Raw genomic sequence first — 115,299 nt, 5'->3', positions numbered from 1 at the left:
TGCAACACATGAGCCCTTGGCATGTGTATGCATTGCCAATGTCTGGTAGATTTAAAAATAGGGTGAGTGAAAGCCTTTCCAACTGTAAAACCTAACTTGTAAGTGCCTGGGTGTAGAAACTACTTCAGTTCAGGTGCTTGTAGTTTTGACCTGAAGTATTGGGTGATCTTTGGCTGACCTATTTAAAGCCAACTATATATCAAAAGTAACAAGGCAAACCACTTTTTGGGGCTGGCAGCAGAATTATCCAAATAAAATGAATGTAATCCCACAATTCCACTCTACCTCCTCATGCATGAAGGTGAGGGGATGTGCATTAAAATCCTTGTAGTTGTGTGAAGGTCCGAACCATTTCTATAAGATACTCCTCCTTGAGCTGTCATTTGGTTTATTTTTGACTCCACAACTATGAGGTGTATCGCCTCCCACCATATGGGCTGTTTATAATGAGGCTGGCCAGCGCATGACAACAATGTTGAACCTGAGCTGCTGTGACACAACAGCTCGCCACCCCCCCCATGCGCTCACAAATTACTCGGCCCAAGTGAGACCCAATAGACTGGCGTGCAGGCTGGAGGGGAATGTCAGACGGGTGAAGCGTCGGAGAGGTTGCAAGTCAGTTGATCAGTCAGTCACAGGCCTGTTCTTTCTCTGGCTACTGCACTTGAATTGTCCACGCCGTGTAAAAATAAACGTGGCTGTGGGCACATAAAGAGGACCAGGTTGGCACTGTTTTTGAAAGTAAACAGAGCAAAGTACTCAAGAGCGGAGCGTGAACGTATTTTGTTTTGAATTCCTTGATTCAAAGCCCGTACATGGAAAACAAAAAGCCAGTTTATAATCAAAACGGGTCTCGGACTGGCATGGTATAATGTGAAACCTTCACACGCATTCCAAAATCCAGTCTGTGTTGTGAATAGAGGCTCAACTTCCAGATCACCGTCCACACTGATCTCCCGTAGTTCAGGGGAATTTTCCCTGGAGTCTAAATATTTACCACCCCACTTTTTCCAAGAGGAGCCGTTCCCTGAGTTACCAAGCAAAGAGTAACACAATACGTTGGGTGCGTTACCACTGTGGCAAGGCACATTTTTTCTTTGCTTTAAAACATTTCCACGAATTTTAATGTTTCCAGGCTTGGGTAATAAGTTGTCAATTGCGTAATGGATGAGTGCCTGACATAAAGGTCTCCTGTTTTGGGCTCTCAATCTAAGACATCAGAGAATAATGAGGTTTAGGGAAAGTAAGACATTTTGTTCCTTTTTTTTGTCATCATTAAAACTTTCCCCTCTTCTAATGTGATGCATTTGTCTCTCATGACTGCTTTAGTTGCATTCACATGTACCTGCCATCTGGTTCTTGCAAGACTGCTGCAAATTTCAAAACACTGTAGAGGGACCTACTGGGAAAAAAGATGCCGTGCTTGTTAAGCCAGCAGATAGGATTTCCACACCTGCTTTTAGGTGTGCATGTCCGACTCAGACTACCAATGTGCGGGTGCTGTAACAGATATACAGGTTGATCTGGGCGTTGATCTAAAGACTGGCTCTCAGCACAGTGGCATCTGAGTAGGTGAAACTTGAGGTCTGGGTTACTTGGCAGCTGGAATATCCCTTGGTCTTCCTTGTGAGAAATAGGAATCTTTCAGCCCGGTGGATTTTCTTTTAACTTCTTAGCAGCTAATGTGCACGACATATTTATAATGTTTCTTCTCCTCTGATAAATGTGCAAGTCTCCTCCTAAACCTTCAGGAGAAGACGACTAATATTCCAAAGAACCTTGTCTGACTGTACATAATATTCATTTCATAATATTGTTTCCCGTTTATACAAAACCAGTATATAGTGCCGGTGAAACAAATACATGTATTTCATAATTGACTGCTATGCAAAGTGCTGAAGGGACACAGCTCATCTGCCCCCTCAGATAAGCAAAGGACTTTATATGAAGAGAGATGTTAAATTTGAGTGATTTGGTTCCCGAACCGGGAGAGTTTAATTATGTAATGCAGAGTACAGGAAGATCCCTCGCCCAGCTGGTCCAGCAGCACAACTTCCTTCCTGCATCTTGCAAGCATACACCTCTTTCTCAGTAAGTTGCTGCCCAGGAAGTTTGACTCTTTTATCTCCTAATTGTCCCAGGCACATTCTGAAACCCAAACACACCGGGAACCTGTCCTAATGTCTAGCGTGGAGTAAGAACATAAGAAAGTTTACAAATGAGAGGAGGGCATTCGACCCAATGTGCTCGTTTGGCATCCATTCATAAATAAGTGATCCAAGGATCCTATCCAGTCTATTTTTGAATGCTTTGAAGGCCAATTTCCGTTTGTGTCCACGGGTCCGTGTGTCCCTGCTGATCTGGAAAAGCTCCTCTGGTTTGATGTGGTCGATTTTGAAGACTTGGATCAAGTCCCCACGTAGTCTCCTCTGTTCCAGGGTGAAAAGGTTCAGTTCCTCAGTCTCTCAGTAGGACTTTCCCTTCAGACCTGGAATAAGTCTGGTTGCTCTCCTCTGAACTGCCTCTAGAGCAGCGATATCTTTCTTGAAGTGTGGAGCCCAGAACTGTCCACAGTATCCAGATGAGCTCTAACTAGTGCATTGTACAGTCTTAACATTACTGCCCTTGTTCTCAATTCTACACTTTTGACAATATACCCTAGCATTGTGTTTGCCTTTTTTATTGCTTCCCCACATTGCTTGGATGGAGAAAGTGAGGAGTCCACGTAGACTCCTAGGTCTTTCTCATGCGTTACTTCATCTAGTTCTGTACCTCCCATAGTGTAATTATAGTGGACATTTTTGTTACCTGCATGTAATACCTTGCACTTGTCCACATTGAATTTCATCTGCTAGGTGTCGGCCCACAACTGAATATTATCCAAGTCCCTTTGAATAACCTGTGCTGCTGAGATGATATCTGCTGAGCCACCTATTTTAGTATCATCTGCAAATTTGACAAGTTTGCTAAATATCCCAGAGTTCAGATCATGAATATAGATTAGAAAAAGCAAAGGCCCTAGTACTGATCCCTGTGGAACTCCACTAACAACCTCACTCCAGTTAGAAGCAACTCCTCTAATCGACACCCTCTGTTTCCTGTACATCTACCAGTTCATAATGCATCTGCACTACCCTGAATGCCTACAGCTTCCAGTGCGGAACCTTGTCAAAAGGTAGAGAGGATAGTGTAACAACAAATGCAAAGCTCTCCTTTAACACAGACACACACTCACACACCCAGCTGCAGTCCGCACATTTCAAAATGTATGCCTTTTTAATAAAACTGCCCCGAGCGTAGCCCTTCTGTAACCTCTGTCTGTGACACATTGGTGAAAGTCTGTGGATGTCAGGAGATGTATGCTACAGGCTGGCCACCCGGGGACTGTGGGTAAATTTAGCCTGAATGCTTGCAGTGTCAGTAGAGTAAATATAGGCCTTTATAAAGATGGATATATCCTCTCCATGATTGGCTGTCCGCCCAGCCTCTCCTCTCCCTGCTTCACCTCCAGTCACGCTGCGGAGCATGTCTTAAACAGGGGAAAGGTGAGAGCCTGGCCACTTACCTAAAATGTCTTCTTTAACGTCACTGGCTGAGTGGCAATGCAAAAAAGGTATACCTTCTCCCGCTCTATATTGGAAGGGGGCCCATTATGCACAGATCAGGTGTCTTACATTTCCATCTTTTTCTCCAGCGATGGAAAGTCTAGAAAGGGAGGCCAAGATAATTGGAGAATCATGCTTGCATTACCAGGCCTAGCGATGGGCGGTACAGCTCGCCCGGCTCTTACCACGGTTTTTAAAGCGCACATAGGGAACGAACATATCTTTTTCAAATGTGGTCGGAATGTGTGATCCTTTTCATATTTCATATGCTACAACTGACCCCTTTTCTCTATGTGGAATGGTTCAATTGTGTATACATATATATATTTTATAAACTGGGAAACAGACTAAAATATCGTTGAAACACATCCCATTAAAATTAAGAAAAAAAATGGTCCGATTTGTTTTTTGACAAATATAAGGATCACATATTTTCATAGCTGTACAGCACTGATGAGCCAGTTTTTTGTATTCCATGATTGTGAACAGGGCCTCCTGGGACTGGTACCTCAATCTCAGCATGAGTATCTTGGTATGAGTAATAATTAAAAATTACATTCTGTGTAAGTATCTTATTATACACATATTTATCATTTATATGCTTATGATATTGGCATTTTAAAAATCGTTTTGGAAATGTTTGCAAATGTACTTTCTGCTGATGTGCTTCACTTTACTCTACATGGGGGGAGTGGCTGCACTCTGTTACAGCAGATGCCAAGGGCTTTTTGCCAGAGGTACAGCAGGAGAGCTGGGCACTTGATGTTGAATTTGAGATGTGTGTGTGCCTTTACAACAGCTTAATTAATGGCCGTCTGGGCGATCCCAACTAGGACAAGCATCTCCCTGGCACTGCAGGGCTCCACTCACTGGGAAATCAAATCCTAGAAGCATTTTGGAGCTGTTGGGAAACTAGAATGTTTTACCTTTGTGACAAAATCATCGTCATCCTCTTCCTCCTCCTTGTCCATTGTGTCACTGCAGAAAGGAGGGGGATAGGATGGACACAAATTGCTGACATAACAGGGGCCTCTGCCCGTTTCAAACACAGCCTACTCTATAAAGTATTACTTTTACAGACTCCAGACAACGTGCCATACCTGGGAGGCTTGTGGTGAGGTTGTTTACCATCACATGACCCCTGGGAAAGATCATTTAGGGTAATGCACATGTTTTCCATTATAGATACATTTTTCATAGCTTTTCAGTGACATATAGATCATGTTAGATTGGTTTAAAATAAACTGTGCACTAGAATTATGAGTAGGGATCTTAGTCTTGTTACAGGAGTGCGGACAAACTGTCCTAGACTCAATCGACTAAGGGAAGGATGATCTGGGAATGAGGACCCCCAAATCCCCAACTGCCAGTGCAGCATTTCTCTGGTTTTATTGAATGGTTGTCTGATGAGATGCAAACACACGGAAAGCCCTGGAGCCCAGAAGTGCTTCATGTGATGTTGGTGGTGGTGCCGATGATTGTGAAGCATCACTAGGTTTGGGTTGTACTTCCAATTGTCTAACAAAGTTCTCAGAGAATGCCCCAAGACAGTGGCAAAGATTAGCTTTGTGTGACCAACGGTACTGTTAGCAATTATAGAGGAACGTACTCTGTACTTCTATAGTCATGAGAATAAATACATGTAAAAGAGCATTTTGTAATTATATTCACATTCAATAATCCAATCGCATTGTAACATGCTGCTTGACTGCTCCAGCAACATGAGGACTGGGGTGTTTGCTCCTGAGAAGGCGAAAAAACTGTATATTATTTTTTATTTCTTGGCATACGCCCTTATCCAGGGCGACTTACAAAATATAAGTGCAATACAAAGTATAGTAACCACAGACACGGCCCTGGCTCAAAACAGAGAGTGGCATTTAGAAATAAAATCACAGAAATTAAGATTGAATTGTTAAAATATGATTCATATAAGATTATTCCTACTCATTCTACATCACACTGCATTATAACCACCAGCGAAGGTGAGGACGGGGTTAAGAGGGAGCCTTCTCTGAACAAGCTGTATCTGAGGAATGCAAGCATGAGTTGTTTGACAGGGCCAGGAACCTGATCATGATGTATTTTATATCATAGACTTCAAAACCTAAAAACAAACCTCTCAGCGTTTGACACTGGTTATGTAACTCTCTCTCTCTCTCTCTCAGCTGGATATAGCTTGGGAGAGCATTGCGGACCATCTGCACTGAGACACTAAGGGAATTATAATAATAATTATTATAATAATTCTTCTCATTATGAATTTGCACTGTGCATTGGCGCTCCTGCTGGCCACTCATTGTCATTACATGCCACTCTTGGTAACAATTTGGTCCAGCTATCCTTTTCCTCCCCACAGGAAAACCAGGAATGTAGCAGGTACGCAACTAACATTACTGAGGGCGCATAGCAAATGCTGTCCAGGTCTTTTAAATACATCTGAAACTCTTATATTTGCTTATATGCTTTATATTTTGTTATATTTAAAATTGCTCTTCAGGAACATGTTTCAATCGCTTCACAATAATGACAGGTCCATGTCACCTGCTCAAATGACTAACAGCATCATAAAAACACACACACACACACAGGATGACAAACATGGCTCTCTTATTAAGAAATGAATGAACAGAGACTCATAGTGTCAAAGAGGATTATATCAGACACATGTCAGCGGTGTCTGGTTCCAGCTTGGCTTAGCATCGGTTTTTGCAGTTTATAATGCGTTGTTATTAAACTTACCTGTATCAGCGCTGTTGTTCGTCACTTTTTTGAATGCCAGCAGCTATTTGGGAGTGAGGCTGACACTTTCGTAGCATTGTGATAGATCAGATCAAATCAGGGTCTGTATGTTTGAATCAGAAGTGTGTGTGTTAGTGTGTGTGAGTGAGTTTGTGTATTTGAGTGTGTGTGTGTGTGTGTGTGTGTGTGTGTAATGACTTCTTCATTCCCCGCCGTTAGGGTTATATATACACACACACACAAGACTTCTTGCCCATGGTGTCGGATCCGGTAACAGGGAGTAAGCACACATTTAACATGTGGAAGGGTAATGCATACTTTTTAAAGGGCAAATGACGGCTATTTCATTTGAATCAGGACTTGCTTCAACAAATCGACCCATTGCCTAGAAGCCTTTACCAACCATTTATATATCCACTTTGCTCTGAAAAATCAAGTTTGTTCCGTTCCCCCCTCCATGCAGGTGCATCCAAGCACACGTCCACACCTGTAGTTCACCTGAAACATTCAACTACATTCCCAGACTTTTTCTCTTTGTGTATGGTTTTAATGTCCATCTCGGAGAAGATATCACTCATTAACGAGCTTCTGTCGGCTGTCGTCTTATTACTGCTCCCCAAAATGCACAGAGGTAAAATTAAGGTGACTTTCAGAAGACCATGGACAACACCTCATACTGTTTCCCAGTCTTCTGGGCTGTAGTGTAGTGGTGTGGAGTTGCTGTTGTCTACGATGCACGCATTTTTATACGTGTGGGGTTTTCTTGTGAAACCAGTAAAGACCATCTCCCCTCGTTAATTCACACAAGAAGCAAAGCGGCCTTGGATACCTAGATTAGTGAAATGAAATATATTTTAAAGCAGCACAGAATAGAAGATGTCTGATGACCACAACACATAGAAAACATTTTATTAAACACCAGGGTTTTTTTTAATATGTACATTTTCTGTATTTCTGTATTTATTTCCATTAATGGATATCCCTTTTGACACTGTGTTTCGGTTCTTCATTTACAAGTTTGTTTTTTTTGTCAACCATAACAGAAAACGTGTTTAAGTCAGCATGTATACTTACTGTTTGGGCTATACTTTGTATTTAGCATTCAGCTCGGAGTGGAAAGTCTTGTGCCACTCGTGAGTCGGGGCTCTCCTCTACTTATAGCTTCTCAGGGGGGTGGCTGGGACAGGGGAGGGGATTTACAGACACGAGTTGCCCCAGTTAATAATAGATTACTTTGGCCCTATTTGGCTTTCTATTAGGTTTGGCAAGCCATCAAACATCATGGGGCAGCCGTGGTATCTGTTTCAGCCACACTGCAATTTCGGCCAGCCAAGGTCAGCCCTCCATTTCTTTCTTTCTTTCTTTCTTTCTTTCTTTTGTCTCCTCGCAGTTAAGACACACTGGGAATGTTTACTATGTATCCATATAGTCACACTTAAGTCATCAAAAGTAGCGATTGAGCACTATACTTTTTTGCTGGATAATAGTACATTTCCAAATGCAATGCATGTATCTCTCTCTCTCCCTCTACACATATATATATATATATATATATATATATAAATAAGAGTGTGTATGTGTTGAGCTCCTGTAATCTATTCACATATGTGTCACAACCAGAAAGGAGAATCAAAACACTTTTGCTTTTGAAGATGGTCTAATACTTGATGCATTAGATGAGTGGCAGGAAGTGATTGCCTTGTTATTTAAAACCAGGACAGCCGGGGCATGTTGGACCGGACAGTCAAAGCACACAATCTTTTTTCTTCACTCCTTCCAACAGAAATTGTATGTGAACTGATAAGAGGATTCCTGAACTGATCATATAATCTGATCATATAAGAACAAAAGAACAAGAACAAATTAGTGCCGAGTTAAAATGTTTCCCATTGGTTGGGTCATATAACAGACCAATGGCTGACCTTTAGGAAATCAGGCTCAATATTCCGGTTTAAGCAGACTAGCCATGGGACATAAATAACTGACCATTGCAATCACGTCAGCTGAGCCCTGTCGCTTGTGCTCATCTTTCTTGTGATGAGTATCTATAGTTCATGGCATGTGGGGGGATCAGGCTGCAGACGGTGACTGTCTTACTGCGTAGAGGCGAGCAGGCCTCGGCTTGTGCACCGCGCAGAGGGGGCTCCGCCGGCCCAACAGGTGGGCTGAGTCAGAGAGACTGTGTGAATGCCATCTCTATATGAGTCATTATGCATCAACCTCATTTACCACAACAGCGTTGAGAACACGTGAACATTGTGAATACAACTGCAAACGCTGCAATTGGTTTCGTCAACCGTTGTTATAGCGGGACAGACAAGTGGAATGGATGGAGATGAGTGCTACTGTCACTGCGGTGGAGGAGCAATAGCAACATGGCGCCCCCTGGTGGTTCTGTCTTTAGACGTCCTGATCTGTGCAGCTCAAACAGATGGGTGACAAATTAAAAGGAAAAACCTGAATAAATGAGTGGAGGAACATAACACATGCAGACAGGTGTACTGCATGATACAATCAGATACAATAGAATCTGTGCCAAGAGCACTGAAGCTGTTCTGGTGGCTCGTGGTGCCCAATGCCTAACTGAGACGCTTTATGTTGGTTTTTCCTTTAATTTGTCACCCATCTGTATATTCAAACCTCTGATTATTTGGTGAACTTAATAACACTGTTTTAAAACTATTGCCATTCTGTATTTATAGGACTAGAAGGTACAGCACAGTAGACATTACTGGGTATATACCATGGTACACCACAATGCACTTTCCAATATTTTTCCCATGTTACACAACACTTTTCCATGTTTTTACTGTTAAACCACACTACACTTTATCAGATTCTTCCCATGTTACACTGCACTTTGCTGTGTTTCAGCATGGTAAAAAACACTGCACTACACTGTACAGATACAATAATAAATTAGTCTACTATATTGGCCAAAGATGTGGCTGTGACACATTTGTCCCCTAACACACACTTTTGTCCTCAGTTCATTGACTGACTGATACACTGACATTTACTGACTCGCTGCCCGTCTCTTGCTTCATTGATAACAATAAAATGTTTGCAAGTCTTCATCAATTGATCATGTAAGACAAATGTGCTGGATCTGCTTTCATCTGCTGGATATGGGTTCTCCGGGACTAGGGCAACTGAAATAGGGATAGTGAGGTACTTAAGAGTTTAATCCAACAATCTTCCCTTTTATTCTCTGATCTAAAACATATGCTTATAAAACATGTCAGAAAGCACACGGGCCCCACTGTCCTGAGACTCAATCATTTCAGCAGCTCATCTCCCTCGTTGGCTCCCTGCTTCAAAGTTATCTAAAGAAAAACGTTTTCTGTCACCGCACTCTCTCTGGAAAGAAGTTGGACGAGACGATTTATTAGATTTGAAACAAAGTTCAGTTTTATTGACAAACAAACAAAAGGCGTTTTGACACCCCTGTGTCTTCATCAGGAGGGCAGACTGCTCCTCCACTGTGGGTTCAGTCTCCTCCAGGGCAGAGTCTCTATGAGGGTCATTAGAGAGCAGAGAGCACGTCCCCCTTCCGAGTCTCCTGCCAGGAGAGGAGACTGCGGACACCCTCCCTGCGGAGCCCCAGGACCTCGCTGGCCCCACCAGGCAACACAGGGTCACTGAGAACCTCCTCTAGAGGGCCGACGCGGCTGGAGCCCAGATTCCTGTATGAGGCGCATTAGGGACCTCATATATTTACCCCATTCAAGACACTGACCCTCACCTACCACTGTATTGTCCTGTAAAATTGTACTTATATAATGTTTTGTCATACTTCTTGCTTTTGCATTACTAGCACTTATAAGCTTTAACAATCTAGGATGTAAGACCTTATATATTGTATACTGTATATCTCGTATACACTTGTGTAAATTGTAAATAGCATTATGCATTATTTATTGCACTTTGTATTGCTCTTATATTATGTAAGTTGCCTGAGACACACACACACCATATACTGAGACACACTGTATACCAAGAAACATATATATATACCGAGGTGCATAAATATACTGAGACACACAATATATACTAAGACGCACACAGTACAGATGAGATGCTGAGACACACAATATATACTGTAATGCTGAGATGCACACACTATATACTGACACACACACACTATGTACTGAGATGCTGAGACTGATATACTATATACTGAGACACAAGCAATATATACCGAGACGCACACAATATATACTGAGATGCTGAGACTGATATACCATATACTGAGACACAAGCAATATATACTGAGACGCATACAATATATACTGAGATGTTGAGACGCACACACTACATACTGACACACACACACTATGTACCGAGACACACTATATACTGAGACGCTCAATATATACTGAGACGCAATATGTACCGAAACGCACAATATATACTAAGACGCATACAATATATACTGAGATGCTGAGACGCACACACTATATACTGAGATGCTGAGACTTATACAATATATACTGAGATACTGAGAGTTTATACAATATATACTGAGATGCTGAGAGTTGATACAATATATACTGAGATGCTGAGACGCACACACTACATACTGACACACACACACTATGTACTGAGACACACTATATAACGAGACGCACAATATATACCGAGATGCACACGCAATATACCGAGACGCACAGAATATATAGAGACACACTATGTACCAACAAGCACAATATATACCGAGACGTACATACTATATACCGAGACGAACAATATATATACCGAAATGCACACAATATATAACGAGACGCACAAAATATACTGAGATGCACACACCATATACCGAGACGCACACACTATATACTGAGATGCTGAGTCACACATAATATACAGTGAGGGAAAAAAGTATTTGATCCCCTGCTGATTTTATACGTTTGCCCACTGACAAAGAAATGATCAGTCTATAATTTTAATGGTAGGTGTATTTTAACAGTGAGAGACAGAATAACAACAAAAAAATCCAGAAAAATGCATTTCAAAAAAGTTATAAATTGATTTGCATGTTAATGAGGGAAATAAGTATTTGATCCCCTATCAATCTGCAAGATTTCTGGCTCCCAGGTGTCTTTTATACAGGTAACGAGCTGAGATTAGAAGCACTCTCTTAAAGGGACTCTCCTAATCTCAGCTCGTGACCTGTATAAAAGACACCTGTCCACAGAAGCAATCAATCAATCAGATTCCAAACTCTCCACCATGGCCAAGACCAAAGAGCTGTCCAAGGATGTCAGGGACAAGATTGTAGACCCACACAAGGCTGGAATGGGCTACAAGACCATCGCCAAGCAGCTTGGTGAGAAGGTGACAACAGTTGTTGCGATTATTCGCAAATGGAAGAAACACAAAGTAACTGTCAGTCTCCCTCGGTCTGGGGCTCCATGCAAGATCTCACCTCGTGGAGTTTCAATGATCATGAGAACGGTGAGGAATCAGCCCAGAACTACACGGGAGGATCTTGTTAATGATCTCAAGGCAGCTGGGACCATAGTCACCAAGAAAACAATTGGTAACACACTACGCCGTGAAGGACTGAAATCCTGCAGCGCCCACAAGGTCCCCCTGCTCAAGAAAGCACATGTACAGGCCCGTCTGAAGTTTGCCAATGAACATCTGAATGATTCAGAGGAGACCTGGGTGAAAGTGTTGTAGTCAGATAAGACCAAAATCGAGCTCTTTGGCATCAACTCAAGTCGCCGTGTTTGGAGGAGGAGGAATGACCCCAAGAACACCATCCCCACCGTCAAACATGGAGGTGGAAACATTATGCTTTGGGGGTGTTTTTCTGCTAAGGGGACAGGACAACTGCACCACATCAAAGGGACGATGGACGGGGCCATGTACCGTCTAATCTTGGGTGAGAACCTCCTTCCCTCGGCCAGGGCATTGAAAATGGGTCGTGGATGGGTATTCCAGCATGACAATGACCCAAAACACACAGCCAAGGCAACAAAGGAGTGGCTCAAGAAGAAGCACATTAAGGTCCTGGAGTGGCCTAGCCAGTCTCCAGACCTTAATCCCATAGAAAATCTGTGGAGGGAGCTGAAGGTTCGAGTTGCCAAACGTCAGCTTTGAAACCTTAATGACTTGGAGAGGATCTGCAAAGAGGAGTGGGACAAAATCCCTCCTGAGATGTGTGCAAACCTGGTGGCCAACTACAAGAAACATCTGACCTCTGTGATTGTCAACAAGGGTTTTGCCACCAAGTACTAAGTCGAAGGGGTCAAATACTTATTTCCCTCATTAACATGCAAATCAATTTATAACTTTTTTTAAATGCGTTTTTCTGGATTTTTTTGTTGTTATTCTGTCTCTCACTGTTAAAATACACCTACCATTAAAATTATAGACTGATCATTTCTTTGTCAGTGGGCAAACGTACAAAATCAGCAGGGGATCAAATACTTTTTTCCCTCACTGCATACTGACACACACACACTATGTACTGACATACATTACATAATGAGACGCACACAAAATACTGAGATGCTGAGACCTATACAATATATACTGAGATCCTGAGAGTTTATACAATATATACTGAGATGCTGAGACGCACACACTACATACTGACACACACACACTATGTACTGAGATACACTATATACTGAGACGCACACAATATATTGAGATGCTGAGACTTATACAATATATACTGAGATACTGAGAGTTTATACGATATATACTGAGATTCGGAGACGCACACACTATATACTGAGATACACTATATACTGAGACGCACACAATATATTGAGATGCTGAGACTTATACAATATATACTGAGATACTGAGAGTTTAAACAATATACACTGAGATTCAGAGACGCACACACTATATACTGAGACACACTATATACCGAGACGCACAATATATACCGAGACGCACACACTATATACTGAGATTTACACAGTATATACTGAGACCCACACACTATATACTGATATGCTGAGACTTATACAATATATACTGAGATGCTGAGAGTATATACAATATATACTGAGATTCGGAGACGCACACACTATATACTGAGACACACTATATACCGAGACGCACAATATATACCGAGACGCACACACTATATACTGAGATTTACACAGTATATACTGAGACGCACACACTATATACTGAGACACACTATGTACCGAGACACACAATTTATACCCAGACATACACACTATATACTGAGATGCACACACTATATACTGAGATGCTGAGACACATACAATATATACTGAGATGCTGAGAGTATATACAATATATACTGAGATTCGGAGACGCACACACTATATACTGAGACACACTATATACAGAGACGCACAATATATACCGAGACGCACACACTATATACTGAGACACACTATATACAGAGACGCACAATATATACCGAGATGCACACACTATATACTGGAGATGCTGAGACGCATAAAATATATACTGAGATGCTGATAGTTGATACAATATATACTGAGATGCTGAGACGCACACAATATATACTGACACACACACACTATGTACTGAGACACACTATATACCGAGACGCACACTATATACCGAGACGCACTATGTACCGACAAGCACAATATATACTGAGACGTACATACTATATACCGAGACGAACAATATATATACCGAAATGCACACAATATATACCGAGACGCACTATGTACCGACAAGCACAATACATACCGAGATGCACACACTATATACTGAGATGCTGAGACACATATAATATAGACTGAGACGCACACACTATATACTGAGATGCTGAGAGTTGATACAATATATACTGAGATGCTGAGACGCACACACTACATACTGACACACACACACTATGTACTGAGACACACTATATAACGAGACGCACAATATATACCGAGATGCACACACTATATACTGAGATGCAGAGGCACATACAATATATACTGAGATGCTGAGAGTATATACAATATATACTGAGATACTGAGAGTTTATACAATATATACTGAGATTCGGAGACGCACACACTATATACTGAGACACACTATATACAGAGACGCACAATATATACCGAGACGCACACACTATATACTGAGATGCTGAGAGTTGATACAATATATACTGAGATGCTGAGATGCACACACTACATACTGACACACACACACTATGTACTGAGACACACTATATAATGAGACGCACAATATATACCGAGATGCACACACAATATACCGAGACGCACACACTATATACTGAGATGCAGAGACAGATACGATATACACTGAGACACATACGTGTGGTTCAGAACACAATGTGTGTGTGTCAGTATATAGTGTGTGCTCCTCAGCATCTCAGTATATATTGCACAACTCTCAGCATCGCAGTATACTGAGACGCACAATATATATACCGAAATGCACACAATATATACCGAAACGCACTATGTACCGACAAGCACAATACATACCGAGATGTACACACTATATACTGAGATGCTGAGAGTTGATACAATATATACTGAGATGCTGAGACGCACACACTATATACTGAGATGCTGAGACACATATAATATAGACTGAGACGCATACACTATATACTGAGATGCTGAGAGTTGATACAATATATACTGAGATGCTGAGACGCACACACTACATACTGACACACACACACTATGTACTGAGACACACTATATATACCGAGATGCACACACAATATACCGAGACGCACACACTATATACTGAGATGCAGAGACAGATACGATATACACTGAGACACATACGTGTGGTTCAGAACACAATGTGTGTGTGTCAGTATATAGTGTGTGCTCCTCAGCATCTCAGTATATATTGCACAACTCTCAGCATCGCAGTATACTGAGACGCACAATATATACCGAGATGATGAGACTGATATTATTATTATTATTATTATTATTATTTTTTTTTTTTTTTTTTTTTTTATTTCTTGGCAGACGCCCTTATCCAGAGCGACTTACAACATAAGGTATCCTATATACTGTCCTATGATATCCTATATACTGAGATGCACACACTATATACTGAGATGCTGAGACACATACAATATATACTGAGATGCTGAGAGTATATACAATATATACTGAGATGCTGAGTCACACACAATATATACTGACACACACACACTATGTACTGAGATACACTATATACTGAGACGCACACAATATATTGAGATGCTGAGACTTATACAATATATACTGAGATACTGAGAGTTTATACGATATATACTGAGATTCGGAGACGCACACACTATATACTGAGATACACTATATACTGAGACGCACACAATATATTGAGATGCTGAGACTTATACAATATATACTGAGATACTGAGAGTTTAAACAATATACACTGAGATTCGGAGACGCACACACTATATACTGAGACACACTATATACCGAGACGCACAATATATACCGAGACGCACACACTATATACTGAGATTTACACAGTATATACTGAGACCCACACACTATATACTGATATGCTGAGACGCACACAGTATATACTGAGACACACTATGTACCGAGACACACAATTTATACCCAGACATACACACTATATACTGAGATGCTGAGTCACACACAATATATACTGACACACACACACTACAGTGGGGGAAAAAAGTATTTGATCCTCTGCTGATTTTGTACGTTTGCCCACTGACAAAGAAATGATCAGTCTATAATTTTAATGGTAGGTGTATTTTAACAGTGAGAGACAGAATAACAACAAAAAAATCCAGAAAAATGCATTTCAAAAAAGTTATAAATTGATTTGCATGTTAATGAGGGAAATAAGTATTTGATCCCTTCGACTTAGTATTGGTGGCAAAACCCTTTTCGGCAATCACAGAGGTCAGACGTTTCTTGTAGTTGGCCACCAGGTTTGCACACATCTCAGGAGGGATTTTGTCCCACTCCTCTTTGCAGATCCTCTCCAAGTCATTAAGGTTTCGAGGCTGACGTTTGGCAACTCGAACCTTCAGCTCCCTCCACAGATTTTCTATGGGATTAAGGTCTGGAGACTGGCTAGGCCACTCCAGCACCTTAATGTGCTTCTTCTTGAGCCACTCCTTTGTTGCCTTGGCTGTGTGTTTTGGGTCATTGTCATGCTGGAATACCCATCCACGACCCATTGTCAATGCCCTGGCTGAGGGAAGGAGGTTCTCGCCCAAGATTTGACAGTACATGGCCCCGTCCATCGTCCCTTTGATGTGGTGCAGTTGTCCTGTCCCCTTAGCAGAAAAACACCCCCAAAGCATAATGTTTCCACCTCCATGTTTGACGGTGGGGATGGTGTTCTTGGGGTCATTCCTCCTCCTCCAAACACGGCGACTTGAGTTGATGCCAAAGAGCTCGATTTTGGTCTCATCTGACCACAACACTTTCACCCAGGTCTCCTCTGAATCATTCAGATGTTCATTGGCAAACTTCAGACGGGCCTGTACATGTGCTTTCTTGAGCAGGGGGACCTTGCGGGCGCTGCAGGATTTCAGTCCTTCACGGCGTAGTGTGTTACCAATTGTTTTCTTGATGACTATGGTCCCAGCTGCCTTGAGATCATTAACAAGATCCTCCCGTGTAGTTCTGGGCTGATTCCTCACCGTTCTCATGATCATTGAAACTCCACGAGGTGAGATCTTGCATGGAGCCCCAGACCGAGGGAGACTGACAGTTATTTTGTGTTTCTTCCATTTGCGAATAATCGCAACAACTGTTGTCACCTTCTCACTAAGCTGCTTGGCGATGGTCTTGTAGCCCATTCCAGCCTTGTGTAGGTCTACAATCTTGTCCCTGACATCCTTGGACAGCTCTTTGGTCTTGGCCATGGTGGAGAGTTTGGAATCTGATTGATTGATTGCTTCTGTGGACAGGTGTCTTTTATACAGGTCACGAGCTGAGATTAGGAGAGTCCCTTTAAGAGAGTGCTCCTAATCTCAGCTCGTTACCTGTATAAAAGACACCTGGGAGCCAGAAATCTTGCTGATTGATAGGGGATCAAATACTTATTTCCCTCATTAACATGCAAATCAATTTATAACTTTTTTGAAATGCGTTTTTCTGGATTTTTTGTTGTTATTCTGTCTCTCACTGTTAAAATACACCTACCATTAAAATTATAGACTGATCATTTCTTTGTCAGTGGGCAAACGTACAAAATCAGCAGGGGATCAAATACTTTTTCCCCCCACTGTATGTACTGAGACACACTATATACCGAGACGCACAATATATACCGAGACGCACACAACATATACCGATACACACTATGTACCGACAAGCACAATATATACCGAGACGCACACACTATATACTGAGATGCTGAGACACATATAATATATACTGAGACGCACACACTATATACTGACACACACACACTATGTGTGTGTCTCATTATATACTGTGTCTCAGTACATAGTGTGTGTGTGTGTGTGTCAGTATATATTATGTGTGACTCAACATCTCAGTATAGATGTGTATGCGTCTCAGTACATATTGTATGTGTCTCAGCATCTCAGTATATAGTGTGTGCATCTCAGTATATAGGATATCAGTCTCAGCATCTCGGTATATATTGTGCGTCTCAGTATACTGCGATGCTGAGAGTTGTGCAATATATACTGAGATACTGAGGAGCACACACTATATACTGACACACACACATTGTGTTCTGAACCACACGTATGTGTCTCAGTGTATATCGTATCTGTCTCTGCATCTCAGTATATAGTGTGTGCGTCTCGGTATATTGCGTGTGCATCTCGGTATATATTGTGCGTCTCGTTATATAGTGTGTCTCAGTACATAGTGTGTGTGTGTCAGTATGTAGTGTGTGCGTCTCAGCATCTCAGTATATATTGTATCAACTCTCAGCATCTCAGTATATAGTGTGTGCGTCTCAGTCTATATTATATGTGTCTCAGCATCTCAGTATATAGTGTGTGCATCTCGGTATGTATTGTGCTTGTCGGTACATAGTGCGTCTCGGTATATATTGTGTGCATTTCGGTATATATATTGTTCGTCTCGGTATATAGTATGTACGTCTCAGTATATATTGTGCTTGTCGGTACATAGTGCGTCTCGGTATATAGTGTGCGTCTCGGTATATAGTGTGTCTCAGTGCATAGTGTGTGTGTGTCAGTATATATTGTGTGCGTCTCAGCATCTCAGTATATATTTTATGCGTCTCAGCATCTCCAGTATATAGTGTGTGCGTCTCGGTATATAGTGTGCGTCTCGGTATATAGTGTGTCTCAGTGCATAGTGTGTGTGTGTCAGTATGTAGTGTGTGCGTCTCAACATCTCAGTATATATTGTATCAACTCTCAGCATCTCAGTATATAGTGTGTGCGTCTCTGTATATATTGTGCTTGTCGGTACATAGTGTGTCTCGGTATATTGCGTGTGCATCTCGGTATATATTGTGCGTCTCGTTATATAGTGTGTGTCAGTATATAGTGTATGTGTCTCAGCATCTCAGTATATATTGTATGTGTATCAGAAACGCAGTATATAGTGTGTGTCTTCCACGTCACCTGGAGGATCACTCGGCGCCATTTTGATCCAGCGCTGGAGCAGTCGGGATCCGTCCATCTGCAGGGTCTTGTGGCCGTGGCCGGCGGGCGCCACAGCCCCTGAAACACAAAGCGACGCCCACCTGAGTACCGCGTTCACCTCCCTGCGACATAATCCCACTTAAAGTCATCTTCAAAACATGGCCTTTCCTTCTCGCCTGCTGTGAGGATCAGGCCGGACTGTGTGGCTGACGGGACAAGACAGCCGGGCACGGTGTACCAACCTGAGTGTCTGCTCTGAAGCGTGAAACTCAGACTCGCAGGGCTCGTTTGAGCAGCTGCTTCTTGTCTGCCGCGAGTGTCTTTGGGGACTTAATTTCAAAGCGGATGACGAGGTCGCCCTTAAGCCGGGGATTGCGCATCAAAGGCATTCCTTCTCCGGGAACCACTTTCGTGTACTTGTGGTCGATTAGCTCATGAATGCCGATGTTGAGGAGCCTGCCATCTAGCGTCTCCACTTCCACCGCACAGCCCAGCAGCGCCTTCTCCAGACAGACGTGAGCCGTGTGGGTCAGCTCGTCCTGCTGTCTGGTGAAGCGCGGGTGCGGTTTCTCTTTTACCACAAACACGACGTCTGCTGGGACTGTGCCGCGGGCCTGGTCACCTTCTTTAGGGAAAGTGATTGTGGTCCCTTCCTTCCAGCCCGGCTGGACGTCAATGCTCAGCAGCTTGTCTTGGATGTGCGAGGATTGGCCGTCTTCACTCATCACCCGCTTCGATATCGGGATCTTCTTCGTGCAGCCGTGAAACAAGTCCTCCAGAGAGAGGTGCAGGTCTCTTTCGATCGGCGGACCTTGCTTCAGTACACGTCGCCCCCCAATGCCTGCCTTTGCCTCTTCTCCTTGAGGAAAGGCATCTGAAGATGGGGTGTCTCCTCCAGAAAAGTCCCTGAAGACTTTATCGGCATTGCCGTGATACGTGTAGCCGCTGCTCCAGTCGCCGCTGCCCCCAGACTCTGGAGGGGTGCCTTGTTTTAGACCCTCTTCTCCAAACTTGTCATACGTCGCCTTCTTCCGGGGGTCATTCAGCACGTCATACGCCTCGGAGATCTGATTGAACTTATCAGAGGAACCAGGGTCGCTGTTCGTGCTGGGGTGGTACTTCAGACACTGGTTCCGATATGCCTGTTGGATGTCCGCATGGGCTGCACTCCTGGCTATCCCTAAATCCGCGTAGTAATCCCGTTCACATAGCACAGACTGACGGATGTCTCTACGTGCGGACCGAAGCCGTGCGCCTGGAACGTTGCTTTGTGATGAGCGCATTGTGACGTGGCCATGGCGCAAGCAACGCGTGGGGGGCGTGGCTAACAATACTGCCGAGGACAGCTGCCTTTCTTCTTGATTGATGGGTTTTTTGTTGTTTACTAATTTGATTTGTTCGTGTGTAAAATGGGGGCGTTGTTTTCGCGCAAGCTAACGTAATTAATACGTTCATGAATCAGAGCCTTTTTCATTATTTTAAATAGTAGGGGGTTTAAGTTAAGTATAGAAATGCTTAGAGAACTGAATTAAAATACACATTTTTATTACACCATTTAAAAAGTGAACTGTAAGCAGATTGTTACTTAACTTAAGGTTCAATTAAGTAGTTTAGAGCTGGGTTGGAACAAAAAACAGCAGGGTATGGGGTCCTCCAGGAGCAGGGTTGGGAACCCCTGGTTTAGTGACCCTTGGTTTTAAGAGTACTTTAGTAACTGCCTTCCTTTCTTCTATGGACTTGGTGCCTTGTTTTTGCTACAAATAAACGTTTCCCTGGTTGCTCTCTGAAAGACTGTATGTTTGTTGGGACCTACGTGGGGGACTTGAAGCTCCCCTCACCGTAATAATACGAGGATGGCCTAGTCTTTAGGATTTTCTATAAAGGTTTCTTTTTTTGTGAGGGGTTAATGTAATATGTGATAGTGTGTGTGCAGTGTGTTTTGATTATAAGGGGTGATTCAGGGCAGTGAATTACGGTGTGTTGTTTCTTCTCCATACCAGCTATAGTGTTATTTGTTGCAAGCTATTCTGGGCTTTCTTTTATAGCAAAAATAAGTGTTTTTTTTATGAGAATACTGTTAAGCCAACGCTCACAAAACTTGTCAGAACAATCTGGGTGTAAACTTTCAAAGTCTTGGTCAATCTTCAACAGAAACAAAACATGTAGAACTGAAGATGAGCAGGACACATCTAGTAAAGTTCAATTCACCTCCCAAATACTGAAAACAGTCACATAATTGGAATTGGGAAATATGTAAATCTTTAGAAACATAAAACTAATAAAAGGATATCAGAACAATCAGCTTGTCTTTGTATATTTATAGAAATAAATCAAACAATCATTTTGGGGAGAAAACATTCATTATAACACTCATATACATAATTGTTTTACAGCAATTTTGTTGCCTCATCTGTTGGTTTGCTGGGGCGTGGTTTGTTGTGTGTGCAATACATGTGCATATGAAATTCTATATATACACCAGAAATTCAATATAGTTGTGGATTCAAATCATATTAATTTTCCTGAACAGTGACCCATACTAGTAACATGTTGTATTCAGCTTTAATACATTTTCTCGTGTTGCATATTACTGCTGGAGTATCAAGGAGTCTTTAATTGTCTTGTAAAACATGTTACAGATTTGCTGCTGTTTTGTCTCAGCCATGTAGCACGAGAGATAGCAGGGTCTTTCATATTAGTGTTTACGATGGATGCTTTGAAGAGGTAAAACAACATTTCTATTTATACTAGCTTTTAGTTACCTGGCTGGCTAGTTAAGCGTGACCCTGTTGTAAATGAGGCCCCGGTCTCAATGGGTACTTTTCCTGGTGAAATAAATACACTGTTCAGAGTTGCGTTGTAGTCCTGTGTTCTGGTTTCTGTCAGCGTCAGGTCTGCTGTGGTGAGCAGTGATGACCATTTCAGGTATAGGTTTAATCAGGAGCAGACATTGAGCTCAGAAGTACAGTGAGGAAAAAAAGTATTTGATCCCCTGCTGATTTTGTACGTTTGCCCACTGACAAAGAAATGATCCGTCTATAATTTTAATGGTAGGTGTATTTTAACAGTGAGAGACAGAATAACAACAAAAAAATCCAGAAAAACGCATTTCAAAAAAGTTATAAATTGATTTGCATGTTAATGAGGGAAATAAGTATTTGATCCCCTATCAATCAGAAAGATTTCTGGCTCCCAGGTGTCTTTTATACAGGTAACAAGCTGAGATTAGGAGCACTCTCTTAAAGGGACTCTCCTAATCTCAGCTCGTTACCTGTATAAAAGACACCTGTCCACAGAAGCAATCAATCAATCAGATTCCAAACTCTCCACCATGGCCAAGACCAAAGAGCTGTCCAAGGATGTCAGGGACAAGATTGTAGACCTACACAAGGCTGGAATGGGCTACAAGACCATCGCCAAGCAGCTTAGTGAGAAGGTGACAACAGTTGGTGCGATTATTCGCAAATGGAAGAAACACAAAGTAACTGTCAGTCTCCCTCGGTCTGGGGCTCCATGCATGATCTCAACTCGTGGAGTTTCAATGATCATGAGAATGGTGAGGAATCAGCCCAGAACTACACAGGAGGATCTTGTTAATGATCTCAAGGCAGCTAGGACCATAGTCACCAAGAAAACAATTGGTAACACACTACGCCGTGAAGGACTGAAATCCTGCAGCGCCCACAAGGTCCCCCTGCTCAAGAAAGCACATGTACAGGCCCGTCTGAAGTTTGCCAATGAACATCTGAATGATTCAGAGGAGAACTGGGTGAAAGTGTTGTGGTCAGGTGAGACCAAAATCGAGCTCTTTGGCATCAACTCAACTCACCGTGTTTGGAGGAGGAGGAATGACCCCAAGAACACCATCCCCACCGTCAAACATGGAGGTGGAAACATTATGCTTTGGGGGTGTTTTTCTGCTAAGGGGACAGGACAACTGCACCGCATCAAAGGGACGATAGACGGGGCCATGTACCGTCAAATCTTGGGTGAGAACCTCCTTCCCTCAGTCAGGGCATTGACAATGGGTCGTGGATGGGTATTCCAGCATGACAATGACCCAAAACACACAGCCAAGGCAACAAAGGAGTGGCTCAAGAAGAAGCACATTAAGGTGCTGGAGTGGCCTAGCCAGTCTCCAGACCTTAATCCCATAGAAAATCTGTGGAGGGAGCTGAAGGTTCGAGTTGCCAAACGTCAGCCACGAAACCTTAATGACTTGGAGAGGATCTGCAAAGAGGAGTGGGACAAAATCCCTCCTGAGATGTGTGCACACCTGGTGGCCAACTACAAGAAACGTCTGACCTCTGTGATTGCCAACAAGGGTTTTGCCACCAATACTAAGTCGAAGGGGTCAAATACTTATTTCCCTCATTAACATGCAAATCAATTTATAACTTTTTTGAAATGCGTTTTTCTGGATTTTTTTGTTGTTATTCTGTCTCTCACTGTTAAAATACACCTACCATTAAAATTATAGACTGATCATTTATTTGTCAGTGGGCAAACGTACAAAATCAGCAGAGGATCAAATGCTTTTTTTCCCTCACTGTACATCCTTAAAAACATTAATTACAGAAAACATTGAGTTTAGATTCTCTATATATGATGAATATAATTTAGTCTGTTGGCTATAATTTATTAAATGCATTCATGAGTGACACATATGGCTGAAACTGAAACCCTTCCTGCATCGCTTTTCCCTGAATTATTTTATTCAGATGGAGTTTCACAGAAACTTTTTCATAGAAATCTTCCTTTTTGTGAATGAAGTCTGCCAGCAGAAAGAGGATTGAATGACTAGAGAAACCATTGCCAAAGATGTGGCATGAAAGTGGCTTGCTGTGGATTTATGAAGACTAATAAGGTCACTCACAACTTGCTGAAAACTGAAAAGCATGGACAATTTATTCCATATCTAGACTGACTGGATTATTAACTTGGATGCAGGACTTGATTGTGGCTCCTTCTTACACTCAGTACAAAGTCACCATTCAATGTCTGTGTCATTCATGTGTGTTTAAGAGATGAAAGAGAGAAAGTAACATTACTCTTTCTGTACCCATGTACCCCACTACATTTGCAATGATGATTTACAATTGTACAAGTTGGAAATACAAAGCCGAGCACATTTACAACATTTTTAAACTTTCACTCCGCTCTTCATTGTATAAAGAAATGTTGTCTGCAAGTCTTAAAGTAATATCATTGACAGTTGAAATCCATTGATTCGCTTTTTAGATTTATTTGAACCTTTTCTATAAGTAAAAACTCCCATCTCCAACATGTTTTCAAACTTTTTAATAGTTAACAGTTCATATTAATCTGCATATAGTTGGCTAAGTAACAAATTCGCCCATGCTCATATTTGCTAAAATACCCAAATACCTTTTTAAAACAATTTGTAAGGGTGTGTAATTAAAACCTTTTTCTGATATTTGATGTGATTTTTTTAGTATTTTCCCAAGCATTACACGCAGACCAAACAATTGATGTATAATGAAACCGAGCCCACGTCGCTGCATTTGGCCAGCATTTTATTATGGTAAAACCTGGGCATCAAAACTAATATTAGGAAGAAGAAGACACATCAGAAATATAAAAGAAAAGGCCTATGTGTCAGTTACATCTGTAGGCCCAACCAAATGTACCTTTGTGTTGAAACAGGCTTCGAGGGACAGCAAGACAATGTATTGTTTAGCAGTAAGGCCTTAAAACTCAAAAAACAACCCTTACCATCCAACAGTATGTGTGGGATTGTGTCCTCTCCTTGGCAAAATGGTTCAGACGGCAGAAAATACATTCTTAGTCTTAGTTAGGGATGTCTCTCTCAGTTACCAGTTAACATATAGGGATGCATCCCAGCGCTGAAAATGAACAGGGGCCTGGCAACAATTTACCTTTCAACAGCTGTCACAAGATTAGTTTCACCCAGGCACAAAACTGTACTAGAATTGAGCTACACTGATCTGCTACTGTTTAAAAGTTGACATTAAAAAATGTCTTTCTGAAAACAATACTGGCAGCAGTAAAGACACCTGGGATAACTACGTTAATAGAAAGCTGGTCACTTTGTTGAATTTGCTGTGGTATCATGCATGAATGCACACTTTTCTGGATTACTAAAGATGGCCAGATGTAGGTGGCAGAACTGAAGTGATCACAAGATCAAAGGGTGATGTCCCAGAGAGGCTCCAACTCAGAATGTCCTATTGGCTGGGGTTCACATCTGAAGAAGACACAGCTAGCTCTTCGGGTTGAAGTTCCAGGTGTGTTCTGCACTCTAGTGGTGAACAACTGAAAACACAAGTGGAGATGAGCTTGTGAGACAATGTGGTACTGAAGCCTGTCTCAGGTCCTGGTCCTGGAGGACCCCCTACCTGCTGGTTTTTGTTCCAACCAGGCTCTCAATTACTTAATCAAACCCTTAATTGAAGTAACAATCTGCTTAGATTTGACTTTTTACATTGTATAAGAAAAGAGTTGGTTCTTTAATATGTTCTTTATACAATTCTATACTTCACTTAAAACCTTGAAAGACTCTGATTTAGGCAATTATTAGTTCAATTAAGTAATTGAGAGCTCGAGAGCTTGAGTAACTAACAGGCATACATGTTACCCTGACTCTTTACATTCTTTAACAACGTTTGGGGTCTGGAACAAGCTGCCCAGCCACGTTGTTGGATCAGATTCCCTGGGATCCTTACAGCAAGAAAGAGGCGGACAAGATCAAAATAATAATCTGGGCCGAGTGCCCTCCTCTCAATTGTAAGTTTTAGGATTGTATCACTGGCACATCTTTACTGGATACATCTGCTGCAGAATTCACAGTGCCCACACTGGAAGCAAATACAAAACTATTATTGTGCTTTACTTTAATTTTGTCATCTTTTTAATGTCAGTTTAAATCCGGACACTGCCAGGTCTGACTAGGCCTACCACAGAACTAGGTTAGCATCCGAGTACCGAGTGTTTACTCCTATTGTATTGCATCCCATGGGATAGGAGAATCTCAGGCCTGTGAACAAGTGTTCCTGTGGTAACCCTAAGCGATGATATCCTACTCATGCAATATCTTTGCTCAGAAGCTTGCAACATTCATTTTAATCATTTACACCCCAGCACACAGTTAAAAAAATAAATATATACCGCTCTTGTACATGTGATCTTTGACTGCAACTAATATGAATAAAAATGTATATGCTACATATTTGTTTCAATGTTTGTTTGTTTTTCTCAAATCTGTAACCTCGTGTGTCTAAATGAAAATGAATGTGTGTGTTTATGGAGTACAAATTTCAGCATCAGAGTTTGTGGGACGAATCAAAGTGTCCGTCACTGCTGGGAAATGTAGTTCTCTGCCGATTTTCCGTAAGCGGAAGTGACGTTAAGGCCGGAAAGGAGGCGAAACAAAACTACACATACGCTAAAACATGGAGACTGGTGAAACAGGTAAATACAAATAACCCGCACTGTACATCAAAAAAACAGGTTTAAATGGTTATTTTTCAGAGAGGCGTAACTTATAACACGCATTTATGTGCAGTGGTTTGCGATTACAGTACAACTTCTTAGTTGATTTCGAGATTACTGGCATCCATCACTTAGGGCCTTGTGTAAGACTGACCACCATTATACCAGCCAGCCGCCGTCTGTTTATATAATACATGTTGTGTTCAAATCGTGTAAGATAATTACCCGAAAACACCCACTTTAAATGTGCACAGGTTGCAATTCAGCAGTCGCATATTTGTAGTGTTGTGTTTATGAAAACGACGTCATTTACAACATTTACACACGGGCTATTGCTGCAGTAAACCACATTGTGTCAAAGAGCCATTGGTGCTACACGCCCACATAGTAACCGCTGTTGCTACACCGCAGACGTTAGTGTAAACTAGTTTAATTTGTTTTTATTCTGTTTGGGCAATTCACCACATAACTGTCAACTTGGTTAAATGTCTCCTATCGGGGACAACTGATGGGTTCTGGGTATCTGTGCACCTGGGTGCCGATTATATTGGAAGTACAGTATAGGCTGTTTCGACAAATACTAAATATAAATGTTTTTGAAGTTCTCCTGTTCACCATTGTTACTTTGTTCATCTTGGATTGGCTTGCTTTAAAAAAAAACACATTTTATTCCTATTGAGTGTTTTAAAACCATGCATACACCCTTGTAGAAAGGAACAGCCTTCTAAAATTGATTTTAATTTGGCTGTGAATGCATCATCACCTCCTACAAGCTCTTTGCATTGCTTTGGACACAATGTGGTTGTCAGACGCCAAAATCCCTTCCACGTTCGATTGTTTTTTATTTATTTCGTTTTCGTTTCCTTTATTTCATCCGTAGGACGGGCGGGCTGGAAGTTCAGGCCGGCGCCGAAGAACAAGATGAGCGTCAATATTCTGCGACAAGAGGAGCTCATCGCCCAGAAGAAGCGAGAAATCGAGGCCAAAATGGCACAGCAAGCCAAAACCAGCTCTCAGACCGTCCCCAAGCCCCCTCCCCCCAGGTCTGTCCCACCAGCACTTAACCAGCAATTTATATAGTTTGTACACATTCTGTATATCACTTCCTCAGAGAAGATGAGAAGATCTCGCTTGACATAAAGATTAACGCTTCTATTTTCTCTTCAACGATTCTATATATTGTTTTTATATGATGATATGAATCTGTTTCCTATGTGTTTATATACATATATTATTTCCACAGTTTACCAAATCTACAGGGACCTTCTTCTAACAAGTTTGCAAACGACGGCAGCTTTCTACAGCAGTTCCTGAAGATGCAGAAGGACAAGTCGCCTTCAAACTCAGGTATAATGGGCTGCACACAGGGCAAGAGATGCAATTCAGCTCAGGACAACAGCTGATTGAAACTAAAAGTCTCCAGTTGAGAGCTCAGAGCAGTGTTTGATCTAGTCAGATGGGCTGCAAAACCCAAACCGAAGACACAGGCCCAGGGCAGAGAAGCACAGATCTGCTCAGTCACTCCCCATGTCTTAATCCTCCCTCCTTCCCGTCTCACTCAGGGGCCAACAGTGACCAAGCGAACAGCACCCCCAGCCCAGCAGCCGGGCCTTCGGCAAGCATTACCCCTCCCCCGAAGAAGAGCATCCTGATCGGGAAGCGGCCTGGGCTGGGCATCAGCAGCATGCTCAACCAGTTCAAGAACTACTCCCAGGCCAAGCAGACCCCCCGCGGCCCCCGGCCCAGCGTCTTTGTCTCCCCCGACGATGACGAGGAGGAAGAGGCGGATGACTCGCACTTCCTGGAGGTGAAAGGTAACAACCCTGATTCTGCACTAATTGTAATAATGATAAGATGATGTATTTAATAAACACAAGGCTGGAAATGCTTTTATTTTATAGTAATTCTTCCCCCCCGCCTACCCTCCCAGTGCTCCCCAGGCAACCGATTGGCTGCTCGTGAGCGCGTGTGTGTGTGAGTTGAGCCTCAGTACTGATAGCCTGCTTAAAGTTTCCCCCCCAGAGGACCGCGAGATGCGCACGATCCTGGAGAAAATGGCGGCCTTTGTGGCGGAAGGGGGTCCGGAGCTGGAGAAGAAGGCCAAAGAGGACTACAAAGACAACCCAGTTTTCTTGTGAGTCCCTCCATTCACTTGCCACCCCATCTCTTCGTCGATGGGGAGCTTGAGTGGCTGCAGATTTATTGTGTTTTTGTATCATTCCTGCTGTGTTTTGGGGTTATCAGTAGCCGCACAGATGCGCAGTCCAGCCCCTCATCTCTACATCCAGTCTCGTCCCTCCCTGTGTCCCCTGTCGCCCCCCTCTTCCTCTTCTGTAGGTCGATTAGTCCAGCCTGTGCTCAGGCGGCTATCGCAGCTCTTTCTCCTCTCTTGCCCTGCAGAGCTGGGATAAGTTGCCCGTGAGCGTTAGCGTTGTCTTTCCATGCATCTGTTCACAGTGCAGATAAACAGCAAAGCCTACTTTTTTCCGTGTGCAGGTTTTTATATGACAAGAACAGCCGAGACTATCTGTACTACAGGCGGAAAGTTGCAGAGCTAAGGAAATCCAAACCCAGAGAAGAGACCCCCTTGCGCGCCGATGGTAAGGTTATCAATACATTCCCCTCTTTGAAAACACCCCCCCGCCATTCCACCTCCCCCCTTCCTGAAATCGTCAATATACAAGTTGATTTAAGTCTCATCGTGTCACTGGGTGGTGTCTGAGGTCTCTAAGTGTGATGTACAGGGATATGAGCTGCCAAATGCTTGCCTGTCCTATAGAAAAAGGCTTTAGCTCTAGTTTAATTCTTATAATTACAAATACTGGTTGCAGCTCATAAATAGTTTCTCCACAAAGCTGCAACCGGACATTTGTTTCCAATTATATTGAAAATTATTTATATTGCAAATGGTAAGGTGCAAACAAACTGTTGGCTTATTTTCCTAACTGCCTTTGGTAACACTGGGTTGGGAACTGTAAATATAATAAAAAGATCTATAAATATGCGTAGGTCAGTACATTTTTGGGGGAGACCTCTTTTACAAACAAGCAACGAACAACAAAACAACAACCAAACTGCTTCCTGTCCCCCCCCACCCTTCCTCTCCCCCTGGTTTGCTGTAGACTCTAAGTGGCTGTTGAGTTATTGTGTGAGTTGAACCCCAGTACTGATAGCCTGCTTAAAGTCTCACCCCCAGTGGACGAGGAGACGCGCAGGGTGGCCGAGAAACTGGCGCGCTTCGTGGCGGACGGCGGGCCGGAGGTGGAAGCTATCGCCTCTCAGCACAACCGAGACAACCCCGCTTTCAGGTGAGGCCCCGCCCCCACCCCAATGCCCCGCCCACACCTGGAGATGGTCGCCATATTCATCAAACAGTTGTGTGAAATATACAATGTTTCTATAAATAAATGTCGCACGTATTTACCAGCTGTTGTAACAGACACGCTGCGCCCAGCAAAGCAGACCCAGTCAGCTGACCAGTCTGACCGCGCAGGCTCCCGTCTCCTAGACAACGCCGCAGCTCTGTCACCAAGACAACCCCACTTGATGCTGTGATGTCTCTTGACAACGCCGGTGCTGATTAACTGGCCAATACCCAGTGCTGCTAATATTTGAGCATTTCAGTTTCTTCTTTCTATCCTCAAGAGAAAGCAACTGAAATGAGCCAAAACATTAAAATAGGACCTATTTATTGGAAAGAAGACCATTCTCTTTACTCAAGGGCAAGGAACCTGCGCTGTCTTCCTTTAAAGGACTAAGGGCCTGGTTTTCCTGTCTGGTAAGGCGTTTCCTGAGTAAAGGTCGTTCATATGACTATTAGTTACTGAAACTCACTGACCTACTCGTACAAAACTGTAACGGTCCCATAAATGAATTTCAGAAACTACAAAAGGAAAGCTTGTTTTCAAATTGTTGTTTTTGTTTTTTAATCCGCCTTGCCAAACTCTGTCCTTGTGGTCTCCCCAAGGTTTCTGTACGAGCTGCACAGTGCCGGCCATCGCTTCTACCGCCAGAAGGTGGAGGAGTTCCGGCGGGCGGGCAAGGCACAGGACCCCCCCCGCAGCCCACCGCCGGACAAGCAGGCGCCACAGAAGCGCCCGGCCCCTCCCCTGCAGGTGCCGCCGCCCCCGCCTCCCCCACAGGCCGCCGCAGCCGCCGTGCCCTTCGTCTCGCCCGCCCCCGAGCCCTCGCCTGCGCCCTCTGCCAGCAAGCGGAAAAGGAAAAGCCGCTGGGGGTCCGAGGACGACAAAGTGGAAATCGCCATGCCCCCCATCATCATCCCCCCTGAGCCGGAGCCTGAGCCACAGACCCCCACGCTCTCTGGTACGTGAAGCCGAAGGCCGTGGTATCTTTACAAACTTCCTGTCCACATGTCTGCCTTTGTTAGTCTCTGTTTGTCCCTCTCTGTTTACCAGTTTAACTGTCCTGTCTTGTCTCAGTCTGTCCTGTTCTGCTCTAATCTCTTCCACTCTGTTTTTACAGAAGAGTAAGTGAGGAATATAACAATAAACATGGTCACAGCTGATTGGACACATAAGATAAACATGTATCTGAACCCCCTTAATTTTGTCTTAATTGAAATACTAATATATTAACTTTAAATCTCCCAAAATGTTGAGTTTCGTGTCAGGAGCTATGATTGGCCAGAGGCCTGACTCAGGACTGTAGTGACTGTTCTATTTGTGTGTGTGTTTGTTGCCATTGCAGCCCAGGAGCTGAGAGGACTAGGGTACAAGAAGGGCAAACCCGTGGGGCTGGTGGGTGTGACGGAGCTCTCTGACGACCAGAAGAAACAAATCAAAGAACAGCAGGAGGTGAGTCCTCCTAGCCCAGTCCCCTTGTCTTGGTCTCTCCGGGTCTATCAAGTTTGGCGAAAGCAACGGCTGCTGTTCTTTTAACAAATAAGCGTCTCCGCCCCCACAGATGCAGGAGATGTTCGACATGATCATGAAGCACAAGCGGGCGATGCAGGACATGCAACTGATGTGGGAGAAGGCGCTGCGGGACCACCAACACGAGTACGACAGCGACGAGGAGATCGACTCGAGCGAGGGCACCTGGGAGCACCGACTACGGCAGATGGAGATGGAGAAAACCCGGGGTGAGGGGTGGGACGGGGACCTCAGGGCCTCAGGGCCTCCTAGTCGGTTATTGGTCTCAAGGCTGTAATGTAGTAAAGTTAGGGGCTGGTGAAAACCCAAGGGTGGGCTTGGACAGGTGGTGTTTTTGGGGACGGTTATCGGGGTCAATTCCTCAGCACTCTTGGTGGTCTAACAGGACTTTGTGTGGTTGTGTGTATATATTGGCATTGACTTTATTATTGATTTAAAACTCTCATTCATTCTCCCCGCAGAGTGGGCGGAGCAGCTGACTGAGATGGGCAAAGGGAAGCACTTCATTGGGGACTTCCTGCCCCCTGACGAGCTGGAGAGGTTCATGGAGACCTTCAAGGCTCTGAAGGTGAGACCCCCTTCCCCTACTTCCTCTGGTTTTCCGATCATCCCGCGTCCTGTATAATCCTGAACGCTGATTATGGTGAACGTCTGGGAGAGAGCATCTTTATCAATGCTTTGTTTCCCCGCACACCGCAGGAAGGTCGCGACCCGGATTACTCAGAGTACAAGGAGTTCAAGCTGACAGTGGAGAACATCGGGTTCCAGATGCTGATGAAGATGGGCTGGCAGGAAGGGGACGGCCTGGGCTCCGACGGGCAGGGCATCAAAAACCCCGTGCACAGGTGGGCGTCCGCAGAAGGCCGTGAGAGCCTTGCAAACCAAATCTAAATGCTCTTCGGTTAACGCTTGTCTGAATGAACTTGACTCGCCAGTTATGGAGTTATGGTGCCGGGCCTGTCTGTCTTGGTGGGATCCGGTTGGGTAACGCTGGTGTTTCTGTGTGGTGACAGGGGCTTGACTGCAGTGGACGGCGCGGGTTTCGGAGTGGACCGGCCAGCAGAGCTCAGCAAGCAGGACGACGAATACGACGCCTTCCGCAAGAGGATGATGCTGGCGTACCGCTTCAGACCCAACCCACTGGTAAACAGAGAGAGGGAGCGCGAGAGAGAGTTGGGGGAGAGGGAGAGAGAGATGCAGAGAAAATGAAGGCGAGAACATTGAGATGAGTGAGGGAGATAATGAAGAACTATAATACACTTGACTTGTAAGCATCTAGTAGAACAAAATCAATGTTTTTCATATTTTACATATGCACAGGTATATATATAGGGAAAAGTTATTTTCTCAGTGAAGAACTATGTTTCTTTCCCTTGCTGTCTGTGTAAACCAGTTGCCAGGCAGAAAGCGAGCTTCCACTCAGGACAGGACAGACATGTGGGCCCTGTTATCTTTCTCTCCTGTCTGTACTTTGTAACTTCTCTAAGACTGTTCTTGAGATCGCCTCTCAAACACCTCTTCCTTGCTGCCGCTCTTGATTCCTCTTGATTGAATTACATCTTTTGTTGAATGGTTTATGAAATGTATTGTTCTGTGTTTTGTTTTTTTTCTCCCTGTGTACAGAACAATCCAAGGAGACCGTACTACTGAGGAAGAGCGAGCAGAAAATACAATATGGATTTTTTTTTTTTTTCCTTTCTTTTTTTTTTTTTAATTCTCTGACATCCTTACCAAGTACGGTAAAGTCTAGTCCACTTAACTGTCCGAATCGGCAGCGTGCCGCGTCAGGAATTCAGCTCCCAGAATAGAACCATCTGCTAGTCTTTGTTGTGGAAACAAGTACTATCTCTCAGTCTCTCTCGCGCTCCGATCATCATGAGTGATACGGGGTACGCTGTCCCTGCTCTTCAGATCAGACTAAAGGCCAGTAATGTTTGAGCTACTTCAAGTATTGCAGTACCTGCCCCTGTTTGGGCTTTTTATTTTAATGACACACATGATCATATAAAACTCCCACCTGTTTTATTTGGTTAGTTTCTTAGTTTTTCTTCCTTAAACTGAGAGGCAGTGCCTATTTCCGAATACAGCGTTTGGATTGTACCACAATCGCTTGCGTTGTGACATCCTGAATGTTCAAGACATGTGACACCACTGTTTGCCAATCCATGTAATCTCAATTATTTTTAAAGGTTTTTAATCCCCTGCAGTGGATTTGGCTGTGCTGTATCGCGTATGTGTCATTTAGCAGTATTCTTGAACAGAAATGCGTTGAAATATCCTTTCTAACAGAAGCCAAAATAAAACTCGCACAGGATCATGTAGCAGGCAGCCATTTTCCACAAGGAATGAGTCTTGTTAACCTTGCCTCCCCGCCACCCCATCTCGGACACTGAAGGCTTGTTGCACGGTTCACCTGCCAAGCTCCTGCATTATAGATCATGAATGTAGCGTGTTCTGTTAAACAATAAAACCATTTCAAATGTCTCTTAATATTATTTCCGGCGTACACTGATAAAATGCTGTTGATCTTGCAGTACTGTGGGTTAAGCAGGAATTATCCAGGGAAACGGTTTGACGAATGAACTTGCTTGTCATAACCCACTGAAGTCAATAACCAGGTTAAGGGGAACGCTGGGGTGAGTCATTCTTAAGTGACACAATCCTTAATGGGTTTTATGCAACTGTCTACTGTTTTTATATTTGTTTGCTGTTATTTTATTTAAGGAACTATCCACAATAGCCCAGAAGTGTGTTGGGTTTAGTTTAGGGCACTCACATCCTGGAACAAGTTTTACATTTCAACACATCTTTCATTTGTTAAATCTCACAGTTGTCTCAGAAAATGAAACCAAATGTGATGTCTTTCTCTTGAAATTGAGCTCTGATACAGTGTCTTGCTGAAAAGTAATTGATGCAGATTGACACCCTGACAAAGTAAAAAATGTCCACCGTAAGCTATGACTGCCAGGGTGGAGGTTATTCACGTTTAAAAGCTGTGTGAGGCAGCAGACGCCTAGCTGCTGTGTGGGCAAGGATATCCTCATATCAGCTGATACTGTGTTTAGGGTAATTAGGTGATCCTGTCAGAAAATTGTTGTTTAGCTTTCCGGATCAAAACCACATCCCACTTGATTAGCGTTTTAGCCAAAACTTGATTGTTGGTTTTGTTTTGTTTTTAAACTGCCGTGTTTTCTGGTTTCTCGTGTGGGTTTAGACAACGGGTGAGTGCCGGGGGTGGGGGGGGGTAGTAGTATAGCACAAGGGGGCAGCAGAGCGCATGCTCAGATGGGGCAGTGCATCGTGGGTTCAGCCTTGCCTTTTTTTGGGATGCAGTGCACTAGAGTAACACGGACTACTCTCTATTACTAGCCTATCGCAGAAAATGCAAGTTTCGAGTTTGGAGACGCTAAAAACTCCTGGAGGCCGGGATTCCATTCCTCCATGCCCAGAATTCTGCAGCGGGTGACCCGACAGGGCAGTCAGTTATAACCCACCAATTTCAGGAGGCCCATACAATTCTGTGGGTGTTGGGGAGGCAATTGCTTTAGTTTGCACCCCTGAAATGGCATCGTTTTAGTTCTAAACACGTCAGCTCCCTCTTGTGTGTGTACGTATGTGTGTGAGAGTTCATGTGTTGGCAGCTGGGCTTGCGCATTATCCACTTACGCTCCTTGAGACCTAACTAAATCAGCATCTGGAAGCCACATCAGAACGGCCGCTGTAAAGAATGTATCCTGATATCCCAATTCATCCCTCCTGGGTCTGTGCAGCCCGACAACCATCTTAACAAGTGCCTGTAATCAGATCCTCGTCTCGCCATGCCTGGGGGTTTGCGCACGTTAAATATAACCCAGATCCTCTGGCTGAACAAAACGAAACCCTGGGAGCAAAAACTCGAATGGAAGGTCCATAATGCTGGCAGGGGCCTTGTTAAGAGACCCGTTTATCGCTCGCTACACTGGAATGAGCTCAGCGCGCCAAGGGTTAACTGTTAAATGTCAGCAGATGTTAGTGAGCGCACAAACGCCAAGAGAAGGATCTATCAACACTTCTCTTTCGAAGGACCTGACCCAGTCCAGCTGGCTGAAATCTCTGGTTGCTTATTTGTTTACTTTCTGCGTCTTCATCGAACCGACTCTTATGTGTTTTCAGAAGCTCGACGACATCAATGATGTGGGGGCCTCAAGTCCGCAGTTATACCTCACTACCAAAAACATGGACCTGAAATTAAACAAGATATATTCACATTGGCCAAAGTTCATCCCATTCTTCCAGCTCTTTTATGATTCTTTCTTTTTTAACTGAATATTTTAAGCATTTGACAACGTTTTTGTAAATATATACGCCATTTTAAGTGCAGATATGAGAAATGACAAATCTAAGTGGGAGAAGAAAACATTTAATTCTCTAAGTCAGATCTCCTGCAGCAGAAAAAAAAAAACCAAAAACAAAAGGCTGTATTTACACAAATGAAACCATCAGGATTTTGATATCCCGGCTGCGTTAATTCCTCGGTGTGGAATTAGTGTGGGAGGCATCGACACCTGCCTTGTCTTTTGCTGTGTTAAGTGTCCAGCCTTTTTTCTGCGGCTTGTAAAGATGCCGTCCCTACAGATCACTCGGTCTGCGGCAGCCTAATTCCCTCTGATGATTAATGTAATTAAGCTGCCTTTCTGTAATTAAGCCATAATTATATTGCAGGGGAACAGCACATTAAAGTGATACTTTTCTCTTGCATTCTTCTCACTATTATAATCAGCGTGGAGGATTTTGTTTTTGTTGGTTGTTGGATTGCATGAATGTTAGGAATAGGTCTCTGTTCACTGCATGATCAACAGTATAGATTGAATTCACCATCCTTTTTTTACCCTGACAATAACAAGGACACGCAACCCTGGCCAACAACAGATTTGAACAACACTAACAACCCAGAGTGTGATGATTATCTTTTTGTTTAAAAAATAAATCCAAAATGGCTGTTAAGTGAGACTATACAAAACTAACTAGCCAACAAATAAATCATGTTCTGAACCTCTATTCTGAAGTGTTGTGCTTCAATTAAACCTTAACCTGGCCCAGCTGGTCACCTGCCTCTCTTTCCTCTGTGAAAGGGTGTATATGATTTGACAGAACAGAAGGTGTGAAGAGATCAGATCTGGAGAAATTAAAAAGGCTCCGAAGCCCCTGTGTTCTCATGGCTGCAATAAACAGGCGCTTTGCTCTCATAGGGCTGCGCTGGGCTGCAGGGCAATGTCCTGTGCAGAGATAAGACGGGAATAAGAACGCAAATAAAAAATTACAGCAGCATCTGTCCATGTGACCCTGCTGTAAACACCCTAAAGCAGGCCACAAATTCCATCTCTCTCTCTCTCTGTGTCTGTCGGTCTTTATTTTTCCTTCTTAACCGCACAGAACTGTCTCATCTTATTTCCATACTCTTGTGTAACAGCAGCCCGGAGACTAAAGCTATGCCTTTAACTTTTTTCTTTCTGTCTTTCCCTGTGTGGTAATATCACTCTGTATTGCTCTGTCACAACCTGTTAAAGACATGCTTGCTTACTTGCTTCTCTGCTTGTTTTGAGTTTAGTTTTCCCCACAAATGCCCCCGTCTTACCTTGTAATACTGACAGGTGACGTTAGTGATGAAAATCAGAGATGCCTATTAGAATGAATGACCAATCTGTGAATTATTATGTAATACAAACAATAGTAGCACTTGAATATAGCGACCTATATCAGCCCTCCAAATAAAACCCTACATGTTTCACATAGCAATGGATGTTGTGTTGAAGCCTGCTCCCTTTTCAGCCTGGTGTTGTGTAGTTTTTTCAGTGTAAAGACTCTTCCTTTGGCGGCGGGACTCTGTATTGTCTGCGCTGCTGCTCTGGTGATCTTGCAAGGAAGAGGTTTAGAATCTGCTCGCCTACATGCAGATTTGCACCCACATGCCGAAAACCTGTGGAATCTACTGTTATCATCACTGACTACCCACAAAAATGTAAACAAACTAAGAGCGAGAGATTGCACAATCTGATTTGACCAGCAGAAACAAACAAGATGAATGCTTGGCAGGAACTCGCAGAATGTTTTTAACTGTGGGGTCAGAGAGGGGCTCTCTCTTTCACTTAGGCTAAAATTAGTCCAAGTAATTTGTGTCTGGAGGCGATGCATAATGAGCCAGGGCTCTCCGAGAGCTTTCCTGCTGATTGGGATAGCTTAGTTTATTAATTGGCTGTTCACTCCAATTACCAATCTGTGACACATAACAAAAGGCAATCCTTGTTGTTGTATTTGAATTGATCTTATTTCTTTGCTTGCTTGTGTATGTATGTTTTTAAAATGTTATCCCTACACTTATTGGCTGGTTTTATGTACGTGTGTTCCCAGAATGTATAGCTGCAATCCTGGGTGTCTGTTCTAGTTCAGCCTCTCTGTTTCTATGTACATTTTATGTGTTTACCGTGGCTGAAGGAGGGTATAGGGAACTGTGTATAAACATCATTATATATCTGTAGTCTTCCCTGGCGTATGAGTGCACAGATGTGAATGATCAACACTACAACTCTGTCATCGCATGGTAGCAGGAGGAGTTACAGACTAATTAAACTGGCTTGAGTACAATTCGACAGATGCCTGGTTTTGTATGTAAGATAACAGTGCACTGGAAAATGGCAAAATTCAAGGAATGCAACCGTTGGCAGCAAGAACATTAAAATAAGTGTTAGAGGTTGCGTTTCAGAAACTCTCACGTTCACTCATTCTCACATGCATTTCAGACACAGAGCTGAAAGGCGCTATAGTTTACATTTTTCACCTACTTCTGTACCCGCTGAGGATACCACTGTCTGTCTGTGACTCTCACTCCCCGAACTCGGGACACTGTGATTGAGCAAGTTCGAGCTCACTAAATACACTTTGATTTGTCATTTTATTTCTGTGAAAATAAGTACATGAAGATCAGTAAGAATACAAAAATCTTGGCTTAAGCAACAAAAGATCTTGGGAAAGAGATGGAAACACACACACAGAGGGAGCCAAGAAGCAGTAAAATGATTAATAATGCATTTGGACATACTATTCTTGAGGTACTGAATTATCCCTACCAGGACAAAGCACTCTAATAAACAATTCCAGTGGCAAACATGTACTAATTCACTTATCATAATGTTGTTAATATTCAAAGTATATTTTAAAAGTATCATGGTAAATACATGGTCATATTCATATACAATTACACACAATTGAAATGCAACTGCACAGTGTGTAGCATGGGGCTGCTTCACACCAATCTGTGCTCTGTGCGACAAAGGTACAAGCATTTATTTATTTGACAAGCTGCAAATGACACAGTAAGAGTGAAAGCAAATCCAATATATTTTGCTCTATGACCAGGCTGGTATGGCAGTCGTATTGTATGCGTCAGGAATCAGTCAATAGCAATGTCATTGGTTTTACCTTGGGAATCCCTGTGCAATAACGTGTACAGCAATGCAGCATGTGAATCTAATGTAAAAATCATATCTCACACAATGCATCAGTTGTGATTTGTAATGCCAATAGCACGGCTATGCCATTTTTGTATTTGTCATACAGGCTACTTACTCAAGTTACAGTTATGTGGCTTAGTACTACTGATGTGACATAAAAATAACGTACTGCGTATTACTGCGAAGCCAGAGTGTGACAGTAGTAGCTTTCAATTTGATCTTCCTCTATGCTGCCAATATTCCCTGGCAAAAGTTATTGCTCTTACTGAGTGGTGGAGCACTGCTGTGGGAAACGACATTCAGATGTATGTATCTGATGCAATATGATAAAAACCGGTCACAGTAATTGCTGTATGGGAATCCCGTCTACGCCATTGCACTTTGGAGGTGCATGCCTTGCCAATGAATGACACCGACTTGCAGCCAATAGGCGGGCGCTTTCGTGTGAGACGGAACTGGGTCCCGCAGAAGAGCATCCCGTAAAATAATACAAAGATGATGAAAAGGCAGAACTGGTTGTAACTGACATGCGAGCCTGACTGGCTCCGGCCAAACGAAACACAATCCAGCAGCACCACTTCCACCATCAAGGTAAAGGAAAATAGCTTTGATTGACGCCTGCGGGAGCCAACCAGTGGAGAGCGACAACGCGAGGAGCCAATGGGAGAGCACGCTGCCGGGGGCGACGTTGACGTGCCGACGTGAGGGTTGGCGTTTGAGGCTGGAGTAAGGGGGGGAGGTAAACAAGATGGCGGCAGCCTGACAGCAGCTGCAGTAAAGGGATAAAACCTCTCGTCTTCACGCCGACAACCGACACACGCCAGGGGGAAGAAAAAGGAGAAGAAACCCGAGCAGACCCACAGGCTACCTCTCTGCAGTGCGAGCCGGGGATATTAGCGAGAGGAAGTGAGCCATATCGACCTGTCTTTATTAGAGGCTGGATAGCGTACCCGTACTTCTAATTCGCTTCAACTGTACTTGACACCGTGTGTGATGATACCGGACTAGTGCTGCAGTTTGCAGGTCCTGGCGAGAAGAGAGACACTTTGGGGGAAGAAATTGAGCCAGTAACGGCGTTTGGAAATACAGCAGTTAAATAGTAAATAAAGCCAAGGCGGAGCGGGTCCGTTGTCTCTATCGTGTGCAGGTAAGAAGGTGGGCTTTCATTAATAGAAACAGGTACATTGTGATCATCGAGTAATATAATAACCGAGAGATGTGGGACGCACCGTGTTTGCAAAGGGCAGGCGTTCAAATATCATGTGCACAGCTTTGACACCGAGAAAGCAATGTGTGTGTTTCCATCCTGCTAGTTAAATGAACTGATCGCTGATAACATGCGACAGATTGTTTATGTGTGTGTTTCTGTGGAGTAAGAGCCGTGCAAATACGGAAATCGTGCATTTTCTTTCAAGTATAGTCGGGTAAGGGCGATGGAGAGGAAAACCAGACGCATTTTCAGTGTTTGCAGGCTCTCACGATGTCGATGCACGTTTTCTAGCTTCAGATGATGCTATAGATTATTTTTTCCCCCTACACAACCCATACGCAATGTGCAATTGCGACTACACTAGCATGTACACACATATATTAGTCTAGATCAACTCCAAGAACTCGAGTTCATCTGTGTTGTTGTTGGTTGCAATCAATACATCTGTATCGATGGATATATATTGTTTTCCATTACAGATATCCAAGTGTGGAGCCAAGACCGTGATTTATAGGAGCCGGCATTAACTCTTTGTTGGTGTGCTGAAAATCTTAAGGACATGAAATCGGGGGGAGACATTGGCGTGCCCTCGTTTTTAAAATAGTTTTTAAGCAATACCAAAGAAGAAAATCCCGTGTTGAGTAAAAACCAAAATAGTATTTGCCACTTGGGTGGAAAAATAAAATAAGGTTGAGGCACTGATGCACACTCCACGGATTAAATGGACGTCTGGTACCGTGAGGTAGAATTTGAACCAAAAACATCAACCAGCACCATCCTCTGCGCTGCTTTCTTGTGGGCTGAGGATACGATCACACCTTGAGATGCCCAGGACTGAAACTGATGGATTGTAATCTGAGGAGTGGACCACAAATCACTTGAACTGAAAAGCTCCCTTTAATAAACTGAAATTAAACCCCATTGCCTCCCAAGGATTTTTCCTGCTCTGGTTCCTTCTCTACGACTCGCATTGTCCGAGCCTTGGGAAGGAGAATAATACACACTATGCTTGAAGTGTAGGCATATCCTTACAGTTGGGTTTCCCTAGAGGAGACTGCCAGACCAGGTGACGGTGGTCCTTCTTTTGTTTGCGATTGTTTTGTTTCTATTTTCCACCGGGTACAGTCTTCTTACGTTCCCCCAACCCAAGAAGAAGAAGAAACCATAAATAAAACCCCTCCGACTCCCCTCCCCCACCCCCCACCCCCCATCCCCTTCATCCCTCGACCCCTCTCTCTCCCCCCCAACCCCCAGCTCTCAAGGTTGCAAAGATGAGTGTGGATGAACATCTAGACTACCTGCCGGACCATGAGCTGATGAGCATGGACACCTTCATCCACCGCATTGATTCCACCGAGGTGATCTACCAGCCGCGCCGCAAGCGGGCCAAGCTCATCGGCAAGTACCTGATGGGAGACCTGCTGGGCGAGGGCTCCTATGGCAAGGTCAAGGAGATGCTGGATTCTGAGACGCTCTGCAGGAGGGCGGTGAAGATCCTCAAAAAGAAGAAGCTGAGGAGAATACCCAACGGGGAGGCCAACGTCAAGAAGTAAGTGATGTGAAACTGTCCCCCTTTTTATGCATGTATGTTTTGCAACCTATATCAACATCACAGGTGTTATTTTGTCATTTTCTGTTAGCCAATCAACACCTTGCATGTTATTGTTGCTTTGTTTTCTTTGCCAAATGAATCCAGTTTTATGGAAAACCGATCGGAAAATAAAAGCAGGGCAGGAGGCAAAACGACATGCCTAGATTACTTGTGGCCACGTTGCCTTGACGACCATGCCACGGCATGTCATCCTAAATGCCTGTTTACAGAGGAGCGGTATCCTGGGTGGTCTTTGCCTTGTCATTGCGTCAATTGGCAATGAAGAATGTGATTAACGGGCGGTGTGGAGTTTAATTCATAACTCTCATTGCATCAGCAGGCAGTTCTGAACGGCGAACAGTCTGCAAAAGCCCGTGCAGTCGCAGATGGAGACGGTAGAAGGGAAGTTGTAATGAATGAGAGACTGTACGGAAGGCACAATACTGTTTGTGTCACAGGCAGAACCAGCTTATAAGGAGCTGGCAGAATCTGAGCTTTTCAGGGGCAGATATTGAAAACTAATGGGCAAATAAATGTTTCTCTTTTGGGCCAGGTTGACTGAGTCCAGAAGAGAAGTCGTATGCACCTGTAAATCCCACGCACTGGCTGCACCTAGGTTAGATAACTGCTTTAAAACCACTGCCAAATCCACCTCCAGAAAATTCATTGCCACAGACTTGATATTTATTCATAAAGTCCCATAGGCATCTATAAATACATGCATTCTATATTTGTAGTACAGCTTCCCAGCCTGCTCTAGTCCATGATGGAAGTTTTTCGAAAGGGTTTTCATTTAGCTTATTTTTCTATTGGAATTGATTGCATGGGAATCTAGTCACAACTTCAGTCGGTCAGTTTAGAAGACTTGAGTTCATAGCAGAGGGGGAGGGGGAATGACCGCTGTGTTGCTAAAGTGTTTTGTGGTTAATTGGAGCTGATGCTGCTTACGTAATGGCTACATTTACTGTAAGAATCTTTTGTTCCAACTTTCACTGCCAAGTAGCCTAAAAGTATGTATATCCATCTGTGTTTGTGTTTATACATCGGCTTCATAATGGTGCATCTGAATTGTAATGGAATGCTCCAAAACGTAGCTTTAGATTTGATCCACTCCTCCCCTTCCCTTGTTTCTTTAGTCCAGTTGATAGCCTCAACCCCGTAGATAAAATCATTAGGTAATTTCAGCTTCCTGGGTAACCGAAACATGCCTACATTCAAAGAGTTAAGTTGATAAAACTGATAGAAATTGATAGAAAAGAGCAATATTGCAAGTGAGAGGCTGCAGCACATGTGGCTGGTGAGCTGGTACAACTAGAAATTAAAACAACGTGCTTAAACAAATGGAACCACTGACGCCTGAATAATATGTCCAGCATTTCACAACTCATTTCCTTGATCTTTTGAAACAGTTCACTGGTCGTCCCCCTTCCTGCTTTTGCGTCGGGAAATCTGTGGCTTTGTTCAGTGTAGTCTGTTCAGTCCCAGCCAATGCAAGTCAATTGAGTCCAGTTATGGCCGCACCTGAATCTGCAACTGCAAGGCTGCTGTAAAACTTTAGAGTACTTGCATAATGTAATGCATCTGTGTTTAAAAAAATATACATTAAACCAAGCAAAACAAACAAAGGGGCAGGGGAAACAACGACAAAGGTTCGTCTTCCCATACTTCTGCAACTGATTGTTGAACTGAAGTTTATTTATTTTTCTTTTTAATCCTAAAAGGCCACCTGCTAACCATGGCCACCCAGAAGAGCCTGTTTAAATTCCCCACACAGCGATGTATTAACTGGGAAATTTTGCTGCCTGTTGACCTTGTTACAGTGGTGACTATATTCTTTAGTATCGGCATACGGAAGACACCCAGGGTCTGTGGACGTTCTTATAACCATGTGACATCTGTCCTCCCATTGTGGTTGTACTACCTATTCTACTGTACTCCCTGGCCCCCAAAGTCTATTGTAAGGTGACGCATTGTAAAGACCTAGGAGATGAATCGAAATAGACTGATTGTTGAGGCACTATACTATAACAAAAGTGCTAGTATGTGAGCAAGCTAGACGCTAATGGAGAGACTGATTGCTTTACTGCAGAATAAACCTTTGTTGTTCTTAAGCCATCTGCTCTCGTGTTTGGAAGGAACACACTGGTGGTGTGGAGGAGAGGGTGACAGCGGACTGGAATTTGTGTCTGCATGAAGCAACTGTGATTATTCAGATGGTGTTAACAGACTGAGGAGTTTAAAGATTAACGTCTTCAAGGCACAGTGTTCAGGATAACCTTTTACCTTGCCGGAGAGCACGGGTTGTGTTGCCCAAACTCAGGTGTTATTTCCTGGTGATGGTCAGCTGCAAAATTGTTACAATTAAAATTGCTCCACTCTTGATTGCATTTGGAGAAATAAATGCATAAACTCTCTCCAGCCATTCATTTGAATTCCTCCTAGTTAATCTTGTGTGAATGATCGGCTTTCGGCACCTCCACTGAAAACGTTTTCAGTTATAATGAACCTGTATGTATTTGTGTGTATGTATGTACAAAATTAAGTGGTTTACAAAATGGCATCCCTAGAGAGAGGACAGTGTCTGAATTTTATTTTGAAATCCTTGGAAAAAAGACCTATGGGGAGAAAAAAAAATTCTGCAAGATTGGCATATTTGCTTTTTATTCTGTGGAGGGAAGTTAAGGGAAAGGGGGTTGGGTACAGTTGTTGGAATACTTTTCCGATTTAAAATCTGAGTTGTTCAGCTCCAGCGAGCATTCTTAAAATGTTCTACGTAAGCATTGCCAAGTGTGTTTTTAATTTAGATTTAGGCAATGCAGAAAACAAACTAAAGATTTCTCGGTGCCTTAGTCATGAGATTGTTTGACTAGACGGATGTTCACGCACTATATAAGCACGTCCCTTTCAGCGAGTGCAGTGACTTTTTGTTTGTTTGTTTTGCACGGTTTGCCCTTCAGAGGTTTATTTTTTTTCCTTCGCTCCAGTGCGTGCCTACCTGTTTTGCAGGAGTGAGCTGTGGGTCTGTTTGTTTGTATTTGCCTTCGAGTTATAAGTCTGTGGTTGCCCATCCGTTCCCATTTAATCAGGCAGCTGCTCTGGTCTTCCAGAATATATGCTCCCAGATTCAAGATTAAGTGGGTAGGAGAATCCCATTTCTGATGCAAAGAATTCAGCGGTTAGGCCAGGTCTGTGTTATGCAGTCTCAGTCTGTGGGAATTTATGGTCTTTCGATTTTCCCTTGGCCTCCAATTACCTAATGGAACTGTTTTGCTTATTCAGGCCTTTTTCCACAAATGTATTTTTTATACATTTTACTTACTGAAATGCTATAACGGATGTTATTTCTTATGAATGTATTTTAGCAGTGTGATATAGATACGAGTCCATCCCTTAAACAAAATGTCACAGGTTTTGTATAGAGGATTTCATTAAATATTTAGTGTAATTCAGCTACAAACAGGATAATCATAGCAGGTACACACTTTCAAATGGCAAATGAAATGTCATGTAGGGCTTTTTATTTTAGAAGTCAGTCTGGTTGATGTTCTGCATGGGTCTGGGAAGAGAATATAAGTGATCTAAGGTTATAGCATAGTTTGAGCAACCCAATAATAGTTTGAGTACAGTAATCACTTAAAGTTCACCACTGAAGGCCAGCTGAGAAAATAGGTTAATGTGGCTGGTGTGATTTCCAATGCGTGTCAAGTATCCAAGCTTTGTTTGTTGTGGAGCAATGTTGAATATTAATGTTGTGGACTTGTGACCTACAGTGTTAGAACTAAAGATTGTTGAACATTATTAAGGCTGTGATTACTTTCAAGGGCTATGGAATTCATCCCTCTTAGAGATTTTTCTTTCTCTTTCTAAAAATTCAATTTCAGTCATTTGTGCTTTATCAGGGGGGGCTACCTTAAAAGAGCAGATGCATTTGTAATCACACAGCATAGTTTAATTAATATCTGGTGCAGTTGGGCCTGAAGCAGAAGCTAAAAATAGTACAGTGAACTTTTGTTAATATCAGACTTTATGCAGAGAATGTCATCTGCTTTTTTGCTGTGGATTGTATGTAGTGCATAGTTTGTGCTGCAGACCTGCCATCTATTTCTGCTTGTTACTGTGCCCTATGATGCCCTTTCTCCCTCCTGTCATTATAATGAATATCACTCCTTGCAGCTTAGAAAGTATTGTCACTTGGCGGTGTTGCAGGCTTCCATCGCAAAGACATGTAGCCCTGTTTAGGTTATGTTTCTGTCAAGGTATATTTTTGTTTTACTGGCACTGCATTGTCGAATGAAACGTTTAGAAACGGGTTACCAATCAAACCATGTAAAAGTGTGGCCTATGAACACTGCAACTTTGAGAAATGGTAAAGACGCTTATTTACACTGTTGTGATGGTCACATCGGACAGTCCTGGAACCGAGTTGCTGAAAAGTAATTTTTGCAGGGTTGGACTGGTCTTCATGACAGTTCTCTAACCTCTGTCTGGTTAGATGTTGAGATGATATTTGTTGTGCAGTACCTATTCAGTGTCTGCTCTTTTGGTTTGCCCTGCCCTGGCTACAAGCAGTCTTGGGATGCCTTGCACCATCCGGAGTGGAGCAGATTATTCATGAACTAAATTGCCAATTGTGAGATCTATAAAATAATCGTAAAAATCAACATGGCATGAAATCATCCTTGTGTTGTTACATTATTCATTTAATTAAATTCTATACCACAGTTTGCAAATGAATATTGCTTAAGATATCCTTAAAGTACAAATGGGAAATGGGTTTTCAAATATTCATTCAGTTGACATTGATTTGCTTGGATGACTAGTTAGGATTTGTGGCAGCTTTCAAAACATTCAGGGAGGTTGCCCTGAAGGTTTTATTTTAAATAAGTATATACAATAAATAGTACATCTTGTGGTGGTAGACATCCCTTCTATCAGACCCTTTAACAACATGCTAGACTTCTGCATTTGTGTGTCTGCAGCGTGTTGCCAGTCTCTCCTAATAAGGGCTCGGTTTAGGTTCACCCACACCGCAATTCATTCAGAATCTTTAACTGCATTCCTCACCGGAGCAGTGCAGCCAAAACTGGCTGGATTAAGGAGTGGCTGAGCTTTGGAAATAGTGGTGTTACGTAACTACACACCAGAGCCGGGCTTATACATATCTCTGGAATGTCGATCTTGTGTTTCGGAAAGCCAGACGTGACCCCCCGTGGCCTCGAAGCTTGGGAAACAGGGTCAGTAGAATGGACAGGAGGAATTCTGCTTCGGACTCTTGGGTGGCGTGATGCTGGGATCTTATCAGACGCCTTGGTTATCGAAGAAAGCAGTGCACATTGTATTCTGAATGTCAATGCAAGTCTGTTCTGTTGCTGTTTTATTTTTTAATAATTCTGTGGGGAGTTTTAAATGTAGCTCAGGAGGCATGCACAGTTCTGCAGTCTTGTGTGGGACCTGTATGGCTACGTTGTAGACTGTGATTAAACTGAAGTTTCGAATGCGTTTGAAGTCTAAAACAAACAGCTGTCGGGAACCACAAAAGACTGGATGTTTTTGCTTTTTGGTACTCTCAATTCCTGTTCTGATGCTTATCAGCGTTGTGAACAAAGGCATTCCAGGCAAAGGTCTTAATGTCCAGTGACTTTGAAAATTGCGGCGATTTGAAGGCTGGCGGAGCTTCTGATCTGCACTGTTAGAGGAGAAACACCTTATTTCACCCTACCCCTCCCTTTCCACCTCCACTGCTTTCTCTTGTTTATCAGTTTATCGCTGAGCCAGAAAGCTGCAGCCCTGCTGTGACTTGTTTTAATAAGACTGTGAAAGTCAAGCATTCGGGCTCTGGTAAATGACGATGTTTTAAACTGCTGTGTTTTATCCAGTGACTGTTTAAGTCTCCTTCCGGTGGACATATATCACATAAATGTCACCTTTCACTTGATGTTCAACTAAACATTTATTTTCATGCGGATTCCCAACCTACCCAGTACTGCCAACAAAATAACACCATTTCGGTCCAGTAACACCCCATTGGTTGGTTTCGCAGAGCTTGGTGAGCACTACTTTAGGACTACTCTACCTAAAATGACTGGGCTTAATTAAGAACTGACTTAATTAGAGCCACAGACAGAAGAGCCTACAGTTCCGCAACCCTTCCATGTATTCGAGTGAGAATAACTAAAAGCAAGCAAGTGCAGATTTAGATAAGGTTACAGATGACATTTATGGCAGTCTGTGGCGATGCCATAGCTGTCGTACGGGAATGCCCAGAAGTCATTAACTTTTTGGGGTATTTCAATAGTCATTCTCAACTTCGTAGTAAGTGTAGAGATGGGGAAATGCTACCAAAGAGTCCAGACAACCTTATTTATGTATGTATGCATTTGTTTGCCTACAGCAGGGCTTCCCAACCTTTTCCATTCCAAGGCCCACTTGATCAACATCATAAATCTCTGAGGCCCACTACCCACAAAATTCGAAAACTCATTTTTAAATACATTTAAAAACATTTGCATAATGTGTCAATGACGTCACATTAGCTAGTAAGTGTATAGAATTGAATGCAATTAATTTACAATTAATCCATGTAAACAAAATGAAACATCCCCTTGTAGTTTAAAATGTTTTATGTCGAACAGTAATTTTTATTTTTACAAGCACACCATTTATATATAGGTAGGCTATTGATTTAACTTGCATGAAACATGTTAACCTTCCAGTAAAAGCACTTTACTCTTAATAAACTGTATTTGTGGTGACGTATGCATGTTATCTTTAATTTGTATTTTATTCAATAGAGAAAATAGTGTTGGAAATAACTAATCGGTATTAAAATGGTGTAAAACCCCTGATGAATAAACCCTGGTGTTCAGTGACATTAAAAAAAAAACTATACTGAAAGTAAATATGAAAGACACTGGAACACAGTAACCTTAATAGCTGGGTTAACTAAAGAAAAAGACTCCCTTCTATAGTTTGTCAACATTAAATATTTTTCAGGATATAATAGTAGTAGTAATAATAATAACAATAATAATAATAATGGGTACATTGCAATGAACTTTGCACAATGGCAGATAAAGAAACAATAATGCAGAATAACACAGTGGTCCACATGCATGCTGATAGATGGGGGATAGTACTATTTCAGAAGAAAACAATAGTGAAATTATCAGTGTAATCGTACATTTTCAAAATACATTGTTTAAATTTAATCTGGTCCAATACCTGCTGACACAACGGTTTTTAACGTTGTTATTTTCCACAAATTTTATTTAAGTAATGGGCATTATACAAATCAAATGTCAATCGTAGTCTATCTACATTAACATCTGAAGTCAATGGCTGTATTTGAAACCGCATACTACCCATACTATACGTACTACATACCAACATTTTAGTAATGTTGAAATACAGCCAATTTCTATCAACAAGAAAAAAAAAATGTGATTGTCACGTGACAAACCTTCAAAACCTCCGAAGGTTCGTTCAGTCTCCAGACCTTCGAACCTTCCAAGACAGGCCTAATTATTATACAATTTTTTAAACAAAAAATGTATTCCTTTTTTAAAAGCATTTAAAAATGTTTGCAGCCCACCTGCAGTACCTCTACGGCCCACAGGTTGGGAATCACTGGCCTACAGGAATCGACAAACCATGTTTAATGCAGTTTGGCATTTCGTTATCTCCCTCTCGGATCCTAATTAAGTAAATACAGAATGGAAATGTGCCGAAGGTCCCCGTTATATAAGGCCACAGTGCAGCCTGACTCGCTCGCTGTACGTCAGCTTTTTCCAGCCTCGCACTGGTGTTCACATTCCTGACATACGCTGGGACTTCTCCGTCAGAGTACCGTCACATCTAAAGCCTCCAGCCTGCAGGATATGATGTCTAATAGACTTGTGTGTACATTTACATCTAATCTCCAGATTTATAACATTGCAGCATTGTGGTGGTCAAACGTGGCCGTTGCTAGGTGTCAGAATGAAGCTCCTTACACTGCCTGTGCCTTTAAATACTTGAGTCAAAGCAGAGGCAGAAGCAGTGTCTATTAGTTTCCATGTGTAGTGTGATCGTATTGTGAGTCTCGCTTGCTCTTTAAAGTCCTCAAGACAGGGGGGGGGGTGTTCCATACAGTTTGATGGCATTCCATGACTTCACGAGATCTGGTTGCACAAGTCTGATGTTGGAATAAGGGAATTTGCTCGATCCCTTTGTTACTGGGGTATGATTACACAAGGAGCTTCAGCCAATGTATAACTTGTATACAGCAAAGATATACACACAGGGTGTTGAGATACTATCTATACAGCATATAGTTTGACTGGGGTCAGGACCACAGGTTGATTGTGTGGCCAATGACAAAATAAAAGCAGTTTCTGCCTGAGGTTAATCCCACTGATCCTCCTGACCGGACCTACTGGGTTCTGTTTTTTGTTTTGGTTTGTTTGTTTTGCCTTTTGAAACTTTGAAGGTTAAAATTATAAATCCCAGAGCAAAGACCACTTGGGTATTACTGCCGGGAACAGGTTTGTTGGAGAATAGCTGGCTGACATGGGGTGAGGAGAAACCACTCAACGATACGCCCTCAGTGCCAGCATGAACTCTCAAACAAGGCCTAGCAGGTGTCGTGTATGAGTGGGCAGTCTTTATTAGTGCACTAACAAGCCCCTCTGGACACTGTGTGGCCCCTGGTGCAGGCATGATGTGCATGCTTTGTCTGCAGCAGAAGATGTGTTTCTGCACTTCTCTCTCTGCTGATGGTGTTTGTACAGTGCAGTAATGCTGCAGTCAGTGCTCCTACCTGCCCTGGGGGTAGAGGTCACTGGCTTTGTATGCAAGAACGTGTGCATGGCCTCATGGGTCTGACAAGGAGAGAGCAGTGGAGAGACATGTCTCGATGTTCAAGCCAATGAGTTTCATGCACATAGATGGGCTAAAAACAGAAATAAATACCTGGTACTTGTGTTGGTGGCTCCCTCTGCTGGCCAGATAGTGGAAAATTCTTCTGCTTTCATGTTAATCCTGTACTAAGCATTTCACTTGAATAGCTATCTTTTTTTGTATAAATATATTGTTTAACTTTTTTCTTTTTCTTTTTAGAGAGATTCAGCTGCTACGAAGACTACGGCACAAAAATGTGATCCAGTTGGTAGATGTGTTATACAATGAAGAGAAACAGAAAATATATCCTTTATAAGAAGGGGATGGTCCACTTCTGGTGACGTTTGTTGGTGTAAAGGAAGGCATAGGGGAAATGGTTCCATGTCATTTGTGTGTAGAGCATGAGCCCAGCCTAGGCGTAGGGCTGGTAAGGGGGCAGGGCAGCTTTGGGAAGCATTGAAGATGTTCCAGGTAAGCCAACTGGGAAGAAGTTGGCGGGGAAAAATGTGTTCAGAGGTCATCCGTGATTTCTTCGCCGTCCTATGTATGACAGCTGTGCGCTGCGATGTCTAGAGTGCCTTCCACCGAAAACCCAATGGGAAAGCTCTGCATTCATGGTAGTAGGTCCATGTTTGTGGTCAGAGGACGCCCTCCCATCCTCCCACACCCTTTAGCCCTATTGATCAGATGTGTCCTCTCAAGTGAGGAGAGGCAGAGTGGGGTGACACCGTGCTGAATGGTTTCCAGTCCGTTGAACACTGTGCAATACACAAGGGTAGTGACCGCAGTCAACACACACAACTTTTTAAAACGTTTTATTTTAGTTGACTATGAGATGGAGTAACCTTTTGTTGTAAAGTCTGCAGCATATTTGTTTGCTCTGACAATGCAGTATGTGTTATATACACACACAAATAAGTGTTAGTTTGATGCAGTGCAGCTCTGCCGCCACTAAGGGTCTCTCTTGGCCAACTTGCAAAGTAGTGGTGTAGCTCAGTGTGGTGCTGATGCTATACTAAATGTCCCCGTTATCCATTCCCTCATCCCTTCCAGTGATTTCCCCCACCTATAACTTCATGGGTACTGCGGGGCCATACAAGAACAAGTACCCATTAAGTCTGATGACAACCTATTACATTCATTTAAAAAATGCACTTTAGGGTAAATTGAAGGCTTTTGTCATTCATGTAGATTCTATTCTAAAAAAGTCTTGTAATATGGCTGGTATAAGTTGTCCCTTAAACTGCATTTTGATAAGGAATTTGTTTCTGTATTTTCTGGATGTTGTAGGAAACTGGAATTGGGAGGATTATTAGTAGTAGTCATGTTATTAGAAGGCTAAATCACATCAATTATAACCGGTTAATTTGGAGAAATATTCTTATTGATATAGCTTAAATTATTCTGCAGAAGGGCTGGTGTGTTGAGTCAGAGCTCGTACTCATGACATCCTTACGTCATCGCTGTATTGAAGCAGGAGGAAATCCCTAGAATGTCTACAAGTTACGGGCTTGTTAACTGCAAAATATTAATCGGGAAATGACTGCTGCCCCTCGGTGGCCCTGCTTTGTCACGGCTACAAAGACATTTTTCTGATGTGAAAGAAATTCATCTCTTGCTGTTCCACAATTCCCAATCCAAACACAAGAGAGCAAGGTTGAATTTCGAATTCTACAACATCCTCTAGCGGTTGTTCAAAGTGCCGTGGCGCTACTCGCAGAAGAGATGGTAATGAGAGAATTTTATTCCACCATACAAATTTTGACTTTCATTTCAAGGACTTTGTTTACGTGACGAGATGAATCGGATTCTGCAGCCCCTTGCGAATACGATGCTTTTTGTGTTTGAGTATTATATATGTATGCATTCTTAAGCATATCAATTTAAGCACGTAAACACACATGCACAAATACCAAAAAGATTGCTACTTGTAATGTACCGTGTGTGAGCTGCCTGTGAGATGCGTGCTAGAGCTATATATATATATATATATATATATATATATATTTCCTCCCCTCTCCTTTTCCCTCGTCTTGAGGAAATCATAACAGATTGCTATGTCTGCACCAGTTAAGTCGACCCCTTCAGTTATTATTGCCTCCCCAGGCTTTTCCTAATGCATCACACTGCATCACCCGTTCAGTCAATTTGCCGTGGCGCTGAATCAATCGCGGTTACTGATTGAGCTGGCACTGGGGTGGGGGGGAAAGAAAAACTAGGTGACGAACAGGAGCTTTCATTCTGACTTTTTTTTTTTTTTTTCTTCCCCCTATTCTTTTCTTTTCCTTGTGTGAAAGACTCCCTCTGCGTTGTCTTCTGGAGGAAATACAATTGTTCAATGTACAATTGCTGCTCTTACGGTGGGAGCCCCCCTGCAGGGAAAAACGAAGATTGACGCAGTTTTGACAAAGATGCTACCACAGAGCGTTGGGTGGGGGGTGGGGATTTATTCATTTATTTTCATACAGTCTGTGCTTAACCCTTTCACAGGCACAGCTGCAGCTTGCTACTTGTATGCTAGACTAGGCAAACTCGCAAAATGTCTGAATATGCGGGCCTGGGTACGTACGAGACGCGTACTTTGTGTCAGATTGATCACTTGTATAATTCACGGGTCCTGTTGAGATTTGTTTTGAAGATATATAAGATTTCCCTTGTAACTGGGTATGTAGGATCCCTGTTCGCATTGGTGTAGGTTGGCCGTGTATCAGAAATGGTGCCGTACTGTAGAATTCCAACCCCCTCCAATGTTGACATGTAACCGTATTGGTTTAGTGAGTAACATTCTAATTTCAACATGGCTTTTCCCTTAACCCCTCTGCACGTATATGGTGATGGAGTATTGTGTATGTGGGATGCAGGAGATGCTGGAGAGTGTTCCTGAAAAAAGGTTTCCAGTGTTTCAAGCTCACGGGTGGGTATAGAATTATCATCGTGATGATTATTGTAAACTGTTGTGTATTTGGCCTCGAGTCACTTTTGTGTTTTCCTCTCTCAGGTACTTTTGCCAGCTCATAGATGGTTTAGAATATTTGCACAGCCAGGGAATAGTTCATAAAGACATTAAACCAGGGAATCTGCTGCTGACGACAGACGGTGCACTAAAAATCTCCGACCTGGGGGTCGCTGAGGTAGGAATGAGCTTCGCGGTCTTAATACTGTTTTCCACTTCAATTAAATGAAAGGCTGCAGAGACCAGTGACTCCTGGTGACATTTTCATTGCCGTTCTTTCCCCATAAACGTGCATTTGTTTTTATTTTTAATTTTTAAAGCACATTAATTGGGTGCTGTATATATGAGGGTTAATCTAAATGAAACGCTTTCCAACATTGCTTTAAAAAAAAAGGCTGAATAAGTCCCAAGTGTGCAGAAGCCATTGTGAGTCATGAAATGCATTGCTATGAATTGAATGAACTGCAAGTGAGGAAATGCGCAGGTCTGGATCCCCACAGATTATAGATGGCAGTTGTTAATCCCAGACGCCCCAGGACAGTTTCCATGGCGATTCCCCCTGAGCTGAAGATGTATTTTCACTCGTCTCGTTTCCTCAGGCTCTGCACCCCTTCGCGGAGGACGACACCTGTAGGACGAGTCAGGGGTCACCAGCGTTTCAGCCGCCAGAGATAGCCAATGGCTTGGACACTTTTTCAGGGTTCAAAGTGGACATCTGGTCTGCAGGCGTCACGCTGTAAGTCCCCTGGCGCCCATGCGATCGGTCAGAATGAAAGCTGGGTGGTCCTGCAGGTTGATCCATAGAGACCTGTACTGGAATGTGAAGGGTGGGAATTCTGGGCACTTCCTTGCATTCCACAGAGATTTGTGGATTAGAGGAGCATAGTGGAGAAGTACCTGGTAACATTAAAAAGCTCAACTTTCACTTCTGGTTTGCAAAACTTCTAAGGGATGCTTTTGTTATTGTGTTTTTATAAATTGTGATTATCCTGCTTCCTAAAGTCAGTGTTCAAATGTTTTAATTCATGATTTTCTCGCCCTTTATCACAGAGGATGGAAACGATTGGATTTTGATTTACCAAAATTATCAAAAATTTCTCTCTCTCTCTCTCTCTCTCTCCCCCCCACCTCAGATATAATATAACAACCAGCCTGTATCCGTTTGAAGGGGATAACATCTATAAGCTATTTGAAAACATTGGCAAGGGAGACTACAGTATTCCTGAAGACTGTGGCCCCCTCCTGACAGACCTCCTGAGAGGTAAGATTTGGGGGGTCCAAATAAATAATGCAGGGATCACTTTGAGTTTAAATGCTGCCGTCTTGTGCGTGTCGAAGCTTTTTGCCCTTTAACTCTGCCAGCTGACAGATGTGTGCCAGTGAAATGTTGCTTCAGGTTACGTATCATGCTCTAATTTGCCATTAATTAAAAAAATAGAAATTAAAAATCTGACCGTTAATGGATTCAAATTTTCTTCCTGTTTCCTGTGATCGAACGCCTCCCCTGACTGATGGTGTCTCTTTCAATCTTCAGTTCCTTTTGATAAGCAGGTTATATATATATGTATATACACTCACCTAAAGGATTATTAGGAACACCTGTTCAATTTCTCATTAATGCAATTATCTAACCAACCAATCACATGGCAGTTGCGTCAATGCATTTAGGGGTGTGGTCCTGGTCAAGACAATCTCCTGAACTCTAAACTGAATGTCTGAATGGGAAAGAAAGGTGATTTAAGCAATTTTGAGCGTGGCATGGTTGTTGGTGCCAGACGGGCTGGTCTGAGTATTTCACAACTGCTCAGTTACTGGGATTTTCACGCACAACCATATCTAGGGTTTACAAAGAATGGTGTGAAAAGGGAAAAACATCCAGTATGCGGCAGTCCTGTGGGCGAAAATGCCTTGTTGATGCTAGAGGTCAGAGGAGAATGGGCCGACTGATTCAAGCTGATAGAAGAGCAACTTTGACTGAAATAAGCACTCGTTACAACCGAGGTATGCAGCAAAGCATTTGTGAAGCCACAACACGTACAACCTTGAGGCGGATGGGCTACAACAGCAGAAGACCCCACCGGGTACCACTCATCTCCACTACAAATAGGAAAAAGAGGCTACAATTTGCACAAGCTCACCAAAATTGGACAGTTGAAGACTGGAAAAATGTTGCCTGGTCTGATGAGTCTCGATTTCTGTTGAGACATTCAGATGGTAGAGTCAGAATTTGGCGTAAACAGAATGAGAACATGGATCCCTCATGCCTTGTTACCACTGTGCAGGCTGGTGGTGGTGGTGTAATGGTGTGGGGGATGTTTTCTTGGCACACTTTAGGCCCCTTAGTGCCAATTGGGCATCGTTTAAATGCCACGGCCTACCTGAGCATTGTTTCTGACCATGTCCATCCCTTTATGACCACCATGTACCCATCCTCTGATGGCTACTTCCAGCAGGATAATGCACCATGTCACAAAGGTCGAATCATTTCAAATTGGTTTCTTGAACATGACAATGAGTTCACTGTACTAAACTGGCCCCCACAGTCACCAGATCTCAACCCAATAGAGCATCTTTGGGATGTGGTGGAACGGGAGCTTCGTGCCCTGGATGTGCATCCCACAAATCTCCATCAACTGCAAGATGCTCTCCTATCAATATGGGCCAACATTTCTAAAGAATGCTTTCAGCACCTTGTTGAATCAATGCCACGTAGAATTAAGGCAGTTCTGAAGGCGAAAGGGGGTCAAACACAGTATTAGTATGGTGTTCCTAATAATCCTTTAGGTGAGTGTATATATATAATATAATTTAATGAAATGGAATTACTTGGAAATTCCTGACAGTCACATGGTTACAAAGTCTGATATTTTGAAATCTTTTTTATCAGACAAATGGAATGCCTTTCATTTCCAAGGCAGCAGATGGTGCTGTACCGTTTGTGGGATGTAGTCAAAAGCAGTGTCAACTTAATTGTTTGGTTTTAACATAACCATTCACTTATTTTGTACAAGCTTATCCTAGGATATAGCCTAGTATATATGTCTTTACATTTTACCAGGAAAATATCCAGACATCAATAAAATTGCACCTGCAGGGTAAAGCGCAGTTTATTATTCTTGTAGACTTGCATGCTTACAAATACTTTACTACAACGTGTAGCTGATCTGATTGTTATACTGGTTGCATCGTCCAGTCCTGCTGCAGAAGCCCTTGCCCAAAAGGGAGATTTTTCACACCTCATCAAGGTTGAGCAGCTCTCTCAGGACATCACGGAATGAGTCCGTGTCTGCTAACGAGTCCTGTATCATTAGCCCCACCAAGTCCTATGCTGTATTCTTTGTTGCTTTCAGCAGAACCACCACAAAAACAAGCGATGACTTACAGATTTCAGTCTCCCATGGAGGCCTGTGTGTGTCTGACTCCGGCTGGATGGTCTGTGTCCTTGTTATGGAAACTGGTATTGCTGCCCCGATTACTCTGAGCCTCTTCCGATTTATTTTAGACTACTGATAATGAGTTCCTGTTCATCACCAGTCAAACACTTAATAATGCAGTGTTCTATTAAAACGACTCGTTACAGGAACAAAAGACAGAAAAGCAGTTTTGTTTTTGGGTACAAAGGAGGAAGGAGGAATATGAACTGGCTGAGCCTCCCAGAGTAACAGTCAGGTGTTAACATAATGAGCTTTAATAAAAGAGGCACTGTTTGGCATTTCACCAGCCGCCATAGAAGTCTTCCCCATTTTCCTTACGCTCTACCATGTTTTTGGTGCCAGATTTTGATCTGGTTGGCGCTTGGAGAAACCCTGGGAGATTTGCCCCAGTGCAAAAAAAATACATGTAAACTCCGCCACCCAAAGGGCATTGTTAATGCAGTGGCTCTGAGCCACAGTTTTTACGAGACACCTTTGTCTATAATAAAACTCGGTCTCCCTCTCCTGCTGTTTGTGCTCTGGAACATTATAAGGAAATGACACCTTTTCTTGGGGAGGGGGCAGGTGACGTTGGGCAAACAAATGAAAATTTGAACGGGTGCAATGACCTTCTTCCCTTCAGTGTGAAGTGCTGGGCTTTTTGTACCTACTGCAGCTGCAACAAGCTGCGTCTTATCCTTATTCTCCAGAGAGCATAACAGGGAGAACAATCCCACATCATGCTTGGACGCTTTCCATGTGGCAAATGTGTAGCATCAAAGCACTGGGCAGGAATACAATACCACACCATCCCCCTAGACAGGCCCTTATTCAGATTGATTTACTTTTTTACTTGTAATTGTTGAATCCATGCATTACATGTGTCCCTGCTCCTGCAGTCTATATAATGAGGTATTGTAGGTTCAGTCCTTCTCTTTAATGGCCATGGGCTAATCCTAGTTGACTGGATAGACTCTTCATGTCCACCTGGATTTGGCTTATATGTATTTATATCGGAATCAAATAAATGGATCAACAAAACTTGGTCAGGGAAAAGCACTTGTGAAATGTGTACTTCATGTACCAACCCGTGCCATGTAAGCCTATACGCACACATCACACACAACCTATAAGCTACAGCTAGGTCAGGGGGGAAACGGAGTTTGTATAAATGACACCCCATTTACATTTATGTTCGCTGTGCTACGTCCGAATTATTTGGGTGGTGTTTTTTGTCGTTTTTTTTCTTCTCGAGTTGCAAACTAAACACTTAATTCTTTCCATGTTCAAAGTGTGAAAATGTAAATATTTACATCTTTCTTGTGCACACTGTAATTGTTTCGCTTTCGTTCTCGTTTGTTCTAGGGATGCTCGAGTATGACCCTGCAAAGAGGTTTTCAATACAACACATCCGCCAGCACAAGTAAGTCCGCAGTTTCAGTCCACTGTTGCATTGAAGAAATAGATGATGCAGTGTGTTTTAGTTTTCTGCTCAGGGTTATTCCTTAGAATGGAAAAACGTGTCAGCAGTTTTGAATGATGTATAAAGCAATGTCTTATTAAGGTTTTGATGCTTGGTGAGTTTGCCCTTGGCTCTCGCTAGGAAGCACAGCCCTGAACTGCTAGTTATATTTTCAGTCCCCTTAAAGCAGGGATAATAGGGATACATTTTGCTAATGGAGGAGCGAAAAAGTTAAACTGACCTTTTGCACCTTCCTAATGGCTCGATGCTGTTGCTTTTGAGGAAAGTAATAGGCTTTTCATGTGTGTGATTGCGTCTGTTTTTCCTCATCTTCAGCCGCCCGCGCTTTCCTGCGACCTGTAATAAGTGTGCTGCATGTCAGAGGAAAGTCAGGCCTGTAGGGATGGTTAATTTGCTTCACAACTATTGTCCATCTAAGAGCTGGAGAGTGCAAATCTGCAGTCTGATCTGTCCTGTCCCGATGAATCCTTTTTCCTGAAATGCACTGCTCTTAATCGGAGATATGGAACTAGTCCTGAGTCCTGGGTTCACTTTGTTACTGAATGGGCAAATTAATCTGGTCCACGTATATTACACTTTTAAAGTTGCATTGGATAACTCGTAAGCTCATTGGATGTTTATCTTCTTAAATCCTTTAACGGATTAGTAGAGAGGAATGCTAGAGACTTGAGTGGATTTTCTAAACCATGGATTTTTAACAATTGTCCATTTGGAAGAAGAAAGGAAAGCGGTGGTTTTCTTTGCAGCATGTAGTACAATTCCACAGAGCCCTGTTTATTTTCACATGAATTTAAAAAGTTTGAATCCATTTAAAATTGAGCAATGACTCGTATGATGTAGCAGAATTACGTCTACACTCCCCGCCCCCGCCCCAAGTAATTGTGTGTGTGACTGTGTGTGGCTTGACTGCATGAGAGCTGATGATGGTTCTGTGCAAAATGCAGGCTGCGGTTGCCGAGGCAACGAATGACCGAAGCGTAGAGTTGGTGTGATCAGGCCGCACTCCATCACTGCAGGAGAGGGAGGGGGATGGAGAAAGAGGGATGGAGAGTGGGAGGGGGATGGAGTGGGAGGGAGAGTGGGAGGGGGATGGAGTGGGAGGGAGAGTGGGAGGGGGATGGAGAAGGAGGGAGAATGGGAGGGGGAGGGAGGGGGAGGGATGGAGAGGGAGAGAGAGGGAGAGAGAGGGGGAGGTGGAGAGGGAGAGAGAGGGGGAGGTGGAGAGGGAGAGAGAGGGGGAGGTAGGGAGAGAGAGGGGGAGGGAGAGGTAGTGGGAGAAAGGGAGTGACAGGGAGATGGGGGGGGGGGAGAGAGAGAGAGGCTCACAGGTTCTGTTACTCTGGGAGGCTCAGCCAGTTCATATTCCTCCTTCCTCCTTTGTACCCAAAAACAAAACTGCTTTTCTGTCTTTTGTTCCTGTAACGAGTCGTTTTAATAGAATACTGCATTATTAAGTGTTTGACTGGTGATGAACAGGAACTCATTATCAGTAGTCTAAAATAAATCGGAAGAGGCTCAGAGTAATCGGGGCAGCAATACCAGTTTCCATATTTAGTGTTTTTTTTTTGTCTTGCTGTAAATGCTCCATGTTGGCAAAACCTATATTGGCTAGTATGTCATAAGCAGGGGATTTGATGGCCAGTCCTCTATATAAGGTTAATCCACTCGTTTTTAGAGTTTTTCACTTCGGTGGAGTCCGAAACCGGTTCTGGTCCCAGGAGAGAGATTTTGGAGGGTGTCAGTCCAGCCATAGTGCTGTGTGAAGATGCTGTCTGTCCATTACAAAATTCAGTCTTTTGCTTCTTGTGGTTCCTGCATTCTGAAGCATGGAGTCTGTTTTTACTGTCTTTTGCATTTAGGTTAGCATTAAAAATCTAAACGCTAAACCAAAGGTTAGTTTAAACTGTGCCCATTATTTTTTGTAACACATCTTTGAGAATAAATTCAAAAGAGATGCCCTCTCCTTTTGTGCTCTTGTCCTTTGTGCCGTCACGCATGTGGATTCCCTGACGTGTGGATTTTTCCAGCTCTGATTACCCCAGCGTTGGTAGTCTTTCATCACTCGTGCAAAAAAATAAATCGGCGTCAAAATAAAATAAAAACTTCATAAATATTTTAACCAACCAAAAGGGCACCCTAGCTTTTTAAATTAATTACACAGCTCTGTACAAACATTAACATTAAGGGCATTTTGAAAGAGTGGCGACGTCATGCTGCAAAACATACAATTTTAATTACCTGTCTCCTAAGGTGGCTTTTCTTCAGGGCCTCCAGCTGCTCAGGGATTTCTGCCCTTTAGATTTAAAGTATAATCGATCCCTGGTGGTCCCGTTTGACACCAAAAACCCCTCTGTATATGAAAACAAAGTTTAAACTTAGCACTTTAATAAACCACACTTACCTAATATGAATAAGAAATAAACATCATTGAGAAATAAATGCTGTTTATATTATGCCTTTAATCACAGTCAATTTTATTTAGCTTACTGTAGACTCTGCTGTTAATCAACCGCCTGCGAGTCCTTTACGAACGTCCCTGCACTTGCAAATGTCATTAATCAAACAACATCACCCCCCGCTGCAGTGAATAGGACTGGCTATTACCATTTGTTTCCTTCAGGTTTCATCGGCAAATGTGATGGATTCTAATATATAATTCCTGCCTCAAGTTTATCCAGCAATAGTCCAATGTGCATGCTAGATTCAAACTGGTTTTGTTTCGTCTTTATTTCCTTCGAAGGGGTTTGACCGGGCAGGAAAAAATCTGGGACCAGTTAGCTTCTAGAAATAACAATATGGGTTTATCTGGGGATTTGCCCACTTTATGTTCAGTCTCACTTTTTATGCACCAGCCTATATATACCTCTGTATTTATCCTCTCACACCACGAGATATCGTTTGGATGTGCTAGGCAGTGGTGCTCTGTGTGCTTCTGTATCTGCTCTCCAGGCCGTCGGGTCGGTCCTGGAGGTGTGAAGCAGGCCCCGAGTGATTGAGTGAGTCAGGCGGTCAGATCTCGCCCACTCTGATTGCCGACTGCCCTGGCTGGATTCCCACGGCTCCCCAGTCATCCTGACAGAAGCAGCACCGCGGTCCGCCAGCTTGGAGCTGTGTGACCGGAGCCGCCATCCTCTGCAGATGCTGGAGCACATCTGTGGGTGGCTGTGGACAGCGCTGGCCCGGATTAGACGGATGATGGTCATTAAGAGACCCTATTCTCCCGGCTGGTCTGACAAATGCCATTAATTTGCCTCGTCTCGTGGTTACTAGAACTTGGGGGAGAGAGTGATGATTTTAATATGATGGTTTGGTTCTTTTAAAGACCAGTCTTCCCAGTGTGCATTTAGGCTGGAATATAAACTCTCCAGCAAAGCCACCACGCTTGTGTAAGGTTGGTTACAGAAAAGCCTGTTTGGTTTCTGATAGAAGGTAAACGAAAAGTTTTGTAGTCCGCCTTTTATTTTTAAAAACTTTCTGCTGCTTTTTTGGGGCCATTAGAAGAACAGACGGACAGATCTAGGGGCAGCACACAGTCACTTGGGGAGACAGTAGGCTACTTAAAGCAAGGGCTAAAGATACTGAGAATGAACCGAGATGGCATATTTGGGTTCAGGGTTTACACTTAAAAAAAAAAAAAAAAAAAAAGTGTGTATGTAATGGCCTTTTGTTATGCAACACATTTAAACAATGCAGGTTAACGATACTTTTCAGTCATTAGACAGCGGGCAATCGTGTCTGAGGGTGGAGACATTGCCTATGGAATTCCACTTGCGATGACTCAGTAATGCTCTTCTCTTTAGGGACATCACTGAATACATGAACCTAGTTTTCATCTTTCTTAGGATGAAGGCAGAGGGTCTGTTCATTGTCAGGGGGTGGGGATAAGCCGTAGGCTTTGTGACATCCAGGAGCTGGGGGTGGTGATTTGTTAATTATTTCAGAGTAATGATGAAGAAATCCTAAACCGTGTGTGTATGTGTGTGGTTTCCCTAGAGTTTGCCCACACATCCTCTAAATCCCCGCTTCTTAAACTGATTTAGCTTTTGAAAGACACAGCATTGATAGCTCCGCAGAACAAAACGTATTTCTCTCTCCAGAGGCGGTGTTGGGATTTTCCTCTCCTCCTTGTTGTTCCTCAAAGCAGGTGTAGGGGTAGCTGTTCCCTCTGGGCCGACCCAGCGCCACCTTCCAAAGCACCATTTCCAAACCATGCACATCCTTGCTTTGTGAAAGACTAGTCCTTTCTGCTGTACGTGATGTACAGACAGGCAGTGCTGTCCTGTGCCTTTGAGAGCTTGAGGAAGGAAGAACGTGAAATTTGATCTCAAGTTTTTCTTTTCTCTTTGATATGTGGTCTGAAGCAGGACCCAGTACTTCAGACAACAGGCCCTGTGGAAGGCAGAACAATGGGACATAATTTCCCACACACGCTCTAATGATGTTTGATGTTCCAGCTTCATTAGCCGGACTCCTTAACATAAATGTCCTTAAGACATTTGGTGGTGGGGGTGGGGGGTTACAAAACAAATTTAAGGTAAATTTCACATGGGTGACTTTAAAATCCATGACATTGGAGATGCCTGTGTTTCCTCATGAACACTTTGCTTTGCCTCATTTGCCATGATTCATTTGAAGAAGTCTCCCTGTTCTCTCCCGCTTTTGGGTTTTGTTTGGTCTGCAGCATGCTTGTATTGGAAAAGCTGTGAATTTGCGAGGCTTTTAAGTATCTATCCTTCATTGAGAAAAAACTATCTACATCTAAGAGAATGGGGTGATTTGGGGCTGAGGTTCTCGCACATTGGCCTTGCAGTGGTTAATACCTCTGTGAGCTATAATTAAGACAAATAGCAAGGCACATCTTTAATATTCATAAGGAGACTATTGGTGCTCCAGGGAGTACCAGCTGTTTTGCACCAGGCGCTCATTAGGAGGAAACTCTTTGAAATGTGTCCCACTTCCTCTGCGTAGGATTTGGCCCTTAGGTGAATGAATGAGAGAGCTCATTGAAGAGGTGCGAGCCCATGTGAGTGACAGCCCGCTAATGGAGGTGTCTAGCACACTGAGCAAAATCGCAGCTAGTGACATGAATGAATTTTCTGGTGTGTGTGTGTGTGTGTGTGTGTGTGTGTGTGTGTGTGTTTCTAAATGCATTTTTTTGTTTTAATGGTGTAGGGATGGTATTTTGTTTGAGAGTGGCCTGCAATGGTGTCAGTCTGATCTTTTCTGAAAATACTTAATCTTCTAGCATCGTAGTGTCTTTTTTTTATTGCTGCACCTCCAGCATATAAACTTGCATATTGTCAATTTGGTAGCAAATTTAGGCATACAGTGAGGGGGGAAAAAAGTATTTGATCCCCTGCCGATTTTGTATGTTTGCCCACTGACAAAGAAATGATCAGTATATAATTTTAATGGTAGGTGTATTTTAACAGTGAGAGACAGAATAACAACAAAAAAATCCAGAAAAACGCATTTAAAAAAAGTTATACATTGATTTGCATGTTAATGAGGGAAATAAGTATTTGACCCCTTCGACTTAGTACTTGGTGGCAAAACCCTTGTTGGCAATCACAGAGGTCAGACGTTTCTTGTAGTTGGCCACCAGGTTTGCACACATCTCAGGAGGGATTTTGTCCCACTCCTCTTTGCAGATCCTCTCCAAGTCATTAAGGTTTCGAGGCCGACGTTTGACAACTCGAACCTTCAGCTCCCTCCACAGATTTTCTATGGGATTAAGGTCTGGAGACTGGCTAGGCCACTCCAGGACCTTAATGTGCTTCTTCTTGAGCCACTCCTTTGTTGCCTTGGCTGTGTGTTTTGGGTCATTGTCATGCTGGAATACCCATCCACGACCCATTTTCAATGCCCTGGCTGAGGGAAGGAAGTTCTCACCCAAGATTTGACGGTACATGGCCCCGTCCATCGTCCCTTTGATGCGGTGCAGTTGTCCTGTCCCCTTAGCAGAAAAACACCCCCAAAGCATAATGTTTCCACCTCCATGTTTGACGGTGGGGATGGTGTTCTTGGGGTCATTCCTCCTCCTCCTCCAAACACGGCAAGTTGAGTTGATGCCAAAGAGCTCGATTTTGGTCTCATCTGACCACAACACTTTCACCCAGTTCTCCTCTGAATCATTCAGATGTTCATTGGCAAACTTCAGACGGGCTTGTGCATGTGCTTTCTTGAGCAGGGGGACCTTGCGGGCGCTGCAGGATTTCAGTCCTTCACGGCGTAGTGTGTTACCAATTGTTTTCTTGGTGACTATGGTCCCAGCTGCCTTGAGATCATTAACAAGATGCTCCCGTGTAGTTCTGGGCTGATTCCTCACCGTTCTCAAGATCATTGAAACTCCATGAGGTGAGATCTTGCATGGAGCCCCAGACCGAGGGAGACTGACAGTTATTTTGTGTTTCTTCCATTTGTGAATAATCGCACCAACTGTTGTCACCTTCTCACTAAGCTGCTTGGCGATGGTCTTGTAGCCCATTCCAGCCTTGTGTAGGTCTACAATCTTGTCCCTGACATCCTTGGACAGCTCTTTGGTCTTGGCCATGGTGGAGAGTTTGGAATCTGATTGATTGATTGCTTCTGTGGACAGGTGTCTTTTATACAGGTATCAAGCTGAGATTAGGAGAGTCCCTTTAAGAGAGTGCTCTTAATCTCAGCTCGTTACCTGTATAAAAGACACCTGGGAGCCAGAAATCTTGCTGATTGATAGGGGATCAAATACTTATTTCCCTCATTAACATGCAAATCAATTTATAACTTTTTTGAAATGCGTTTTTCTGGATTTTTTTGTTGTTATTCTGTCTCTCACTGTTAAAATACACCTACCATTAAAATTATAGACTGATCATTTCTTTGTCAGTGGGCAAACATGCAAAATCAGCAGGGGATCAAATACTTTTTTCCCCTCACTGTAGGTCTTAAATATAAAATCCAGATCTTTTAATTAAATAACGACTTCCAAAACTGAATTAGTATATTCATTGGAGTCGTCGCCTTTGTCTTTCATTTTGTTGTTTTTTATAATGAATTTCATAATGTGAATCCATGAAGTCCTCCCAATCTCGGGCACCAATTCCCCAGACAGTCTGACCTAAAAAAAAAAAAACTAAAGGACTTTTTTTTATAGGAAAGGTTTCATCACTGATCAGACAGATTTGGGTGCTTTTCATTAGACTGCTTTCGTGAAATGCCTAATTTGATGCCAATTACGGGCTCCTAATTAATTTTGGAGGATATGAATGTTCTATCTTTGTTTGGAAGGAGAGCCAATTCAATTAACTCTGTAGAAATGTCATCCTAACCTTAACGGAGACCTGCGTTTACAGGAGGCACCTAATTTTAACACTTGTTTTTAACTGCTTTTTTATTTTGATTTGTGTTGTGCTTCCCCAGCTGGGTCCGGAAGAAACACCCGCCCTCAGAGCCCCCCGTGCCTATCCCCCCCAGCCCGGACACCAAGGACCAGTGGCGCAGCATGACAGTCGTGCCCTACCTGGAGGACCTGCACGGCTACACTGAGGAAGAGGAGGACGAGCTCTTTGACGGGGAGGACGACATCATCTACACTCAGGACTTCACAGTGCCAGGTGAGGGGAGCACATACATATACATATGCATATACACTTCCAGTTTGCTTTTCTCACCACCCCCTTAAAAAATGAGTTTTGATTTGAAGGAGTTTAAATTTTGCCTTCTGCTTGAAAGCTTTGTTTGTCACCCTGGTAGTCTACTGCATCAGCATTCCCACTTTTGTGTCTGCTAGTTTGCAAATGACTAATTGTGTTTTAGCTGTTAGCTGTGTACTCTTTCCTGAATCCCACTTGTTTGTGTATGCAGAGGAAGTCTCTCTGAGGGGCAGACTATTCTTTTGGTGCGTAAGAGGAAAATCTTAAGGCGATGACAGTTAAAAGAGATTCCCATCAAAGTAAAACTTGAGTGATTAAATATTAAATGAATAATATTACACGACTTGGGATTATGTAACTCCCCCCCTGTCTAGACATGCAGCATTTATTAATGGTATGGTCTTTTTGAAACATCCATCACGCTTGGAGCCTGTGGCAAAAAGATCTCTTATCAATGGAGATGCTTTTTTTTTTTTTCCTAAATTTAAATTTGCATTTGGGTTGGCATCCAGAGAGAATCTTTTTTTTTTCATGCGGGAAATTGCATTTTCAAGACTGATTAGGAGATTGAGTAATTGCGCATTAGATTATGTAACACAAGCTGATGGGCTGAAATTGATTGGCTGCGCGTGTTTAAGGAGACGGTTCCTCTTTTCGCTTCTCCCGACCGTCTCTCTTGGATCGTCCCCAGCTTCTCTAGTCTGATAAGGCGATGTCTCTCCCCTGATGTCCAGTATGTCCGAGATAAAGCTCTGATGGAGACCGATGCTCTGTTTCTCACTGTGTTGTGAACGGCATTTATAAATGGCATCGGTCTGCGTGAGAGGTTAACTCTATTCATTAAAACAGGGCCAGTCTGATTTTTTTTCTTGTCTTAGTGGGGAATTCTAAATATTGAAAGAATCTGAATAACAGCCTTGAAGATGTCGAAGTGGGTGAATGAATGGCGATTTTTATATTTGACATGGTTCTCTCTAGTGATTTCTGAATTATCAGCCCAATCAGGTCACTGACGCTAGATCAAATTTATGATGTTCCCAAAAAAAACAAAATTCTAGGTATCCCCTGTTACTGGAAGCTGGTTTAAGGCAGTGTGTTGCCAAAGAGATCTCAACAGATCTAAATCATGATATCAATGCAGAAAATAAGTGTGCTTCTGCAGTATTTTTGTATTTGTTATATTCCGCTGAGTGTAAGCTATTATTTATTTGTGTGGTCTGCGCAGTGATGATGGGTTGCATTGCAGAGCTACTATTGAGCTGTCAGGCTAATGCAGATCTGCTGAAATGCTGATAAATATGGCTTGAATTGAGACTTAGAATTAGCAGTTGGCATAAAACCTATGACTTGTAATAATCAAGTTCTAAATAATGGCTTTGTCCATTAACAATGGTGCCATAAAAAGAAAATATCTGCTTATGTAATGTAACCATGCATTTTTATTTATTCATTTTTGCATTATCTGTTCTTGCAATTCAGCAATTCAAATCTTCCTTGGCTAAATGTAGATATAAAGCCCTCAGAGTCTGAGCCTTCAGCAACATGGCCTCATCAAAGCTGCTCCCATTTTTAAAAGCATGACATCCAAGTTATACTTTTTTTCTAATTTTTCCCCTCCCCTTGCCTCTTTTATCCTGGCTGTCCACAGTGGGGGAGATGTGTATTTATCTTTTGCTAATTTCACATTGACTTGGACCAGGGGGTTGATTGTAATTGAGCAGTGGAAGATGCTACTGTGTTTATAATACTTTTGACTTGAACTCCATGGTAAAGGAGTGTTTTCTGATTTGTATTATTATTTTCATTATATTTCTTGGCAGTCGCTCTCTTCCACGGCGACTTACAATTGTTATTGCATTTTATTATATACAATCACCCATTCATACAGCTGTGTTTTTACTGGATCAATCTAGGTACAGTATCTTGCTCAAGGGTACAACAGCAGTGTCCCCCACCTGGGATTGAACCCTTGACCCTCCACTCCAGTCCAGAGTCCTGACTGCTCCACAGTTATGTTTTGTTAGTTTCCTTTCCTCTGGTAATGGCTATCGCAGTTCCCCAACAGTGTCCACAACAGTGTCCACAACAGCAGTCATCCATCACATTTTTATAGGCCTCTTAAACCATCACATTCTGATGACTTCGATGAAATTGTTCATGTAAAACAAATAATGAGTTCATTCAGGTATCAAGTTGAGAATGCAAACCGCAGGATTCATTTCCGCTGTGCAGGAGCAGAGTTGGGCGACCCTGTGCTTACACTAAAGTGTGCATCCATAGGCATGGCACAGGTTGCCTCTCCCCATCCCTCCGCTCTCCTCGCACGTCAGGGGGAAGGCCACAGATTGGCCAGATTAATCCAGAGACCGGTGTCCGGACAACCACAAAGTGCCCGTACACAGCGGATTGATAAAAACAAAGCAGAAGGAAGTGTAGTGACCTGCAGAACCGCATCCAGTAATAGCTGTCGGTTTCTAGGGCTGGTTCACTGTCCCCTATGAGTTTCACATTAAGCATCAGGAAATGAACTGTACAAACGACTAAAGCATAACTGGTCTGGTGTGAGAGCCTCGCACATTTCTGGTCACTGTTGTATAGATCACAAGTAGTTCTTTATACATCTATTAACATGTGATTTTGTGCAGTACTTGATGCTCATTAACAGCATGCAGTATTATAGACGTGTGAAGAGTTTTCTATTCGGATGCTTTTACTCCTCGCAGGTTAGGGGTATACTGGGGTTCAATACGTTTTCGCACATCACCGTCCATCCCAGTCAGACGGGCTATTGTCTCTGTTACGCAAATGGGAGAAGCTGGACCTCAATAAAATTATGCTTTTTGTTTTGCTTTGTTGCGGCATTCATTTTAATTTTTTTTTGTTGAACGCAGATTGAAACTGAAGTGATGTTTGGAGTTTGTGTAGCCTGGCAACATGACCTTTTCCATTAACCCCCCCCATCAGAAATGCAAATGATTTCTTCTACTCAACAGCCATGTATTTTTTTGTGTGTTAGCATGCAACTGTGGCTTTTCAAATTTTATATGCACACGTTAATCTTTGGATCACAAATTTCATCACAAAATTCAAAATTAATTTAATTGCATGCCTTGCCCACACTTGCCCCCCCTCCCCGTTTACCCACTTTGCTCTGTTGTCGGTCACTTCATTATCATACACGTAATGAGGTTTAAAACGGATAAGTAATTTGACTGAGAACAATCCATGTGAAATTAAATGCACTTTAATATTCAAAATCAAAAAGTAACCCCCCTGCCTCTGGTCTGCACATACAGATTATTCTGGAATGGCTGACACTATGACTGGTGTGCTGATGTAATGCATGCACCTTTACCAATCTCCATGTCTTCCAGTCTGTCTCAGACTATGAATTTCCACTGTCAACGATGGCTCTCATGTGTTCTGCTCACACTGAATTATGCATTCAATAAAAGTATGTATTAATCTATTAGTCTAGCAGTGAATAATTAATGGCATACAATGGAAATGTAAGATACAATTTTTCCAAGCTTGGGACAGATGTCCTGTTTATTTCACAGGAAAAACTATTTTTAGTTTGACTTCATAAGACTGGCCTATGATGTCGTTTTAAGCGTTGTGTGTACGTGGAAATGATGCCGGTTTCTTTTCAAAAGGTTTAGAATGGACATGAGCCAAACAGATTACCAAAAGTTTGCTAAAACTGTCAGCTTTGTGCGTTGCAGTAGTTCTATGTTCTCCTGTCTCAAGAAACGCAGACTTTGTGAGAAAGCAAGCCCCTTTGAGTCAGAGACACAGCCCATGTGTAATATCTCTAGGATGAAGAAAGAGCCCACTGTAAAATTTTGCTTTAATGCACATCCCTGTCTGGATTGACTTCTGTGTAAATTTTAAACATTGATCCACCCAGGAGTGTCTGGTTTGTATGGTCTGATTGGTAGAGGACAAAGGCTGTTGCTACACCTCTGTCCCCCTGTTGCGAGCTGCCGTGTCTGTGTTTCTTCAGGGGAAATCTAGCTATAGTCATGTTTCTGCTGTTTTAATTTCCCAAAAGCGTATTTAGGTCAGCACTGAGGGACGACTCAATCGAGCAGGAACGGAGGAGAGAGATGGGGAGGGGGGAGCAGTATAATTCCAGCCATGAAAGATGAGAAATGGGGATGTAGAGGAGAGACTGATGACAAAGAGATACAAGTCCTTCGAGGAGCTGTAACGTTTTTCAGTTTTTCCCCAAACGGTCCTTTTTATTAGCACCTCTCTTGCAGGAGCCAATTCTTCACAGGGTCCCTCGGTCTAATTGCCTTTGTGAATTTGAATAGCAATGATTTCCGAGGTGCAGATTTATTTCGGCTGTCGAAGACCAGTTCTCCTGCCAATTAAAAATAAAATTTCATGACTCGAAGTGTCATGACCTTCAAATCCACATTGATGGCTTTGGGTGTCTCTTTGTCTAAGCAGGGTAAGACGATATCAGCAGAAGTTGCCACTAGCACTGCATGAACCGATTATTAAGATAATAGGGATTGATTTGTCTGGGAACCATTAAATTATGTTGATTGGGTGTAATTTAGCATTGCAATTGGGAAAAGCGGATGCCTACGTTTGCCGTGATTGCTCTGCGAAGAAGGTCTGAGTGAGTCATGTGAGATCCTTCATAGCGTGTAATTAAAATGTCGAAAAACCTTCTTTTTCACGCACTTTGTCTCTCTGAATCAGTCACGTGCTGAGGTTGACTGTAGTGAACGACACATTTTAGAGAAAAATCACTCGGTTGGGTCTTCCAGCTACACAATTAAGCGCTACAGGAACACTGGGATTGAAGCAGGGACAAGTTAATAATCGCCTTCGGTTGAATAAAAATTACATTCTACCTCAGCTGCCAACCCAATCCCTGCCTTACTTTTAAATAACACTTGAGTTTATGACTTAAGATGGCCGAATTGCGAACATTATTATTCATAATTTTAATTTAATTGAGGACTCCCGTGGTGATGTGTTGGCTCTGTAAGGGTCTGCTACACCTACTTTAAATAGACGCAACTGCCAATCTCCGCTCCAGAGGGCGGATTTGATCAGCCAGGCTCTTGATTGCATCAGTCTGTGGGCAGGATCTGCCTGCCAGTGAGTCATGGGCCCTGGCGGAAGTCATAAAAAATACATTCATCAAGCAGATTGATCGTTTAAGGTCAGAGCCGGGAGAGTGGAGTCGGCGAGAATCGAAATCGCAGGGGAGCAGGCCTGCAGTGCAGATTTACCGAGTCGGATTAATTAAAAATAGAAAGTTTCAGTCACATTCCCCCCCCCCCCGCCTTCTTCTTATGTGCTTAAGATTCCGTGTCAAGCATAGTGCGAGAACTCTCGGACCCCCTTGATGTGGGGCACGGCTCTCGGCGTCCCTCCGCCCCTGACCTTGGACGGCTTCTCATTCAGAATTCGTTGCGTTTGCTTTATTATTGCGTCTGCAGTGTAGTGGTCAGCAAGATCTTATTTTTTAAAGAACCTATTGCTTTATTCAACTTTACGAATCAATTAATCTCTTTCTAAATAGACCCTACTGGAAATAGGCGAGAAATAGTTGGAAACCCTGACATCCTTCCTGACATACGGAGCTCGTAGCATGCAGTATGTCACTGTGGCAGCGTGTGCCCAACACTGACACTGCACTGGCCAAACACAACCTGCTATATTTGGACCAGTGTTCTCCACTTTGTGATTAGTGGGTCTCGGGAAGTATTTTGGCGCTGTGACGTGCAAATAGAATGTGTGAGTGTGATGCGGCTTTATGAGAGAGGTGTATTTTACACTTCTAATGGGTCTAGGCAGTCTAATGTCTGCTAGGGCTTGCAGCTTCTAAAAACCTTTCAAAATAGTCTTTTTGCCTCTTCCATCCCAGTGGAGTTTAGAGACTGTTGGAGACTCATTAACTGACTACAGTGTTGCAACTATTTAACCTTGACACTTCATCGTGAATAAGACTGAAGGGAACAGTCTCCTGCAACACCTGACAGATTTGAAAGCTCTTTGATTTGAAGTAAGAGGTGGTAGGGAATTGTTCATCTTAACAAGCTTTTTTTTTCCTCCCCCATATGCTTATTTCATGACCTTCTCACAGCAACTGCACTATATTGAGTTTTGCTGTCAAATGTCTATATAATGATCAGTGACTCACTTCAATGTGCTAGAAAGTAAATGTTTCCCACTATAGCTAGGAAAACAATGGTGAACCAGAACGCCGGCTTGACGTTGTAGGTCTTGTCTTATTAATCGGCCCGTTAGCTCCAATTCGGCTGCCTGGCGTGGGCTGTTCGTTTGAGAGCTTCATTCCTGCTGCTCCAGAGGTGTCAACTGCAGTCTGGACCACAGGAGCTGCTGCTTTTTGTTCCGACTGGAGCGCTCTTCTTTATATGTATAATTTAATTTCCATTTATTCTGTTCTTCTTCCCAAAGTTCTTATTAAGCAATTTGTCTGGCTGCATCAAGGATGGAAGTGAATCGCAAGTTTGCTTACCGGAATTCTGTTTGAAGCCGTTGGGGAGGGCAGGGGGAATCGGGATTTCAGATTTCACCCTTTTTTTTTTTTTTTTTTTTTTTTTTTTATCATGCATTGGTTTCTCGGTCACACACTTCGAGTCGCAATCGTCGCATTGGCGAAGGGAAGGGAGGTCTTCGTCTCGAGTTCAGTCAGAAACATCCACACTGCAGGGCTATTAATTTAAATTAAACACCACTTTGACTGAACTGTTGCCGTTCTAGAATCCCAGCTATAGAAATAAGAAAAAAAATGTATATATATATTCCAAGTCCCATAGGCAGCAATTAAAGTGATTTTCCCTCGATCTACTTTTACTTTTAGTGATACAGAAATCATGCCTTTGATACTGAGGTTAGAATCTGCTATTAGTTGTACAGCCAGCTTAAAAAAAAAAAATCTGAGGTCTAGGTGAACAATAAAGTATTTAAAATGTATCTACAAAGTCATCACACACATTACTAAGTATGTGTGGGTGAGGGGAAAGTGTGTGTGTGTGTCTAATATATATGATTTGTTTCCAAAAACATTCCTGTTACACAACTCCACCACTTGTCAACATCTCCACCTCCGGCCCTTTAACTCTAATTTTTTAACATTTTTTGATTTTATTGGAGATTGTGAACAAGAACATCCTGTGCTCCAATGCAAAACGCTTATTAACAACAGAGAGCGCTCTTTTGTGTTGTGCGAAACAAATGCTTTCCGGAGACCTTTCCTAGCCCAGCAGAGCTCTTCACGATTGTGAGTTTTGTGGGTAGCCGTGTAATGCACCAGCCTGTTGACTGCCTCCTCCCCCTCCTCTGCACTTCCCGCTACTTCCGATGGAAAAGCGTAGTTTGGACTGAGGGGCTCGGCTCGGCTGTCTGTTTGTGTTATTTGATTAGATTGATTAGAGAGGTCTAAAAATACAGGATTGGAAGAGTTGCCTGCCTGCCTCCCTGCTTGGCTGCATCTGTGTAATAAGGGTAATTGCTCTCTCTAGGCTTTGGTGGCTAAGCCGGTTACTGATTGTATACTTGTGCACACACAAACGCACAGCATCCTCAAAGCAATTCAGTCCGTCTCGGGAGCTGTGTTGTGCTACACACTGGAAAAACGTTTTTTCTTTAATGGTATTTGTCTGACGACCCCCTTGTTTTCAGATTTTTGCTAGTTTCTCCTTTTACACAACTTGCACCCCCATCCCCCACCCCAGTTACCACAGCCCTGCACCAGAACCCTCACCCCCTATGTATTCCAGAACCCCAGCAAATCCAATCTCTCACTCCCGACCGCTGGAAAGGAGTGATTTTTAAAGCTGGAGTGTGTTAATGTTGCCCTGACAGTGGTGTGACTCATCCTGCAGTCAGTTGCACTTCCACTCCCACCCACCCGCACCCCCCCTCTCTTCTCTTATTCTGGCTCCCTTTTATTATTTATTTTTGCTTGTGGCATAAGAGACTTGAGAGTGACCCTCTTTTTTGCTCAGGAGGTCACCTGCAATTAAGAGGTTTGTGGAGCGACAGCAGTTTAGCCCATAGGGGTTCGGAGGGAAATGTGTTTTTTCTCTATCTTTTTAAAATTTAATTATTGTAAGGCATGCTAAAGGACTAGAAATTAACACACACGCTCAGCTTATGCTGTGAAGTGCAAATTGGACTCTCGGACTCAGCAGCTGTTCGTTTAGTGTCTACTTAACTTTTGTTTCTCACCCCACACTAATTTCACAGTGCGTGTGTTGCTGGCGATCGGGTGTGTTCTGGGGATTGTGCGGGGGGGCAGGGTTTTCGATGCCTCAGCAGTGAGATGAATGGATATTAGTAAGGAGGTACTGCATTAATAAACGTATAAATATACATGTGTATTTCAGAGGGCCAACGTTCCAAAGTGTTGCGTTTTTAATTTTTAGCAGACTCTCAGGCGCCGATTCTCTCGCAAGATGCCTTTCTCGAAACGTGTTAATCCTGTGGGCATTCATGCCATTTACACTTGCGGGCGAGGAGAAAGGAAGAGACGGCAGCTTCATCTCTCGACTCCATCCCTCGGCCGCAAGTGTTTGAATGCGGACTTCCGTAACGCCTCTCCTGCCGTTTCGGATACACGGTTAGCTTCCCCCAGAAAATCCCTGCTTGCAGTAGTTTTACGGGGAGCTAGTCTGGTCGGCTCACAGTCCAGGGGGGAGACAGTGACATTTGGAAAACAACAGTAATTATAAAAAAAAATACAAATGCAAAACTGTAGACCAGAAAGCCGGCTAAGGGCATCTTTTCATTCATTAGCTATTTGCATGGAGCGGTGCCCTTTTTAGAATGAGCACCGGGGCAATGGTGGTGTGATCGTATTGGCATATGTGTCACTCCAAACTTGCTCTCAATGGCTTAAGTATGCCAACGTGAGCACAAGGTGCTCAATAAAAACCTGTGAAATTGGCACACGGCAGGGAGGCAGGGCACACAATGCCACAGGTTTTTATCTGCAGATACGCATCTCCCTTTTTGTTTTCCTTCAAGGATTAGGATCTCTGATTCTGCCCCCTGTTGTGTTCTCCCATCTCCAATCTATCCCCTGTGCTTGTCACCCCCCACAGGGCAGGTGCCCGAGGAGGAAGTGGAGCAGAATGGGCAGGAGCACGGCCGGGGGCTACCCAAGCCCGTGTGTGTGAACGGCACGGAGGCGAGCCAGTTCAACAGCAAGTCAAAGACCGAGCGGCGGTCCAGCTCATCCTCCAACCCCTCCCGGAAGGGCATGTCCACCAGCAGCAAGATCCGCAAACTGTCCACCTGCAAGCAGCAGTGAGCCGCCCCCGCCAGCCCCGCTCCCTGACTGACACACTGTATTGGTGAGTGTCGATGAGTTTGTGTGTGTGTGTGTGTCTCTCTCTCTCTCTCAGGTGGGGGGGGGTTCTTCGTTTGTGTAGAAATCCCACCACCCCTCCCAGGGGGGTTGTAGCTGACGAGTTAGCCGGAGAGCGTTGTGGTGTGGGAGGCTGCGTGGGAGGATGGAGAGCGCTGCAGTATAATCAGCTTTCCAGGGTTTTCTTCTCTTCCATCCCCCCCCCCCAAGCGGCTCCTCTATTCATTCATGTCGGTGCTGCAGCCCCAGCCGCTCGGCTCCCGATGACTCATTCACAAGAAGCTACTGCATCTTAAGCAGCCCCTCCCATCTCTCGGCGCTCTGCCCGGCTTTACTCGCTTCAACAAAACTTATCCCCGTTTGAGTGTCTGTGTCTGGGCGTGTCTTTTATTTCTGTACTTTCCTTCTTTGTGCAGAATTTATTTTATGTATTTTTAGTTTTTCTTGGGCTGTAACCCATAGTTAACCGCATCCCTCAAACTCGTGACACAGAGCCTCTGAACACACTACGCACTGTGCCACATAACACACTGCAGCCCCTCATTGAGACACTGAACACACTGCAGCCCAGCTCTCTTAACACTGAGACTCTCCTTTTGTGCTACAAAATATTTTTTTTAAATCAATCGTGATGCAGAGGACAAGTATAATGGGAATCGGAATTGATTGGGGGGGGAGCTGCATCTGTAATGGGTTTCAGTAGTAAAGTGTGAGTCATCCACGCCACCCACACATCCTCATAGCATCACTGAGCACAGGTACGTGAGGAGAGTGTAGCAATCGCAGGAGAGCTGGAGGCAGGGAGGCAGGCTGGGGTGACTGGGGGGATGAGAGAGGCTATCGGAGATATTGGTGGCAGCTTGACGTGGCTTTATCTGAAACGAAAGCAGGAGAGGGGAAGAAATCCCTTTTTCATTTGTGTTGGAAAACATTAAAAGTAAAGATGATTCAGAGCTCTGATCAATCCGACAGGGCTGGAGAGGATTCAGTCTTTTAAATAAATAACTGTCCTGCAAACGCTCTGAATACTAAAATCGTTCCTCACTCTTCAACCTAAAACGGAATGGGGTTTCTCCCCACAACTGTGTACGCCGTTATAACCTGTCCAGGCTTCCCACAGTCTGCCCTCGACCAGCCAACGCTTGGATTTGGTGCTTTATTTATTTATGGGTTTTATTTATTCATGAAAAGGGTCCTATTACCAAGGCCCTATGTTTTAAACCTTATTTCAGTCATGCAACACAGCTCTGAACTGTAACCCCGAACATTTCTTTAGCTTGTGTTTACAACCCTTAAACGGGGAAAAACAAGAAAACGTGACCAGATGTTAAAGCAAATGATTGAACTTTCTTTTCTTTCTTTATCAGGTTTAGTTTTCCCCTTTTTCCCATTGGGGTTTCCTCCCAGAACAGCTGTGGAGAGCAGTGTTACTTCGCCTTTTTTTTTTTCTTTTTTATGGACTTGTCAGCGGACTTTCACTCCGGGCTGTGCGCTACAGAGTGAATGACAAAGAGAAGAGGAACAGAAAGGAAATGAAGGAGGGAAGCGATGGAGAGAAACCGCGTCCTGTTTGTTCCATCTCGCCAACTGACGCCAATATTTGACTTTTTTTTTTTTTTTTTTTTAAATATAGATTCCCCCACCCTCCCTGCTCCTTCCCCCTTTCCCGAAAGAGAAGCCCTCATCCCGAGGCATGTGGACAAACCCCGTTCCCGTACGGATGTGTGGAACTGTTGTGCAAAGCCATTTTAGATGCACTATTGTTTTTTTGTTTTTGATTATTTTGTTTTATTAGACTACTACATTTTTCAGTTATCCTTTGCAGTATAATAGATACACATTTGTGATGTGTAAGGAATAATAATGGTAATAATGATGATTATTATAATAAAAAGAGAAGCGATTTCAAATCTGCATGCTGTGAAGGGCTTTGGGGAAAGGGAACGGAGTTTTTAAAACCTGCGCAGCTGGACTCTTCCCCCTTTCCATCCAGGAATGTTTTGGTTTCTTTTTGTTTTGTTCAGTTTATTTTTATTTTTATTATTTTTTTTAATTTATATAAAAGAGAGCATCCCAACCCAACAGATTTGGTAGTGTTTTGTGATTTTTAATTTTTAATTTGATCTCGACACAGACCGTGAAAACAGAAGTGCAATTCAGTTTTATGGTGATCCTGGGAAGATGGGTTTTTCACATCCATTATTTATTATTTTTCTTTCTGTTAAGGGGTCTTCAAGACGCTTATAAAAAGCCGTGAAGCCCCCACCCACCCACCACCTCCTTCCCCTCCTGGTTTACAATGACTTGACAGCAAACTTTGCAATATTATACATATTGTCATTATGAACAATGCATTGGGGATGTGTTTAATCAAATTCTTAAAGCAGCAGTGAGGGGGCTGTAGTTTGTATTAATGAGGGCAAAACTGTTTCTTCAAGGTGGGTATTGATGCTATTTATTTATTTTTTGTTTGCTTTTGCACATTCAATGATTTCCTTTGTGATGCCCCAGTGTGCATTGCAGGGGGGAATAGGGGCTCACTTTGCTTGTTCTTAGTAGGTTTGAAAATGGAGAGCGACTGAAAATTAGGGTGCAAGTTTACACCAGCAAGAGAGCGACCTGTTTACCTGTTGAACGTCTCTGTAGATGGAAATGTGGCCCAGACTGGAGTTACTGACTTTCACATCCAAGGGGCTGAATGGGAATAGACAGAAACGTGAGCCTAAGCTACAATAAACGCACAAGTTTAGTTTTCTTCACATACGGCAGTTCGTCCTCTGTGCCGTGCCAATGACATTAGACTGTTTGGAGGAGAGGGCGCTGGGAGGCTTTTTCTTACACCTTCACTGGGTTGTCCATGTACTGCAGACCCCTTGGATGAGTGTTGAGCCGGATGGTGGGGTTTAGAACTTGTGGATATCTGCAAATTTAAAAGTATTGCCTCTCTTTCAGAAAAAAATAAAAATAAATCTCATTGGTTTGTCTGTTAGCAGTGCAGCTGGTGGCCCTATTGATTTTAATGATTTTTGGAGCCGGTGGCAAAATGGAGCTGCTGACACTGAAATCTGCACCGTATGTAGCGTTCCACCTGCCTCCCTTTGTTCTCCTCGGCTCTGGTTGGAATTTAATGGGGTTTGATGGCTCTATCCCTGTAACAATCTTAGTGATAGTAATATTCCAGAATATTCTATTTCTATTCTATTCTAATTCTATTCTGTAGTGCCCAAATTCTTATTTTTAAGCTCTTTCCTCCCTGCCCCCCAAGCAGTCACCTACAGGATTAGGTGTACAAATACCAGCCCTTCCCTCGCCAGGCTTCAACCTCTTATTGCAAAGTGAAGAAACATTGTCACCATTACGGTTCAAATAAAGAGAGTTGGTTTGGAAGTGACTGTACTGGATTCCGTTATTAACTTTTTCATATCGTGAATGAACTGATTGTGCTGGGAATCTGTTATAGGTGTATATTTTTATTTGTGTGTATTTTGTAATGCTCTCGCACATGCCCACCTCCCTACAGTTGGAGCCCTGCTTTTCTGCCTCAGATTTTATCACCTTGATTTTGATCTGAGTTTTCTGTGTGTTTTTTTTTTTTTCTGTTGAGTTGTGAGAGGTGAGTGGGAGGGATCAGGGGAGAAATGTGCAGAGAATACAAGGCACTGGCCTGGCTTTGATCAGCTCTCGTTCCTGGCTCCTCTATTGTCGATCGTCATGTATTCTTTTATTTATTTATTTTTTAAACAATTTTGCAGTGCACTTTGCGTCTGGAAAGGGATTATCCTATGCCCATTCATTCATTCATTCATTCATTCATTCTCTCGTGAAGACCGATTCATTGTCTGTGACTGTGTGTGCGTCAGACATGGTTGCGTATCGGTGGTGAAGCCAGGAAGCCTGTGTCCAGCCTTTATTCCCTGGGCTGCAGTTGATCTGAAATCATAATTGCAGCGATTGATTAATGCATCCGCCTGGCTGCTGTGGAGAGTCGAGTGCCCCAGGAGAGAGGGGAGCACACCTGAGCCAGGCCTGACAGCAGGGCACCATAATGAGAGAGAGCAGGCTTTATATCTCCTGTAGGGGCACGTCTTACCTGCTTACTTTCTGACCAAACATCTGGTGTGTGGCCGCAGTGGGATCCAGCGCTAATATAAAGACAACCATCATCCACATCGTTAATGCGTCATTCTTTTATTTATCGATTGAAAATAGAAGTACATTTTTGGTCCCTCAACAAGGCTTAATGAATCAAGTTCAGCATTGGCTTTTTTTTTTTTTTTTTTTGAGAATGCTCAGCTCATTTTTAATGGCTCTCCTTCAGAAAGGAGCGGTCCATAAGCAGGAAAACAGAAATAGATTTCAGAAAATAAAAATCAAACTCATGGAATTAAACGTTGCACATTTTGTCAGCCAGCATCACCAATAAAGAAATGAATCGGAATAAATTAAGTACAGACATCTCAGAATATCAATACAATTGGTGGATTATTCCTTTTCCGTCTGTTTTTGATTGTTTTGTAAAATTGCATCAACAGTGGTACTTGTTCTCAGGCTTGTAGTCTGAGATGGAGGGGGGGGGATAAGAAAAACATCTGTATTTTATACATGCAAAACTATACACATGAATGTCTTAGACAAGGTATCGTTCAGTACAATGCTAATCATTGCATTAGTATATATATGTCATATAGTGAGGATGTTTCTACATACAGTATATAACCAAAATAATTAAGTATTTTCCATACAAAAATTTTTTTTTTGCAATATTACACATGTAAATCTTAGAAAATTAAAAGTAGCTAGCTTGATAAAACATCTCTTTATCACAAGCACTTCATCCCTAATTGAGTCTAGACCTAAAGATCACGGACAGACTGATTAATTTTCTGCAACAGAGCACCACTGCACTCCTATTTCGTACGAAAGACTAAATGGATCTTGATCTATTGATCTATTGATGTATTGATTGATTGATATCGGACTATTTTTAGAACCCATTCTCCGTCTGTGTCGCTCTGTCGCTGTTGGAACTGGATACATATTCTTGATAAATATTCCCCTCATTGCAGAGGGGGATCTTGTCTCAATAAGGCAATATCTACCAATGCTATTGCCCCACCACAACATTTGAACATAATTTGACCACAATCCCAGGGAAGCGGTGGGAAGTCATCATTTCCGACCTGAAGTAAATGCTGAAAAGAAAAATGCAATTTTGGATTCCACTTATTTTTACAGTTGTGACTCACCCTGCGCACTTTCTGTGAGATGGATGGCTTCGCGAGTAAAAGAAAAGGGAGTTCTGTTCACGGCTCTCTCTGAAATGTGATCCTAGCGCTTTCCCTGTGGCGTCCTGTTCTCTGAGGCAGATTTTGGTTTTGGTAAGAAAAGGTGTCTTCTGTCTCCAGAATAACTAGTGGAAGCGCTGACTGGACTCGAGAAGGAAGATCTGTCTGGGGCTGTGGAATGAGAGTGTTCTGTAGAAGAGTGCAAAATCGGTCTGCCGTTTCTTTTTCCTTTCTTTCTCAGTGACGCACCTTTGCCCTGTCTTTATTCCTAGAAAGCTGTTCAAAAGAAACCCCTCAACGCCATGAACCCTGCAGGCACAAACAAGCGATGCTAAATCTAATCAGGATAAGACTTTCTTTTCTTTCTTTCCTTTATTGGAACCTGATTGAGTAATTGATCTACGCCCTAGTCAGAACCAGGTCAGAATTGTCGCCACTCGTGTCAACAGGAGGGGGGTCTTTTCAGTCCTGATCTAGCCCACCTCATAAGTCAGCCAACAGCTCTTGACATAATTCTATGGGTCTTCCTCGTTCTAAGCTTTTCAGACCAGCATCCTCCAGTCCTGTTAAACCCTCCAGTGTTCAGGTTTGATTCACGGGTTGTGAATTCATTACGAGAATGTAGGAGGCCGTCTCGATAGGTTCCATTTTCTTTATTTTATTAAAAAACGACTCTGACAGCACCTAGCTTTTCTCGGAGCGACGGATGGTGTCTCGGTATGTGAAAGCGAGCGCTGTAGCACAGATTCTCACTCGCGATAATGCGTTTACAAAATAAGGAGTGTCTTTGAGCTCCGCACAGAATATCAAATGGTTCTCGCTCTCTCTGGAAGGCTAGGTTGTATTTCTTGACTTGGCAGCCCGGACGTGTGTGAGGGTGCAGCGCACTTTGGCACCAATGGTTCCAGATTTTAAACCACCTGTATGCAGCTGGAAGGTGATTTCATGATTGTTTTTTTTAATCCAAATGCTTGTGGTTCTAGTCATCTACCTTGGTACAAGAAGACACAGTGGCCATGCATTGAGATAGTGGAATTAGCTCTGTAGCATGCACCTCCTCAACATTAAATCTGACTCGTGAGAGATTTCAATGAACCACTTATGTCTCTGTCTATTCCTGTGACCCTGTGCTGAGAAATGCATACCCTTTCTTCCAATATATTAATTAATGACAACAAAATACGCCAGACAGCGCCAGTTATAGTGGAAGCCCCCGCATACAGTTTTGATACACTTTTGATATACAAAACTCCCAATCCAAGGTACCGCATCCAGTTTAATTGCGGTCCTCTTCTCCTCCACTTCCCCTGTTGTTGTAATGTCTCTTCTAGTTATGGTAAGAACTAGTAACATTCATGTACAACGGCACAAACTATACAACCGGAAAAAAAAAAAGGATCGAAAGGAATTCACAATCATTAGTTCCTAATGGGAGTAAAGTCAGGCTAGATCGCTACTTTGCACCCCCCCCCCCCAAACGAGGACAGCTTCGTTAAGGAATAAGGTTCTCCGAGTTCTAGAGCTGATCTTGGGGTGTCGGCAGGGAGAAAAGTGGAGTCCCGTGGTGCCAAGGAAATGTTTGACACCAATCCAGTACTGGAAAACACACCTCAGGAAACAAGATGCAGTGCAATGTTTTCAAACTTTAAACATCATAAACACATTACTCACACTGGTACGTTTCCTTCCAGAACATGCTTCATGTTGGCACAAACTTGTATTAGATGCAGAACTTTATTAGTATTATTATATTAAAAATGCTAAAATAACTATCATTACACAGAGATTAATGTCTGTATGTGGCTGTTGAGGAGACATTTTGGCACAGACGGTACCAGCGATGCCAGCTTCACGTAAAATGAAAAGGAACAATTGACAACTGGAAACTAATTAATCAGTTGATTGACTTTGATGGCACAAGTTGTGCCAGTGTGATACTAAAGCACCTGGATGCTCTTTGCACTCCTGGAATTGCTTTTGCTTCATACGTGTTTAAATTTGTAACCTGTATAGAGGAAAGGACCTAAGCTAGAATATTTTATTCCTTTAATTCCAGATGTGTTGTATTTCTGTTTAGAATTTAACCCCCCCCCCAAAAAAAACAGAACACCATCAGCGATCCTTAAAAAAAAACAACTAATGAGAAAAAAAGGCAATTAAAACCAATACAATAAGTTCACAAAAGTCGCTTGACTCGGCGAAGTTCACCAAAACACTGGAGGAAAGTGTATGGTGGCAGGGTCACACTGCAGACCCCGGGGACACACTCAGATCTGCAAGCTTAATTGGTGCTTAATTGGTGTCTTAATTGGCGTCTGAACTGGAGCATAATTGGTGTCTTGGCATCACGAAAGGCCGAAGACCTAGACACAAACAAAGGAGCGTATGCCAGCAATTCAATTAAAGTGCAGCCCTCCCAGGATGAGCTAGGGTGACCTGTGCAGAACTTGAAGATAAATTAGGGCACTCCGTTTCCTAGTGTGAAAACCTGCACATCAACCCATGGTTCTCACACGGCCTCCCCCCTTTCCCTCCATTATAGACTGTTCGGAGCAGAAGTGCCAGGACTGAGGTCTCTGCGCATCACCAGATCCCCTCCAGGAGAGTACTAGCTAGGAGATGGCAAGAGAACCAGTAGAGCCCACTGCCCCCCAGGGAAGCAGTTTGTCACCTCTTGTCTCCCCAGTGCAGGAGTGTGGGCAAAACTGATAGCACCCTGTTTCACAGTGGGATTGCTAGTGCGAAAGGCTAGTAGGTTCTCCTTAAACTCATTGATTACCTTACTGAAGAAAGGCAGACAGCGGTAGGGACTGATTAGGTTGGGGTAATTTCAATAGTATGTGTAGATACCCTGACGTAGGGTAGTAGGTTTGTGATTGGAGTTTTTAGGAACCAAACCTTTTTGCAAGGACATGGTTATCATTCTTGGGGTTAGGGGTTGGGAGGGGATAAAGAAAGGGGTTACCCTTGCCAGGCTGTTTCTATACAGCCTTCTGTGGCCAACTGCCAAGTTTGGAAGTGCTGCACATGCCTACCTATTTCCCTGGGCAGTGTCATTGTGAGAGCAGAGCCAAGGGGCTTTGTGCAGTTGTGAGGAAGGTCCCAAAGGCAGTACAGAGGAGGAGGGAGACTGGAGTCATGCTACACTGGGCTGTGGTCAGGAGAGGCATGTGTGACAGTCACCACACACTCAGGGCTGACTTTGGCCTGCCGGAGGCTGGTGTACAGGCGCTCCTCCAGGCTGGCCGCCAGCTTGTCAGTCAGCTCGGCTGTGATGGTCTGTGGGCCGTAGCCTGGGGGATGAGGGGAAGTGCGGTCGTCTGACGGCTCAGGGGGCTGCCCAGCCAGTTTACTGTCCTCAAGGGGCTCAGGAAGCTCAGAGACACTGTCTGAGGGTGGGGGGGGAGAGGAACTGGGAACAGAATCATCCTCCTCCTTGATCGTCCGGCTGCTGCTGCTGCTGCAGGGGCTGGTTTTCCTCTGCTCCTCCTCCCCGGCCCTGGCCTCTGCCCCACTGGGCAGCTTGGGCACCTCTGTGGAGCTGGAGCCACCCTCACTGGCCTCTTCGTCGGCCGCACTGATGATGCGGGGCAGGGTGCTGTGGTAGCGGGTGTCCAGTGGGTAGTTGACGCTATCTCCGCGCCGCAGGGGTGTGCGGTGGCGCTCGAAGGCGGGGGAGAAGCGCACGCCGGGGTCGCTGTACTGCTTGGTGCGCTGCCACTGCTTGCGCAGGTGCACCCGGGAGCGGTGCTTGGTGCGTAGAGGAGACTCCAGCTGGTCGAACTGTGGGTCGTGCCTCAGAAACTCGTGGAACAGCGCGTCTGTTTTCTCGTCAATGCTGTAGTCCCGTCGGTGCAGGTTCGAGTGCGTGGGCTGCTCCCGGGGGGTGAACATCTGCCCATATGGAGACCAACCCAGTGGACTCTCCAGCTCTACGCTGCTCCCAGTCGCCTCCTCCTCGAGCTCCTCATCGAAGCTCTCGCACACCGTGCCCTTGCGGCCAGCGTCGGTGAAGAAGCGTCTCTTTTCCGATGCTGTTTTGTCTTTGGTGCTGCCGCTGGCGCTCCCAAAGAGCCGCAGATCCTCGGGCGCTCGGGACGGGGCCTCGATGGACGCGTAACCACTGTCCATCTGCAGCAGCTTCCGGTTCCCCGACTCCCCGTCGCTGCCCCTCTCCGAGTCCACGCTCTCCTGCTTCCCCCCTCGTTCGCAGCCCTCCTTCCTTATCTCCTCCCCGGGTGGCTCCAGCTCCGCCTCCTGCTCGTCCCCGATGTCTTGCGATGGGTAGCTGGGCAGCCCTCCTTTCTCCCCCCCTCCCCCGAGTGAGCACACGCTGTCCGCGTCGCTGCGGACCGAATCCTTGTCATTGTTGCTGCTCTGGTCCGACGAGGCGTACTGCTCCAGTGACGCGCGCAGGGTCCAGATGTCCCGGTAGAGGGTGTGGTGCTCGGGGATCTCCTGTCTGCAGCCCGCCCCTCCCTCCTCCTCCTCCTGCAGCTCAGGGGGCACAGTGATCCCACCGCTGACACCACTGCTGACACCACTGCTGCCCACTTCCACCACCACCTCCACTGTCTCTAACCTGCAGCAAGGAGACCCAAAGATGGTCATTAGATTCAAAGCCTTCAACGAGGGATTGGTGGGGGTGGGAGAGTACCAGTTTGCTTTTACTTTGGGGCTTCCTTCTTTCAATACCAAAAGACGTCAGAAAGCCCAGGTCTTTTATGAAACGCTATTTATTTATTTATTTGGGAGTTTAGAAAGTATGAATGATTTCACAATGGACAGATCACTGGTTTACTCAAATTACCTTCGGGGAAATAAGCACAGAATGGGGGCTCCCCCAGGGCAGGGCTGAAAACTCCTGACCTAAAGCCAGGGTTTCTTTGTGATGGATTGATGTTGGTCAAAGCTCTGAATGTATTATGAATGCATTATGAATAGACGTTTACCTTGATTGAGGAAGCAAAAAATTAAACAAAAAAAGCAAAGAAACGCACGGCCTGATATGTATACGGTGAGATATGTATTGAATGAAGGCAATGTCACACCTGTTTTCCTGCTGGATTGGCATTGGATGCTCCTGTCTTTAGTTTCTGACGCCCTCGAATAAAAGAACAGCAGGTGGGGTACATCACTGAATTGTACCCAAATGGACTCCATGTGGAGGGCAAGATTCATAGGGTGGCAGTTAAGTGTGAATAGAGGACTAAGAGAGACTGGTCATGAGCACATGTGATCAGTAAATGTGTTTCAATTTGCACACAGGCTTACCACCTGGCAAATGCTGATTGGCAGTGCTCTCCTTCGGTTCCTCGTTTACCATGAATATGCCAACTGGACTTCTGCCTATATGTAGTAAATGGATGTTCTTTACCAATGTGCTTTGAGCATTAAAGCACTGCACAAAGGACTCGACATTGTGAGGTGAATCAACGGGTATCTGTGATGCTCCAAAGTGGAGGAATTCATCAGAAGAAGCATGGATGATGGCTCTATATTTTAACTATCATTGTTTCTGACTGGTACTCACCTCTTGTGGATCAAGATCAAACCCCTACCTTGGGGCCATGTATGACTTATGTATGACTTCATGCACCCATCTGTGGAGCTTACAATCCATGGCCATGCTGACCAGTGCCAAGATGAGCACGGGAGTCCAATGTTTTGAGCGTCGACACAAGTGATGGCGTTTTCTCAGCCAGCTCTTGGGCGCAACTGCAGGAATAGGCAACCCTGGCACACTTCCGTTCCATCCCCTCCATTTGTAAGGCTGGCGATCCACCCAGAGATTAATCAGTAGAAGCAACTGACTGATGTTTATACGCAAAAGCCCACCTGCATACAACTGAAGCCTGACTGGAGTGAAGGCCCGCAGCAAAGTGGAATACATCTCTAGGCAGGGGCATTGCCAAAGCAATGGAATGGAAGGGCCAAGGTTGCCACATCTCGGCGCTCTGTGTGTGATGGGCGAGGCAATGTGGCGAGGGCGGATGAATGAATGGCGAGGGTATTAAAGATACCTGCCGAGGGAGGGTGGAGGTGTGGAGGGGGGTGGCAGGAGGTTAGCGGCGGCGGCGGCGGCGGCGGCGGTGGTGGTGGTGGTGGTGGTGGCAGCGGGGGTGGGGGCACTGGGGCAGTAAGGCGCCCCATGCGTGCGGGCGATGTACTGGATGATGTCGATGTGGTGAGCGTCATGCTCCTCCTGGTCCATGCTCTCGCTGGCTGCTCTCTGTCGCTGGAACTGGCATCTCTTTGGAGATCCTGGGTAAAAAAAAATGCTGGTGGTCAGACACATGCTGCGGGGGCGAAACCGTGGCTGTTAAGAGCTGTAGGTTCAGGGCGTTGGACACCCCCACACTGGTCACACAGGCCAAACTCAAGCCTTGCATAAGGTTTGAAAAAGTGAGGTACAGATGCCAGAACTACAGTATACATTTTGTGACTTAAATAGGACCATGGCTGAACTATCATTTACTTCTGTGCTCCATATATGTTTATTACATATATATTTTTAATTTTACAGAAGGATGTAATGCCAGACCCTAGGAGTCGGAAGGAAGAGGCTTGAAAATGTATGTTATGTGTCAAGTGATCCCTCTTACTCCCTAGGGACTCTCTCGTGGTGTGTGTGTGTGTGTGGTGGCGGGGGGGTATTGTGGGGGTGGTGTTGGTGGTTGATGTCAGGCTGAGAAATTTGGAAGTGATAGGCCCGGCGTTTGTCAGCCATCTGTCGTTCCACGAGCCGCGGCATCTGGTGCATGTCTTCACTTACGGTGGGAGCCGTCATGCCAACCTGTCGGGAGCGGCGCTCGGGGCCTTGCGGGGGAATGAAAGCTGCCAGGCTCTTCCACGTGAACCAAAATCTCCCTTTTTTTCCTCTCTTGTACTTTGTTGTTGATGCTGCTGTCGCTACTGTTGTTTGTGTTGTTGATTCGAAGGCCGAGGAAACAAAGGCCCACATGAATAATCATTGTTTCAAGCCACCAGCATCACGAAACAGATTTTGAATCACTGAAGTCTGACTCAGTTGTTGTCACTGCTGCCGGGGGATACGGTCCAACAGTTGCCGTCCGATTACCAAGCGTCGTTATTGTGAGAATTCCCGTGACACCCTGCGCATCCCACTCGAGGCTCTGTCATGCATCACTATGAAGGACGTAGCGGAGTAGGACCAAACTTGACTTTGTGCCTGTCTGCGGAGGGGGCAGAAATGGGGCGTACTCCGCTCAGGCTGTGTAGCCCCGTTCACCGGACGCTTCAGATAGAAGTAAGTGGTCGTGCACTGTGTGTATGCAGGCCGATTTAAAATTAAGTAAAAAGGATATACTCCGATAAAGGAAAATTAACTCGCCACCAGAGGACCATCTAGTGCAAAGGCCCGGGCTCAGAAAAACAGGTTGGTTGATGTACTACCAGTTGGCCAGAGTGCCTGCCTCCATGTTATCAATCACATTAAGCACGATGTGACACTTTACAGAAGTACTTTAAGGGTAATTGGCCACAAATCACTATTGCAAGAATTTATCTGATATCGATCGAACTCCCAATCCTCAACACCTGCTTGTCATTTTTCTTTACTTTTCTTTTTTTATAAAGTGACCAGACCATGCGATGTAGAGTCAATGCTTTAAATCTAGCCCTGTTTTTGATGTATTTTTCTGTATTAACGACCACCAGGGTTAAGCAGGTGTTTTCAGTGAGTAATCGTACGCCACACTTTGAATAGAAACTGAATTCCCCGGCCTTGGCAAAAACTTTTGCGTACGATTGTGTAAAATCTAATTTTGCAAGGAAAATCAGAGCTTTCTATAACACCCTGAACAGGAGAACATTAGAAAGTCAATGAGCGCAATATTATCATTGGGTTTATTTGATTTTATTATTAACTATAAGCCTCACATTGAATCGAGGACACACATTTCTAAGTTTCTGCTTGTCTTACTTCAACAAGCTATTTCAGTTGCACTTTGCTATTTTGATTCCTCCCTTCAACATGGGTAACATTGTCGAAGTTGAGCAATCTACGCTTTGAAACCCTCCTCTGCATACTCTTTTCCATGTGACTTGCTAATGAATGAGCAAACGCCCGCTCAACTTGAACTCTCGTCCGCCGGTACCAAAGAGCTGGTCATTGACGAAGTCCCCCCCTCGACCGCACCTCCACACTTCAAGCACAGAGCAACAGTGCCGTCAGTCCACCTCGTTAATTCCCTGACAGATTACTCAGACCGGCCTGGGAGACAGCTGCTTAACCAAGCCAGTCATGAATAATAAAGTAAAATGGTCAATTAAGGTCTTCTTCTTCCTCCTCTTCTTCTCCTCCTTCTTCTCTTCCCCACCTGCTTACTAACAGGGCTCTGCTGTAATGCGATTCCCATTGATCTGGACTTAGCATTATCGATTCGGCACAAGAGCTTTAAAGGGAAATGATTTAAGGCAGCGGAAACAAAAGGCCCGTAGGAATAATCATCGTCATCATCATAATAATATCGCGCTGCCATCACCACAGATCAGATTTTTAATCACTGAAGTCTGACTCGTTAATTTCCCAGCTTTCAGTCTCCATTAAACGTCTGGTCTCTCCATCTCACGGCTCTCTGGCAGCGCTCAGGCCGCGGAGACTCTGATATAAAAATATTGCAATCAGTTGCAGCCGCTTAGACATACAACCTGCCCTACTAAGTCAAGTCTGACCCGCGGCACCTGGTGGAGGGAGAAAAACAACCTCTGTCCCGAGCGCTGACGAATTAGTAGACATCAATACCTACTAAGTCAAGTCCAACAGGCCGTCTTGGGCCATGATTTAACCTAGGAAGCCTAGTAGCCCTGAAGACTGGATGTGAAGAACCCAGTGCTGCTCTGATCGGCGCCCAACTCTCAAAGGAAGTGTCGCCTCTAATGACAGCACTCACCTCTAGTGTCCAGACTGGACGCCCTCTGGCTGCTGTCAAACTTCCACTTCTTGATCTTGAAGTATGGGCTGGCCCCCTCCAGGCTGGCGTGCCGGCGCAGTTTGGTGAAGAACTGCAGCATGGTGCCCTGGTTGCCAGAGATGCCCCCGGAGCAGGAGGTGCCCGCCACCCCTGCCGTCGGGCCCCCTGCCGCAGTCCCGCCCTCGCCCGCACTCACCAGACCGCCCCCGCTCCAGGAGGCTGCTCCCATCATCTCGATCTGCGGACAGAGCACAGAGGAACGGGCTGGTTAAGGGAGGAGGAAGCACGTCTCTGTGTCGGCCGCAAATCGATTGTGACACTTTCTCCGGACTCTCACATCTTGCCTTGGGGGACTCCTATGTCAACTACGTCTGTGTCCAGTCAAACTAACCCCCTGCCACCCGCCGCTCATGTCCCCCCTCCCCTCTCAGCAGCAGATCAAGCCAACAGCTTCCATTTGGCCTCTCACTCACACTTCCCTTCCTGTCTGTTCTTTGACAACTGAGGGAGACATCCGAGATCGCAGGGATGATCCCTGGTCCAGTCGGGGGTCTGTAGACAACGGGCAGGGGTGCCACACTCACCATGCTGGAGTGGGCGGGCTCAGCGCGGGGGGTGGGGGGGGTCTCCATGAAGCTGGTGTCCACGATGGAGTTGAGGGCGTCGCCGGGCAGGGCGGAGCTGGGGCTGACGGACAGGTTGGTCAGCGCAGTCTGCGGCAGAGGACACACGGCTGGCTGGGGACAGAGCGGACACCGAGATTCCAGATAAGGAACAGCATATTTATGTATGATAATCATTAATAATAATCATAATTCAGAATAGTAATACTTCATAAAACGGAGAAGGAGAAAGACATTAGAAATAATACACAATAAATGTTGGTGCTGTAGAGTGAAGGCGATGATGTCACTGGTACCTGAAAGATGGAGAGGCTGGATTTGGAAGCGGGGTGTGTCGTCATGGCGATGCTGTTCTCGGAGGACTCGCACTCATGGATGGTGACGATCTTCAGGGTGGGGGGGGGCAGGTGCAGGTGGGTGAGCCGCGCATTCTTCAGGTGGTGGAAATCGCCCTCGGTGAGAGTATACCTGGGGAGGGGGGGGGTCAGTGCACAGTGTACTGGGTCACCAATCAGTGTTCTTCAGAGATGATCCCTAAGTTCTTAATTGGTTAATTGGAATTAAATATCTGTTGAACCAGTATGACACTTTTAAACCTTTCAAGTTGTCTCGTATCAATACCACAACTACTACTAATTCATAGTTTAATACAGGTGATGATCAAAAAAGCTGGACTGGACACAAAGTAAAAATGCTGTCTGCAGGGGTCAGGAGTCAGGGGTCATTAGGACAGCAGGGCATGTGGAGTGAGGGCCTGACCTGCGGCCTTTCTCCTGTGTCTTCTTGCCGTGGTCGAACAGCGAGGCCTCGTTGAAGGACACGCGGCGCCCCGTGGAGCCCGTGGACAGGAAGCGCTCCGTCTCAACGTCATGGTAACTGGAGGAGGACAGGCAATCCGACTCGTCCACCTTGATGGTGATCTCTGCGGGGCAGGAGGAAAACACAGGTGACACATCATACAGGAAGCCCTCTGCCCCGTCTCCTTTATCAGCAGCACCTCTCAATCCAGGTGTTTTATTTAATCTTGGAATTTCTGAAAGGTTCGCAAAGAATCTATTAATGCAGTAAACGTCGCATGCACATGCACACACCCACATACACCCACATTCACCCACATACACCCACACAAGCACTGATACGGACCCACACACATGCACAGATTGTCACCATTCAGTTGACCATATCCACTCACACAGACATGAACCCAGATTCCAGTTGTCCTCAAACTGCTGATAAAAGGCATTTCCAAAAACTGTGATAAATGATTTCACAGAGAAATGCTTACAATAAATATATATATATTATTTTCAAATCTAATTCCTCCTCCCTTTTTGACAGGCCCATTTATTTTCAATGTAAAGATTTTTTTTTTCAAGAAATATAAACAGTTTCAGTTCTGTACATCTTTGGTGCTGATTCTACGCCTCTTTCCTCCCCTCCCCTCCTTCTGCTCTTCAGATCAGAGTTTTGATGCCAATCGTGAATTCCCCAAATCGCCAGCCAGTGGGCTGTCTTGAGGCAGTCTGTCAGGCTCCTGCCAAAGCTGCCGACTCATTCGAGAGCAGCCTGAGACGCGAGAATGACAGGTCAGTGCTTGGGGGGGGGGTAGTCAAGCGGAAAAAATACTTCTTCGCTCCACACTTTTGAAAAATAGGAACCGACACTGCTGAGCTCCACTGTTTCTACAGCAGGGTCTCGAAAACCGACAAGAATATAAACAAAACAAAAAAAAGTGTTTCTCGTTGACCATATGGTTGTCAATAGGACAAAATTGTAACGCTTGCAAAATTTGGTCCGTTTATCTGTGAATTGTGTGAATGTGCCTGTGAATCCGGGGCCATTTTGTCTCGAGCTGCATTATTTTAGTCACGGTTTTATTTTGCAGCACATGAAAATGCTCTGGAGTTTCAGATCTAGATTAATTTGAAATGGATCTTGGTACGCACTCCATCCACAGATGTTATTTGTGCCTTAAGAAGAAAAAAAAAAGTTTCCTAGTATTTTACTATTTCGCTCTGGCTTACAGAATCGGATACCAAGTTCAGCGCCAAAAATAAACCAGTCTTACCCTGTGCTGGCTGCGAGTCCTCCAGGTAGGTAGTGTTGGTCTTCTCAGGATCATCGCTGGCCCTGTGGTGATAATACACACACACACACGCACAAAAAGGAGGTGAGCAATGCTGTCTGAAGCCACTGTCAAAAGCCCTTTAGATTCTGTACAGCAGTAACAATGGGTGCAAAATTTCCCTGACAAAAATGCAAAAGGCATTTCAATACTAATACTAATACTAATTTACATCCCGAAACCCAGCTTTTGACGCCTGCAATGTCTCCAACTGCGAAGCGATGGGATTCTGATTACCATCCCTGTGTCCCTCCCAGCACCGTGGAGTCTGGGCTGCAGGTAGGGGGTGTTTCAGTCTGCCATAAACTCATTAGAGGAAGATGTCGAATTTCTGTGATATCAGATAAGCGACAGCCATACAAATGGTGTTGCCAGGCTTCGTGGGGGCTTATATGAACTGTTTATCTGAACCGTTTTTGAGCGTTATGCAATGTGGTGGTGGGTAAATATATTGTCACAGTGGCGTTCACACCATGGCAGAGATTTCTTGTTTGATTTCAATAAGGGCCCCCTCCATCTCTCCCTCTCCCTTTCTCTCTTTCTCTCTTTCTCTCTCTCTCTGTCTCTCTCTCTCTCCCTCTCTCTCCCTCTTCCTGCTCCTGGCCTGCTCTCGCTCCTCTGCAACACAGTTAATCATCCTGATGGCTGGTATAAAATGTCATTACTATCATCATTTGTATAAGTCTACATTAAGCAAACTCCTTCTTGGCAGAGCGCAGACTTCCAATGCTGTTTCATAGCAAAGGGGAGGGAGCAGAGAGAAAGAGAAAGGAAGTGTTTTCACGTGGGTGGGTGTGTGTGTGTGGTTGCAATTCAAATAAAATGTATACTATAGTATATTCTACATACAAACTATAATATACTATCCTATAATGTTAACTAATAAACCAATATATCTTGTTGTGTTCATATATAAAAAGGATAACACACACACTCGCTCACACTAAAAAATAGCAGGATCATCACGATGTTCAGTTTTTCTTGATTCACCGGCACTCAGAAAAGTTAGTTAGGTCTCTCTCTCTCTCTCTCACCTGGAGTAGCGGCGGTCGCCCTCGCAGCACCGCCGGCAGATGACCAGCAGTCCGGACAGCAGGACCAGAGTCCCCCCGATGAAGATGGACAGCAGGACCAGCAGGAGTACATAGCCGTCCTGCTTCCCCGGGTCTTTCGGGACGTCCTGAGGAGGGACAGGAGACAAGAGGTGCTGAGCCTCAGGGTGGCGTGAGATCTGCTGATCCACTAGGAATACTGAGGGCTCGAGTTGTGGGCGGTCGTGCATGCGTGTGCGGGGCGGATGACGGGAGGTTGCGTGGAGAACCCAGGGGAAGTAGATTAGTGATGCCGACACAAATAACGCAAGCGAGAAAGATGATCCAAAATGGCCGCCGCCTTGTTTTTATTTTGGCCTATATCTTTTTGCGTTTTAGAAGCAGATTCTTAATGTGAAAGATTAGGAGCCCACAAGAAACTCTCACTCCCCTTCGGACAGCCGACCGTGTGATACATATAACGGACTGTGGCAATCAGCCCCTGGGGTGAGTGTGTTTCAAAGCACCCATTTGTTCACCCCGTGGCCTGCGGTGCTGCCAGAATAGCCCCTCTGGAGACTGACATTTTGCTGAAAAGAACCGTTTTGAGGACTCCTGGTGCTCTCGGCAGTCTCTCCCCCCCAGATCATTACAGGAAGGTTTGCCGCTAATGCACTGTGCCACTCTCTGTCTCAGGATATAAATTATCTGGGGGAAAAAATCAGAAAAGAAGAGAGAGAGACCAAATTCAATTTATGAAGCCATCCGAGTGGAAAACGAGGGCGCAGCCAGCAGCGAGGGCCGGCGTTTCAACATGGGTGTCACTCTCACAGGCCACCCTCCACAGAGAGCCCGACTCCTTTACTAAACACTTTCGCAACCCAAACGCTGCCAAGGGTGAGAAACAGTTGACAGGTAAACACAATTATCTTCTCTCTCTCTCTCAGTAGAAACACAGCCCTAGCCTGCATTTACTATGGACACTAATCCTCAGCCTAGCCCGGACCAAAATGGAACCTTAACTTGATTGAAATGCTAAATTACAAAAAAGAAACGGCTCTCTAAATAACCTAAATGTAACCGTTAGACCCCAAATGAAAACGTATTGTCCTAATTTCGGTTGTGCCATGGAAAAGTACTCGTGACAAATCAAATATGAAATACACAAAAAATCTTCCTACCAGAATCGCACAACCCTCTACATCAGGACAAACTCACATTGCTCACTGAAAGTAATTTCGTTTTAATTAGGGTCGGGAGGGATGTGATGTCAGGGGGTGTGTCTTAGGCCTGAAGGGGCTGGGAAACTCTGCAACAGGTGACTGTTCCAAGCTTGACACAATTTCCTGTTTCCCAGGTTCCCTACTTCAATATGCCGAGGGCAAGTAGTCTTCCCTTCAGGCTACTTTGACCCCAGCATGGTTCTCATTGCCGACAACTGTGGATTATCATTGTGCATCACAGTAACGGTATGATGTAGGTGATGTACACAACTCTGGCCTATAGCTTTACATCCCATCCTTATCTGAGACTGTACAATGTGGGCTCTGGGCACTGAGAGAAAATAAAATAAATCAAATGACGTGACACAGCCGAACGAAACGAAACGCAGCGTAAATATGTACTCTCCTCTGGAACGCGTGTGGGCAGAGCTGGGCTTTTTCCCCCCGGGTGACTGAAGACGCCACACGGCCCTGGGGAGCAGAGCGGAGTGCAATGGAGTGGAGAGGGAGGCAGGTGTGCTTATTGTGTGGATAAGTGTGCCGCGGAGGAGATCAGGTGACAGAGCGGAGGAGTGGTAGCACAGGGAGAGGAAGACAAAGAGCGAGAGCGAGAGAGAGAGGGAAGAAAGGCAGGCAGGTCGCGCGGTCTCTCTCAGCAAAACATCAAAAAGGCTCAGCCCTCTTGTCAGCGGCGAGATCCATCTAATTACGGCCTCCCTGCCTTTGTGCTCCAGGAGAGGAGTGTGCAGGTGAGGAGGTGATGGGGGAGATGGGGGGGGAGAACTTAATGCTTTCAGCAGTCTTCTGTTCCCAACCCCCCACCCCCCACCCCTTCATCCCTTTCTTCACCTTCTTTCACGCCCACTGTTGGCGAGATCAGTCATACAGTTCTTGCACTTTGATGCAGCTCAGGTGCCAGGCACAGAGAACAGACATGCAGTGCCAGGGCAGGAAAGAGATGCAGATGTTTTGTGTGTGTTATTTTTAGAGATCAGTCTTGCTATCCTAATGGATGCAAAACATGAACTTCCAAAAGAGAAAAAAGCCCAGAGAATTGATTTGTGCACACTGGGTCACATTAGGGGCATTCTAAGCATTAAGGATAATTCGATCATTTGCGTCCTGGGGAGGCAGATACACAGCCCTCGCCCGGGTCTGAGTGCCAGTGACTCAGCACCCATCTTCATTTCCGCGGCTGGCTGGCTGCCGTTGCGAATGCAGACTTTGCCAGGGGAAGGGGTGCCGTCAGGGTGTTATGATCCACAGCCCAGAATAATACAACGGCGGTTTAACAGGAGCAAACAGCACGCAAGTGGAAGGATTCCCTACTTCATTCCATCTGAGCTCTTTGACACATGTCATGTGTGTTTTTGTTTCTGTTTGAGCCTGCTGTACACATTCTGGCAGTATTTTTAGTTTTACTGTGTTTTTAACCATAGTTTTGCAGTGATTTCCGATTTCGTCACTGTGCTTTTACTGCGCTGGACCACGGGGTAACCCTTGGTGCACCATGGGAAACATTTTGCAGGGTATTTCATGGTATTCCTTTAATCCAGTGTAGTAAAGCACAATGAAGGCATGGTTTACCCTGAGGAAACTGAAGCACAATAGTAAAACCACATCAACAGTTCAGACATCCCACGGCAAATGTACCCAGGTAAACCCAGGTTGCTGTTGGTGATGCGGTCGATGCTGCTGCTGTTGCTGATGCCGAATTTGTGGCAACTCGGCCAGGTGGGGATTGGCCACCCCAGCCACTGTGGGATTAGTGTTAATGGGAAACAAATCAAGGCTTGTGGTTCAGACAAGCACTTAGAAGGACGGCAATCTTTAAGTGCTTTTCAGCTGCAGCGTTAATTTATTTTCTTTTGCCCTTTTTAGTTCTTGCTCCAGGACGACAACTTCAGAGGGTTGGTTGCCCTAGCGGACACACTCTTAGTCATCATGAACAAGAAAGACAATACGGATGAGTGTGATCCTTTTTCAACACTTCTGCATTATCAACAACAACAAAAAAAGAAACTGTGGGGTTTTGCCCTAATACACACCAGCAGAAAGATGAGTAGAGTGTCTATACTCACGGTGGTGTTTTCTGTTAGGTATTGCCATACAGGTAACTCATTGCTCATGGTCCAGGCGAGCGAGAGCGTGGAGCGTCCCCTGAGGAGAGAGAGGACAGAGAGTGTTAGGCCACTGATGCTGGCTGTGTAAACATGGCTGCCCGCTGGGGGGGTATTGATGTTGGAGTCCTTGCTTGCGTAGAGCCCCCCCTTTGCGTTTCAGAGTGACACAAGCGGCAAAGTCCTCATTATTATCCTGTTGAGTGTTGTGCATGCTATATTCCTTCAATTCAACTCCACCTCTGTGATGATGCAGATTTATTCCAATTAAGGGACTTTACATCACTGCATGGTCAAACGGGGTTCACTTTGCAGATCACACAGGAGGGGGAAAATGTGATAAAAGGTTTACACACATGCTACCGCTGATAAGTTGCACTGAAAATGGAAAACACGGCAAAAAGGAAGACAAGTTCCACCCATCGTGCCCCAGCTATCCTCTTTGGGTCTTGATCGATGTTTCTGTCTTTTCAGGCCTCTGTTAATGTTGAATATTTGGAGTTATTTGTTTATACAGAGTTTTTCTATGCAGTATTATTATAATTGCTTACTGGATCTTTACGTGACTTTCCAACAACGTTTTGTATATATAATTAGTGCTTTCATACGGAAGCCACGGCACCTTGAATATTTGTTGGCAGGGATCAAGACGGTACAGTCTATTGGGTGTGAAGCCTTTCTCAGATCAGAAGAGACTCCTCAAACATCACAGTAAGCTCCGGAGCCCATTATTGGGGCGTTCACAGTGTCTAAATTGTGCATTGACTCATATAACTCGTACGCTTTGACTAGAAGGCGATACACATATTCCACGTAGCCTGTATTATCTGCTTAAAAATTAATAACAGAACTGGTTTCAAACAGTGGCAGTTTTAAGGATCATACTACACCCGCCCACACACACGGCAGAATTCAACCTGAAGGGCCTCTGCAAAACATTAAAACAGCACCGAAGAGGCAGGCCGCCCTGGTTCTGATCCGGACCCGATGTCAATATTCCACCAATGATCCCGCGCAGTGGATCAACGGCCTGAGACACACCACCCGTAACGGACCCCAAGCACACGCGCTTCTCCACGGCCGGAGTCAAGCAGCCAACGTCTGTACACGCAGCATCAAAAACAGTAGCAATATCACACAGATTCCTGCTTTATGTATGCATCTATGTAATCATTGTTATTGTAATGTATACCTCCTTTGCAATAACTCATCTGATTCCCTGGCTCGGATCGCCTAGCTCTCGCTCCAGCTTCCTCGCTGCCAGTCCTCGGTTCTGCCTGGCCGCCTGCTCCCCAGTGACTGTAATGTAATGTAGTCTGCTGAGCACTGCCTGGGTTTCGCACAGAGCGGAGCTTATTACAACCAGGCACAAAGCACATCACTCTGTGCAATACGGTTCCTCTGGAATTCTCTGTTTATTTGTTTGTTTGTTTTCAATTCCCAGTATTACGTGATTGTGCTCCATTTGAATAAGAATACTACTAGCAGTGGCGTAGTTTTCCGGATTGGGGGGGGGACATGCATTTTGAGTCAACCGCAGAGCTGTCGAGCGGGGAGAGAGCGGAGATTATTTTTGTTGCGCAGGATGGGATGCTGTCAATATCAGGGGTCTCCTACGCCTGTGGAGCCAGGCATACATTATTGGGGGGGACAATTTAACGTTCTCTCAACATTGGGGGTCAACATCCTCCCCCTAATATTGACAACGTCCCATCTCGCGCAACAAAAATAATCTCCCCATCCCTCCCTAAACCTACACCTATGAAATCGAAACTTGTTGTCTACCGGCCAGGTTGGGTGTTGCGTCTACCTCTCAGGTGGCGTTAGTTTAGGAGAGATGCGATGATGCGAATTGAGTCCACATAGACTAGGAACAGAAATATCAACAGCCATTAGCTAAGAAAACTCTTAAATGCTCTTAACACACGCCAAGACTTGATTTCCCCCTTCTTACTGGAAAGCAAGGAATACTATTAGGAAAGAAAAAAACAACTGGACTACGATGAAGTTGAGAAGTTTACCACACAAGCAAACAACCAATTAAAGCCATTTCCCACTAAAGCCCTGCCCCTTTCCCACAATGAACTGTGTCTGAAACGCGCTCCTCTCTCCAGTTGGGTGGTAGTATTGGCCTTCATTGCAACTGCAGCACATGTACCAGTTGTGACTTGTCTGGGGGGACCACCAGGCTGAGGTGTTAGGGTGGGAGCAGGATGGGAAGTCATTAGGGGTGGCCTGTCTGTGGATATAGAGAATACACTCACTGCATTGGGGGAGACAGCCACAGCTTCTTCCTTTAGTTCCTTTTACTCACAATTTATTTTAATTGGGTTGATTGAGTGCTTCTAGAAGAAGGTAACGCAGCCCGGCTACATACAATTACACAGGGGCATTTAGGTCTGCTTAACAAGAGACCCAGAGGGAGAACAGTACTGGTAAACATGGACCTTGTTGGATGAACCTTCATTTTCTGAAGTGGCTTTCTCTACTGGTTGTTCTGGTATACTTGTAGAAGTACATGGGGGTATCTGATCAAAGATACAAAGGTATGGTGCTAATGTCAGGGTCTCTGTTAGGGAAATTGGGTTTTAATTGAGTTACTGTATATGAAGATCAGTGTCTTAAGACTGTCCACTTTTGTACAGGGTGGTGGGAAATCTAAAGAATGTGACTCTGCATCTCTGCGCTCCCCCACCTGTAATTTCACAGTTTTCCCAGATGGTCTGGCACGATTAAATATAGTGCATAAAAACAATACATGATTTCTAACCTGGCAGACCCTGAATAAATCCGCAGTGTGGGTTTATAATCTGATTTCCGTTTTCCAACCTAAATTCATTTGTTGAATGAATGCAGACATTGGGAAGGTCTGGGGGTGTCCATTAACTCTCCGGGAAAGCAAAATAACACACACACTCACACACACACACACAATGCTTTTCCTGTCCTCTCAATATTGCACTCTCACTGGGTAATGAACTAACTTTCCGAAATCACGTGCCCCCGCTTTCCTTCCAAGGCTGCGACCTCTGGACATCTTATCTTATTAAATCACAGTAATCTGCTGCCCATTCTTTTCCACGCAACATCACGTTATAATCTCCACCATACAAATGAGCCTTTTTTTTTTTTTTTTTTTCCTCCAGTGCTTAAATCAGACTAGAGTGCTTAGAGTAGGCTATAGGGAAATGGGATTAAAAACAGCCTGAGACCAAAATAAAATGGACTCGGAGACATGGCGTGGTCAGTTGCCATGGGCAGCATAATTTGTTTTAGTCATATTACATTTTGAATGCGAAAGAAAAGATCAAAAGGTAAAGATTAATACTTCTAGCGGACACAATTTTCTCTGCTTGCTGTTGTAGTTTTCTGGTGACGCTGTGTAACGGATCGCTGCACACGTTCTCCTGAAATTATTTTATCAGCATTGTCCTTGTTTTCCTTCATCTCATGCTTCATTACAGAAAGTGCTCAATCTGAATTTACAAAAAGAGCCACTGCATTTGTATATATTGATACATATTCTCTCGGGGGTAAAGACCAATGAGAGGCAAGTGAATAACTTCTGAATGTTTTTGTTGGTTTCCAGCAGGATCTCCACTGCTCACCTCTAACCACCTTCCCTACTTTTGCAGCCTTGTGACGTATTGCTGTCTAGTGCTCTGGGAGGCACAGGACACTAGAAACCGCTCGGTCGCAATCGCACTAAAACATCTGCTGGAGACGCTCGCAGTGCAACACAACGGGGCAGACGGAGGCCGAGCCGAGAGAGAGGCTCGCGTCTAACAGGCCTGTTCTATTATTGATAGCAAAGTACAGCTATCCCTCCCAAGGGAGAAGTTTAAATTTAGATCAAGAAATTGTTTTTTTGTTTTTTTCCTTTCTTGAACATGACTGCAGCAAAACAAATGCATTTTGCCAAGTCCCCGGAAGATAAATGCTGTTCTGTATTCGAATATGTGTGTGTTTTGCATTCAAGTGCAAAATACAGCCGTTAACTTTAAATTTCGAAGGAAGCTCCATACAGGATACAGATGAGGGAAGTCAAAAACAAGCCTTAGGTTTGAATATTTCCCCACTGCCACTCCAAGCCTTGTTTCTGTCAATCAAGCCCTTTATTTCACAGAACAGCTCCCGATAAGCACCATCTCAAAAAGCACTTAACAGTGAGTCATCTGCCAGGAGAAGAGCAACACAGGAAGAACAATTAACTAATCAAAAAGTACTGAAAATTAATTATGCCAGGCAACAAAAGGCAGACACTACAGGGCGGATGCAGCCATTTTGGATTGTAACATCCTATGGAGAAGGACAGCAACCCCATAGATAAGAAAGTAACACAAACAAAACAACAACCGCAAACAATTCAAACCATAACATTTCAAAAATGGATCTAAAGCAGAATGGTATGTCATAATGTGACACAGGGGGACACAGGCTAATGCTTATTATGGTAGGGGACGTGGCTGACCCCTTCAGCCCCCAATATACCAGTCCACTCGGCTGTGAATGGAAAGCTTTAGCTTTTGTGAGTGGGGGATTAACCTGCGATACAGTTTTAAAAGGGTAATGCAGATTCCATCCGCTTGTGCCACGGAAAATGGCTCGAGAGGGGATGAGCTTCACCAGCATCCAAATCATAATAATAATTTGTATTTTACAGGCAAATCCCATTCCCATCCAGTAGCTGTTTGTTTATACTGTACATTGAAGAAAAACAAATCTAGAGACTGAATTGCGTACTGGTGTGTATAAATATGAACTACATCAGACTAAATCTAGTAAAGTGATTTGGATATGGGTCTCGTCTCGCCTTACGCTATTGCATGGAATACACAATGGATCCTGCATTTTCATTGATTAGCATATGCAAAAATACGATGGACAGGGGCGTGTCTTGTAGGATGAGCATGTCTTGTGTAACAGGGGCGTGTTGTGTGGCATGGGCTTGTCTTATGGGACAGGGGTGTGTTGTAGAGGACAAAAATGCAGCCTCATCTTTACCCTATTTAGCAGGGGTTCCCAACCCTGGCACTGGAGGACCCCTACCCTGCTGGTTTTTGTTCCAACGGAGCTCTCAATTACTTAATTGGACCCTCAATTTAAATAATTTCCTTTTAATGGCTTTTAAGTATAAAATTGTATAACACAATTGTTACACAATGATAAAGTCAAATGTAATCAACTTCTTAGTTAAATTAAGGGTTCAATTAAGTAATTGTGAGCTTGGTTGGAACAAAAAACATTGTTACCACTATGCCACTGCTGTGTGTGTGTGTGTGTGTGTGTGTGTGTGTGTGTGTGTGTGTGTTTGTCAGTCAGTCAGTATGTGTGTGTGCAGGCTTATATAAACCCTATCAGACCTCCACCTCACCAGAATACAGTGAGCGTAGAGGCCGAGAACAGGGCTTTGTCCCAGCTGCTAAAGGCCAGCAGATGATGGAGTGGAGGATTCATATCACTTTGTAGAGAGCATCACTTTATATACAGAAGTAATGTACATTGCAGTTATTAAATACATTTTAAAATAAGTGCATGTGCAATCATTCCCTTTGTTGCAGCAGTTTAGTGCCAGTACACACTTTGCTTGTCACTATGGCATCTTAAGCAGAGTTTAAGACCTCCTGGGAGACCTCAGGGAGAGATACACTATCCTACACAACTGCATCAATACAGTCCCCCCAAAGTTCGAGTCAATTTCTACCCGAAACAGCCTACATCTCTACCACAATAATGAGCAAAACACGGTTTTCAGCTAAACAAACCCACCAAAACAAACAATTAACTAATGAACAGGTAGCAACCTAGTTATATTGTTAAGTACCACAAATGACCAATCCCCGTTGCTTTCCAGACCGAAGTGCATGGCTGCAGTGTGGCGACGCGAAAGAAAGCCATTGATGTTGAGATGCGACCACCTATCCATGGGTTTGCAAAGCTGCTTTTCTTGTAGGAAGGAGGTTTGCGCAAGAGGTACTGTTAAAGGTGAAGGGGAGACTGTGGTCTCTGCTCAGGACACGATCACTAAATCACCATCATCATTAGTATTAGTGTACCAGGTTGTTCTGATACACAGTGTTCCCCAGCATTGGGGACAATACTACACTTGACTACAACATATACTACAAAACAAACAACTCAAATCAAATCACGTAAGACAGGAGAACTACCCGAGGGATCTCTCCCCTCGCTGTCTCTGGAGAACCTGCGTGATGCTTGGTTCAACTGGCACATCTGTCTCCCACTATGGCCCAGATACCAACCAGCCACATGTTCCCCATAACCCCTCTTACACACAGTGACGCCAGACTCAGTCATATTTATCAATGTATGTATCAGATATGAATATTACATAAGAACACTGCAGGAGCATCTGTAGAGGTAGGCAATGCATTTTGTCTTAAGTATAATCGGTACCCCCCTTGGCATTGCATTTCATTATTGTTATTAGTTGTTGTAATTAGTATTACACTATCTATAGCCACAGAAGATGCGGCGCACTCTCCAGCACGACGATGGGTGGATGTATTTTAAAGCAAAGATGTGTGTACACGTTTGTAAAGGAGAAGATGAACGGGGAAAGACGGAAAGCCGGATATCAAATCAGTATAAAACAAGACACTAGGATATTTAGCCATTTCTTCATTGCATTTGAAAGAATCCATATACAACCTGTGTGATAGATGCACAGATAGATAGACATACTAATAGAGAGACATAGATTCTCCACTTATTTGCAAGACAAAAACAGGGCTGTACTGGTATTTCTTCATCATTACTCTCACAGCACTAACCCAACATTACTGTGTGGGTAATAGACTCCATATCACCTCGTACGGAGCGCAGAAGCGCTTATCAAAGCGACAAAAGGGACGCAATGAGAATCATATTCATAATAATAGTAATAATCATAATCATGCAAAATCCAATAGCGAACTGAGAACATATCGTGCTCAAAACGTGTATGTCTTAGGATGTCAGCCTGAACCCAGCACGATTTTGGCATTACCCTAAGTTGCCAACGCAGTCTCTCTCTCTCTCTCTCTCTCTCTCTCTCTCTCGCTCTCTCTCTCTCTCTCTCTCTCTCTCTCTCTCTCTCTCCGTTTCCCTCTGCCCCGTTTTCCCTTCGCAAAATCCCCACTGTTCCTCTGTTGTAATCATTCATTTCTCCCACGGACGCGTTATCTCACCGCAGCCCAGGGCTCTCCAGATGCGCTAAGGTCGCCAGAAAAGAAACGCACCTCTCCATCAAATCAATCAATCAATCGAGACACCGCGATAGATGTGTCCAGAAACGCGGACTGTTCAGTCGGAACATCTTCAAAACGGTGCATTAACACACACACACACACACACACACACACACACAAAGCATTGCATGGCATATGAGAAAGAAAGAAGAAAATACAGATATCCGTGCATATATATATATATATATATATATGTATACCTAGGAAGACATCAAACCAACGGAACTCAACCGGGGGAGACTCACCTAATTGTGATTCATGTGGTCCATGCACGGGTATTTAGGCGGAAACCAATAGGCAGCAGACCTTCTCCGAACACCTTAATTTTGATTTAAAAGCTAAAAGGATTTATGAATGAAACCCTCTGCCTGAAGACACACCCACACTCGGTCGGAACGTCACTACGTCACACAGGCGGTTCTGTGCCGGAGCGGAGCTGCGCGGAGAGACCCGAGTCTAGTGGCTGCCTCTCCTATCAACTGCTGTGTATATGTTGCGTATCATGAACAACACACTACTGCTCGTAACGCTTCAGAGAAAATAAAATCCTCACTCCTGGAGGCCTTCTTATCCACCACCTTAATAGCCTAATAACCATAATCATAATGCCAGACAATGTGTAGAGTACATTTATGTATTTATTTGTATTTGGGGATGCGGACCCATCTGTATTGAGCTGATCTGCAATCTGTGTCTGAACTGCATTGGACTCGCTTCACTGCAAATACTGGTGGTCAGTATTATATTATTATATTACATAATACCCATATTAAAGCACTGTGCAGCGCAATAGGCAAGTCAATGCGTCACTTATACAGAAACGTGTGGTCGGACAGCACTAGTCTTATTCTAGAGGGATATTGATCAAATACAAGCTGCACTGTATTTGGAAGTGGGCGACACCTTGAGCCTTTTGAAAAGCCTCGATGGTACTGCTGTTGACAGTGTTATACAAGTATTTTAATGTATTTTGATTGATTGAAAAACTGCTGGGAGGGAGGGGAAACATAGAGATGCAGTTGTATCGTTTGTATTGTTATTGTGTCTGTCGACAATAATAATAATACAAAAAAAAAAAAACTAAATGTATTCCCAAAAAACTATCAAAACTGTCTGCACCTATTGAGTCTTTATAATAAAAATGCATGAACAGGTATGGGGCTCTGTGGGTAATTCCCCCACCCCAGGGCTTGATGCAGATACTTAAAGTTTATTTGCACGGTTGTCATTGAATAAAGTATCGGGAATGCAGGGTAGGTGAAAATGAATCTTCACTTCATTACCTTTGCCCCTTGAGAGGTTTACTGGTGTTAAGAGGCGAAAGTCGCGCTCAGATGTTGCCCGGGCTGTAAATGGTCGCCCCCTTACGCAAATTGATCAGAAAAAAACAGCAGCATTGCCAGACTGTGTCATTTAGCTGTGACTCATCTCTGAAGCTGTTATAAAGTGCAAACTGAATGTCAGGAATAGACCTACAATAATACACCGTTTGAGTCAAATTTAAACCACCAGCGTGATTTTCCAAAAGGGACTTTGGTATCATAAACCTCGGGTTAGTCACCTATAATCCGTGTCAGAATTGAAAATATCAAATACATAAGTAGCCTAATACTAATTAAGTTAATATATATATATATATATATATATATATATATGAGTGAGAGAGATAATCTTCAAATAGGAATAATATTTTTTTAATAGCTAATTCAATCACACACTTTAAATGTGGTCACTATTACTTTGAGACTATGATGATTTGCATATTTTACACGTTAATTATTATTTTTGGCAGTAATCAAGTTGTAGCCTAATAGTTATGATTTTGCCCCCTTTATCATACTGTCTCATATCTCCTGAAAAACTGATTTGTTACACTTGTTGGTTGCGCCCCCTGTAGCTGTTTTATTGTGTGTAGTATTTTACATTACATATAAAAACAATTCAATTTTTAATACTTATGATTAAAAACTTTTAAAATCACTAAAAAAAATTAAAATCTTTGTGATTTAACAAAAAACAAAATAATTAACTTTAAATAAACATGTGCACAAAACAACAAAACAAGCGTGATTAAAGCAAAAACTACTACCAACATAAAAGTCAAATACATTGAAAATAACTGAAAATACATTGGACAAAATAAAGAAACAATTAAAAAGGTAAAAATAAAAAACAAACAAAAAAGGTCCAATGCATTTAAAATTAAATCCAAAACGGACAATGTATTTGACCAAAAAATATAACAAAACTAAACCAAAAAACCCCTAAACAATTTGTGTTTTAAAACCAACTAAATCTTTAAAAACAGTTAAAAATTCATTCTTAAAAGTCATTTTAAAAACAATCATTCATAAAATGGTTAAAAGATCTTGGACTCGGGCTCCAGCAGGGGGAACTGACCGTCCCCGGAGGTGGGTCCCATCATGGGATCCTGAGCTCCCCCAGATCTTGTATATGTCAGTTCTTATAGGCTTCCTCCTTGCCCCTCTGATGGACCTCCAGATTGACGTAGTCCCTCACGAGCACCATGCCCCTCCGCGCGATGACAATCGGGTCCAGCTCCTGCTTATTGAATAGACAGATATTCCGTCCCTCCCACAGGGCCTGCTTCACTGCGCAGACGACACGCCACCAGCACCTCAGGGTGGAAGATGTTAATCCCCTGGCAGGACCGTACAAGATCTGCCGGGCGGTCGCCCGCGCAGGAACGGCAAACCTGTGGAGGAACGGAGAAAACAGGAGCCAGACCCTGTAGGCGGAGGGGCAATCTCTAAAGATGTGAGCCTCCGTCTCCTTCCCCAGGCAACCCTTATAGGGGCAGGTGTCATAAGGAGCTATGCCCCTTCTGTGCATGAACACTCGGGTGGGGAGACACCGACTCACAGCCATCCAGGAGACATCTTTCTGTGTATTCGTGAGGCAAACGTGCGTAGCGTTAGCCCAGATAAACCGGCAGGTTTCGGGAGGGAAATCTTCTATCCGGCTGGTCTCCTGGGTAGATCTCATCTGGCTACAGATGGTCTTATAATCCCAGGAGGCCAGCACGACTTTATGGAGGCCTACTTCGAGCGCAAAGGCTCGGAGCGCCCTGTAGGTCCCGTCGATCGTGATCCCCAGAACCTTGATAAACGGCTTCACAGGGAACACGGTCGGCGGGCCCCGGCCGACAGGCCATGCCCTGGAGAGGTAGACCTCGCTCTTGGCCTTGTTGACAGCGGCCCCCGTCGCCCTGCAAACCACGGCCACGTCGTCCATGTAGGCCAGGGCCTTCAGTTGCTCTCCGCCGGAACCTGGGAGATGGAAACCTGTCACCCGGACGTCCCGGCGGATCGCCTGCATGAACGGCTCCAGACAGAGGACGTACAGCAGGGCCGACAGGGGACAACCCTGCCGGACCCCCGACCTGACCGGAAATGGTTCGGTCAGGTGGCGGTTCACAAGGACCCTGCTGCTTAGACCGCTGTAAATGATCTTAACCCATTTCCTCACGCCCCCTGTAGCTGGTGCAGACTTACAGGCTAATTGGTGGCAAACTGCGCCCACAGTTTGCGCCAATTACACACAACAATGCATGTATCACCAATTCACAGCCTATTAGGTGACCTTAAACCCATGCACAATAATTATAGCTCTGTATGCTCAGAGCAAGGGACCCAAATAATTGGAAAAGGGTTGCACATCATGGCCTTTATCATTACAGCTCTGGTGTTGTACTCTATGTTTTCAAACATATCTCTACATATATTAATCTCACAAGATTCAGAGGAATAATCACACTCTTTACACCTATCTCGTTCACATGATGGCGTGGGTGCTCGTGTTTTGTCGTCCATATCGGTCAAGTGCAAAGTGCCGGTTCGGCGGTGTCACAGAGCTGTCACTGAACATCGCAGGCGCTATAATTGAGCAGGACTCTTCGTCAGCACCCCTTTGACGTCACGGCGCCCACTCAGCGATTTCATTCCAACACCTCCGCATGCCTGCACTACCGGAGCGTCAAATCCAGAGAGAGAGAGAGAGAGAGAGAGAGAGAGAGAGAGAGAGAGAGAGAGAGAGAGAGAGAGAGAGAGAGAGAGAGATTGAGATTTGAAGGTGTAGGATATCTATGCATTGAGTGGGTGGTAGGGGAGGTGCAGGTCAGAAAGGTGAGTCCAGTGCAATGCATTAGGCGATGTCTTTGCACAATGAACTGATTCATTAATGCTACAAGCCTTGGCAAATATCTGTATACAACACTGATTTTCGAGAGCAATCAGTTGGATGATAATTTGAATTAGGTTTGCCCAAATAAGACTTAAATGGAGTGGTACTATTAAAAAACATACAACACTAAATTCAAACAGAGAAAAAAAAAAAAAAAAAAAATATATATATATATATATATATATATATATATATAAATATTTATATATATATATATATATATATATATATATATATATATATATATATATATATGTATATATATATATATATATATTTATCTGTACTAGATACTGCAATATATGAAACAAGACTATATATACAACTAGGACGCATTTGCTTTAAAAGGGGGGTAGAGATTATTTTGACATTTATTTGTTCTTTGCATTTATAACTTGTATTTGCTTAACCATTTTTGCTTTCTAACCTGTTTCATTATTTAACTCAAATCTGTAAGAACATGTTAGTGATCAAACCTATTTGATATTCACGTTGCGCCATCTTCTGGTCGTGTGTTATATATATATATATATATATATATATATATATATATATATATATATATATATATATATAATAAACTGATCCGTCCATAAATTATACTGACGGGTGTTTTACTGTGGTGAGATGTCATAGTTTAAAGGAGGCACTTCTATATAGAGACACTGCTATTGCAATTTAGAATGTATATATTTGCAATTATGTAAATGTACCAATCATACTGAATAAACCATTTTATTATTTCAATTTCAATACATATATCTAGTTATTATTATTTTTATATATGACCCCACTTTTGGTGATTGATTTTATGTTTTATTTTTATGTTTTATCAATAGGGATGTCGTTCAAGTAGCCTAGCTTAACACATGACTATGAATACAAAACTAAAGATCCAACTAGAATTTAAAGTATCAGGATACTTTGTCTGCATGTGGCTGTACTTTTTGCCTGACATTTCATTGAACATGCATTATTTTTATGGGAGTATGCAGGTTAATGTAGTGATAGTTTGTAATCGGAGTAGCAGTGGTAGAAGTTAGGTTAGGGAGTAGAATGCATCAGTTCTAGTATGTAAAAGTATGTAGGTTAGTAACTGTAATATAATAGTTTATGTTCATATATTAAATTACTATACGTATATGCAAGTATTGCTATAATAATAATTCTCTTGAACGAAGATGTACGAGAAAACTACATTTCCCATGATGCGTTGCAACTGTTGCACTGGCCTTCTGGGTAGCCGGCCGTGTCCTTGTCCTGCTATCAACCACACTGGCGCACTGACTTGACTGAAGAGTTTAGTCTCCTGTCAAAGCGGCTTTTCTTTAGTTTTTGTATAAACTAGACCCCAGCATCATGTACGGTCTTCGGCTCTTCCTTCGTCGCTCCCTCCCGCTCCTGCGCCAGGCCCGGTGCTACGCTGACGCGCCTTCCTCTTCGCCCCAGATGTCCTTCACATTCGCCTCGCCGACGCAGGTAAGGAAAATCCGGGGATGAGCCTCGGCTTGCAGGCCGCACGGCTCCATTCAGCGGAAAAACGGGTCAATGAAAGCACCACCGGCGCCAGAAAGGTGTTGGCAAGTCCTGCTATGCACAGCAGAGGGGTTCGTACAAATACTGGAGCGGAAACGTGAAATGGACGCTTCCCACGCCTGTTTTATTATACGAATGAACTTGACAACTGGCAGGTCCCGGCATTGTGACAGACTGCTTCAGACATCGCAGCCGGGCGGGTTTCTTTCTAATCGTACAGATCCGTTAACATTAGAGACAGTATGTGTATATTTGGTAGAAATAATGCATGCACTTTGATGCTATTTACTGTCTTATTCCAGTCCAGCCGCTCTGTATCTCTGTTGCCCAAATGGGTTTCAATGTCCCGCAACCTTGGGACTTCAAAGCGCCTTATAGGTTAGGCAGAAAGCAGGCTTACAGAGAATAACCCATTCATCATGTTAACCCCAGCATTGTCAGTAATTCAAAATGTATTATCACTATTACAGATTCTTGAGTGTCTTCATCTGTATGTCTAATCCGTCTGTGTATCCATAGTGTGTTTATTATAAAGGTCAACTGTGTGCATCTCCGAAGTTTTGTTTTATTAATTATTTAGATTATTATTATTATTGTTCTGTATTTTTTTTTTACTTTCCCCCCCCCCCAGGTCCAGTGATCACACTTTATAAGCATTGTCCTCCACTCTCTCTGCCCCCCGGGTGTCTGTTTCCGCCCCCCCCGCAGGTTTTCTTCCGGGAGGCCAGTGTGAAGCAGGTCGACGTGCCCACGCTGACGGGCGCCTTCGGTATCCTGCCGGCTCACGTTCCCACCCTGCAGGTGCTCCGGCCAGGCGTTGTCACCGTCTTCAACGAGGATGGTGGGGCCACCAAGTTCTTCGGTGAGTTTTCGCTTAAAACCGTGGCACGTCCGAGGACACTTGGACAGCTCTGTCCCCCGTCCCCTCATCATTTTCTCTTCTGGTTTATGCTGCGATGCTGTTCCCATTATCTTAATTATTTTCCTGTTGATGGTTCAAACCAGGGGTTCCTAACTGGCAAACCACGAATCACATCTGGAGTCCCCTGTCACACTTCTGCGCACATCTGTCAAAAACACCGACCTAGTCATGGAGGTCCAGGGCAGTCTTGTGAGACGAGAGCTCAGGGGAGAGCAGATTAGTTTGTAGAGTAATGTTGGCAGACCCCTGGTTTACACTATAAAGTGCCCTAAAATACCTTCTGGACTGAAGCTGGCCACCCCTGACCTACAGTCTGTTGTGCTTGTGTCGTGGTGTTGTCTCTAGGGTTGTGCATGACAAATATTTTGCCTATCGATAACTCCACAGCTGTTGTCCACGACTTTTTGAATATTTGCCCCCTATTTGTTGTTAGTTTAAGTGGGTTAGCAGACCAGCTGTAGATTTGTGGTAGTTTAATTGCGATGCACATATTATACACTTAATGTGTTTTCATTTACTTTGTCAAAGTATTTCCATTCAGAACATCTCTGTGAGGAAGCCATTGGTCGCGTTCTTGTAGCACAGATGTACGCAGATATGCGCAGATCTGAAGAATTCCATGGATCCCGTTGGTGGATCTGTGGAAATCTGTGCTACACGAACATTCTAGTTTAGCCAATCACAGACAAGAAATGACAAATCCCACCCTTCCATCAATCTTCATTACAGCTATATATAGAGCCAATCAACAGTACAGGCTTGAAAAATCAATGTATACTTTATTGTTTAGAATGTTAGATTCACTTGACGACGTGTCAGTTTTCGACTATTCGGTCTCATCCCTTGTTGCTTCTCTCCCTATGTGTGCATTTGTGTATGCCTAACCTTGCCCCAGGCCTTTGTGAAGGTGTAGGCTTCCCGATGGGGATACGTGATAATGAATCTGTGAAATGGCATAATACTGTTTAATACTAAATACATACAATAAGGTACAAAAAAAAAAAAATCTTTGCCAACTGGGATTGAATAGCACAAATGCCCAGTTTTCCACCTTTTTCTGAGAATCTTTTCATGAGCTGCAGCATTTGAAACCATAATGAAGCGTCCACTTTTGTTTTACGCCTCATTTGCACACATTGCGTTTCTCAGATGACAGGGTGCTCGATAACATGAACGCTGTGTGCATCGAGGTGAACTGATGGTGTCTGTGTGTTTGCAGTGAGCAGCGGCTCGGTCACCGTCAATGCCGACTCGTCGGTCCAGCTGCTGGCAGAGGAAGCGGTGCCCCTCGATGGCCTGGACCTCTCTGTAAGTACTGGTCTCCCAGCGCCCATTTAGTAGCAGCATTTTCATGAAGGGGAGGGGAAAAAAGACAAAATAATCGTGTATAAAGTATAATCAATCAAAATATGACATTCTAAAGAGCACTGTTATCCAGATTAAGTACTTAAGAAAACAGGCACCAGGTCATTGCCAGCATCTGTACCTGGACTGTGGACTGACACACATGTAGCTATTTCTCATCTTGTACTTTGGCTATATTTAGGTGTAACCTTCTACAAACAGGCATGTCTAGTGTCATTAGAAGCAACACCTGTTAATTAATTACTACCCAAACAGCACTCATCTGTGGATTGAGTGAGTTAGTATTTCTCCTAAAGTCTTGCTGAGTGGGAGGCAACATCTCATTGTAATGCCTGAATGTACTCTGACCCTCTCCCCCTCTCTCTCAGGCTGCTAAAGCTAACCTGGAGAAGGCCCAGTCTGAGCTGGTGGGAGTATCGGACGAGGCAGCCCGAGCTGAGATCCAGATCAGCATAGAGGCCAACGAGGCCATCGTGAAGGCATTGGAGTAGAGGCTCTTTGCAGGGTATGTATGCCAGCCTTCCCCCGGTGCTCTCGCCAGTGCAGGGTGTGGGCATAGCGGAGGAGTGGTGGACTGTTAAAGGTTTGCTTTATTGCCACCTGTTGTCGAATTGCTCTGGTGATGATTATTTCTGTTAAGGGACTTTGAAGCAGGCTTTTGCTACTTCTTGGTCAGGCCCAGATCTCTCTCGACTGTATTTTCTTTTCTTTCAGGGACGTGTGTTGTATCGGTGTAAAAGTGGACATTACAATCGGACTCTGCCCGGTCAAGTCAGTAACTACGAGATGTCTTTGCTTTGTACAGTGGATGAAGTTAATGCCAATAAATGTATTTGGATAAACTTACCGGCCTGTTATTATTTCCTGCTGTTTGTCACCAGCAGGTGGCGTCAGTTGACTGTGCTGTAAGGGAAATATGTTTCCCCACATTGTGGTGTTGGATGTCTGTGTGCATTTGTGGCATCTTTCTTTCAAAGCAGAGTGATAATTTAGCAGTCATTGCGAGACGGCCTGAAAGCCTTTTCGGAGACTGAACAGCACAGCAGTCAACGTGTCCGAAATAAAGGAAAACATTTGGAAAATATTTTCCAGTTTTTGCACATTTTCGTTTGGCACAACGAAGCAGCAGTTAAGCTTCTGCCCTCAAGGTGGCAGTACAACATCACTTAAAACCCTCAGGATCAGCTGCAGTTATTGGAAAAGCCTGCAATGGAAGCTTAAAAAAATCTCTGGGATTCCCTGGGTTTGGCACCATACTTGGTTGGAGATTTGTGGTTTATTTCTTGTCTGCTACAGGGCCTAGTTTTAAGTGTGAGGGGAAAAACCCTTAAACAAACAGAACTTCAAAGATCGGCTTCTCTGGCTGTTTGCGAGGGAAAAGCAGAGTCTGATGTCTCTTGTTTAGAGTGAAAGTTATATGCAGCTTTGCAAGGCATCACTTTCGAATACATTGAGTGGTGGTGCTGCTCGTTGATGGCAATCAGTAAATCAGCCCTGTGTTTGTGTGTGTGTGTGTGTGTGCGTTCCGGTTGTGCACTCTGTTGATTGGGTGACCTCGCTCTCTGAAGCGGTGCCAGGAAAAATGCCTCTCGTGGGGGAGTGAGGAGGAGTGAGGAGGAGTGAGACGACGACAACGACGGGAGGAGGAGGAGGAGGACAATAAAGACCTTGGTTTCATAAACTATAGGTTTGATCTGCACATTTTTTTTAAAGCTGTAATCATGGGATAAGGGACTTTTGAGAGCCAAAACCATGGATCTTTACGAATGGTGTGTGTGTCTGAGTGCAGTTGGAAAATGATTGTGAAACTGTCTGTGTTGCTTATCACCAAAGAGTAAGGTGGCAAAAATGCTTTCCATCTCCCTGCAGGTGGTAGAAACCTGGGCACTGTGAGTGACTGGATAGGAAACTATGACCATGTTGTTGGGGGTTGGGCAGAGACTGGCTGAGTTGAGCCCCACCTTCCTGATTTTATTTATTGGTTGGAGGTGGAGGTTGTAGAGGAATAAGACTAGATTGGTCTGGTTTAGATCCATCGTGGAGAAAAAAGGTTAAAGGAAATGGTAAAAAAGAAAGCCCCTATATTTTACTGACGTTAGATTTTTAAATAGTTCTTTGTGCTCGAGAGATATATTTTATGAGCCATCTCTCTCATGCTTTGAAGTCCAGTGATGGTCTTTTCCAGTGACTCTAGTAAACTGGAAAGAATGTATACATGCAAAGTTTCTGTTCAGTAAAACTGGGAAAAAAAAAACAAAAAAAAACCTACAGTAGCATTTTTGTGCCTTGTTCTGTGGATGTATTAAAAATATCAAAATGATTCAGTATCCTGGAAAGTACGGGGTATTTTTTTCCACTTTTAGACACAGGAGATTTAAAATCGATCTGGCTGCTTCCCAGTTTTAGTTTTGAACTCACCTTTCAATGCTTAACAAGCACTGACAAGGAGAGGGGAAAAAACTGTGCATGTAATTATCTTAAAACCAGGCCGAGACAAAGGAATCCAAGTGAAGCGGTTTACCCAGGCCTGTCAAGTCTTTTTATTTTTGATTTTGAAGTGGCAATCTTTAAATTCCTTTCTTCGGTCAGCCATGGCTTCAGGAAGGTGCATTCCACAGGTGTGTTGCTCACAGGACTGCCTGGCAGGCAACGGGTAATCTTGAAAGGGGAACTTCAGGCCGGTGCAATTGCATGGTCCTGCAGGAATCCACAGCCATGGCGGAAGTGTTGGTAAATCGTTTCCCCGGGGAAAGAGAGGGGGTCAAAAATGCTCAGTGTTATCAGGTTGTGTCTGGAGATGTTTTGTGGATTGCTAGTTGACTCTGGCGTGTTGTGCGTGACGGTGTAGTGGAGACTGCAGACAAGAAAGTGGGGGGTTGGGGGAGGGAAAGTAAATAAAATGATTCATTCTTCAGGAAGTGGCAATCAACCCCAGTTGTCATTATTTGGGAAGGCGTGATCAGAAGCCAGCGGTTTGAAGTCATTGAAAGTCATTGGTTTTGTTATTGAGTTCGGCCTCACTGACTCAGTATAATTGTGAAACCGCGCTGCCTAAAGATGAGAGGAACAGGCCGGTGGGAATCATTCCTGTCTTAGTCATCAAGGACAACCTGTCTGTCTGTGGAGGGCCTGCATGCGTTCGCACGATGGTTAGTCAACAGGGCTGTTGGTGTGATGAAGTGTAATGTGGAGCTGAAGGCGTTCGCCGACCTGCACGTTTGAGTCTGATTCTGCGATGGAGGTGGAATTTAGACCGTCTTCACGAACTCCCCAGTCATCCTGCTGTCCGCTGGTGGTTTTTAGTCGTTTTTACTTTCCTTTCGTCCTCCCTGAAGCAGATGGAGTTCAGTGG

General features: G+C 43.9%; 4 protein-coding genes and 1 pseudogene across 5 annotated transcripts; 3 read left to right on the top strand and 2 right to left on the bottom strand.

The window, feature by feature from the left end:
* Positions 1–18,172: 18,172 nt before the first annotated feature.
* On the bottom strand, positions 18,173–20,234 carry LOC136718549 (dnaJ homolog subfamily B member 13 pseudogene; annotated as a pseudogene).
* Positions 20,235–26,326: 6,092 nt separating this feature from the next.
* sugp1 (SURP and G patch domain containing 1) lies at positions 26,327–33,032 on the top strand. Its single transcript, XM_066695694.1, has 14 exons — positions 26,327–26,403; positions 27,305–27,467; positions 27,668–27,771; positions 27,987–28,238; positions 28,435–28,558; positions 28,921–29,024; positions 29,609–29,732; positions 30,392–30,747; positions 31,132–31,238; positions 31,348–31,525; positions 31,778–31,884; positions 32,016–32,161; positions 32,330–32,459; positions 32,940–33,032. Exons 1-14 carry the CDS (start codon positions 26,385–26,387, stop codon positions 32,964–32,966), a joined length of 1,941 nt encoding a protein of 646 aa, XP_066551791.1. The 5' UTR covers positions 26,327–26,384; the 3' UTR covers positions 32,967–33,032.
* Positions 33,033–39,533: 6,501 nt separating this feature from the next.
* stk11 (serine/threonine kinase 11) lies at positions 39,534–78,719 on the top strand. Of its 2 annotated transcripts, XM_066695326.1 has the most exons (11): positions 39,534–39,950; positions 40,493–41,562; positions 50,701–50,784; positions 53,306–53,395; positions 53,480–53,612; positions 54,034–54,170; positions 54,568–54,695; positions 58,213–58,270; positions 65,732–65,925; positions 75,063–75,314; positions 76,696–78,719. In XM_066695326.1, the coding sequence occupies exons 2-10, from the start codon at positions 41,285–41,287 to the stop codon at positions 75,269–75,271; spliced, it is 1,311 nt and encodes a 436-aa protein (XP_066551423.1). In that variant the 5' UTR covers positions 39,534–39,950; positions 40,493–41,284; the 3' UTR covers positions 75,272–75,314; positions 76,696–78,719. The 2 variants fall into 2 exon arrangements, with proteins under 2 accessions (XP_066551423.1, XP_066551424.1); XM_066695327.1 differs by lacking the exons at positions 39,534–39,950; positions 40,493–41,562 and adding an exon at positions 41,960–42,220.
* A 2,116-nt stretch (positions 78,720–80,835) lies between these two features.
* cbarpb (CACN subunit beta associated regulatory protein b) lies at positions 80,836–104,264 on the bottom strand. The gene is made up of 10 exons (XM_066695901.1): positions 104,167–104,264; positions 96,633–96,711; positions 93,332–93,477; positions 92,241–92,302; positions 90,932–91,094; positions 90,469–90,640; positions 90,134–90,286; positions 89,529–89,787; positions 86,637–86,877; positions 80,836–85,195 (listed from the first exon to the last, which is right to left on the bottom strand). The coding sequence occupies exons 2-10, from the start codon at positions 96,678–96,680 to the stop codon at positions 83,755–83,757; spliced, it is 2,685 nt and encodes an 894-aa protein (XP_066551998.1). The 5' UTR covers positions 96,681–96,711; positions 104,167–104,264; the 3' UTR covers positions 80,836–83,754.
* Positions 104,265–109,357: 5,093 nt separating this feature from the next.
* On the top strand, positions 109,358–112,793 carry atp5f1d (ATP synthase F1 subunit delta). Its single transcript, XM_066695828.1, has 5 exons — positions 109,358–109,603; positions 110,369–110,522; positions 111,802–111,890; positions 112,316–112,452; positions 112,662–112,793. Exons 1-4 carry the CDS (start codon positions 109,484–109,486, stop codon positions 112,436–112,438), a joined length of 486 nt encoding a protein of 161 aa, XP_066551925.1. The 5' UTR covers positions 109,358–109,483; the 3' UTR covers positions 112,439–112,452; positions 112,662–112,793.
* Positions 112,794–115,299: the final 2,506 nt, after the last annotated feature.

This window comes from Amia ocellicauda, chromosome 22, assembly GCF_036373705.1.
Source record: "Amia ocellicauda isolate fAmiCal2 chromosome 22, fAmiCal2.hap1, whole genome shotgun sequence".
NCBI lineage: Eukaryota > Metazoa > Chordata > Actinopteri > Amiiformes > Amiidae > Amia > Amia ocellicauda.
Note: the sequence above shows the minus strand (reverse complement) of the source record. Positions and strands in the feature narration are given on the sequence as shown.

Excerpts from the sequence above, each read along its gene's own strand:
- sugp1 (XM_066695694.1), top strand. Across the intron at positions 29,025-29,608 it reads GACCCCCTTGCGCGCCGATG|TCTCACCCCCAGTGGACGAG; the intron begins GTAAGGTTATCA and ends GCCTGCTTAAAG. Across the intron at positions 32,162-32,329 it reads ATCAAAAACCCCGTGCACAG|GGGCTTGACTGCAGTGGACG; the intron begins GTGGGCGTCCGC and ends GTGTGGTGACAG.
- stk11 (XM_066695326.1), top strand. The coding sequence starts at position 41,285 with ATGAGTGTGGATGAACATCTAGACTACCTGCCGGACCATGAGCTGATG. Across the intron at positions 53,613-54,033 it reads CCGACCTGGGGGTCGCTGAG|GCTCTGCACCCCTTCGCGGA; the intron begins GTAGGAATGAGC and ends TCGTTTCCTCAG. Across the intron at positions 58,271-65,731 it reads CAACACATCCGCCAGCACAA|CTGGGTCCGGAAGAAACACC; the intron begins GTAAGTCCGCAG and ends GTGCTTCCCCAG.
- cbarpb (XM_066695901.1), bottom strand. The coding sequence starts at position 96,680 with ATGAGCAATGAGTTACCTGTATGGCAATACCTAACAGAAAACACCACC. Across the intron at positions 89,788-90,133 it reads AGCCCGCCCACTCCAGCATG|ATCGAGATGATGGGAGCAGC; the intron begins GTGAGTGTGGCA and ends CTCTGTCCGCAG. Across the intron at positions 86,878-89,528 it reads GTCCAGTCTGGACACTAGAG|GATCTCCAAAGAGATGCCAG; the intron begins GTGAGTGCTGTC and ends TTTTTTACCCAG.
- atp5f1d (XM_066695828.1), top strand. The coding sequence starts at position 109,484 with ATGTACGGTCTTCGGCTCTTCCTTCGTCGCTCCCTCCCGCTCCTGCGC. Across the intron at positions 109,604-110,368 it reads CATTCGCCTCGCCGACGCAG|GTTTTCTTCCGGGAGGCCAG; the intron begins GTAAGGAAAATC and ends CCCCCCCCGCAG. Across the intron at positions 110,523-111,801 it reads TGGGGCCACCAAGTTCTTCG|TGAGCAGCGGCTCGGTCACC; the intron begins GTGAGTTTTCGC and ends GTGTGTTTGCAG.